Here is a 144,179-nt window from a genome sequence, read left to right on the forward strand (position 1 = left end):
AACTAAAATACGTCTACATACATCTCCTTTTATCCATTTTGATGACAAGTAGTACTTCTTACCCAAAGGAACTTTATATCCAACAGACACAAAATATTCGTTCGACTGTTGGAAATTACTGATCTGATGTCGAAGTAATTGCTGCATCGCCACCAAAAGCCACCATTTCTTAAGCTAAAGTACACCAAGGTAATCCCTGTATTAGCATATTACTAAGATAAACAGAAGGCACTATAGAAACATTTAGGACGTGAGCTTGTCAATCTGAATGTGGAGGGACACAAGCTTAGCCCCGGCCAGCAGTTTGGGCGGAACTGTCAAGAAGGTCAGCTCCTGCACGTCAACGTCGCCGGGATCCTTGCTGCTTGTCACCTCCATTTCCACCTTGACGGCGTCGGTCGTGCATTTGGGCTCCCCCGGCAGGCTATTTGCCCACAGCTTGGCCATGTAGTGCGGCAGTGGGGACGCCCCGCTCTGATGCAGGTGACCAACACGGCGATAGGCGCGCCGATGTCGAGCACGCCGCCGACCAAGAAAAACGCGCGGCGGTCCTCCTCCGCGAACAGCAAGAGCCATGGCTCCGACAGTGGCACTTGCAGCTAGAGCACCTTGACGTACTGGATACTGTGCACGGGCATGGGATGCGCGGTTCTGATGTGGTGGTAGAGCGCCGGCGACGGGCCTTCGTAGCCACAGACAAGCACAGTGCATTTGCAGGGCGCGAGCGGACTCACGCTCTGGTGATCGCGAGCTTGTGGTAAGTGACGTAGAGCCCACAGCCTTCATGCGGGCACTCCACCCTCGCCGATGAAAGGACGAATTCCACCGCCGTGTTCCGCATGTCGAAGCCACCGCTGTGCTCGCACTTCTGGCACTGCCACTGGTTCCCGGGGCGCTCGACGCGGCAGTCCGCGCAGGCCAGGTGCCCTCCCTTGCACTGCAGAAATCAATCAAACAACACATCAATCAAGAAACATGCACCTTGCTCAATCAGCCGAACGGACGAGGTGTATTCGAACCTCATACACTGGAGGCGTCAAGGGGCGGAGGCACAAGGGGCAGTGGAGCACGGTGAGGTCCATCGAGACCTTAGAGAGCTCCATCATCGGGTCCTGTTCGGTCTGCATGATCTCGCCCTCCTCGTGCAAAACCATCTCTCGACTTGGGTCGGGGTATTACAAAGCTTTACCGTCACATATTTTATACTCCCTTCGTTCCTAAATGTAAGTCTTTATAGAGATTTCACTAGGTGGACTACATATGGAGCAAAATGAATGAATGTACACTTAAAATGCATCTATATACATCCGTATGTAATTCATAATGGAATCCCTACAAAGACTTAGGAACGGAGGGAGTACTACTTCAAGGTGCATTAAATCAACACATGCAAGTATCAAAAGAAGAGTCACGACATGCATGCATGCGTTGTAATTAATGCATCGGTAAATGCAAATTATTAAAATACTTCGAGTGTAGTGCTTTGATGTGTCGCATCAACTCGTACATCAACGAGAAGTTTGATTATCCTCTCCCTCGCGGACTTAACTGCACCTGCCTTGGGCTATATGATAGGTTGGCCACACACCTGTCGGGCCCACCTGTCATACACGCAAAGGCAGCAGCGTCCCTCCCTCGCCCATGAGCGTGGTGTCTGGCAAGACTAGGAGAAGCTTTCGCTACACGCTCTCCCTCCCGCACACGATGGACATGTAGCAGTTCAATCGGTGTCATATGGCCATAATCATACTGTAGTACTCCTCCAGTGCAGTAGTACTCCATTATTGTTCGACTTCCCGAAGAGGCGAAGAGCCAAGCGCAACCCAGACGCTCGTGTGGCAGTTTCATGTGTAGAGTAGTCTAGGATAGCGTGTACCGTGCATGTAAGCTCAAAATCGTTCGGGTCAGCTCCATGCTATGTGGCCGTCTCAAAGTTTTTTAAAAAAATTAAAATTATCTTCTGGCCCTACCTGTCACCCTGGTGATTGTAGTTTGCACGCTCATCTGGTCAAGACAGGAATATATATTTTAATTTGTTTTTATTTCGAAAAGGGGGGACTCCCCGGCCTCTGCATCAAAACGATGCATACGGCCACATATATTTTAATTTGTGGTGGGTAAATGTTAGATGTTGCAGCAAATATATTGTACACTGCGGGTCTTTCAGCCAAGTTTAGAGGCAAGCATGTGGGGCCAGTGCTATGATGTGTCACGTCAACTCGTACAACAAGGAGAAGCTTGAGTTTACTACACGCCTTCTCCCTCGCCCATGCGCGCGGTTGCTCACAAACGAGGACATGCTTTTGCTTAGTAGTACTTCTACAACAAGCTATCCGTCCCACTCGCGGTGGACGGACATGCAACAGTGGATTCGACATTGTAGAAGCAGTAGTAGTAACATCATTGTTCGTCTTCTCAAAGAGGCGAAGAGCCAAGCGCAAACCGAACGTTGCAGTTGCGAACATTGGAGCACGCATATTGCCAGGCTCTTGCATGAGACAAAATTGCTATGTGAGCCCACTATTGTACTAGTACGTACAACTACTTGCTAGTATAGCCTTGTAAACCAGAAAGGAGTATTTGCCCTTCTAGAGATTTCAACAAGTGACTAGACTACACCGAGATGGAGTACATATGGAGCAAAATGAGTGAATCTGCACCGAAAATAAATACATACTAGTTCTATCGTTTTCCTCTCCGAGGTGCACAATATTGAGTATACTGACTAGTCTCTTTTTGACATGCATTTACGTTTTTTTGACACAGTACAGACGCAAGCACTCATATACACGCGCATACACTCACCCCTATGAATGCACACACGCACGGCACTATCATCTTGAAATTAACGAAGTCACCATAGGCACCTCGTCGTCGACGGGTCCATAGGTGCTTGAATGCCAAGGAGGAAGAGGGTAGCGGTTCCCGAGATGTTGAACGGTCAATGATGCATCCTCAATTACATGCAGAGGGAATTAATTGGAGAAGCAGAATAGAGCCATCACGATGTGAATGCAACAGAGTTTGGACTCTCATATAATAAAGGCTCTCCACCACTCCAATCCATCTACTCCCAAGTCTCTGCGAAACACTGCTCACTCCAATCCAAGACCAAGTGACCAGAATACACAAGCACCTATGGAGGCGATGGACGCCAGAGGCAGTCGGCTGTGCCAAATCATCCAAGGCGCCGGCCTGCGGCCCCTCACCGCACAGCGTTTCCAGACGGTGCTGGCGACCACAGGCATCGTAGCCCTCGCCGACGCCAGCTTCTCTTCTCGCATGGACGACATAATGGTCAACTCCATCCGCAAGTTCACCGCCGTCAAGAAGCACACGAACGACCTTGCCGTACTGCTCCAGCCTGCGTGCCCAGGCTCCTCATTGCCTGCCACCCTCATCGGCCTACATGGTGACGAACTCTTTCAAACCCTGGTGGCCCTGCAGGTGCCGGAGGTCGCGACGAAGAATGTGCACCTCGTGGCCGCGCTCACTGCGCAGCGCCTCACCATGCAAGAAATCGTCGACCTGCACATCCACGTCTACGAGGAATCGTCTACATAGGCCACTGCAAGGCAAGCGAGGATAGAAACTCGTTGGCCTTCTTCCAACGGCTGGAATCTTTGGACGTCATTGTTCAGAAGCACGTCGACCTGGCCACGAAAGCCGCTGCTACTTAGGCACCGTTCGGTGGGCCGGTGCCCTGAGTCGAGGAGGTGGACGTCGTCGATGGATGCATCTCTTCTTCTTGCCTCCTATAACCAGCACTGCATCGCCTCGTGGCCTTAATGTTTTATTAGTATAGTACTCCCTCCGTTCCCAAATATAAGTCTTTCTAAAGATTCCAGCAAGTGACTACTACATACGGACCAAAATGAGTGAATCTACACTCTAAACTATGTCTACATACATCTGTATGTTGTATTCCATTTGAACTAGTATCTAAAAAGGCTTATATTTATGAACGGAGGGAGTATATGGCATTTTTATTCTAGTCGTAACGTTTTCACTGTGAGGTGGGGCCGCAGTTGAGCAAACCCATCCCGCCCACCGGGCGTCGGCCGAGTTTAGAATTAGAAGAGAGAAACGAGGGAGGAGAGCTAGCTGTAGCACGGACGCTGTTGTCAGATGGGACTCGTGTTTATAGAATAGGAGTACTGAGCACTCGTGCCTCTTTTTTAAGGGAAAAATTAGTCGTATGTCTAGTACCACTAGTTGGGTGCGTGCGACCTATAGCTGTCATCACTTTAGGTCTCCTTTTCGAACCGTGGCTACGCTTCACAGTACATATTTTTTCACGCATTTATCCTCCTATATGTACTCCTAGGCTATTTCCACGTGCTCCTATTCGCCGACATGTGGGACATAGAGCATCTGGGTCGTAGTGCATGCACAAGTCGGAGCATATGCCGGGGTACTTTACATTTCAGACCTCACGAATTACATGCAAACCCCCGCAGAAGAATAAATAAATGAATGAATTACTACATGAAACCGGATTATTTTCGTGGAAACCAGAGCACGTTCATTAAATTTTGGACATAACACGTTTATAAAAAATGACCGGACCTAAACCAGTCTAAGGGCCTCTTTCATTTTTCCCGCAAAAAAAGGGCCTCTTTGATTCGCAGGATACTGAAAACACAGGAATGGGGAAAGTATGATGGCGATGAACTGAGACGAGGAGAACTCTAACTCAGTTAGAGGTTAGAGTTAGATTCTAACCCTGAACTAACTCTAAACCAAAGAGGTGTATGGATGGCAGGGTTAGATTGACAATAAATGCTCTATCTCAATCATTTGACTACTGTGGACCCTATTTTTAGTCAGACTAAAATAAGTCCCTTGGATCCAAGCACCCTCTTGGTGTGGCCGGCTCTTCTGTGGCCTCCTCTCGCTCACAATTGACATAAACTAACCATCTATACAAATCAAGCATGCAAAACATGATAATTTTTACTTTGTCCATACAAATGAGATATCCCACTTAAACATACAAGTCGTCAATCAAGCTTCACAAAATAAAAAAACACTTCATGAAACAAAGAATGAGCTAACTCATCACGGAAGTCATTCACGATAGGGAGGGAGCCCGGAGCCCCTCACGCACCGAGGGAGGAACTCGCCATCGTCGCTCTGGAGGAAGGCTCTGTAGAGCCCAAGCCCCGGGAACCCCTCCGACGTTGGCCCTTGCGAGTTGAGGTCGACACCGGCATGGGTAGCAGGGCCGCTTGCCGCCGACTGGGAACTTAATCTTTGGGCCTCTAGAAATAATGCAAGCATGTAACTAAAATACCTAGAAAGGTGAACTGAATCTTTGGGACTCTAGAAATAATGCAAGCCTGAAACTGAAATACCTAGAAAGGTGAACTGAATCTTTGGGCCTCTAGAAATAATGCAAGCCTGAAACTGAAATACCTAGAAAGGTGAACTGAATCTTTGTGCCTCTAGAAATAATGCAAGCCTAAAACTGAAATACCTAGAAAGGTGAACTGAATCTTTGGGCCTCTAGAAATAATGCAAGCCTGAAATTGAAATACCTAGAAAGATGAACTGAATCTTTGGGCCTCTACAAATAATACAAGCCTGAAATTGAAATACCTAGAAAGGTGACCTGAATCTTTGGGCCTCTAGAAAGATTTATTACCTCCTCAAGCAGCATCAAACAATTCCATGCGTGCACCACAAATCTATAGAAGTTTGATCAGGGTATACTTTTCCAAATCAGAATTAGCGCTAGAGCAAGCAAGATCAATGATATGGCCGTGAGACAGAGAAGGAACGAACAAACTCACCCCTCTCGCGACCTCCCTGGTAGATGCACCGCCGCCACGCACGACAGAGGGAGAAAACGACTGGTGAAGGGGGAGCGGGGCGACCTTCGAAGGCCGGAGGGAGAGGGCGGGCGGAGTAGGGCGGCGGAGGCCGGAAGGAGAGGGCGGCCGGAGGAGAGAGAGGGCGAGCGGCGCTTGGGCAGGCGGCCCTATGGGGAACAGAGAGGAGTCGTGCGAGAGGGGGAAGCGATCTGGTGCGGGCAGGTGAGATTTTTTTTAGTTCTCTTTTAGTGGGCCCGAGGATAACTAACCCAATTAGAACCTCTCCACCGGGCTAGTTTTTTTAGCTGGGTTAGAGCAAACTAGCTCAAACTAACCCCTCTTGTTTCGATAATTTGAGGCTATTTCAACACAAACTAGCTCTAACTCAGGGATCCAAACAAAGAGGAGTGTTACTGTACATGCTACAGTGTGGACCGTAGCACATTGTTTTTTATGGCCATATCACCACATTATTTTCTACTGCTGGTTCACTGGGCTGCCGTGGTTCGCACTGCTGTTCACTGGGCTGCCGTGGTTCGCACTCCTCTGACCTGAGTAGTACTAGTATAGTACTAGTATATACCGCATCATTCTTTGCTCCTTCTTACTACTACGACATGTGGGAGAGCCAGCATCCGGGTCGACGTGTCATGCACCAGATTAGAGCGCGGAACGGAAGAGGGGCATCACCCCGGTCGGAGCGCCAGTAATTCATGACTATAGTGAGTGGTCATATCATAAGTCTTTCCAGCAGTAACGCACCGTTAAATCGCACAGCCCCACTCACCCTCCTCGCCTCTCTGTCAAACTGCCTACCCGAAAACTGCCACGCGTACTGCCCAGGAAAAGCCCCGCCCTCAACTTTTAACTACGCGAAAATAGTTCAAGCTTGTTCGTTCTATATAAATACAGTACTTACTGTATGTTTATTCACCCGTGGGGTTGTTCAATGAATGGAGGGGCGGGGAGCACAAGTGAACAATACTACCTCTGTCCGGGTTTATTGGTCCCCATTGTATTTCGTGCCAAATTTTGACCATAGATTAAACTAAGAAAATGTTCACGTATGTCACCAAACATTATATTTTTGATAACTATGTTCAAATACGAATCCAATGAGATAATTTTTCTTGACATGCATTAACATTTTGTTAGTTAAATCTTTAGTCAAAATTTGGCACAAACTATAAAAGGGACCTATAAACCAGGACCGAGGTAGTACTGTAGTAGTAAGTAGGAGTCGTACAGTAGTCACCTTAAATAGGGAGTTTCTTTTCTTTAATGCCACGTACACAAATTGAAACTCTTTTTGTGGAGAGAAAAAAGATAATCACTCCACTATATATGGACGCAGGGGCCTGAGCGCTTGCTTTACTAGGGTTGCTCTCTTCATTCTTGCATCATCTCCAGATATAAACAAGACAGCGGTAGTGACATTTTCTCTCTGCTCACCGCTGGTCACAGATCCGGCCGGATCCCTTCGGCCGGTGTGTGTAGAGGACTAAAAGGTGCATCGTTCACGCGGTCATCACCGCCGAGGGAGGAAACCCACAGCTGCCGGAGGGGCCCGATCCTCTGCCCGTGCCGTTCTCTCCAACACAGCGCCGGCTCGGGAGGTCCTCCCACCCTTCTTCCTCCCTGCCGTATCGTCCAGAGATCCGACCTGCCGCTGCCAACATCCCGGCGACCCTCAGGTATAAGTTCTTCGAAAGCGGCCTTGCTATACTGCCCCATCTCCCCACGTGTCTGCATGTGCATCTTTTTCTACTCCCATCAGCTCTTCCAAAGCCACCTAAATTTTTAGTATTATTAGAGGTAAAGCTACTTCATGCATTCGAATCTAGGGCTTTGTTCAAACAACGAAGAAAGGGCGGAAAGTTGTAGCATGAATCTAGGACTTGATTCAAAGAGGAAATAATATGGTGAAAGTAGTAGAGACCGGATACCCAACCGGTCTCTTGGTTGAAAAGGGAAATAATGGGAAAACGCAATACAAACTGGATAAGGAACAGATCTATTATTGGTTGAAAAAAGGATAGAAAGTGGCGGCTAGTGGACAAGTCAATAGAGTATGTCCAGGATTAGATTTGTTGCCATCACATAGTAAAAGGTCTCCAGGATTAGATTTGCTGCCCTCACATAGTAAAAGGTCTCAGGATTAGATTTGTTGCCTTCACATAGTAAAAGGTCTCAGGATTAGATTTGCTGCCCTCACATAGTAAAAGGTCTCCAGGATTAGATTTGCTGGCCTCACATAGTAAAAGGTCTCCAGGATTAGATTTGCTGCCCTCACATAGTAAAAGGTCTCCAGGATTAGATTTGCTGCCCTCACATAGTAAAAGGTCTCCAGGATTAGATTTGCTGCCCTCACATAGTACAAGTTCTCCAGGATTAGGTTTGCTGCCCTCACATAGCATGAACAAGCTTGGCATCACCACTTTAGGCCTCCTTGTAGGTACATTGTGCTGATGCATCCACTATTACATGTCCTTATACCAACCTTTTGCTGTTGTAAATGTAAGGGCGCATGTAAAATAAAGCGATCACACTGTTACCTTAGGGACATGTCTAACCAGTGTTATTGTTAATCTAATGCCTCCAGTGATAAGATGCAATTAAACTGTGTTACAAATGGCACTCCTGCTGTTTTCCCCAGTATGATAAGTAAGTTGCTCCTTTACGCTGCTGAGTGTCCTGGTGTCCCCACGGTCTCATGCCCTTAAACCAACTCTTTAGCTACTGTTGATTTACTGTGTATGGTAAACAAGCAATGCCACCATTAAAGTAATTCCATATTTGAGGAATCTCATTGTTGATCGTAATGCTTCTGATAACATGAAGCATTGCTGACGTTTTAAAATTTCTACTGTCCTTGCATGATTGCCATGAACATAATTAAGATGCTTCTTTTCATTTTGTATATGTTTCGTATATTCTTATTGACCAGCAACTATTTGCTTTCTATCATTTTGTGCAGATAGGGATATCCATTTCACCTTGTTGCTATTGTGACCTTTTGGTGAACTGCACAAAACACTTTTTTTGGGAATGAGTGTCTTATGCAGTTCAACTAAAATGTCACGTGGGCAACATCTCTCAATTTTGGTGGAACTGCACAAAATGGTGATTGGAGTTTCCAAAATCTCCTTCAAGTTCTGCTGGTAATCTCGTGCAACATTTTATTAGCCTTTGCAAGATGGAGCCATCACTGTCACCACAATGGAACTTTATTTTAGTGGAACTGCACAAAAGGATATGAAAACTATAGTTGCACCTTACATGAGCCGGACAGCCAACCTTAATGTTCCTCAATTTTAGTGCAACTACTAAAGAAGAACCTGCCAGCTCACAAGAGCAAGTACTTCTTGCTAGCTGAATGATGCAATCTTTGCTTCATTTCAGGTGAACTGCAGAAAAAGGCGCATGAATTGAATCATGGAACTCCAGACAGATCTCATCCAAGTAGAGTCGGAGGTTGAGTTCAAGGAGGCTGCTATTAAAGCGAAATCATGCTCTCCTGTCTCCTTGTTTATGTTGTGCAAACATGTTGTGCAAACAGGAATGCTCAACTACAGATGTTGTGACGGTCAAGAGCATTCACAAAGTTCTTCGATTATATGACATGGCTAGCCAAGATGGATTTAATCCCGATATTCACTTTATCAAAAGGCTCTAATGGGTTGGTTCTAAATCTTGCAAGCTGGGAATCAGTGAGATGTGTAGGCATCTTTGTTGTACTTATTATTTGAATCTTATTTGTTGGTTCTGAATCTTGCAAGCTGGGAATCAATGAGAGGTGTAGGCATCTTTGTTGTACTTATTATTTGGATCTTATTTGTTGGTTCTGAATCTTGCAAGCTGGGAATCAATGAGATGTGTAGGCATCTTTGTTGTACTTATTATTTGGATCTTATTTGTTGGTTCTCAATCTTGCAAGCTGGGAAACACGGCATGATGATGCAGAGAACAACAACCATAACAAACAGTTCAAACTTGGTAGTATTATCTTTGTGAAAGTGCGACAAATATGTTGATCATGTGCGTCCTGAGAATAATAATTCTAATTGTTGTGCATGTTGATCATGTGGCACTGATAGAACGAGCGAATGCATTGCTTGTTTTAAGTATAAATTTCTATTAAAGGTAATTAAATTTAAGTAAAGTGACCACTAACTCCTGTTATTACAGTACCAATACAGACCCGCTTGTGAACCAACGTGTGGCCGGAGTAAGTTTCTTAATGGAGGCGTTTGAATGCGCCGAGGGTGCATCTTCTGTTGGGCGTGCAGCGGACGAGGGAGGGGTAGTAACTGATGTCTCCTGTACACACTCAACTTACTGTTGAATCTAGTTCCCCAAGAGATGAAAAACGAACTGATGTCGCCGCCTACACACTCGTTCACTCGAAGAGACTCCAATGGCGATCCGAGGGGTGAGCCTGCTAGATATGGACTTCAGCAAGGAGTTCCCCTTTGAGTTCGCCATTCAGTCCTATGGCTGCACCAAGTTGAATGTGATGTACACCAACGATACGGACTCGGTGAAGCTCTGCCTCGCCTCAGTCCTATGGCTGCACCAAGTTCTAGAGCATTCGCCCGTTTCATCGGCAGCGCCGACTGCACCTTCGCTACGGTGGAGAGAAGGAAGAACGCGACGATTCGGCCATCTGGTGCAACAAGCTTGTCGACATCCAGAAGAAATACAAGATCATCAGCAATGTGCATGAGAAGAACTCCGTGGTTGACCTTGCTGAGACCATCATCGACCCCTGATACGCTAACATGAAAGAAGATGACCTGAACACGTGGGAGGTACCTCTGAATCTAGCCTACATAACCTATGCGGCCAAGGACACATACGCATGCTATGACATGTACAGGCAGATCTTGGACATGAGGGCGTGTCTGCTTCCCGTAACCGACGAGTACACGGACAGCCGCAACGTCATGATCAAGCGTGCCAGGAAGGTCTAGATGTTTTACTTTATCTATTTATAAGCACCTTTATCATCTGGGTGTTTCATGCATTAGCCTATGTGTCGTAATTATCGGTTTTGTCCGAAATATTTCTTTTAAGAACCCATTAACCTGATTGCTTTTTTTAGTGGCTATTTGCTTATGTATGTAAACTAGTTCACTTGTCCGTAAAAAAAACTAGTTCACTCGGCTGCCGTGCTTTGAATCTCCTTCCTCCCAACATATTCCTCTCCTCAGGTGGACCCAGCAGGTCTCTGAATTTTCTCCCACTTTCTTTTTCGATGTAAACTAAGTTTTCTTCCAGTATTTTCCCCTAGAACCAACTCAACTGTCCCATGTCTAGCCTAAAAAATAATAATACCCCACGTACTATTAACTCATCAAATTAAAATGATATTTTATTTCGTAAGTTGAAAGTTCTTACAAAATAATAATAATAATTGTTTATATATAACTTGCCAAGTTAACTCCTAGTGATTGCGTACATAAGCTTGCAAAGATTTTACTGACGTGCAATCATGTGTTTATGTTTTTATAACATTTATCCGTCTAGCCCAACTTGATATTTTCACCCAACCCAGCAAGTCTGTGGATTTCGAGAAAAATGCAAATGGGATTTAAATAGGCTGCATAGATGCTACATCATTGTTTCACCCAACCCACCAAATGGAATAAAAAACAAATGGACTGGCTGACATGTGGGCCAGTAGGTCGAAGCCTAAGAAGGCGTTGGATTTACATCCAACGGCCGACATTCTTCTTCAATCTCTCGTCTTCTTCCCCCAGCGCTGCCGGAACCGTCTGCTCCAGCCTTCGGCGTCCAGCGGCGTTGTTTTGTGCTCCTCAGCAAAATGCTACCCCGCCGACGGCCAGGCCATCCCTCCACTCCACACCTCCTGTTATTCTCTGCCTAGTGTAGGCCCACCCCGCACCCGAACCAGTCAAGTTTCCCTCTCCTCTCCATCTGCGACTCCACTACCGCGTCTTCCCCATCTCCGGGTCATTTCAGTCTGGGGCCTCGCCGTCGTCCACCGCCTCGGTGCGCTCAGTGCGGCGTGGTCAACATACAAGAGTCATCGGAAGAGGACTGTACGTGGATAGCCTGACGGCTGGGACCCACGAGGTCCATGGTCGCACGCAAGGAAAGTTCCTCCTTATTATGCAATGTACGTGCACTGTAAGTGGGAAGGGCTTATGTATTTCGCGAAAAGAACGTTCCCCCCGCTGACAGGTCGGACCCACCAGCTATATCTTCGCACGTAAGGAAGTGCCTCCTTATTATGCACCAAAAAATGAATACCCCCTGCTAGCTGGGACCCACCATAGTGGGTGGCTGACTTGTGGGCCTACTAAGTTGACAAGGACGGAGGGCTTTGTCAACTTAGTCAATATGAACGATTCTAGCTCCAGTGACCGTATGATGTCCATCCAACGGCCATAGTGCTTCTTCAACCTCTGGTCTTCTTGCTCCAGCCGCCCAAAGCAGCACCGGTCGTGCCGCGTGCTCCTGCCTCTCGTGGCCGGCTGTGATGCCGCGGAGGCCTCACCGCCCCCTACTACTCCCACCGCTGGCCCACGGTATCCCTCTACTCACCCACACCCCCTGTTATTCTGCAGCGACGGCAGCCTCACGCCGCAACCGAACCAGTGAACCCCGTACTCCTCTCTGCGTGGGCATCCACTGCCACGTCTTCCCCAGCTCCACGTCGTCCTCTTCCTAGGCCTCCCCGTCGTCCACCGCCTTGGTGCTCTCGGCACGGCGTGGTCAATGTGGTCAACGACCGACTTCCATCAGAAGAGTACTATACGTGGAGAGGCTGACAGCTGGGTCCACGGCCACAGCCCAGTTTTTTTGTGATTTGCCAAGTAAGTCACTTTGGCAGGCCTGTTGGGCTGCAAATCTTTCAAGACGAGGAGAGCTTCATTCAGCTGGCCGAGAAAATGGCCTATCAGTAATGAAAAATGGGTTATACATTTTTAAAACACATCAAACCGACAATTAGTTTCAAATATCTTTTTTTCATTTCGAGATTTTAAATTACATTAATTTTTATGCGTGGAGAATTTGTTGGATTTTTTATTGATGTACATTTATTTTTAAAATCAGTTTGAATGTGAGTCGAAATTTTGGAATTAAAAACATTTCGGACCACACCGAAATATGCAAAATTTCGTATATTTTTTTAACTGTGGGCACAATATGGGTTGTAATGCTAACAAAAAGAATATGGGCTCCAAAAAAATCTTAAGAATTAGCAAATGGGTTGTAAATTATTAGAAATAATGGCAGATGGACTGTATGCTGTTTTCCACAGATTTGAGGCTTTCCTAAAAAACGGTTGACGCACAAGCAGTGATTGTTGGATGTCCATCCAACGGCCGTCGTGCTTCTTCAATCTCTGCTCTTCCTGCTCCAGCCGCTCAAACAAGCGCCGGCGGGACTGCCTGCTCCCTCCTCCCCGGGGCCGGTTGTGCTGCCGTGCATGCCTCATCGCCCCATCGTACTCCCATCGCTGGCCTAGCCATCCCTCTACTCACCCACACCTGTTGTTATTCTCCGGTGACGGCAGACGAACCAGTAAACCCTCGTACAGTCGTACTCCCCTCTGCGTGGGAAACAACTGCCGAGTCTTCCCTGCCTCTGTGTTGTTCCCTTCCTAGGCGTCGCAATCGTCCACCGCCCTGGTGCTCTCGGCGTGGCCTAGTCAACGTGGTCAACGACCGACATGCATCTGAAGTGGACTGTACGTGGAGAGGCCGACAGCTGGGTCCACGGCCGCACGCAAGGAAATGCCTCATTATTACGCGCAAAATAATGATTCCTCCACCTGACATCAGGGACCCATCGAAAGGGCCTCTGTATTTCACGAAAAAACGTTACGGCCGCTGACAGCTCGAACCCACCAGCTATATCTTTGCATGCAAGGAAGTGCCTCCTTATTACGCACAAAAAAACTGAGTACTCCCCCTGTTAGCTGGGACCCAGTATAGTGGCTGGCTAACTTGTGGGCCTACTAAGTTGATGGGGATGGAGGGCTTTGTCAACTTAGTCAATATGCACGATTCTAGCTCCAGTGACCGTACGATGTCCATCCAATGGTTGTAGTGCTTCTTCAACCTCTGGTCTTCTTGCTCCAGCTTCCCAAACCAGCGCCGGTCGTGCCTCATGCTCCTGCCTCCCGTGGCCGGCTGCGATGCGGCGGAGGCCTCACCGCCCCCTACTACTCCCACCGCTGGCCAGGCCATCCCTCTACTCACCCACACCCCCTGTTATTCTGCGGCGGCGACAACCTCACACCGCAGTGAACCAGTGAACCCTTGTACTCCTCTACGCGTGGGCATCCACTGTCGCGTCTTCCCCGGCTCTGCGTCGCCCCCTTCCTAGGCCTCGCCGTCGTCCACCGCCCTGGTGCTCTCGGCGCGGCGTGGTCAACGTGGTCAAGGAATGGCTTCCTTCGGACGTGGACTGTACGTGGAGAGGCTGACAGCTGGGTCCACGGCCGCAGCAAGGAAGTTCCTCCTTATTACGCGCAAAATAATTATTCCTCCACCTGACAGCGGGGACCCACCGGACGAGCCATAGCATTTCGCGAAAAAAACGTTTCCCCCTGACTGCTGGGACCCACCAGCTACATCTTCGCACGCAAGGAAGTGCGTTCGGGGAAAAAAAATTGATTTGCCCCCCTGACTACTGGGACCCATCAGCTACATCTTCGCAGGCAAGGAAGTGCCTGACAGTCGGGACCCACCTGGTCGAAGCGTATGTAGTGTTTTCATTCTGGTTGCGAACGTGTACGTACATACTGGTCGTTGTAGAGGCGTGCACGTGTCGTAGTAGAGGCGCGCACGTAGCATGTACACGTACGTACAGCAGTGAGGGTGCAAGAAAGAAAATAGGGCCATGTACGTACATACGGGCAGGGTCTCGAACGCCTACTCACGCATACGTACGGCCAGGGCTTGTGTACATGGCTGGTTCGGAACGGAGAAATAGCGTCGTCGTCGTGTTCATGGGGAGGCAACGGAATGCGTCGTGTTCATCGGGAGGCAACAGAATGCGTCGTGTTCATGGGGAGGCAACGGAATGTGTCATGTTCATCGGGAGGCAATGGAATGCGTCGTGTTCATCGAGAGGCAACGGAACGCGTGGGAGCCAACCGGTTTGGACAGAACAGGCGATGGAAACGAGGCCTGGCGTACCACACAACGGAGGAAACAAACCTCCTACGTTCGGAACAGGGTCCTGTTGATCGGGAGGGGTGTGGCGTACCGCAAAACGGAGGAAACGGACCTCCTACGGTCGAAACGGGGGATCCTGTTGATCGGGAGGGGTGTGGCGTACCGCAAAACGAACGAAACGGGGGTCATGTTGACAGGAGGGGTGTGGCGTACTGCAAAACGGACAAAACGGACCTCCTACGGTCGAAACGGGGGTCCTGTTCATCGGGAGGGGTGTGGCATACCGCAAAATGGGACTCCACGGGATACTGTTCATCTCCACCGTCGACCTCCTCCAGCCTCCACGGGCTACCGTCGACCTCCTACAGCCTCCACGGGCTCCTGTTCATCCAGCCTCCACCGCGCGCTACTCTGCTGGCTACTGTTCAACCACCCCTCCACCGTCTACTGTTCATCCAGCCCTCCACACCACGGGGTCCTGTTCAACCATCCCTCCGTGGGCACCCCTCCACCGTCTACTGTTCATCCAGCCCGCCACACCATGTGGTCCTGTTCATCCAGAGGCAACGCCACCGCTCACTGTTCATCCACCCCCCCCCCCGCAATGCTCACTGTTCATCCAATCGATCGGCTTCAGTTAGCAGCAGTAGCGAAGAAATCGCTCAATCGGGTTCAGTTAACAGCCATCGATTGATCGCTCGGATTCAGTAACGCGCCTGCAGTGCAATCGCTCGGGTTCAGTTAGAGCCAACGCCTCACTCAGGTTCAGTTAAAGCCAACGCCTCGCACACATGCGCGTACGTGTATGTGAGAAACGCGCATCGCTCGGCCCCCGACCTCCCACCGTAACCGGGAACTCCCCGAAATTTTCCTCCCCCTCGCTTCTACCACAATTTTTTCCGTCATGGATGGTCCAAAGAATGTCATGCAGCTGCGTATCTAGCCCGCCCAGGACAAAAAGCCCATTTTCTGTCATGATTTTTTGTCATAGAAGTAGGAGCCCACCACATCTATAATGATACCGGGTTTTGTCACAATTATCGTCATAGAAGTGTCATATGTATGACAGAAAAAAAATTCGTTCGGCCCAAAAAGTCACGGATGTGTCTTTTTTTGTAGTGTAACCAAATAAAGATCAAAATTTTGAAGTAAATTCTATGCCTAGAAACCAAATAAGAACTACACTGAATATATTTATTAATTACTACAACTATTCAGACCATTTTAGACTACTTTAGTATGAGACTGTAATCAAGAATAATGAATGTAGGTGATCTGATATCTTGTTCGAACAATAAAATAAATAAGGATAGACAGGCAATGGATTTGACCAACAAAACCAAATACTTCTAGATCTGTACAAACTTCTAAACAATTGATCAAATCTTAAAAGTTGGAAAGGCTAAGAAGATTGAGTAATGATATGTTACAGGAATAAGCAAGCATGTCCGCTGACCATACATAGTAGCTGATTAGCGATGATGCACTCAATGTGAACTGGTGTTTCCATGCCTATCAGGATAAAGGTATTCTTTTCTGCAAGGATAAACATGGAAGTGGAGTGATCAAGCACACCGAAAAGAGTTTTCATGAATTAAAAATAATAAACATAATATGGAAATAAGTGTTTTGAAACATAGAATTTTGGAGTTGCACAAAAGATGCAGTTGAAGAGGAGGACACCCCTAAATGAAAACATCGAGCTAAAAAATTAAGCTAGCAAACCAGCCTAACCTATTATATATCCCACATGGACAGTAGAACCTACATATTGAAGCAACAAAATTGACCAAACAAATCCCCATATATAAACATCACAATCTGTGGGCATTAACTAAACACAAATTAAACCTAAAAGAAGAAGTCAAATGATAAGTCTTCTACAACATTAACACATGGGTGATAACATCAGGAAAACAATGATTGTGTTCACACGAGAGAAATATCACCTTGTTCTTCTTCACCAAATTCTTCTGCTGGATTATTCCTCCTATTATTTCTCAGATCGGCCGACATCGAATCAGAGGATGGAGCGCCTAACAGAGCAAGGAAAATCTTTAGGTCTAGTAACACATTAGCAAAGCGAGTACACAAATTCTTGTCCATTACCTTGAGGAATATGAGATCCAAAAATAATACACTGTGGTAAGGTGACCATTATGACAATGTCCATGGACCTGCAAGCACCATTGAGCACAATCACAGAAAAAATAAAAAATACATAGAAGGAGCAGGGGGGACAGGAAACAGAGCAGGGGGAGAGGTGAAGCGAGGAGCAGGAAGAAGGAGCTCACATGGGAAATTGCAACAAGGGAAGAGGTCGTTCAACGACGCATCCTCCATCCAATACATACAGAACAACAGGACATCATCATAATAACCCTTTAATCTAAGAGAATAAATGAATAATACTAAAGAAACGAATGGAAGGAGAACAGAACTATAAAGCTTTTATTAATCGATGAGTAGCCTGGTTCACTTCCCAAATATAAATATGCAGAAATTGAGGGAGATGGACACCGATTAATTTGACATGATGCACTTTCTGCCAAACTAAGAGACACAACCAGCCAATGTATTTTTATTTCCACTACACGAATATGATTGTAAGCTGATTAAGCAGAAAGAATAGACAATAACCAACATCATCATCAGCACACAAGCGCACAGCCCATGGTATATGCAGAAACCTAAACCACAGACAAAAGTAGGCCTAGCGCCAGAAAACACACACACCAAAATTAAACCAAGCAAAAGAAAGCACATACCATCACTTGCAGAAGCAGCAGCATACGCAAAACACATAAGAAATGCAAATAAAGAAGCTAAGGAGCAGTGCATTACCATAAGAAAGAAGCACAGCCAGGACGCCTCCTTGTACTGGCGCATGGCCGTGAACGCCACGAGCGCGCGTAGGGCAGCTCGTCCAACGTGTGGGCGCTCATGTAGACCTCGGGGAGCTCGAGCACCTTGCGGAGCGGCACCTGCACCTCGCGGCGGAGCCGGTTGCGGACGCGGATGTGCTTGAGCATAACTTTGTCACATCACAGATTAATCTATTCAGTAGTAGAATGTTGGAATGAAGTATTAGACAGATAATTTGTTCATCCAAGTCTCTCCTTGCTCCCATTTCCTCCAAGTTCACATGCAATCAGGAACAAGCACCGGGAATATTTGGTTTACTGTTTCTTTTACTCTGGATTCCTACCACTGCCTAGCACTAGTGTTATTTAGAAGGAATCACGGCTCGAGGCAGGCGACAATAAGGTGAATCAAACTGCGCAGGACCAAAACGAATTGAAGCACGCGGAATTAGAAAGGCGAATAAAGAACAAAGCGGAAGAAGACGAGAAGAAGAGCACGACAAACCTCAGCCAGCGGCACCCATGGAGCAATGGAGACCCATGGATACGACGAGCGCACTTGGCGGCGAACACGATCTTGGCCGTGTCGCCCGCGCGCAGGTGCTCCAGGCCCGACTTGAGCAGCCAGACGAAGAGGTCGGCGACGCCATCGTAGAGATTGCGTAAGGCCTCGTCAGAGTCGTAGCGTGCGAGCACGGCCTGCGCGTGCTCCGCCTCCTTCTCGCGCCTGGCCTTGGCGGCCTCAGCCGCCGCTTGCCGCTTCCCGCTCTTGCCCCCGGGGCCGCCGCGGCGATGTCGTCCTGGTCCTTGCGCTCATCGCGGGGGTCGTGGAGGAAACGATAGAGGATCTCGGGGAGGTCCTTGAGGCAGCCGAACCTGGCGAAGCCGGCGAGGTTGGTGGCGAGCGTGCGCGGGTGGATGGCGTGCATCCAGAGAGCGGTGACGTAGAAGCCTTCCTCTCCCCTTTCCTCTCTCTCCCTCTCATCTTCTTGCTTATCTCTCCCTCTCATCCTCTCTCTCTCTCCCGCAGATCTAATCGAGCGCCGCCGCCGCCGTCACCCTTTGTCTGTAGGTCGCCGCGGCTGTCAGGGATGCTCGCCTCCATGCCCGCACCTCGGTCCCACGGGATCCGGAGGTAAAAGCACCCCAGGTACCCTAACTTGCACAACATGTGACATTTTAGTCCCAAACTTACAAAAATCAACCCCACCATACCCCAACTTGCACTGCATGTGATGTTTTAGTCCCAGTCCAATGACAGAACGACATGTGGCAGCCAGGTGTCTGGCCCGGTCTCGCACGCAGTTTTGCAAAATCCCCCCTGTCATTTTCTCTAATCAACCCACAGTATAGCACACCTGAATTAAATCTGTAACCAGACAGCTCCAACACCCATGTGATGCTTTTCTCGATGGCACTACCACATCATTAACCCACCTACAAAACTAATCAGTGTACTCCTTGATCAATAATCAGTGTCAAAGCCACGACATGATTCACTGCACCACACACACGTCCTTAAGTAGAAAATGGAGTGATTAAGCCGAGGGTTTAGCTGTTGCTGACAAGTGTAACCTCGATAACTGTCAGAGCACAAGACAAGCACTGACACATGGAAGATTAACAGCACTAAGAAGCGTAATTAACAGTTGATTGTACAACGGTGCACTGGCAGCTAATACTACTGCATGCATTGTCCCGTAGGCTAGCTAGGAGTAGTAGTAATTATCAAGGGGTTAACGTTGCGCCCGGCGCCACGAGATGGCTGGAGGAGAGTTTGTATCCAGCCGCCGGTGTTGACTCAGGGAGGCTACACGTCGGCCGGCCGGTCAGAAGAGGTCGAAGCGCTTCGTGTCAGCCTTGCGCGACGCCGGCATCTTGCACGACTGCGACCGGTGCAGCGGAGCGCTGGGGACGACGGGCGGACGCAATGACCGGAGGAGCGCGAAGTTGAGGTTCTTGAAGAAGGGGCGGGCGTTCACGTCGGCGGCGCCGTGGCGGGACCCGAGGCGAGCGGCGGGGTCCTTGGTGAGCAGGCGCGTGATGAGGTCCCGCGCCGCGGTGGTGTCGGCGTGGCAGCCGGTGACGGAGGAGGAGGGGAAGGTGAGCGGCACGGACGATGTTGCAGAGCTAGCGTGTCCTAGTGGCGCCGGCGAACGGGGTGCGGCCGTGGAGGAGCTCGTAGAGGAACACGCCGTAGGCCTACCAGTCCACGGCGGCGCCGTGCGCGCCGCCGCCTGCCACCTCCGGAGCCACGTACTCGTGCGTGCCGACGAATGAGCACGACCGCGCAGACACCGGCTCCGCCACAAACCGCAGGGGAGACGCCGGCACGCCGCGCACCGGCGACGATGCCTCCGCCGCTTGAAACGTATCGGGAAGCAGGACGCGCTGCGCGGCTCCTCCTGTTCCTCCTCCTCGGCGACGGCTGGCTTGAGGTCGCGGTAGCCGGTAGACGATGCCCATCATGTGCAGGTACTAGAGCGCCAGGAGCACCTCGGCCGCGTAGAACCGGGCGGAGGAGAGCGGGAAGTGGCGGGAGGGCATGCGGTGGCGGAGGGAGTGGAGGTCGCCGCCGGGGCAGAACTCCACGACAACGCAGGAGAAGCGCGGGGCGGCGTCGAAGTCGGCGAAGAGCGTGGGGAGGAACGGGTGGTCGAGCAGCCGCAGGATGCGCTTCTCGGCGGCCGCCCGCTCCAGCTTGTGCTTCTTGGCCACGGCGCGCCGGTCCACCACCTTCAAGCAGGGGATGCAGTGGCCCGCCCTTCTCCAGGCCCTAGCCCTCCGTCCCGGCGGCACCCCCTCGTTCCGCCTCACCGGCGTCGGCCCCCCGCAGCCGGACGAGACCGACGCCTTGCAGCAGATGGGCTGGAAGCTCGCCCAGTTCGCGTACACCATCCGCGTCGACTTCCAGTACCGCGGCCTCGGCGCCGCCACGCTGGCGGACCTGGAGCCGTTCATGCTGCAGCCGGAGGACTCGAACGAGGAGCCCGAGGTAATCTCCGTCAACTCAGTCTTCGAGATGCACCGGCTGCTCGCCCAGCCCGGCGCCATGGAGAAGGTCCTGGGCACCGTGCGCGCCGTGCGGCCGAGGATCGTCACCGTGGTGGAGCAGGAGGGGAACCACAACTCCGGCACATTCCTGGACCGCTTCACCGAGCACTACTACTACTCCACCATGTTCGATTCCTGGACTCGCTGCACTACTACTCCACCATGTTCGATTCCCTCGAGGGCGGCAGCTCCGGCGGCCCATCCGAAGTCTCATCGGGGGGCAGCTGTTGCTCCTGCCGCCGCCGGCACGGACCAGGTCATGTCTGAGGTGTACCTCGGCCGGCAGATCTGTAACGTGGTGGCCTGCGAGGGGGCGGAGCGCACAGAGCGCCACGAGACCCTGGGCCCGAGCGGGGTCGCAGGGGAGGAGGCCGAGAGCGCGCGGATGGCCGCCCGCTCCACGTCGCCGGACCGGTGCGGCCGGAGCGCCGCGGACGGGCGCGGCGAGCACACGGTGGCCGCCGCCGCCATGGCGGCCGACGGGGTGCAGTCGAAGGAGAGCCGTGACAGACTGGACAGGTGTGCTATACTGCGGGTTGATTAGAGAAAATGGCAGGGGGCGTTTTGCAAAACTGCGTGCGAGACCGGGCCAGACACCTGGCTGCCACATGTCGTTCTGTCATTGGACTGGGACTAAAACATCACATGCAGTGCAAGTTGGGGTATGGTGGGGTTGATTTTTGTAAGTTTGGGACTAAAATGTCACATGTTGTGCAAGTTAGGGTACCTGGGGTGCTTTTACCTCGGGATCCGAGATGAGGAGGTTTGGGCGCCATTGACGCGGGAGGATGCATGAGCATGGAGGCGGCTAGGGAGATGGAGACGCGGGAGGTGGGCTCGCGAGATATTTTGCCAGTCCATCTCCCATCTCCAACCGCAGACGGAGGTGAGGCACGCATGACGCGCACACGATGTGCATCGATCAGCCAAGGGTCCACGCGAACATGCCCCAGTCAACCCAGCGCAGTCCGCACAACCAACCACCATGACGCAGTCTGCGCAGCTGGCGAGCGAGACCACCAGCAGGACCGGCACACCTGTCATCGCGATAGGAGAGACACTGGTGCATAAGGCTGGTCACAATGGGGAGGAATTTAGGAGTAACATCACACACTCCAATACAACTTTGCTTATGTGGCACATATTTAATGAAGAGAAAGGTGCTTGTGGTAACTAGCTACCGGAACATCACACACTCCAAGAAACAATGAGTCTATAACCTAATAAATACATCGTTGCATGACACTACATAGATGTTCCTACCCACTATGAAGGTAGTAACATAGTCTAGGGAAGTGTGTAAGTTACTAGCTTATGTTCTTGCCCATTGTGACCAGCCTAAGCCAGGTACACATGCACCGGCTGAGCCCTGCGCAGCTGCTCCCATAACGCACGACGCGGGCGCAGCGGACGAGGCAAGCAGCGTGCGTGCGAGCGGCGCCCCCAGGCACGTTTGACCCGAGAGAAACACCATGGGACGTGCAACCAGTTCAACCGATGAGCGGGGCCAGCAGTAGCACAGGTCCACCCGTCAACGGTCCTGCGTAGGTGTGGGCGCAAAAACCAGGTATATATGCATTGTCCGAGCAGCCGTAACCCGCGCAGCACCCATGACGTGGCCTTCGCGCGCAAGTGGCGCGGCAGGAGAGGCTGCCCCGCGCACCAAAGAAACTGGCACCCAGCCAATCAAACCGAGCACGAGCCCCACAAGTCATCCCCCACCCAGGATCTACCGCCAGTCAAAATCTAGAGGTCAATTCCCAGCGAAGATCAAACGGACAGGAACGAGAAAAAGACTGCGTTGACCAGGATCGAACGACTATCGAAGGAAGAAATTGAGGGAGCGCCCTGGGAGCGAGTTGCCTAGCCTCCGTATTGTTTTAAATGACACATCATCAAAATTGCCTAGCTGGCACGCATGATACTAGCTATGATACTACCATTATGACAAGCCACCCTCCTCGCCTCTGTGTCAAACCGCCTACGCGAAAACTGTCGTGCGTACTGCCCGGGTACAGCCCCGCCCTCAACTTTTAACTACTCATAGTATAATTTTGTATCGATGAATTGCGCCATGGAGCAGAAAACCAAAAGAAAAATGTGGTACATGTAAACAAATAAAGTTCAAGCTCTATCTAGCGATTCAAAAGGTAAACCGTACATGTGTTTATACGTATAGGTTACTTCAAAGTACTGAGTACATTGATGCAATGTGGTCAAACTGTACCATCAATATCTCAAAGCCAAAATAGTTCGAGCTAGTTCGTTCTATATAAATACTAGTACTGTATGTTTATTCACCCATGGGGTTGTTCAACGAATGGAGGGCCGGGGAGCACAAGTGAACAATACTACTAGTAGTAAGTAGGAGTCGTACAGTTAGTCATGTTAAATAGAGAGTTTCTTTTCTTTAATGCCACGTACACAAATTGAAGCGCTTGTTGTGGAGAGAAAAAGATAATCACTCCACTATATATATAAGCAGCGGCTTGAGCACTTGCTTTACTAGGGTTGCTCTCTTCATTCTCTCATCCTCTCCAGATCTAAACAAGACATTGGTAACGACATTTTCTCTCTGCTCACCGCTGGCCACAGATCCGACCGAATCCCTTCGGACGGTGTGTGTAGAGGACTAGTGCATCGTTCACGCGGTCATCGGTGACGAGGGAGGAAACCCACAGCTGTCGGCGGGTCCCGACCCTCTGCCCGTGCCGTCCTCTTCGACACAGCACCGACTCAGGAGGTCCTCCGACCCTTCTTCCTCCTGCCGTATTCTGCGCAGATCTGACCTGCCGCTGCCGACATCCCGACGACCCTCAGTTATAAGATCTTCAAAAGCGGCCTTGCTCTACTACTCCAGCTCCCCCGTGTCTGCATGTGCATATTTTTCTACTTCCATCAACTCTTCCAAAGCCACCTAAATTTTTAGTATTATTGGAGGTAAAGCTACTTCATGTAGTCGAATCTAGGACTTGGTTCAAACAATTAAGAAAAGGGGGAAATTAGCATGGAATTAGGACTTGATTCAAAGAGGAAATAATAGGGGGAAAGTAGTAGAGACTAGATACCCAACCGGTCTCTTGGTTGAAAAGGGAAATAAAGGGAAAAGGCAGTACAAACTGGATAAGGAACAGATCTATTATTGGTAGAAAAAAGGATAGGAAGTGGCGGCTGGTGGAAAAGTCAACAGAGTATGTCCAGGATTAGATTTGCTGCCCTCACATAGTAAAAGGTCTCCAGGATTAGATTTGCTGCCATCACAGAGTATGAACAAACTCAGCATCACCACTTTATGCCTCCTTATAGGTACATTGTGCCGATGCATCCACTGTCGCATGTCCTCATACCAACTTTTTGTTGTTGTTAATGTAAGGGCACATGTAAAATGAAGCAATCACACGGTTACCTTAAGGACATGCCTAACCAGTGTTATGGTTAATCTCATGCCTCCAGTGATAAGATGCAATTAAGCTGTGTTACAAAATGATTGTCGATGTTTTAAAAATTCTACTGTCCTTGCGTGATTGCCATGAACATAATCGAGATGCTTCTTTTCATTTCATGTATGTTTCATCTTGTTATTGACCAAGAACTGTTTTCTTTCTATCTTTTTGTGCAGATAGGGATATCCATTTCATCTTGTTGCTATTCTGACCTTTTGGTGAACTGCACAAAACACTTTATTTGGGATGAGTGTCTTCTGCAGTTCAACTAAAATTTCACGTGGGCAACATCTCTCAATTTTGGTGAAACTGTACAAAATGGTGATTGCACTTTCCAAAATCTTCGTCAAATTTTGCTGGTAACCTTGTGCAACATTTTATTAGTCTTTGCAAGATGAGCCATCACTGTCAATACAGTGGCACTTTATTTTAGTGGAACTGCACAAAAGGACAAGCAAATTGTTGCTGCACCTTACATGAGCAGGACAACCAACCTTAATGTTGCTCAATTTTCGTGCAACTACTAAACAAGAACTTGCCGGCTCATGAGAGCAACTACTTCTTGCTAGCTGAATGAGGCAATCTTTGCTTCATTTTAGGTGAACTCCAGAAAAAGTCGCATGAATTGAATCATCAAGTGGAGCTGCAGGTTGACCACATTGAGTCGTGGCGGCGAAGGGGCCCCTCTCTCAGTTATGGTTCCCATGACCCGGTATGTTCCTTTTTGGTTGATTTTGACTCTACATCCAACTAGTGATCTTGTGCTATTGTTTTGGCACTGCTACTACCACTGATAAAATGAAGTAATAATACATTTAAAATAGAACTACTATCATAGCTATGATACGTCTCCAACGTATCTATAATTTATGAAGCATTCATGCTATTATATTATCTATTTTGGATGTTTATGGGCTTTATTATACACTTTTATATTATTTTTGGGACTAACCTATTAACCGGAGGCCCAGCCCATATTGCTGTTTTCTTGCCTATTTCAATGTTTCGAAGATAATGAATATCAAACGGAGTCCAAACGGAATGAAACCTTCGGGAAACTTATTTTTGGAATAGAAGCAATCCAGGGAACTTGGAGTGCAAGCCAGGGAAGCTTCGAGGAGGCCACGAGATAGGGGGCACACCCACCCCCTGGACGTGCCCTCCACTCTCGTGGGCCCCTTGTGGCTCCCCCGACCGACTTCTTTCGCCTATATAATCCCATATACCCTAAAAACATCGAAGCGAACAATAGATCAGGAGCTCCGCCGCCGCAAGCCTCTGTAGCCACCAAAAACCTCCTGGGAGCCTGTTCCGGCACCCTGCCGGAGGGGGCGATCCCTCACCGGTGGCTATCTTCATCATCCCGACGCTCTCCATGACGAGGAGGGGGTAGTTCACCCTCGGGGCTGAGGGTATGTACCAGTAGCTATGTGTTTGATCTCTCTCTCTCGTGTTCTCTCTATGGCACGATCTTGATGTACCACGAGCTTTGCTATTATAGTTGGATCTTATGATGTTTCTCCCCCTCTACCACTACTAGGGAAAAGCCTATACACAGAAAGTTACTAGTAGCGAGGGTTAAAAACCCACGCTATTGCTACTTACCAGTAGCGCAGGTTTTTAAACCTCGCTACTACTAAGTTGATAGCAGTAGAGCGGGTTTTTAACCCTCGCTACTACTAAGCAGTCTCTACCGTGCCCCCCAGGACATGCAATAGTAGTAGCGCAGGTTTTTAAAACCATGCTACTACTAAGTTTGATAGCAGTAGCGTTGGTTTTTAGCCCTCGCTACTACTAAGTGTTGCCATAGTAGTAGCGAGGGGGTAAAAAAACGCGCTACTACTAAAGGTCCCATTTTCAAACTCTACCCCCCCCCCCCGTGGATCGCCTTTTCAGTTTTAAAAAAAGAAAATGATGAAAATGTCAAAAAAAGAAAAGAAAATAAGTTTCCCATGTGATATGTGGTCTAGTTGTTGGGAAAATTTGCAAATATGAATTTCGACTTTATTTGCAAAATCTCTCGAGAATTTGTAAAAATGGGCATAACTTTTGCATACTAACTCGGATGAAAAAGTTTTTTATATGAAAAATCATCTACTTGAAAAGTTACATCCAAATTTAATCGGGGGAACCTTGTTAGACATTTTTAAAATCCTCAAAAACCTAACAGAAAAAAATTTATGGGGCTTTTAAGATCTAGAGTGGAAAAAATCGAAAAAATTTCAAACTGTGTGGTCAAACTATGGTCAAACAATGGTCAAACTAATTATTCTAGAATATTAGTGTTGCTAAATAATTATTTTAGTTTTTTGAATTTTGGTCAAAGCTGGTCAAACTATGGCCAAACTGTGGTCAAACTGTGGTCAAACTAATTATTCAAGAAATATTAGTGTTACTAATTTTTTAGAACAATAGTTTCAAACTCAAATAGTGAAATGTGTGACTTCATGCTCAAGCTAAATTCCTGAGGTTAATAGGATTGACATCTTACTATTGTCAGGAAAACAACAAGTGCAGACTTGGAAACGAGGGAGAATAGAACCCGGAAGTTAAGCGTGCTCAGGCTGGAGTAGTGAGAGGATGGGTGACCGTTCGGGAAGTTAGATGATTTGGAATGATGAGGGGTGATTAGAGATTAAATTGAGCAGCGATGAGGGGTGAATAGAGATTTGAGGTTAAAATAATTCAGAAATTTGAAAATTAGGGGAAAAAATTGAAATATTTTTTCGAAAAAATTCAAAAAAAACCGCGCTGGTAGTAGTAGCGCGGGTTTTTACCCACGCTACTACTAAAGGACGTAGTAGTAGCGCGGGTGGCACCCGCGCTACTGCTATACGTTAGTTGTAGCGCCTTATTAGTAGCGCCGGCCCCCGCGCTGCTAATAGGCCCAAAACCCTCGCTGCTGCTAGGCTTTTCCCTAGTAGTGTACTCTCTTGTGATGAATTGAGTTTTCCCTTTGAAGTTATCTTATCGGATTGAGTCTTTAAGGAGTTGAGAACACTTGATGTATGTCTTGCCGTGCTTATCTATGGTGACACTGGGATATCACGTGATCCACTTGATGTATGTTTTGGTGATCAACTTGCGGGTTCCGCCCATGAACCTATGCATAGGGGTTGGCACACGTTTTCGTCTTGACTCTCCGGTAGAAACTTTGGGGCACTCTTTGAAGTACTTTGTGTTAGTTGAATAGATGAATCTAAGATTGTGTGATGCATATCGTATAATCATGCCCATAGATACTTGAGGTGACAATGGAGTATCTAGGTGACATTAGGGTTTTGGTTGATTTGTGTCTTAAGGTGTTATTCTAGTATGAACTCTATGATAGATCGAACGAAAAGAATAGCTTCGTGTTATTTTACTACGGACTCTTGAATAGATTGAGCAGAAAGGATAACTTTGAGGTGTTTTCGTACCCTACCATAATCTCTTCGTTTGTTCTCCGCTATTAGTGGCTTTGGAGTGACTCTTTGTTGCATGTTGAGCGATAGTTATATGATCCAGTTATGTTATTATTGTTGAGAGAACTTGCACTAGTGAAAGTATGAACCCTATGCCTTGTTTCCTACCATTGCAATACCGTTTACGCTCACTTTTATCATTAGTTACCTTGCTGTTTTTATATTTTCAGATTACAAAAACCTATATCTACCATCCATATTGCACTTGTATCTCTTCGCCGAACTAGTGCACCTATACAATTTGCCATTGTATTGGGTGTGTTGGGGACACAAGAGACTCTTTGTTATTTGGTTGCAGGTTGCTTGAGAGGGACCATCTTCATCCTACGCCTCCCACGATTGATAAACCTTAGGTCATCCACTTGAGGGAAATTTGCTACTGTCCTACAAACCTCTGCACTTGGAGGCCCAACAACGTCTACAAGAAGAAGGTTGTGTAGTAGACATCAAGCTCTTTTCTGGCGTCATTGCCGGGGAGGTGAGTCCTTGAAGGTATATCTTTAGATCTTTTAATCGAATCTTTTTGTTTCTTCTCTTATCACTAGTTTAGTTTATAAAAGAAAACTACAAAAAATGGATTTGAGTGTGTCTCATACGCTTCATCTTTTTAATATCTTCCGTAAGTATGATGAAAAGGAATATTGTGCTCAAGTGCTAGAAGAAGAAGTCTACAAAATGCTTGATACTAAATCTTTGAATGATGAGCATGATTGCAACGTTGTTAGTATGTAGTACTAATGATGATTGCACTAGTTATGATAAAAATGTCTCCTATAAGCATGTCGATTATTGTGGAGAGAATTGGGTTTGCATGGACACACCAAATAGAGAAGATAGATATTGCAAGAGGCATAAGCGTTTAGAAACTAAATTGTTACAAGAAAGGCTAGATGTGTGTGCTAAAAGATTCAATATTTTTCGCGCTCCTTGTGAACTTTGCAATGAACGTGGTCATTTAAATCTCCAATGCAAACTGTTTCATGATCGAATTATGTCCCAAAAATATGATAATTTGATTACCCTTGAGCATCATAAAGATCTTAGTCTTCTTTTGGGTATGAAGAAATAAAACATATAACTGAGGGTATTCCAAAATTTAATCTTGATAGATTTCTTGATTTGATCTAGAGGATATTTATATGTTTTGTGCGGTGAATTACATTGAAAACCCTTATATTCCCAATTACATAAATAAAAGAGAGCAAATAGAAGATGAAGAGAATACTAATGAAAGGGAAGAGACTTCCCAATATCCTCCTATTATTTCTTATGATGAATCAGGTAACGAGGAGGAGCTTTCTATTCATCCAATCTCAACTATAAGGAGCTCAAAGAAGAAGGTTGAACCCACACATAATGCGAAGAAGAAAAAGAAAAGAAGGAGCAAAAAAGGTAAAAAGGTATCCCTTCCAAATGATGTTGCTCCTACTACTCATTGTGATGATAATTGCTATACTATTGGTGCTATCCTTACTATTAATGACGAGAGTGATTATGCTTATGATATGAAAGGGCCAAATCTTGGGGAAGCTATGTTTGATGAGGATGACATATTTGAGAATATATTTGCTGCAATTAATGTTTGTCCCAAGCTTGGGGATGCTCCATTTAATGAAGATGATATTTTTAGCCTCCCAAGTTTTGATATGCAAAGTTGTTATGATGATAGCATGCCTTCTACCCATGATGATTATATTGATGAAAGTGGGTTTGGAAGAGTGTCAACTTTAGGAAGTAATGACCCCACTATTTTGGAGGATGTTGAATCTTATAATATTTATGAAAGTGGATTTGTAAGAGTGTCAACTTTATTTAGTGATGATTCCACTATCTTGGAAGAGGTTTCAATCGATTATGTTGAGAACAAAGTTGCTACTTATGATGATTATTGTGATGAAACTTATGCTATAAAAAGTAGTGATGATTATATTTATAAAACTTGTCATGATTATTATTACCCTTTTTCTGAACATTACTCTTTTAATGTGGAAACAATATTTAGTGTTCGAGTCTCTTATGATACTCCCATTATTCCGAATGAGAAGAATTTTGCTTATGTGGAAAGTAGTAAATTTTCTATACTTGTAGAGCATGAAAAGAATGCTTTAGGTGCTGGTTATATTGTTGAATTCATTCATGATGCTACTGAAAATTATTATGAGGGAGGAACATATGCTTGTAGGAATTGCAATAATATCAAGTTTCCTCTCTATGTGTTTAAAGTTTTGAAGCTATGCTTGTTTTACCTTCCTATGCTAGTTGATTATTGTTCCCATAAGTTGTTTGCTCACAAAATCCCTACGCATAGGAAGTGGGTTATACTTAAAAGTGCTAGTCATATTCTTCATGATGCTCCCTTTATGTTTCAATTCTTATCTTTTATGTGAGCATCATTGTCATCATCATGCCTAGCTAGAAAGGCATTAAAGAAAAGCGCCTGTTGGGAGACAAGCCAATATTTATCCTTACTGTTTTTGCGTGTCCACATGATTATGCTACTGTATTAATCATGTTTTATAACTTTTGTTTCAATAAAGTGCCAAGTAAGACCTTTATGATAGCTTACGGTGATAGTTGTGTTGATCCAGCTGAAAATCAGACACTTTTACACCCAGTAAATTAGTTTTGATAATACACAGAAACATGATTATGATCTGATTCTCTTTTATATGGATTGGTACACAAATTTCTTAGGACTTCCTAATTTGGTAGGATTTTTGGAGTTCCATAAGTATACGTTTGATACAGATTACTACAGACTGTTCTGTTTTTGACAGATTCTATTTTCTATGTGTTGTTTGCTTATTTTGATGAATCTATGAGTAGTATCGGAGGGTATGAACCATATATAAGTTGGAATATAGTAGATATTACACCAATATGAATTTATAATGAGTTCATTATAGTACCTAACTGGTGTTTTTTTTCCTATACTAACGGAGCTTACAAGTTTTCTGTTGAGTTTTGTGTTGTGAAGTTTTCAAGTTTTGGGTAAAGATTCGATGGACTATGGAATAAGGAGTGCAAGAGCCTAAGCTTGGCGATGCCCAAGGCACCCCAAGGTAATATTCAAGGACAACCAATAGCCTAAGCTTGGGGATGCCCCGGAAGGCATCCCCTCTTTCGTCTTTGTTCATCGGTAACTTTACTTGGAGCTATATTTTTATCCACCACATGATATGTGGTTTGCTTGGAGCGTCATTTTCTTTTGTTAGTATTCTATTTCTGTTATTTAGAATAATGTTTTGCATATTTAGTTTCAATAAAAATGTCAAGGATAGCCTTTGACATGCTTATTTTGCAAGTATGCATGTTGCTGTTTCAAAACAGAAAGTTTACCGCTGTTGCAAAAATTCCCTAGAAAAGTCAGAGCATTATATAATGTTGAAACTTTTTGCATATTGATCTCTGATATATATTATACATCTTAGTATTTTTCGCATAATTTTTGGAGTTAGGTAAGTATGATGAATCTTGCATTCTTTACAGACTGTACTATTTTGACAGATTGCTGTTATATTTGTATTGTTTGCATATGTTTGCTTGTTTAATGATTCTATTTGAGGATAGGAGTATTAAATATGCAGAGGCATTTAGTATGCAATGTTGAATAATAATTTTAGTGATTTTTTACAGTAGAAAATGATAAGGTTTTTGCATTGGTTTATACTAACTTATCTCACGAGTTCTTGTTGAGTTTGGTGTGGATGAAGCTTTTGAGAAACAGAGAAACCATGATATGAGAGAATTAAGGAGACACAAAAGCTCAAGCTTGGGGATGACCAAGGCACCCCAAGATAATATTTCAAGAAGTCTCAATCATCTAAGCTTGGGGATGCCCCGGTAGGCATCCCACCTTTCTTGTTCAACAATTACCGGTTAGTATTGGTTGAACCCAAGTTTTTGCTTCTTCACATGAGTTGTGCTATCCTTGCAATGTCATTTTATTTTGTTTTGCTTGCTATTTGAATACAATACCAAGATCTGAAATTCTTTAATGAGAGAGAGTCTTCACATAGTTACATAATTATTTAGCTACTCATTGATCTTCACTTATATCTTGTTGGAGTAGTTTGTCATTTACTCGTGTGCTTCACTTATATCCTATGAGTAAATGGTTGAATGAGTTGAATGTCATAAATCTGAAATTATATATGTTTCATTTGCTAATCCCATGGGGAGTAATAACTTCACATCTAAGAAGTAGAGGTTGTAAATTTATTGAAGGTTAGCAAGCATTGTATTGTTCATTTGAACAATTCATGAAAGAACATTGAAGGAAGAGAGATTTCACATATAAATATACTATCCTAGACATCTTTTATAATTGTGAGCACTCATTAAGTATGACATGCTAAAGAGTTGATGTTGGACAAGGAAGACAACATAATGGGTTATGTTTTCTCACATCTCAGTTAAAGTATATTGTCATGGATCATTCAAACATGTTGAGCTTGCCTTTCCCCCTCATGCTAGCTAAAATTCCTTGCACCAAGTAGAGATACTATTTGTGCTTCCAAATATCCTTAAACCCAGTTTTTGCTATGAGAGTCAACCATACCTACCTATGGATTGAGTAAGATCCTTCAAGTAAGTTTTCATGTTGCAAACAATAAAAATTTCTCTCTAAATATGTATGACTTATTAGTGCGGAGAAAATAGCTTTATATGATCATGTGATATGGAAGTAATAAAAGCGACGGATTGCATAATAAAGGTTCATATCACAAGTGGCAATATAAAGTGACGTTCTTTTGCATTAAGATTTTGTGCATCCAACCCTAAAAGCACATGACAACCTCTGCTTCCCTCTGCAAAGGGCCTATCTTTTACCTTATGTCTTTTACTTTATGCAAGAGTCAAGGTGATCTTCACCTTTCCCTTTTTCATTTTATCCTTTGTCAAGCACCTCGTGTTGGAAAGATCCTGATATATATCTCCAATTGGATGTAAATTAGCATGAGCTATTATTGTTGACATCACCCAAAGGTGAATACGTTGGGAGGCGAAATTAAGCCCCTATCTTTCTAAGTGTCCGATTAAAACTCCATAACCATAAGTATTGCGTGAGTGTTAGAAATTATAGAAGACTATATGATAGTTGAGTATGTGGAGTTTGGTAAATCAAAGCCCTGACATAGACCCTTCTTGAAAATAAGATGAATTGCAATTGTTTGATGACTGAGAATGAAGTTTGCTAGTTTTCAAGAAAGTTTATGGTCTATGCTTTAACATGTGAATTGCTTGTTACTTGATCTTGAGAAGTTTTATGAGATGAACTACTGTTATGACATATAATCATGCTAGAAAAGGTGATTGAAATTATTATTGATCAAACTTGTGCACCTGCTAGCATTCACACTTCATAAATTCTTTCGTTTATCATTTACCTACTCGAGGACGAGCAGGAATTAAGCTTGGGGATGCTGATACGTCTCCAACGCATCTATAATTTATGAAGCATTCATGCTATTATATTATCTATTTTGGATGTTTATGGGCTTTATTATACACTTTTATATTATTTTTGGGACTAACCTATTAACCGGAGGCCAAGCCCATATTGTTGTTTTCTTGCCTATTTCAGTGTTTCGAAGAAAAGGAATATCAAACGGAGTCCAAACGGAATGAAACCTTCGAGAAACTTATTATTGGAACAGAAGCAATCTAGGCCAGGGAAGCTTCGAGGAGGCCACGAGATAGGGGGCGCGCCCACCCCCTAGGCGCGCCCTCCACTCTCGTGGGCCCCTCGTGACTTCCCCGACCGACTTCTTTCGCCTATATATTACCATATACCCTAAAAACATCAAAGCAAACAATAGTTCAGGAGTTTCGCCGCTGCAAGCCTCTGTAGCCACCAAAAACCTCCCGGGAGCCCGTTTCGGCACCCCGCCGGAGGGGGGGATCCCTCACCGGTGGCCATCTTCATCATCCCGGCGCTCTCCATGATGAGGAGGGAGTAGTTCACCCTCGGGGCTGAGGGTATGTACCTGTAGCTATGTGTTTGATCTCTCTCTCTCTCTCTCTCTCTCTCTCTCTCTCTCGTGTTCTCTCTATGGCACGATCTTGATGTATCGCGAGCTTTGCTATTATAGTTGGATCTTATGATGTTTGTCCCCCTCTACTCTCTTGTGATGAATTGAGTTTTCCCTTTGAAGTTATCTTATCGGATTGAGTCTTTAAGGATTTGAGAACACTTGATGTATGTCTTGCCGTGCTTATCTATGGTGACAGTGGGATATCACGTGATCCACTTGATATATGTTTTGGTGATCAACTTGCGGGTTCCGCCCATGAACCTATGCATAGGGGTTGGCACACGTTTTTGTCTTGACTCTCCGGTAGAAACTTTGACGCACTCTTTGAAGTACTTTGTGTTGGTTGAATAGATGAATCTGAGATTGTGTGATGCATATCATATAATCATGCCCACGGATACTTGAGGTGACAATGTAGTATCGAGGTGACATTAGGGTTTTGGTTGATTTGTGTCTTAAGGTGTTATTATAGTATGAACTCTATGATAGATCGAACGGAAAGAATAGCTTCGTGTTATTTTACTATGGACTATTGAATAGATTGAGCAGAAAGGATAACTTTCAGGTGGTTTCGTACCCTACCATAATCTCTTCTTTGTTCTCCGCTATTAGTGGCTTTGGAGTGACTCTTTGTTGCATGTTGAGGGATAGTTATATGATCCAGTTATGTTATTATTGTTGAGAGAACTTGCACTAGTGAAAGCATGAACCCTATGCGTTGTTTCCTACCATTGCAATACCATTTACGCTCACTTTTATCATTAGTTATCTTGCTGTTTTTATATTTTCAGATTACAAAAACCTATATCTACCATCCATATTGCACCTGTATCACCATCTCTTCGCCGAACTAGTGCACCTATACAATTTGCAATTGTATTGAGTGTGTTGGGGACACAAGAGACTCTTTGTTATTTGGTTGCAGGGTTGCTTGAGAGAGAACATCTTCATCCTATGCCTCCCACGGATTGATAAACCTTAGGTCATCCACTTGAGGGAAATTTGCTATTGTCCTGCACTTGGAGGCCCAACAACATCTACAAGAAGAAGGTTGTGTAGTAGACATCAAGCTACCATTTCATTTCCAATGTAGATAATTTGTAGAAAAAAGTGATTGAGATGAGTCGATGCTCCTCCTCTCTAACTGTCGGGCGCCGTAATTTTAGTTGAACTGCACAAAAAAAGTGATTGAAATTAGATCGACGCTCCTCCTTCTACTTCCACACTGAGATGTTAATGAATGTGAGTGAATCGCTTTCATAGCAAGATATGGGGACATGAAGAATAACATGATCTCCCAAATTCATCTCACATCGGTCAGTACTGTCCTTTATCAACATGATTGTGCTTTCTCATACTGTGCTAATGTTATGTTCTTTAAATAAAGCTATTATATCTCAATATTTTCTCATTTTGGAAATGAAGATTGCTTCAACTAGTGCCACTATTATAGTAATCATGTTCTTTCTTATCTGTTGAAAGCACAAGTGCTTCGTGGGTGATTTTGGTAATTCATGACAACATATCTCTTGTTGGACTAATACTTCTACCTAGTGCATTTCAGATAAGTTCAACATTGGAATGGCATGGACATGGACAAGAGGATGTGGAACCCCTTCAAGATGCTAAGGATAAATATTGGCAAAACCTCAAGACTCTACATTTTCTATTTTAGTGATCCAAGATCACATTGAGTCCATAGGAAAGCCAATACTATTAAAAGGGGATGAGGTGTTGCTTAATGGCTTGCTTGCTCAAAGTGCTTAGTGATATGCTCCAAAACCCTCAGCCACTTTCTCACATCCACATATGTCCTAAACCTAAATGTCAAATTCGGCCCCACTGATTTGATCTATCCGGCGCCACCGAGTTTCATTTGACATAGCCACTGCCAAACCCTAGTCACTTCGGTCTCACCGATGGGATCTCGGTCTCACTGAGATGGGCTTGAAAACTCTCTGTGATCTATTGCAACATTTTTGGCCTAACCGAGTTTGTTCAGTCGGTCCCGCCGAGTTTGCTTGACCAATCCTCTGTTTACATATTACCAAATCGGTCTCACCGAGTTTGAGTAATCGGTCAGACCGAGTTGAGGTTTTACCCTAACCCCTGCACATCGGTCTCACCGAGATGACTATATCGGTCCCACCGAAAACTCTAACGTTCATATTTTGACCTGAATCGGTCTGACCGAGTTTGTTGATTCGGTCCCACCGAGTTTGTTGACTCGGTATTTTGTGTGGAGGCTATATATACCCCTCCACCCACTCTTCATTTGTGGAGAGAGACCCATCAGAACGTACCTACACTTCCACTACTCATTTTCTGAGAGAGAACCACCTACTCATGTTTTGAGAACAAGATATTCCAATCCTACCATATGAATCTTGATCTCTAGCCTTCCCCAAGTTGCTTTCCACTCAAATCATCTTTCCACCATAGCCAAATCGGTGAGAGGGAGTTGAGTGTTGGGGAGACTATCATTTGAAGCACAAGAGCAAGGAGTTCATCAACAACACACCATCTATTACCTTTGGAGAGTGGTGTCTCCTAGATTGGTTAGGTGCCACTTGGGAGCCTCCGTCAAGATTGTGTAGTTGAACCAAGGAGTTTGTAAGGGCCAGGAGATCGCCTACTTCATGAAGATCTACCCTAATGAGGCAAGTCCTTCATGGGCGATGGCCATGATGGGATAGATAAGTTTGCTTCTTCATGGACCCTTCGTGGGTGGAGCCTTCCGTGGACTCGCGCAACCGTTACCCTCCATGGGTTGAAGTGTCCATCAACCTGGATGTACGATAGCACCACCTATCGGAACCACGCCAAAAATCTCAGTGTCTTCAATTGAGTTTGCACACTCCAATCCCATCCCTTTACTTTCTTGCAAGTTGCATGCTTTACTTTCTGCTGCTCATATACTCTTTGCATGCTTGCTTGAATTGTATTGTGTATGCTTGAAATTGTGTTAATCTACCACCTCAACTTGAAAAACTTAAAAACTACCAACTTTGTTTGTTGAGGGTCTAATCACCCCCCTCTAGACACCTCTTCTCGATCCTTTCAATTGGTATCAGAGCTTTGGTCTCCATTGCTTTGGTTTAATCACCATTGGAGGAAGATGTATGATTCTACGTTGGAGAGTCTTAGACGTAGACTGCCTATGCTTGATGGAGAGTTCTTAGTGAGTGTAAAAATGAGATGCTTGGAATTTTTCATGAATATCACTTGAACAAGTACAATACTACTCCTTGTGAACCCCTTGTTGATCCCTTGCATCCTACCCATGATGAGTCTCTTGACATGATTCACAATCTTAGAACTATCAATCTTATCACTAGGGGCTTGCCTAGAAATTTGATTGGTCACTTGCTTACTCTTGATTGTGCTTATACTATATGGAGATTTCTTGAGGAACGATTTCCTGACTATTCCTTGAAAAACTTAGATGAGATTCTTCACAAGTCCATTGCTTTGAATAGGATGAATCCCAATGACCCTAGGTTTGGAGATTGTTTATTTGAGGTTACCAATCTTATGCATGCCAAAGGAGTTGTTGGAATCATTAGCAATATTATTTCCGAAGCTATTAGAATTCATAGAGATGAACATTGTCAAAATCATATATCTAATGAATCACTCTCTCTAGGAAATGATCATTTGCAAGATGATGTTGAACATGGATACTATGATGAGGATGATGATAATGACTTTGATCTTGAAGATTCTATGAGACACTTTGGTCTTATGGCTAACCTATGCGGCTACATGGCTGGAGAAAAGAAATGGGTCCTTGACAGTGGGCGTACCGCTCACATCACCGGAGATAAAGATATGTTTCATGAGCTTGCTGAAAACAACGGCCCTCGAAAGTATGTCACTTTCAGTGATAACTCAAAGGGTAATGTGGTTGGCCTTGGTAAGGTGGCCATCTCACATGACAGCTCCATACAAAATGTTATGCTTGTTGAATCTCTTGGCTACAATCTACTTTCTGTATCTAGACTAGCTGACTTTGGTTTCAATGTCCTATTTACTAAAGTAGATTGCCAAGTGTTTCAAAGAGATAATCATAAAATGGTCTTTACCAGCATACGTAGAGGTGATCTATACATTGTTGATTTCACTAAAAAGGCTCAACCTAGAACTTGCTTAATTGCTAAATCTTCCAAAGGCTAGTTGTGGCATAGACGGTTAGGTCATGTGGGCATGCGAAACCTTGACAAGCTCCTTAAAGGTGACACTACTAGGAAAATGCTTATACATAGAACTTTACTAGTAGCGTTTGTTTATGTCCCCACGCTACTGTAATTACCAGTAGGGCTCAGTACAAAGCGCGCTACTGTTATGGCTTAGCAGCAGCATTGGTTTCTTCTGGACACGCTACTAGTATGAATAGACGGGGTGAGCTGATGTGCCTTACTTGGTAGCAGCGCCGCACCCGTGCCCCCGCGCTACAACTAATCATGCCCTACCACTTAGTTGCACCACACCACGACTAAGCGGTGAGTTCCGCCCTCTCACTCCCACGCCCCACCCAATCTTCACCGGAATTCCATCTTCACCTCGCCGCTGCTCCTCCCAATCCTGCCGCCGATGCCTCCTCTGCCCCCAAACGACGGCGACAGGGACGCCGGCGCCCTCACCCGCCTTCCACATCCCTCAACTCGTCTTCTCGATGGTCGCCTTGGAGGATCCTCCTTTAGCGCGCCACCGTGGTTGGGCTGCGGCGACCACCAGAGGTCCGCCACCGGCAGGAGTTCCCTCCTCCACCACAAGGCACCGGCAGAGGGGGACGACTCCTCCTTCCACCCCTAGCCACGGCGTCCAACCTCTAAGGGCATCTCCAGCCGCGCCCCCAGGAAGGCCTCCCCAGGAGATTTTTTCGCGCCGGCGCCGAAAAAACGGTCCAGTCGCGCCCCCAGGAGCCCGATTTTCGCCGGCTTGGGCCGAAAACAGCGCCGGCGGACCCAGCCCGAACCCGGCGCGCTGGGGGGCGCCCGGGGGCGTCGGGGCGAGCTGTTTTGGCGCGAAAAAGACGCAGGCCAGCCGCGTCAGCGACTCGGCGCCTCATCTTCCCCCAACGGCCTCGGTTCCCGCGGGGAATCAATGGCAAGGCTGCCGCCGGTCAGCCTTGCCATTGATTCCTCACGGGCGGCGCTTCACGGGACGGCGCACCGATGCCTCCCCTCCCTCGCACGCGTACACATGGGCGCGGCCCGGCTATAAAAGCCAGTGGCCTCCACTCGCCTGTGCCCACACCAGCCCCGGCCCTCGCCGCCGTCCAGCCCCTCCCTCTCCCTACCTCTCCCGAGCGTCGTCGCCCAGCCCCTCCCTCTACCTCTCCCGAGCCCGCCCAGCCCCGCCGTCACCATGGCAGAACGCTTCCCCGGAGACGAGGCAGCGGCCAACGGCTTCGGCCGCCATTCGCTCCGCGAACAGGAGTCCTGGCTCCTGTTCCAGGTGAACATCCCGACGCCGCCGGACATGCGCGCCGGGCCAACGGGGTGGAGACTCAGCGATGGGGGAGTGCCCATTCCCCCGTTGCCTGATGCCGTGGCGAAGCCGAAGTACTTCGCCGAGGAGGTCGAGATCGTGCGCGCGTCCCTCACCGACGCCCAACTCTCCCTCCCCCAGTACGCCGCCGACAACCATGCGGCCTGGGCGGCGTATTTCGAGCGCCGCCAGCAGCAGCGATTGGCGTCCACCAACGGCGCGCCGGTGGTCGGCGGCCGGCAGAACAGTGAGGGGCGCCACCTCTGGTGGGGCGTCCCCGGCCGCACACTCGAGGGCGTGCTCACGTACCTCGAGGGCGGCAACGACCCGCCATTGGCGTACCCCCCCGGCGCAGCACCGACGCGTCGGGCCATGGGCGCCAAGGAGGTTCGGGTCCTCCTCCTCCTCTTCCTCCTCCCGATCCTCATCGCATTCCTCTGGCACTCCGGCCCTGCTCGGCGTCAAGGCCGAGCCCGCGGCGGAGTCGCGCTCGGCCGGCGCACTCGCAGCGCCGCATCGTCATCAACGAGGGCGGCCGGCGCGCCTCCTCCTCGTCGGCTCCTCCGCGCTTCGTCAAGCCAAAGACGGAGCCGAGGCTGGCACCGGTGAAGACGGAGCTGGGGCTGGCGCCGGCGAAGGCGGAGTTCGACGACGACGACGCGGCCCTAGAATGGGCGCGCCAGGACTCCATTGCGATGGAGAAGGCGCGCCGGGAGAAGGTGAAGGAGCGCCAGCGCGCCGCCCTGCGCCGCTTCGAGGAGCGCCGGCGCGGCCGCGATGAAGACGGGGTCGTCGTCCTATGCGACAGCGACGACGACGACGATGACGCGCCGCCGCCAGTACGCCATGGCGACGCCGGGTCCAGCAGGGGCGCCCGCGTCAAGGAGAAGGCCGACGACGACGATGGCGGCGACGACTTCAACCCCTTTCTTTTTTAGATTAGGTTAATGTAATGAAAATGCGCGAATTTCGCCAAAATTTGCCATGTTTAGCCGAAATTTAACTACTTTTTATCATAACTTCGCCGAACGGCCCTTCTTTGTTTTTTCTAATACGCGCCTGGGGGCGGCCCTGGGGGCCGACGGCTGGGAACCGACTCGCCCCCAGGGTCATTTTTTGCGCCGGCTCACCCCCAGGCGACGCTTTTAGACGCCCCCTGGGGGGCCAATGGCTGGAGATGCCCTAACGCCGCCTGAAACCATAGCCCGAATCCGGCAGAGGTGCAGCAGCACGAGATCCCCTCCAAAAGTGGCATATTCTTCTTCCTCTGGTTCTTTGTCTTCTTCCCAGTATCTGATGCGTGTGTGTGTTCACGTGGTGTGTGCAGGCAGTTGAAGGAAGGGGGCGGGCCATGGATAAGCTGCACGGTGCGGGCACCGAGCCTGACGCATGTGAAAGATGATATGGGAAGCGTACTACCACCCGTAGGTGGCCGCGGTATATATTGACTCTGGCGAACAGCCTGCCGTGGCGTACAAGTTGAGACGATCGCTAGGATACGTCTAGATTACAGGAGATCGAGGGAAGTAGTTTGAACAGAGAGAAAAACAGATAGAAAGAGATATATGAGTTTAAACTACAACTCTATCTATCCTTTTGTCTAACACTCCCCCTCAATCGAACCTCTATGGGAACTTACCAAGGTTCAGATTGTACTTGAAGCCATCCAATTTTCTCATTGTGAGAGGCTTTGTAAACCCATCAGCCAGCTGATCACCAGTTGGAATAAACCTTATGTCAAGAAGTCCTTGAGATACTCTTTCTCGAACAAAATGAAAGTCAACTTCAATATGCTTTGTTCGTGCATGAAAAACAGGGTTAGCTGAGATATAGGTTGCACCAATATTGTCACACCATAACCTTGCAGCCCGTGGAGTTTTAATCCCGAGCTCATACAGCAAAGTTTGAATCCACATTACTTCAGCTGTAGCATTTTCTAGAGCTTTATACTCAGCCTCAGTACTAGACCTCGAGACAGTAGCTTGTTTTCTTGCACTCCATGACACAAGATTTGTTCCCAGAAATACAACAAAACCACCTGTGGACCTTCTATCATCAGCACACCCAGCCCAATCTGCATCTGAATAAGCAGTAACAAGTGTAGATGGAGACTTGGTAATTTGAAGCCCAAGTCCCTCTGAAAACTTAAGATATCTCACAATCCTTTTAACTGCTGTCCAATGAGTGGTACTAGGTGCATGTAAATACTGACATACCTTGTTCACAGAATAAGAAATATCAGGACGTGTAAGAGTCAGATACTGTAATGCACCCACAACACTTCTGTAATTTGTTGCATCCTCTGGTCCAAGTGCTACCCCACTATCAAGTGTGAGCTTTTCTGAAGTTGAGATGGGTGTACTTACAGGCTTACACTTTTCCAAACCTACTCTCCCGAGTATATCAGCAGTGTATTTTTCTTGAGTCAGAAGTATACCATCCTTCACATGTTTAACTTCTATACCAAGAAAATAGTGAAGATCTCCCAAGTCCTTGAGAGCAAATTCTACCTTCAGATCCTTAAGCAAGCAAGTGGTGGCATCTGAACTTGAGGTAGCAACAATAATATCATCAACATAAACAAGCACAAACATAGTGATGTTGCCTTTGTTATAAAAGAACAATGAAGTGTCAGCCTTTGAAGGTGTAAACCCAAGCTGTTGTAACTGAGTGCTCAACCTCGAGTACCAGGCTCTTGGGGCCTGTTTTAAACCATACAAGGCTTTCTCTAGCTTGCAAACATGATAAGGTGTGTTTTTGTTCTCATATCCTGGTGGTTGCTTCATAAAAACCTCTTCTTCCAGAACACCATGAAGAAACGCGTTCTGAACATCTAGCTGACGCAGACTCCAACCTCTGGAAATGGCAATAGACAGTACAAGACGAATAGTAGCTGATTTAACAACAGGACTAAACGTATCCTCATAATCAATACCAAACCGTTGCTTGAATCCCTTAGCAACTAATCTGGCTTTGTATCTATCAATACTACCATCAGACTTTTTCTTAATCTTATAAACCCATTTACAGTCAATCACATTTTGACCCTTTTTTGGAGGTACTAAACGCCATGTTTTATTTTTCATGAGTGCTTCATACTCAGTATCCATGGCTTTCTTCCACTCTTGACTAGCAAGTGCATCATGCAAATGAATTGGCTCACCCGTGCTAGTAAGAAAGGCACGTTTAACTTTGTCATACCTTATGGTTCCATCTGTGTATGTTTTCTCTCGAACTATACCAGACTGTGACCTTTTTTGGCGACGTAAAGGCTCCGGCACACCAGAGCCAGCAGAATGATCAGCCATAGGGGATCCCGCCTGATCAACTGTTCTGATCTGCTCCCAATCCGAGGAGCAAATCCCGCTCGTGACTCGTGCGGCATCTTCTGAGGCCACCTCCTCGGACGGGCTGCGCGCAGCGCCAGGGCTGGCCCCCATGCCTGCTGCCTGGTCGGCCATTGCGCCGGCCCGCTCGGGCGTGGCCCGTGGTGATTCGCCCGCCCGCGTACCACGTGAGCTGGCGGGGCTGGCGGGGCCCAGCCGGTCGGCCACCGGCCCGTCTGTCGCGCGCGAGGCGCTGCGCTCTGTCTCGGATCGAGCGCTGACAGGGGAATCTGCCTCGGATCGCACAGAGATGCTGCCAGGGAAATCCTCTTGGGATCCAGCGCCTGTTTTGTCTCCTTCTCCTTGCATAAAATCATGGCTATCTACACACTTAGCATCTGGATTAAATTTTTCTGTTAATTTTTCTGTTGAATAAATCACATCTGCAGCCTGGCATAATTCCCCCCCATGATCAGAATTAGGCATATAATCTGGAAGGAGGGCTATTTCTGCTCGAAGAAGAGCTCCGGCATTGGGATGGAGTTTAGAGAACGGAAAAATTGTTTCATCGAATACAACATCCCGTGAAATATATATGCGCCCAGATGATACTTCTAGACACTTATACCCTTTGTGAAGATTGCTATATCCAAGGAAAACACATTGCGTTGAGCGAAATTCAAGCTTATGTTGGTTATAAGGACGAAGATTTGGATAGCATGCGCACCCAAAAATTTTCAGAGAATTGTAGTTGGGTTTTTGATCATACAATCGTTCCAAAGGAGTAGAATTACCTACGACTTTGCTAGGCAAACGATTTATGAGATAAGTGGCAGTGATAAAGGCTTCATCCCAATACTTCAGTGGCATAGATGCATGGGCTAAGAGAGATAGTCCTACTTCAACGATATGCCGATGCTTGCGTTCGGCTGAACCGTTCTGTTGATGTGCATGAGGGCAAGAGACATGATGAGCAATACCTATATTGCGAAAGAATGAATTGAGTTTCTCATACTCTCCTCCCCAGTCACTTTGGACTGTTTTGATTTTTCTGTCAAATTGGCGTTCAACCAACTTCTGAAACTCTTGGAAGATAGAAAAAACTTCAGATTTGTATTTAAGCAAATATATCCAAGTGAATTTGCTATAATCATCAATGAAACTAACATAGAATTTTTTCTTCCAAAAGAATCTCTTGCATATCCCCATACATCACTGAAAATAAGTTCCAAAGGAGCATAAGACACACTATTTGACTTAGGATAAGGAAGTTGGTGACTTTTTGCACACTGACAAGCATCACAAACAGACTCATCTTTTTGACTAGAGGACAATGGAAGATTGTCTTTATTCACTACTTGCTTGACTATGACCGACGATGGATGACCTAATCTTTGATGCCATCTTGCCAAGGAGGGCTTGACGACGGAGTAGACTTGACGACGACGCCTTTTACTAAGTGCTCCGGATGTGATGGGGTAGAGCCCTCCAATGCATCTACCGTGATGAATGAGCTCCCTCGTTGCCCGATCCTTTATAAGAAAATAGGTAGGGTGAGTTTCAAAGAAAACATTGTTGTCGGTAGTTAAGCGAGACACAGAGGCAAGGTTTTTGTCGGCTTGAGGGACATGAAGGACATCTTTTAAGATTAGATCACGGTTAGATGTAGGAGAATTAATAGAGGCTTGGCCGATGTGATTTATTTTCATACCTCCACCGCTTGCGGTGTGAATCTGGTCATCACCATAGTACTTTTCCCTCATAGCGAGCTTCTCCAGCTCGCTAGTCACGTGATCAGTGGCGTCTGAGTCGGCATACCAGACAGTGCCATCTCCTCCTTGCTGCTCACGGATTGCTGCTGCAGCATGGCGTGCATCAGGAACGTAGTCCTCGTCGTAGCGGTGCCAGCAATCCATGACCTCATGGCCTGGTTTCTTGCAGAGCTGGCACCGGACCCGAGGTGAAGAAGAGGATCCAGGAGCGGTGTTGTTGGTGTTGTTGAAGCCGTTGTTGAAGCCGCTGCTCCCAGATCGGGCGTTGCTCCCGCGCCCTCGCCCGTTGCCACCGCCGCTGCCGTTGCGACTGCGGCCCTGGTGACCGCGCCCATGGCCTGCTCCACGGCCGCGGGACACCGCATTGGCAGACGACTGGCGGACGTTCATGCCGTGAAGAAGGTTGAGCCGCGCGTCGAAGCTGAGAAGCTGGTTGAACAGCTCCTGGACAGTCACGGGCTCTACCCGTGCTGCAAGGGCCGAGACCACCGGGTTGTAGTCGAGGTCAAGTCCGGCGAGGACATGAGAGACGATCTCAGCATTGCCGAGCGCCACCCCTGTGCATGCGATCTCATCAGAAAGCATCTTGATCTCGGCAAGATACTCCGTCATGCTCAGATTCCCCTTCTTCAGATTTGTGAGCTCTATGCGTGTGTTGATGGCTTGCGCCTGAGTTTGGGCAGCAAAGGTGGCGTGGATCGCTGCCCACACCTCCGCCGGTGTCTGAGGAGTGACAACCTGTGCAAGTATCTCGCGAGACAGAGAGCCCATTAGAAAACCTTGAAGTTGCTGCTGTTGTGCATACCAGAGAACGCGGGCGAAGTTGGCGATCTGCTCTTCCTTGCCCTCCTTGGTGATGGTGAGTGTCTCCGGTGGCGCCTGGCTCGCCGGATCAAGGTGGTGAGCCATCTGTGCGCCCTTGATTTGTGGCAACACGATGGCTTTCCACATGAGGAAGTTATTCCTCGTGAGCTTCTCCTGTGGTGATGGCCCGAGGGGTATGGCGTGGGAGGCGCTGGATGATGAGGGGGCAAAGGTGGAGGCGGAGGCAAGGGATGTGGTGAGCGCACTCATGGTGCAGGGTTGGGTGGAGGCGGTAGTCATGGCGAGGCTAGATGCGATCTCTTCTCTTTTCTCTCGATCTAGGAAGAAGATGCTCTGATTACCATGAAAGATGATATGGGAAGCGTACTACCACCCGTAGGTGGCCGCGGTATATATTGACTCTGGCGAACAGCCTGCCGTGGCGTACAAGTTGAGACGATCGCTAGGATACGTCTAGATTACAGGAGATCGAGGGAAGTAGTTTGAACAGAGAGAAAAACAGATAGAAAGAGATATATGAGTTTAAACTACAACTCTATCTATCCTTTTGTCTAACAGCATGGATGGAAGGTACCTCTCTTGCCCATCTCCTCTGTTTGTCTCTGTTCGATTCTGTCTAGATGGAGATGGTCGTAGGTTTCTATGGACTAAAATTCTGTCAATGTATACAACTCAATATCTTCTAACTGAACATTACTTCAGTTCTTGTAAATACATAGTGTTCCCATGGGAAAATATCTAGTGCTACCAATCTTTACGTGCTACCGTGATACAAGATTTTGGGTCGTCGGATTCTCAGATCAGACGGCTCTCAACAACTCTGCAACATTTGCAAAAAACCTACGAGGAGTCCAAAAATCACGCACAGGTCCAGCTGATCCCACATCTCCTGGATGCCGTCCGATTTAAGAATCCGACGGCCCAGATGCCCGTATCACGGTAGCATCTAAGTCTTGGTAGCACCAGATACTCTCCTGTGTTCCCATACCCCTACTTGTATGTTGCCCTTCTGTTTCGGAAAGCTAAATAATTTTTTTCTGGAAATAATGCTTCATATTATTTACTTAACAAAAATTAATTTCCATTTGTAGCATTATTCAGTTTTGCTGATAGAGTGTTAATTTTTGTTTTACTTGGTTTCTTTCCATTTAACTGGATGTATATAGTGGCACTGTATATTTATCCAAGTGATTATAGTAATATGTCACTATTGGTTTCATCCGTAGAGAAAAATGACATTTGGCAGATCTTTGATTCTTCATAAACATGAAGAAGTACGATATAAATTTGTTTAATCAGACCAACTTCTATTAATGCAAAATTGTTATGTGACCTACTGGGACAAGATATTTTGGTAATCATGTGAGCCTATGGTGATAATAAAACTGAAACATGTAGCTGCTAAAATAGTGCAGTAACCTTTGTTCTTTTCATTCTAGATATCTGGATATTGAATTTATAGTTTGCTGCAGAGCTACAACCTATGGCGATGAGGAAACTTAAACATGTAGTTGCTAAAATAATGCAGTCACCTTTGTTCTTCTTTCTAGATATATGGATATTGGATTTACAGTTTGCTGCAGAGCTACAAGCTAGCGCTTTGTCTCAGTTTTTATTAAGGTGCTTCTATTTGAGATTGCGACATAAGACAATATATAAACTCAATTTCTATGATAGCGCTTTGTCTTAGTTTTTATAAGGGTGCTTCGCTTGGATCCCGCTCGAGCGCATCGGCTAGATTCGCCTGATTCGTTTGCTTGTCACGGCATCACTTTGACGGATCGCCTGTGTCGCCGGTGGTGCCAATATTACTTCAGCTTTGGTGTGTGATTTTTCTGCAATGGGCAGATTTGGACGGCACTTTGTTGTAGTATGCCTTGAATACGTGCACTGGAAGGAAGCACTTTCTTCCACTGTAACACAGTAGTATGCTCGTAGCAATAGATAGTTTCTTTTCCATGCAAATAAGGCACATGCTCTATATTGGATAGAACTGTTGACCACTTCAGTTCACCTAAAAGTTTTGCTTCTCTGATGAGAACAGATTTTCAGAATGAATCATTTGCGAACACCACAGACTAGTGCTACTGTTCATATACTTCTGATCAAACTCCGTGATTACTCTGTTTCAGCGAAACATTTTTGTTTGTTTGTTCATGTTTGAGGAAGAAAACCAAACATTTTTTTGTGTTCAAAACTGGGCCTTCCCAACCAAATCCCAGTCCCAGGTATTATAGAGTGCACTGGGTTAAGATGCCTTAACTTAAGTCAAACAATTCTTAGAGCTGCCAATAATTTCTAAACTTTTGAGTTGGTCTAGGTAGTTCGTGATTCTGTTCCGAAAGAAAGGAATATATTGATCTAAAGATGGATCAGATTAATAGTCGCATTACCAAACCACCAGATAAGATGAAATCATACTATGATTTGGATTTTATGTTTTACTGGGCCTCCCCAAGCAAATCCCAAGTATTTAGCGTACTACTATTATAGAGTACACTGGGCTAAGATGCCAGAATTTAAATAAAAGTCTAAAACAGTTCTAAGAGCTAATGTGTGATCAGAACTATATTTGTATTAGTTCAAGGGATTTGATATGAATAACCGTTGCTGCATCACATATTATTATTAGTTGTCTCTTACTTGCTCAATGGTACATGTAAAGTATGGGATGCTGTTGAGGTATCGGGCAGGAACGTGATGCAAACATCATCAGTTGTCACAACTTCAGTTGTAACGCACAGGTAATGTACATACACTGAATTGGATCCATGCTTTCAAAACGTCAAATGTTTTTGGTTCAACAACAACTAGTCATAACCAAAATCTTTTGCGCAGTAATGATCGTGTGATGCCGCCGGTTGATTGGATCGTTGATATTGTCTTCTCCTTTTTGCAGGTACGGCGACCAATCAGGAGAGATAACACAAGACTACCTCCACGCCAACGGAAACGCTCTTCAAGATGGAGAGATAACGCAGGACTACCACATCCCGGTGGGTGCCGTGCTCTTCAACTCCTCAGAGGCGGACTTTCTCGTGAAGCTCGGAGACTGCGTCACACAGATGATCGTCCAGGTGATTGCTACGTCGGAGGCAGCAGAGGTGGAGGACCTCAATGCCAACGCCACCCTCTGGGGGGGTGGTAGGGTTCGGGTCCATCGGAGTTTGAACTCCGAGGCTTTAGTAGATACATCTAGACAAGTGGTCTGGTTGTTCGCGTCTGATGTTAAATGGGATGTCGTATCTCTTTGAGTTGAGATGTTCAATGTTACATCCATGAACGTTGCAATTGCTAAGATGGTTACGTGACCTTTACACTAGACGTGTCTTGATTTCCATCCATGAACATTGCATCTAATTTTTATTTTTATTTATTTTCTAATTAGTTAGCAGTAGCGATGGGGCAAAATGTGTGCTACTATTAATTAGATAGTAGTAGCGCAGGTGCATAATAGTAGTAGCGTGGGTTGCACGCGCTACTACTAACTTTTTAGCTGTAGCACGGGGTAAAAACGCGCTACTGTTACAAAATAGCTGTAGCGCCGTAGCAGTAGCGCGGTACCCTGCGCTATTGGTATGCAAAAAACCTACGTTACTAGTAGCGTTTTTCCTAGTAGTGTGATCATATCCTTGGTGTCAAAGATGTCATATTTTATAAGGATAGACTTTGCAGCACTTGCCAAGCAGGAAAACAGGTTGGAGGAAGTCACCCCGTGAAGAACATCATGACCACGAGAAGGCCGCTCGAGCTACTTCACATGGATCTTTTCGGTCCCAACGCCTACAAAAGTCTCGGTGGTAACTCGTTTGGACTAGTCATCCTTGATGATTTTTCAAGATTTACGTGGGTGTTCTTTCTCGATGATAAATGGCAGGTTCAAAAGATCTTCATAAACTTCGCTAGGAAGACCCAAAACTAATTTGAAGTGAAGGTCAAGAAGGTTCACGGCGACAATGGAACGGAGTTCAAGAACGCCAATGTGGACACCTTTCTTGGCGAAGAAGGGATCTTACATGAGTTCTCGGCTAAGTACACACCTCAACAAAATGTAGTTGTTGAGAGGAAGAACGGGGCGCTCATCGAAATGGCGAGAATGATGCTTGGTAAATACAAGACGCCAAAACACTTTTGGGCAGAAGCGGTTGAGACAACTTGTCATGCAACGAATCGTCTATACCTTCACAAGCTACTCGGCAAGATGGCATACAAGCTCCTTGCCGGTGTCAAAACCGGCGGATCTCGGGTAGGGGGTCCCGAACTGTGCGTCTAAGGCTAATGGTAAGAGGAGGCGGGGGACACAATGTTTACCCAGGTTCGGGCCCTCTCGATGGAGGTAATACCCTACTTCCTGCTTGATTGATATGGATGATATGAGTATTACAAGAGTTGATCTACCACGAGATCGTAAAGGCTAAACCCTAGAAGCTAGCCTATGTTTATGATTGTTCTTGTCCTACGGACTAAACCCTCCAGTTTATATAAACACCGGAGGGGGATAGGGTTACACAGAGTCGGTTACCGAGAAAGGAATCTTCATATCCTAATCGCCAAGCTTGCCTTCCATGCAAAGGAGAGTACCATACGGACACGGGACGAAGTCTTCTATTTTGTATCTTCATAGCCCAACAGTCCGGCATATGCATATAGTCCGGCTGTCCGAGGACCCCTTAATCCGGGACTCCCTCAGTAGCCCCTGAACCAGGCTTCAATGACGATGAGTCCAGCGCGCAGATTGTCTTCGGCATTGCAAGGCGGGTTCCTTCTCCGAATACTCCAAAGTAGATCTGGAACGTAAGAATCGTGTCCGGCTCTGCCAAACAAATTCCACATACCACTGTAGAGAGTATAATATCCCACGAGTCCAATCTGCTGACAACTCATAGCATGACATCACGCCACGGCCTGGTCTTTATTCGAACCGTTTTATCCCGCCCCTCCGTATTTTGAGGCGTGGTTTCATTGGCATGTCTTGTCGAAGCAGAGATCATGTCCCCTTATCACAGGATTCTCATCAATGCGGGCACGGGTAACCCAACCGTGCTATCAGCACGGCGCGTGGGAAATAAGCGAGCTTTAGGGCGAGTGAGGAGGCGCATGATTTTTACTGCCTTTATAAAGGGATAAGGATTCCCCTCTTTCACCCATGCCCTCTTCTTCCTCTTCTCATTTATTCTCGAGCTCCAGCACCCAAGCACCCATCTCTTCCGCCCAAAAAAGCACTCCAACCATGTCTGGATCCGGAGCTCAAGGCAAGTGGATGGCCTCCTTCGTCAAGGAGAAGGATATCAAGAAACTCCGGGAGGCCGGATACTTGGCCAAGAAGATCGCACACCATCTCCCGGCGGTGGGACAAATCGTCCCTACTCAGGAACCCTACGAGAGGGTTGTATTCCTCCCTCACTTCATCTGCGGGCTGGGGTTTCCCCTCCACCCATTTGTTCGCGGCATTATGTACTATTACGTGATAGATTTCCATGACCTATCCCCCAATTCCTTCCTCAACATCTCGACATTCATCGTTGTGTGTGAGGCCTTCCTCCGCATCCCGCTACACTTCGGACTGTGGCTAAAGATTTTCAACATGAAGCCAAAGGTGGCAGGCAGTGAACACGCCAAGTGCGGAGGAGCCACAGTGAGCAAGATGCCCAACGTCAAATGGCCATCAGGTAAATTCAACGAGTCCGTCAAAGGTTGGCAACAACAGTGGTTCTATGTTACCGAGCCACGCGGCACCAAATGGGCCGCCGCCCCCGAGTTCCGATCCGGAGCCCCACTGCGGCTCATGTCCTGGCCCCAAAACGGCCTAGACTGGTCTTCGTCAGACGAGCTGACGACGCTCCAAGTGTGTATCAAGAGCATGTAGGACAAGAATATCAAACTTGTCGATGTGGTCCAGGTGATGCTAGTTTGCAGGATCCTTCCCTGTCAACACCGGACTTGCAATCTATGGGAGTTTGATCCGGCCAAGCACCAAACCTTGCTGGAGTTCTTTGGCACGACGCATGAAGACATCTAGAAGGTGCTATTCAAGCCCGACAAGTCGTGGCCGGACACCGCAGAGGATCGATGGCACAAATTGCCCCCCCCCCCGCAAGTTCGGGAAGTCTTTATATGTTTTCAAGGTGTATTCTTTATTTGTATACTTTGGGGACAACACCTAACATTTCCCTAACGATTCTCCCAGGGCTGGACGAAGAAGGCAGAGCGGATCTACTGTCCGGCTCCGCTTCCTGAAGAACAAGCCGGCCCACTTCTGATGAAGATGCTGGTGAAAGCACAAGTGCTCCCTGGGTGATTTTGGTAATTCATGTCAACATATCTCTTGTTGGACTAACACTTTTACCTAGTATGTTTCAGATGAGTTCAACAATGAAGTGGCATGGACTAGAGGATGTGGAACCCCTTCAAGATGCTAAGGACAAAGGATTGGCTCAAGCTCCAAGAACAAGACTCTACATTTTCTATTTTAGTGATCCAAGATCACATTGAGTCTATAGGAAAAAGAGGGGATGAGGTGTTGCTTAATGGCTTGCTTGCTCAAAGTGCTTAGTGATATGCTCCAAATCCCTCAACTACTTTCTCACATCCACATATGACCTAAACCAAAAGTCAAACTCGGCCCCACCGATTCTTCCTATCCGGCGCCACCGAGTTCAGATGTCATAGCCACTGCCACAAACCCTAAGCAAATCGGTCTCACTGATAGGGATCTCAGTATCACCGAGATGGGATTGTAATCTCTCTGTATGTATCTATTACCAAAATTGTTCTTGCCGAGTTTGAGTAATCGGTACTACCAAGACTACAATGCAAACTCTCTGTTTCTTTTTCGTAACATTTCGGTCTCACCGAAATGAGCGAATCGGTCCCACCAAGTTTGCCTGGCCGACTCTCTGGTTAGCTTATTACCAAAATCTGTCTCACCGAGTTTGTGTAATCGGTCTCACTGAGATTACGTTATTCCCTAACCCTAATCATATCGGTCCTACCGAGTTGCATGTCGGTCTCACCGAAAACCCTTATAGTCACTAGATTTGCTGAATCGGTCCGACCGAGTTTCTGAATTCGGTCCCACCGAGATTGGCAAGTTGTGTGTAACGGTAAGATTTTGTGTGGAGGCTATATATACCCCTCCACCTCCTCTTCATTCGTGGAGAGAGCCATCAGAACGTGCCTACACTTCTAGCATACATTTTCTGAGTGAGAACCACCTACTCATGTGTTGAGACCAAGATATTCCATTCCTACCATATGAATCTTGATCTCTAGAGTTGCTTTCCACTCAAATCTTCTATCCACCAAATCCAAATCCTGTGAGAGAGAGTTGAGTGTTGGGGAGACTATCATTTGAAGCACAAGAGCAAGGAGTTCATCATCAACACACCATTTGTTACTTCTTGGAGAGTGGTGTCTCCTAGATTGGCTAGGTGTCACTTGGGAGCCTCTGACAAGATTGTGGAGTTGAACCAAGGAGTTTGTAAGGGCAAGGAGATCGCCTACTTTGTGAAGATCTACCACTAGCGAGGCAAGTCCTTCGTGGGCGACGACCATGGTGGGATAGACAAGGTTGCTTCTTCGTGGACCCTTCGTGGGTGGAGCCCTCCATGGACTCGCGCAGCCGTTACCCTTCGTGGGTTGGTCTCCATCAACGTGGATGTACGATAGCACCACCTATCGGAACCATGACAAAAACATCTGTGTCTCCAATTGCGTTTGCACACTCCAATCCCATCCCTTTACATTCTTGCAAGTTGCATGCTTTACTTTCTGCTGCCCATATACTCTTTGCATGCTTGCTTGTTATGTATTGTGATTGTTAAACTTGTGCCAAAACTCCACTTAAACTTAAAAGAAATTAAAAACTGCAACTTTTGGTACTTAGTTTCTAATCACCCCCTCTAGACACCTCTTCTCGATCCTTTCAATTGGTATCAGAGCTTTGGTCTCCATTGCTTTGGTTTAAACACCATTGGAGGAAGATGGATGAGACTACTTTGGGGAGTCTTAGACATAGAGTGCCTATACTTGATGGAGAGTATTTTCATGAGTGGAAAAATGAGATGCTTGTGATTTTCAATCAATATCATTTGAACAAGTACATTGCTAGCCCTTGTGCACCTCATGTTGATCCTATGCATCCTACCCTTGATGAGTCAATTGACATGATTCGCAATCTTAGAACTATTGAACTTATCACTAGAGGCTTGCCTAGAAACTTGATTGGATGTTTGCCTACTCTTAAGTGTGCGTACACCATATGCAAATTTCTTGAGGAACGTTTTCCAAATTATTCCTTGAAAAATCTAGATGAAATTCTCCATTAGTCTATTGCCTTGAGTAAGATGAATTCCAATGATCCTATGTTTGGTGATTGTCTATTTGAGCTTACAAACCTTATGCGTGCCAAAGGAGATGTTGGAATTATTAGTGATATTATTTCCGAAGCTATTAAAATTCATAAAGAAGATCATTGTCAAACTCACTCTAACGAATCACCCTCTCTAGGATTTGATCCACCACATGATGATGTTGAACATGGATACTATGATGAGGATGATGATAGTGACTTTGATCTTGATGATGCAATGAGACACTTTGGTCTTATGGCAAATCTTCGGGGATATATGGCAGGAGGAAAGGAATGGGTTCTTGATAGTGGATGTACCGATCACATGACCGGAGATAAAGATATGTTTCGTGAGCTTGCTGAAAATGATAGTCCTCGAAAGTATGTCACTTTCGGTGATAACTCAAAGGGTAAGGTGGTTGGCCTTGGTAAGGTGGACATATCACATGATAGCTCCATACAAAATGTCATGCTAGTTGAATCTCTTGGATACAATTTATTTTCAGTTTCTAGACTTGCTGATTTCGGTTTCAATGTCCTATTTACTGAAGTAGATTGCCAAGTGTTTCTTAGAGATAATCATAAAATGCTCTTTACCGGTGTACGTAGAGGTGATCTATACATTGTTGATTTCACTAAAAAGGCTCAACCTAGAACTTGCTTCATTGCTAAATCCTCTAAAGGTTGGTTATGGCATAGATGATTAGGTCATGTTGGCATGCGAAACCTTGACAAGCTTATTAAAGGAAATCATATCCTTGGCATTAACGATGTCATATTTGATAAGGATAGACTTTGCAGCGCTTGTCAGGCAGGTAAACAGGTTGGAGGGAGGCATCCCGTGAAGAACATCATGACCACAAGGAGGCCACTCGAGCTACTTCACATGGATCTTTTTGGTCCCAACGCTTACAAAAGTCTTGGTGGAAATTCTTTGGGTCTAGTTGTAGTTGATGATTTTTCAAGATTTACGTGGGTGTTGTTTCTCGATGATAAATCGCAAGTCCAAAAAGATCTTCAAAAACTTCTCTAGGAAGGCCCAAAATCAATTTGAAGTGAAGATCAAGAAGGTTCGAAGTGACAACGGAACGGAGTTCAAGAACACAAATGTGGATACCTTTCTTGATGAAGAAGGTATTTCACATGAGTTCTCGGCTACGTACACACCTCAACAAAATGGAGTTGTTGAGAGGAAGAATCGGACGCTCATCGAAATGGCGAGAACGATGCTTGATGAGTACAAGACGCCAAAGCACTTTTGGGCGGAAGCGGTTGAGACAGCTTGTCATGCAACAAATTGCTCGTATCTTCACAAGCTACTCGGCAAGACGGCGTACGAGCTCCTCACCGGTAACAAACCCGAAGTTGGATACTTTCTAGTATTCGGCTCAAAGTGCTACATTCTTGATAAGAATCGTCATTCTAAATTTGATCCTAAGTCTCATGAAGGTTTCCTACTTGGTTATGGCTCAAACTCTCACACATACCGTGTCTACAAAAATTTCACCCGAAAGGTTGAAGAAACGGTAGATGTGAAGTTTGATGAATCTAACGGCTTGCAAGTAGAGCAATTGCCAATTGATGTAGGAGACGAAGACCCCTCGGAAGCAATCCAAGACTTGTCTATTGGCAAGATTCGTCCAACGGAGGTGAATGAGAGTACCTCGTCCGTCCAAGTGGAAGCTTCTACCTCACGACAAGGTGAACCAAGAGTTTATACGGAAGCATTCACAAGTGGGACACAACAAGATGAAGAAAACGAGGAAGTACACCAAGATGAACGCCAACAACCTCCTTCTCCACCACGACAAGAGAACGACAACATCAACAATTAAGAAGGCCAAGAAGAAGAACAAGATGAAGAAGATTTTCAACCAAGATCCAAGCAAAAGCTTTCACGAGTTCGAGCAAGAATTGCTAAATACCATCCCGTCAAGAAAATCTACAATGATATCGAAACCGGGAGAATCACTCGCTCTAAAACTCGTTTAGCTAACTTCTGTGAACACTATTCATTCATCTCTAGCATTGAACCTATGAAGGTTGAAGAAGCTTTGGAAGATCCGGATTGGATAAATGCCATGCCTGAAGAGCTACACAACTTTGAGAGAAATCAAGTTTGGACATTGGATGAGAAGCCCGACAACAACCACAACATCATCGGTACCAAATGGGTGTTTCGCAACAAGTAAGATGAAGATGGACAAGTAGTTTGCAACAAAGCACGTCTCGTCTCCCAAGGCTACACTCAAGTCGAAGGTATGGACTATGGTGAGACATATGCCCCCGTTGCTAGACTTGAGTCCATTCGCATCTTACTTGCCTATGCTAATCACCATGATATCACCTTGTACCAAATGGACATTAAAAGTTCTTTTCTAAATGGTGAAATAGAGGAGGAAGTTTATGTTGAGCAACCTCCCGGCTTTGTTAATCCTAAGAAACCTGATCATGTTTACAAACTTCACAAAGCTCTTTATGGTCTTAAACAAGCTCCTAGAGCATGGTATAAATGCTTGACCAAGTTCCTTATTGAAAAAGGCTTTGAAATTGGAAAAATAGATTCTACTCTTTTTACTAAAAGGGTCAATGGAGAACTATTTGTATGCCAAATTTATGTCGATGATATTATATTTGGATCAACTAACCCTCATTTTAGTGAAAAGTTCGGAAAGCTAATGTCGGAGAAGTTTGAGATGTCTATGATGAGTGAACTCAAATTCTTTCTTGGTTTGCAAATCAAGCAAACTAAGGAAGGGACCTTTGTCTCTCAGACGAAGTACACTAAGGACTTATTCAAGAAGTTCAATATGCAAGAATGCAAAGGTATGACTACACCCATGCCTACTAGTGGACATCTTGATCTGACCAAAGATGGTGAACCGGTCGATCAAAAGGTTTATCGCTGTATGATTGGTTCATTGTTATATCTATGTGCTTCACGTCCCGATATTATGCTAAGTGTGTGCATGTGTGCACGATGTCAAGCTGCTCCTAAAGAATGTCATCTTAAGGCCGTGAAAAGGATAGTGAGATACTTAATCCATACACCAAACTTTGGCATTTGGTATCCAAAGAGGGCCTCTTTCGATCTTGTTGGCTACTCCGACTCGCACTATGCCGGTGACAAGGTTGATAGAAAGTCTACTTCAGGTACTTGGTCAATTTCTTGGTAGATCTCTTGTTTCTTGGTCTTCCAAGAAACAAAACTCGGTATCCTTATCCACCGCCGAAGCGGAATACATTGCTGCTGGTTCATGATGTGCTCAATTACTTTGGATGACCCAAACTCTTAAAGATTATGGGATATATGTGAAAAATGTTCCATTACTTTGTGACAATTAAAGTGCTATCAAGATTTCTCACAGTCCTGTGCAACATTCTCGAACTAAGCATATTGAAGTTCGTCATCATTTCATTTGAGATCATGTTGCCAAAGGGGACATTAATCTTAAGCATGTTCGCACCGAAAAGCAATTAGCAGATATATTCACTAAACCACTTGATGAGAAAGTGTTTTGCAGGTCAAGAGGTGAACTGAAAATCATTGATGCATCAAACTTGGAGTAGGAACTCCATTTTGGATACATGCAAGACATGAGTCGATGACTAATCCTTGATATTTCTCTTATGATGATAATCTTATGTCTTGGATACATTTGCACCTTGCATGTTATCTAACCCTTGTAGGTACTTGGATGAATCTAAATCTATGAGATTGCAACTCATTCACATCTTGAGAAATCTCTACATCACCAAGTCTCTACACAATGGTGGTTGAAGACAAGGAAGCACGGAACCATTCAAACATATCCTTTAACAAATTCTTTGTTGAGTTTCATCATTGTCATTTTGGATACACAAGTGCTCTTCCTTGCAAAACCTAACCCATGTAGGTAGATGAACTCAAATTCCAAGTGGTGCTCCCAACTCTTGATGAGCTACACCAACCTTGAGCAATCCACACAAATTCAACTACATGATCACGATCCACACCACCACCCAAGGTATGTTATTCCATCTTAGAGAAGCTTTACTCCAAGTCATGAGTCAAAGCAACTCGACAAGATGTGAATACATCAAGATTCTTAAACGAAAAATGGTAACCCCATTTTGAGCTTAAACGATGAGTATGACCTATGATCAAGTGATCTCACTTGACTCCTAAGTCAATATACTCTAACATAGGTTACTTTGTCGCCGACAAATTCTAGATAAAGTTTTCTTGTGTTCTTTTATGTGCTCTTGCATTTGTCTCATGCATATTTGTTTCCCCTTTCAATCAAAAAAAACTTCATCTAGATTTCTTTTCTTTTCTTTTCTTTTTGTTCTGCATTCCTTGCATCAAATTCATTGCAAATCTTTCAGTTAATTCCTTGCAAATCCTTGTGAGATCTTACTTGTCTAGTGAGCTGAGGTGACAAGTGTTTTCTCTGTGATGAACTCGGTCTCACCGGTCTGATGCCTTCGGTCCAACCGAATCCTTTCGGTACAACCGAAACAAACAACTCGGTGCCACCGATTTCACTACAGGAAAGACAACTTGCCACTTGTTTCTGCATTCCTTTTGAACCAGCTCCACTCAATGAATCTTATCCTCTACCAGCATCACATTTAACTTGCTGCTTTGTTCTGTGACTCAAGGACCAAACCCATCGTGACAAATATCCAGAAGAACCCTTCTTGGAAATTGATGTCAAAGGGGAAGAGAGAGATCACATCAGAGCTTAATCATAACTATAGGCGTAGAGAATACTCAAGCGGAGAAAGAGTAATCATCAAGGACCCTAGATGCTTGGTGTTCAAGAGGAGAGAAGTCACATGTCTTCAAGAGGGGAAAGACATGTTCATATTTGTTTGTTTGCACTAGCTCTGTTTATTTTCTTTGAGCTCTGATTTTCTGTCCCCTATCTTCTCCCAGTATCCCATACTAGGGGGAGCAAGACATGTAAGGGAAGGAAGTCCTTGAATTCATTGCACATCTTTACCTTTGGGGACATGTCTATATCCAATGTGGTACTTAGTACTCACTCTACATGTCATCCCAGTCTTGGTACTCTTGTGGTTTATTTTATTTTCTCTGTCTAGTAGGTGTATCTGTGTTATCTAACCTTGTTTACGCAGGTTCATTCCATCCTAAGCCAACTCAAGACCCAAGGTAAGTATATGCATCACAGTCATGTGTATGAGGTATTCTTGCTGATGTAAATACAGTTTGCAAGAAGAACTGATGAGCATGAAGGTACATTTCCCATATTCACATCTTTTGCTCTGATGCATATAGCCAAGATACATGTAACACATTGCTTACTCTGTCATGTTTATGCATTCACATGCTCCTATTCCATATTCACATGATTGCATACATGTAGGGGGAGCCTATGCATGTTACATGTCTTTCCAAAGCTTTACTGGTTATTCTCTATATCTTTATCTAAAGCTTTGATGTATGTTGTCATCAATTACCAAAAAGGGGGATATTGAAAGCACTAGTGCTCCCTGGGTGATTTTGGTAATTAATGTCAACATATCTCTTGTTGGACTAACACTTTTACCTAGTATGTTTCAGATGAGTTCAACAATGAAGTGGCACGGACTAGAGGATGTGGAACCCCTTCAAGATGCTAAGGACAAAGGATTGGCTCAAGCTCCAAGAACAAGACTCTACATTTTCTATTTTAGTGATCCAAGATCACACTGAGTCTATAGGAAAAGCCAATACTATCAAGAGGGGATGAGGTATTGCTTAATGGCTTGCTTGCTCAAAGTGCTTAGTGATATGCTTCAAAGCCCTCAACTACTTTCTCACATCCACATATGACCTAAACCAAAAGTCAAACTCGGCCCCACCGATTCTTCCTATCCGGCACCATAGAGTTCAGATGTCATAGCCACTGCCACAAACCCTAAGCAAATTGGTCTCATCGATAGGGATCTCAGTCTCACTGAGATGGGATTGTAATCTCTTTGTATGTATCTATTACAAAAATCGGTCTCACCGAGTTCGAGTAATCGGTACTACCAAGACTACAATGAAAACTCTCTGTTTCCCTTTCGTAACATTGCGGTCTCACCGAAATGAGCGAATTTGTCCCACCGAGTTTGCCTGACCAACTCTCTAGTTAGCTTATTATCAAAATCGGTCTCACTGAGTTTGTGGAATCGGTCTCACCGAGATTACGTTATGCCCTAGCCCAAACCATATCGGTCCTTCCGAGTTGCATGTCGGTCACACCGAAAATCCTAACGGTCACTAGATTTGCTGAATTGGTCCGACTGAGTTTCTGAATCCGGTCCCACCGAGATTGGCAAGTTGTGTGTAACGGTTAGATTTTGTGTGGAGGCTATATATACCCCTCCACCTCCTCTTCATTCGTGGAGAGAGCCATCAGAAGTGCCTACACTTCTAGCATACATTTTCTGAGAGAGAACCACATACTCATGTGTTGAGACAAGGATATTCCATTCCTACCATATGAATTTTGATCTCTAGCCTTCCCCAAGTTGCTTTCCACTCAAATCTTCTTTACACAAAATCCAAATCTTGTGAGAGAGAGTTGAGTGTTGGGGAGACTATCATTTGAAGCACAAGAGCAAGGAGTTCATCATCAACACACCATTTGTTACTTCTTGGAGAGTGCTGTCTCCTAGATTGGCTAGGTGTCACTTGGGAGCCTCCGACAAGATTGTGGAGTTGAACCAAGGAGTTTGTAAGGGCAAGGAGATCGCCTACTTCGTGAAGATCTACCGCTAGTGAGGCAAGTCCTTCGTGGGCGACGACCATGGTGGGATAGACAAGGTTGCTTCTTCGTGGACCCTTTGTGGGTGGAGCCCTCCGTGGACTCGCGTAGCCGTTACCCTTCGTGGGTTGAAGTCTCCATCAATGTGGATGTACGATAGCACCACCTATCGGAACCACGACAAAAACATCCATGTCTCCAATTGTGTTTGCACACTCCAATCCCATCCCTTTACATTCTTGTAAGTTTCATGCTTTACTTTCCACTGCTCATATACTCTTTGCATGCTTGCTTGTTATGTATTGTGATTGTTAAACTTGTGCCAAAACTCCACTTAAACTTAAAAGAAAATAAAAACTGTAACTTTTGGTACTTAGTGTCTAATCAACCCCCCCTCTAGACACCTCTTCTTGATCCTTTCAGCTGATCCCGGCGCCATATAGTGCACCAAAGAAGAAGGTCAAGAAGGAGGCCAAGGAGACCAGGGGCGGGCTACGTCGCAAGGGTACTTCCGACGTGATGTCCGAAGACACCGAGGCCCACTCCTCAGCCGAAAAAGACGAGGAAGAGGAGGAAGAAGAGGAAAGCCAGTCCCCCTGCGAGGTGGAGAAAGAAGAGGACGGCCTCCTGACGTTTGGAGGCCGAAACGTCTAAGAAGGGGAAAGCCTCACTTCCAGACCAATCCACCGCAGCCACCGACAGCAGCCCGGAGTGGGAACCCAGGGTCAAGCCCCTGGCCAAATCATGAGTACAAAGAAATCCAGACACATCCATATATCCGGTCTGACTTTTTGCATAGCAATAATGTATTGAGTCACATATTCTACAGTCCGGCCGGGTCCGACTGAGGGAGTCCTGGATTAGGGGGTATCCAGACAGCCGGACTATATACTTTGTCCGGACTGATGGAGCGTGAAGATACAAGACTCAATACTCTGTCCCGTGTCCGGATGGGACTCTCCTTTGCGTGAAAGACAAGCTTGGCGATCCGAATATTATATTTCCGTCCTTGTAACCGACTCCATGTAAACCCTAGCCCTCTCCCGTGTCTATATAAACCGGAGAGTTTGGTCCTTAGAGGGACGATCACAATCATAATCATCATAGGCTAGCTTCTAGGGTTTAGCCTCTACGATCTCGTGGTAGATCAACTCTTGTACTACTCATATCATCAATATCAATCAAGCAGGAAGTAGGGGTTTACCTCCATTGAGAGGGACCAAACCTGCGTAAACATTGTGTCCCTTGCATCCTGTTACCATTAGCCTAAGACGCACAGATCGGGACCCCCTACCCGAGATCTGCCAATTTTGACACCGACATTGGTGCTTTCATTGAGAGTTCCTCTGTGTCGTCGCTGCAAGGCTCGATGGCCCATCTCGTTGTCAAGGACAACATCACCTCTGGGGGAGCGCTGGCTGTAGTCCAAACTCTCCGACTTGGCGGCTTCATCATGGCTGCCCCATCGGCTGTCGTGTCGATGATGACCTCTCGAGTCATCGCGCATAGCCTCCGCGTCAGTTCGGAACTCGCCGAACAGATGTATCCGATAGAGCTCTCCTCCCTTAATGAGCTCTTGGACCGCATCGCCGCTTTGGGAGTCAGCACAGACTATGACCAGATCTGGCTTAAACCCGACCAAAGGGACATTAAATCCCCGCGGGCCACCCATGAGATAGCGGTAGTAGAGGAGCCACATACGGATCACCCCTCTATTTTGAGGACGAATTATGTCCGGATCACCGAGCTCCCTGAGCCGGACACTCGCTCAAGGGAAGACATGACCCAGACCCCGGACTTAGAATCGGATATTGTGCCGGAAAAATTGGGCAGCGCCCCGGATCCTGAGCTATCAAACTCGGAAGCTCCCCTGCCCCTGGGCGCTAGATCGGATTAGAATCCGGATTCAGCTACGCCCACCCACCCGGACTTAAACCATCTCTCCCATATCAGACAAGAGCCCCAGGAGACAGTACATCGCTACTGGGCCATAGTTCTAAATAAGGTCAAGGACTGTCGTGAGGAGGACACAATCTCACTTTTCTGCAAAAACTGCATGAACAAAGGAATCCTTAACGCTATAAGTCGCTGTGACATAGTACACTTTGCTGACTTGGCAACCATAGTATAGAAGTACTGTGTGATGGAAAGCGCCTGGACAACCCAAACAGAATTTTGGGATAGTCTGGCTCTCACCAAAACCTTTGTCCGAGCTAAAAGGGCGAACTCTCGTAAGTCAGCCGATCCAATCACCAAGAAACCAAAGCCCACCCCAGGGCGTGGAAACGTATTGTAAGAATGGCTCAATGGGCCATGTAAACTCCACAGTACGCCGGACACTACACCAACCCATAGCCTTAGGGCATGTTGGATACTCCAGCAGGTAGCAAAAAGTGGCGAGGATCTTCTTGTAAGCCATAAATCAGAACAACATCCCGCCAAAGAACACAATACGGTACTAACAGTCTTCGAGACTTTCGCCTCAAACAATAGGCGCAAGCGAGCTCGTCGAAGCTCCGCTGAAATCTGCCATGTGGCAAAAGTAAATCCATGGAACGACACTGCTATAACTTTCAATGCCAGTGATGAACCTCGATTCCAGACCGTCCGGGCACCAGCCGCTCTGGTCCTTATCCCAATTGTGGACGGTTTTCGACTCACTAAAGTACTCATGGACGGCGGAAGCAGATTAAACTTGATCTACAAAGAAACACTCAACAAGATGGAAATTGATAAAAGCCGCATTGAACAAAGCGGCACAACCTTCAGGGGAATTATCCCTAGTCGGGAAGCACGGCGTGCGGGAAAAATCACACTCGACGTGGTATTCGGCACCCCAGAGAATTATAGGTCCGAAGAAATCACATTCCAAGTGGCTCCTTTCAGCAGCGGATACCACGCCCTTTTAGGACGGGACGCGTTTACAAGCTTTCAAGCTATACCCCATTACGGGTACATGAAGCTTAAAATGCCCGGACCCAATGGAATCATCACTCTAGCCAGTGATCCAGATGTCGCACTTCACGCCAAAAACAAAACTACCGCACTAGCCCTGGAAGCATTATCCGAAGCCCTAGCAGCCGGAGAACTAACAATGCTGCACGCCACCATGGACAGGGATGACGTGATACTCGACAAGCGACCCAAGTCCACCTCATTTAAACCCGCAGACAAGATAGTTAAATTCCAGGTCCATCCAATGGACCCCATGAAGACAACTTCCATCGGGACACAGTTGAGCCCCGCAATGGACGCCGCACTGCAAGATTTCTTACGCGAGAATTGGGACATTTTCGCCTGGCACCCATCGGACATGCCGGGCATCCCACGCAGACTGGCCGAACATAGCCTCAATATACTAAAACGATACAAACCTGTCAAGCAGACTCTAAGGCGGTTTTCAGAGCCCAAACGGCAAGCCATGGGGGAAGAGCTAGCCAAACTACTCGAGGCTGGATTCATCAGAGATATCAAGCATACGGATTGGCTGGCAAACCTGGTAATGGTACCAAAGAAGGAAAAATCCTGGCGCCTATGCGTTGACTTCAAAGACCTCAATAAGGCTTGCCCCAAGGATCCCTTCCCCCTCCCTCGCATCGACCAAATCATCGATGCCACAACATGACATGACTCGCTGTGTTTCCTCGACACATACTCTGGATACCATCAAATAAAGATGGCAGAGTCCGACCAACCTGCAACAGCTTTCATAATGCCATATGGTCCTTTCTGCTTCAACACTATGCCCTTCAGGCTTAAAAATGCCGGCGCAACCTATCAACGCATGATTGAAACATGCATGGAAAAGCAAATCAGCAAAACAGCGGAGGCATACATGGACGATGTGGTCATAAAAACAAGACACGTCGAAACCCTAATAGACGACTTGAGGCTTACGTTCGATAACCTCCGAACATACGACATCAAGCTGAACCCGTAAAAATGTGTTTTCGGCGTCCCCTCTAGGAAACTACTTGGCTTCATTGTCTCCAATAGAGGAATCGAAGCGAATCCGGCAAAAATCCGAGCTCTGTCATAGTTGGCTATACCAACAGACCTCAAGCACATCCAGAAACTAGCCGGATGCGTGGCTGCCTTAAGCCGCTTCATCTCCAGGTTAGGAGAAAAGGCACTACCTCTTTACCGCCTTCTTCGGTGCACCGAACACTTTGTGTGGACGGATGCAGCCGCGGCCGGACTGGACGAAATAAAGACTTTATTTGCCAGTAATCCAGTCCTAACAGCGCCAAATATTGGCGAACCTATGCTACTGTACATAGCTGCAACACATCAAGTTGTAAGCGCACCGCTCGTCGTCGAACGAGAGGTTGACGGATACAAATTCCTGCTCCAGAAGCCGGTTTATTACGTATCCACGGTCCTGACCCCATGCAAATCCCGATACCCACACTATCAAAAAATAGCATACGCGGTCTTCATGGCATCCCGGAAGCTACGACACTACTTTCAAGAGTGTTCGATCATGGTGGCCTCCAAAGTACCACTCAACGATATAATAAATAACCGCGACGCTACGGGACGGATTGCTAAATGAGCCATTGAGCTCCTTCCGTTCGACATAACACACAAACCACGGCGGGCCATCAAGTCGCAAGTACTGGCTGACTTTGTCGCCGAATGGACAGAAGCCGAACTCCCTAAAGAGTACGGCGCGTACTCTAACTGGATCATGCACTTCGACGGCTCTAAAATGCTGGCCGGATTGGGAGCAGGTGTAGTCCTGACGTCTCCCACCGGAGACACGGTCAAGTACGTACTCCAAATATTATACACAGACTCTAATAATGCAGCCGAATACGAGGCTCTGTTGCACGGTCTTCGGATGGCAGTCTCTATGGGAATTCAACGCCTGGAGGTGCACGGGGATTCAAACCTTGCAATATCACAAATAAACGGAGACTTTGATGCCAAGGATCCGAAAATGGCGGCCTACCGTAATGCCGTCCTCAAAATGTCAGCTCGGTTCGAGGGGCTCGAATTCCACCATGTGGCTCGAGAAAACAATCAGGCGGCGGATATCCTCGCTCGCGTCGGTGCTAAATGAGACCCTGAACCACCTAACATATTCCTAGAAAGGCTGTTCAAGCCAACTGTGGTATGGGAAGGGGAGTCCGGCAGCACTAGCACGGATCCGAATACACCCCCAAATTCCGAACCATCAGACATAATCAGAGGCTCAACCACCGAAATAACTTCTTCGGCCCATGAAATCATGGTTGTAATCGCCTCGTGGACTAAACCTTTCTTGGCCTACCTAAATAGGCAGGAGCTCCCCGAAGACCAGAATGAAGCACATTGCATCGTGCGGCGTTCTAAAGCTTACACAGTCCATGAAGGGGAACTCTATAAGAAAAGTGCGACCGGAGTGCTCCAAAGGTGCATCTCCGAAGAGGAAGGGCGGTAGCTCTTGGCTGAAATCCATGCCGGACTGGGCGGGCACCATGCCACGGCTCGAGCACTAGTCAGCAAGGCCTTCCGTACATGCTTTTATTGGTCGACAGCCCGAGCAGACGCACAGGACCTTGTCCAACACTGTGTCGGTTGCCAGCTCTTTGCCAATCAGAGTCATATGCCCCCTACCGCTCTCCAAACAATCCCATCACTTGGCCCTTTGCGGTCTGGGGGCTGGATATGGTCGGACCCCTTAAAGGGGGAAGCCGTAAGAAAAAATACTTATTGGTCATGGTGGACAAGTTCACCAAATGGATATAAGCTAAACCAGTCAAAACAGCCGAATCCGTACCAGTGATAGACTTCATATCCGGGGTTGTACACCGATACGACGTCCCCCACAGCAACATCATTGATAATGGCTCAAACTTCACAGCCGATGAAGTGAAAACCTGGTGCAACAACATGGGCATTAAGCTCGATTACGCCTCCGTCTACCATCCCCAAACAAACGGCCAGGTCAAACGTGCAAACGGTCTCATTATGAGTGGCGTCAAACCCAGACTAGTGCGATCCTTAACAGAGTCAGACAGGCACTGGGTCAAAGAGCACGACTCCGTACTCTAGGGGCTGCGGACCATGCCGAATCGCACCACCGGATATACACCATTTTTATGGTGTACGGAGTGGAAGCAGTACTACCCTACGACATAATACATGATTCGCCTCGCGTACGCATGTACGAAGAGAAGGAAGCCGAGTTAGATCGGCAGGATAACTTAGATGCCCTGGAGGAGGAGCACGACGTTGCAAAAGCCCTTTCCGCATTCTATCAGCAGCAGGCTCGATGGTACCAAAGCAGAGAAGTGCGGGCCAAAACTTATAATTTTGGCGAACTCGTTCTACGCCTACCAGAGAAGAAGAATGACAAGGTCAAACCCAAGTGGGAGGGTCCCTTTGTCATTGATAAAGTTCTCACCGGAGGAGTGTACCGCTTATGTAATGCATCCGATAACAAACTCGAGCCGAACCCATGGAACGCGGCCAGACTCCGGAGATTCTACGCCTACCGCCGACCTCAGTGTTCGTCTCCTTACCCCCTCCTTTTAAATTACGTCCCCTCCCTTTTCCTTTCTCAACCTTTTTCCTCTTCACACTAAGTACTTGATACGGTGCGGATGCCCGGATCACCCCTGCCGCACTACGTGTGTAAGCAATACCTAGGGGCTTCCTATACGGAAGCTAAATATAGTTACTTTAAAGGCTTTTCGCCCATCACATATGCGTTCTTTTTCATATGTGCCTTTTATTCACCATTATATGCATCCATATGACTTAAGATGTGGCCATGCTGGGTTGCCTGGCTCTTGTGTTTATGCCCTACGTTCCCATTAATTCGGCTAGGGCATAAGGGGAGCACCTCTGCGATTGTTACTGCCGGTTCAGCCGGATGTGTACCTCAGACTGGGTGAAGCCGAAAGCTAGCGTCCTTAAGGGAATATTTGGTCGGTGAACAAAAGATATTTTCGTTTATTACAACGTAAATCCCCAGAAGTTCTGTATCCTGCATCCTTGTTTGCAGTCCGTACATGTGCATCGTCGCATGCGTACCCAGGGAAAGGAATCCCTAACGGAACTATTCTCCCTGGAAGATGTTTCTTACTATCCATGTAATATAACATAACTAGTTGGGTACTTATCTGTTCAAGCACTTATGACCCCTACGCCTGGTTTCCACGCATACCCCGGTTCTGTATAACTGAGCGGGTATTCGGATACACCCCGGACTGTAGGATCCGTGGGCTGAAGCGAAAAGGTCCGCCATGACAAATGATTTTAATCCGGCTAGGGACTACTTATGTCCATTGAATTACACAATCACTTGGACTGACTATATTCCTCCTCTATACCATCCAATAGGCTATCTAGCTTACAATCCTGTTGGGAATACTTTGCGGCTAACGCTACCTGGTCATACACCAGACTCATGGAAATTTCTTGCCCATCTGGCCCCGCCGGTCCGACTTCGGCCATATGGTTCGGGTCCAGCTTGGTGTAGCGCGTCTTCACCATAGCCCAGGCTTCTCTTGCACCTTGTTGGTAGGCTGACATCTTCCACAATCGGAAGCACCGTCGTGCTCCTTGCAGCATATCCACAAGCTCCCCCATGCCCTTCGACAGGAAGCTTGATGGCCACAAGGCCTGAGCAAGGCCCGACATCACCTACCGAGCTCGCTCGTGCAGCTGCGAGAGGTCTTGCAGCAAATCTCCTGCAGACGAGGGCATCTCCTCTTCAGGGCGGCCCATCAACATAACTACAAATAAAAATTCTTTCAATATGCTTCCTCGCCGAGCTGTACTACAGTTCGTCTAGGCACTTACCATAAATGCCACAACGAAGCATTTTGTTCTCCTTTACGGAGTCAGCTAGCTGGGTGCGAATGTCTTTTAATTCGACGTCCAGCCGGACATTGGCATCTTGCAGATTGTTCTTCTCCTGCCTAACTTGCGTAAGAATACGCTCGCCAGCTTTCAGCTGCCTTTGGAGATGCGACTCGTTATCTCCTACAAACTCCATATTCACCATGGGATTGTGTGCAGAATTTTCTGTTAGACTTATCATACGAGCCACTTACTACCTGGTACATCTTCGTACAATTGAGACAAACGTTACCAGATGAGGCCTTCTGGGATTCATCTAACTTGGCAACCGTGGCCCTCAGCTGGGCCTTGCACTCCTCCAGCTCCCGAGACAATTGCTCATTCTTATCTACAAGGACCTGTGCATAAATTGATCCTTAAAATAGTTATTCCAACCGTTTCAAGTCTCAGGGGCTACTGCTATGCATGCTTATCAAATTTTCTTACCCGTATATCTTTGGTATATTGGTCCGTCGCTCGGGCAAGCCCGCCTTGAGCAGCTCGGATGTATGCGTCTCCCGAATTGAAGGCATTAAATGCCTCTCCGGAAAAGATGTTGTTGCAAAGTACAGCCCGTCGGCGCCGGTGATTCATGGCACTCTCTACTTCGGAATTCGTGGCAGAGAGCATATCTGCGTCCTCTGTCGGAGGACAGTGCGGCATCGGCCCCACATCCGCCTCCTCTCTCGAAGCCGGTTCTAGAATCCGGCTGGTGGAGGCGTGATTGGCAGGATCCCCGGATATAGTCTGGCTACTCCTCTTCCTGCTAGGACACGAAGGGCGCTGTTACATTTCAAACAATAATCACAGAACAGGTTTTTACCTTACCTCTGTAGCGGCGTTTCGACCCTAACCGCCTTCCTCTTAAGCCTGCCCGATCCGGACGCCCATTGCCGACGGGCCCCTAGGGGCTTGGCCTCGCGCTCTGGCCGTTGTCTCTGCAAAAATACGACACTTCAAGGGTAAGGCATGACATCAGAAAGGAGTCCTCTTCGGAGGATAGGGTCTTCGTCTTGGCTTACACGCGATGTAGGTAGCAGTCCGGGATAGTCGGCAATAATACCCACAGAGGCGCCATTGCAGCTTGCCTGATAGAATATCCCATTAACGAGCTCCACAGTAATATCCGGATCTTCTTCGAGTCCTAGATCGAGGGCCCTTTTGGGGTCCTCTGGCTACGGGGAAGGGCTGGAGATCCCTTCTACAGCCCTCCTCAGTTCCTACTCGAAAATATCGAGGCAGATAATCTTAGCGAAAGAACGCCATAATAAGTGAAGCGGGGAAAAGAATGATGACTTACCCAGCTTGGGGGGTTGTACATGGAGAATCCATCCCGCGGTTTAATGTGAAGGAATTCTTCCTCTTCTCCTTTGTATAAATCAGACAATATCCTCGCCAGAGCCGTGGCAGAGTCGGGACCTTTACGGCCACAGCAGGTGGCATCAGCTTCCCCGTTGAAATGCCACATGGGTTTCCCCCGATATTGAAGCGGCTGCACTCTCCGCATTATGCAAATTGCCATGACCTCGACTATCGTCAGCCCGGATTTGGCCAGTAACTTTATCCTGCTCATCAGAAAGTGTATTTCTCTGGTATCCTCCTCTTGAGGGCTCCGAGGGCGCCAGCTTCGACGTGCCTTCGGCGGAGCGTTATTGAACTTAGGGAGACCTGTCCGGACTGGATCCGGAAGGGGAACATCATCAACATAAAACCACTCCGAAGGCCAGTTCTCCGGTGCCTTCTTGGGAGTACCGGATAGGTATCCGGTCTCGGCGATGCGCCATACTTTGGCTCCGCCCACTTGACATAGGGATTCTCCCTGGTTGCGGGGGACAAGGCAGAACAGCTTCTTCCACAGCCCAAAGTGAGCCTCGCAGCCTAGAAATAGCTCACAAAGGGCGACGTATCCTGCTATATGCAGCACGGAGGCAGGGGTGAAGTTGTGCAACTGGAGGCCGTAGAACTCCAGGAGCCCGCGAAGAAATGGGTGGATAGGAAACCCGACGCCCCTTAGCAGATGCGGGATGAGGCATATTCGCTCCTCTGGGGAAGGATTAGGAGATCCCTCCGCTTGCTCCCCGCCATTATAGGTGGCTATTCCGGCTCGGACGGGGACCATGAACGCTGGTGGGAGAATCCCTTGGGTCTGTAACTTTATCAAACGGCTATGAGGAACTGAACACTCTTCCCAGTCACCCGGCTTTGAGCGAAGAGAGCGGGAAGAAGAGCTGCGGCGACCGGCCATGTTGGAATGGTTTTTTTGGAGCACTCTGTTGGATGCTTGCTCGAGGGAAGAGGGTGAGGTTTGGATCTGAGAATCCCCATCTCTTCAAATAGATGGTTAACCTGCCGGACCGGGGGTGGCAAACGCAAAAATGCCTCGGCTCCTTGCATTCGCTCGACATGTGGAGATGGTCATTATTGAGGCACAGAAGCCGAGGAGCACAACATTGATGGGAAGCCGGACACTATTCATCATAACAGGTACTTTGGAGTATTCGGAGATGGAACCCGCCTTGCAATGCGAAGACAAAACTGCGCGCCGGACTCATCGACATTGAAGCCTTGTTCAGGGGCTACTGAGGGAGTCCTGGATTAGGGGGTATCCGAACAGCCGGACTATATACTTTGTCCGGATTGTTGGAGCATGAAGATGCAAGACTCCAGACTTTGTTCTGTGTCCCGGATGGGACTCTCCTTTGCTGGAAGACAAGCTTAGCGATTCGGATATTATATTTCCTTCCTTGTAACTGACTCCATGTAAATCCCAGCCCTCTCTAGTGTCTATATAAACCGGAGAGTTTGGTCCTTAGAGGGACGATCACAATCATAATCATCATAGGCTAGCTTCTAGGGTTTAGCCTCTACGATCTCGTGGTAGATCAACTCTTGTACTACTCATATCATCAATGTCAATCGAGCAGGAAGTAGGGTTTTACCTCCATCGAGAGGGCCCGAACCTGGGTAAACATTGTGTCCCTTGCCTCGTGTTACCATTAGCCTAAGACGCACAGATCGGGACCCCCTACCCAAGATCCGCCGGTTTTGACACCGACACCGACATCGAGGGATCTTCGTCAGAAGATTCATTGGACTTGGATGCGATGGACAGCGGGACCCTCCCGATGGCCTCCTCCCCCAGAGGCGTGGACAACACCGATGTGTCGTCCCAAAGGGGCCCAGGCCAGGGCGAAGCTCAGGAGACCGTCGAGGTGGCACCGGAGGGTCAAACCTCGGCAACCGGACACATGGGGAGCAGACCCCTATGGATGCTGAAGGCGGGGGCTGTCCTGAATTCGGCCCCCAGCCAGAGACAACTCCGGAGACCAATATGACTCCGAAATCAGGCCAGCAACCTTCTTCAACAAAAGGTGGTGCGCCTATTCCACCGGTGACCTCAGTCCACCCAGAGGTGCCGGATACTTTATTGGCGGCGCTCCAAAGTGCTTCCATCGTTGAAGAGCACCATACCCTTATGGGTGCGGTGATTGAGAAGGTCCAGTCCGCCAAAAGCGGGCTGACCGAAGCCTGCACCAGCCTTCTAACAGGCTTTGAGGTAAGTAATGAAGTTAAAATAATGTCATAATATAGATAGTAGCCCTTGATACACTGTTCGGTGTTCGAAAAGAAAGCCGGACAGAGGATCAAATATATTTTGCAGGAGACTAATTAGGAAATACCTATGTGAATGATCAGGCGTCGATATTGACTGGAACCTCTCATACTGCAGAGGTCTCCAGACTGAAGCGGAGTCTGGAGCGGGCCGAAAAGGATCTCGGCCAAGTAAAAAAGCAACTGGAAGATAACCAAGGTATGGGATAACTATGTTTGTATTAAAATACAAGTGAAAAGTTATTTTGATAGAAAAATGTCATGATATGTAGTAGGAGCGGCGACCGAAGTCGAGGCTCTTAAGAAGGCGGTAGCCGAGGCCAAGGAGAAGGCGGCCAAGGAGCAGGCCACTCGTGAAAACCACGAGGCCCGGGTCTTTGAAGTTCAAAAAGAGCTCCAAGAAGCCATAAAGAAGTGCGAGACCTTAGAGCAGAGTATAACGGATCAAGAATCCGAACTCACCAAGGCTCGTCAATCCGCACATGATGCCCGGGATGAAGCCCAAGGCGCCTACCAGGAAATCCAGGAGGCCCGAAAGATCGCAGCAGGTAAGGACTTTATTATGCAGAGCAAATACGCAAAGGAAAGATTTCGTTTACTGACCCGGATTCGGAGTTCTCCAAGGGTGTTTGCGGATCTGCCGTGCAGCATGTCTGATGCCACACAATTCTACCAAGTCGAAGAGGGGAGCTCTATGGAGAAGTTGTTCTGTTCGCAATATCTTGTGCCAGAATACCTAGTACCCTTTACCGATCAGCTGAAACAGCTGGTCGAGCTGCATAGGGCGGCCGAACTAGCCCTCAAGGATTTGATTATCCAGCTATGGCCTGCCGAAGCGATTCCTAGCAGCTACTTCAGACTCGTGAAGTGGCTGGTTAGTGCCTGCCCTCGGCTTGACGCCATCAAGCGGTCGGTCTGCATCGAAGGTGCGCGAATGGCCTTTGCCTGCGTCAAGGTGCATTGGGCGAAGATGGATGCTTTGAAGCTGATGACCGAAGGACCGCCCAAGGGAAAGAGCACCACAAGCCCGAGCTGTATTATGACATTGTCCTGGAGGGATCCCGCCTTGTGGCGGAGCAATGTGCCAAGGATATTATATTCCCATGAATGTATGCATGTTATCCTATGCTGTAATATGAAACAAGGCCGTTATGTAAAATAATGCTTGTTATTTGAATTATTACCTCCTGTGCGGCCATTTTTAAATTAATTCGGAGAGTTGGCCAGTCGTCGGCTTCTGCCCCCACGTAGGAAGTACGGGGGTGTTCGGGATAAATCTAAACAATCTTTACTCCAGATCTTTGGTCCTTAAAGGAGGTGTTTAGCGCGACGAACGGGGCAATCAGACTATAAGGCTTTATCACCCTCACTTAGCCATAGGAGTTTGACAAAAGAAAGGTAGGCGCAGCCCCTAGTGTTCGTAAGACCGAACTTGGGGTATTGTAAGAAACCTGATCGGATAGAAACCGATCCGTTGCACGATGCATTAGTTATCGCATAATGCGGAAGAAATCGCTAAAGATTTTGTGACCTCTCGAACAGCTGACCAGCTATCGCCGTGTCATGACAGTAAGTTTTCGGCTTTCTCTACTATGGTGCTCGTCCGGAAGAACCGGGACACAATCGCAGTAGTTCTCCCTTTACTACCCTAGCCGATATAGCGGAACGTAAGGTAGCAAGCACAAGAGCCGGGCAACCCAATTGGTGACCAAAGACATGATTCGGAGCCAATGCATATAATGCTATAAGTTCAGGGTGCCGAACTATACTGTAGAAGTGTTCGGACTTTCTTGCCTTGTTACGGGTACAAAGAAGCCCCTGGTGAATTAAGGCATACCAGAATGTATGGGTGCAATTGATAATAAATAAATAGATAAGGGAAAAAAATTAAGTAATAAGCTGACGCTGCAAATTATTTTTTGTTGTAATTTGATTAATACGTCAAGGCGTATGTGTACATGTAGTGCAATAAGCGAATAAGGCTATTTCACATGCCACGACCAAGAGCGAGCTGCGTGCGGGTATTTAAAACAGGTATAATGATCATTAGCAGAGACCACCTGGGTATTCCCTTGTACGTCCGAGCCCCTAGCTTTCTTGGTGTATCCGGCCTGCTATGGGTATGATGAGCAGGTTTATCAGAAAAGGCCTCGAGAAGAGGAAAAACCTGAAAGAAAGAGAAGAAAGTGAAGGTATACGGATCTAGGAGCGGTTGAGCCGCATTGTGGACCGAGGTCTAGTTGTGCCTCCGTCCATGCCCATGGTATTTTAAGTGCGTAGTTGTGTACACGCGGCATGAATTTTACCGCTTTATTGGGGTTGGGATGAAGGACGGATTGCTAGCTGAGCTCTGGACGAGCCGGACGGTCCTGTTGCAGAGTAGCTCAGACTCGATTGACGGTGTCCGGGGGCTTTATTGCCAAATTGAGGTTTTGCCTAAGAAGGCTATTCTGTACTTCTGCTGCAAGGGCCGCAGTGTGCTCCTCAGTACGAAGGGAGCGCTCCGTATTTCCATTGACTGTTACAACACCGCGAGGTCCGGGCATCTTGAGCTTAAGGTAGGCATAGTGCGGCACCACGTTGAAATGAGCAAATGCGGTTCATCCGAGCAGTGCGTGATAACCACTGCAAAAGGGGACGATGTCGAAGATTAATTCTTTGCTCTGGAAATTATCCGGGGATCCGAAGACCACTTCCAATGTGATTGAGCCCGTACAACAGGCCTCTACACCTTGTATGACACCTTTAAAGGTGGTTTTGGTGGGCTTGATTCTTAAGGGATCAATACCCATTTTGCTCACTGTATCCTGATAGAGCAGGTTCAGGCTGCTACCACCATCCATGAGGACGCGTGTGAGGTGGAATCCGTCAATGATAGGGTCAAGCACCAGTGCGGCTGAACCACCATGCCGGATGGCCCCTTTGATCGAAAGTGATCGGACAGGAGGACCACGGGTTGTATTTTGGGGCAACTGGCTCCATCATGTAGACATCCCTTAGTGCGCACTTCCGCTCCCTTTTGGGGATATGGGTAGCATATATCATATTCACTGTTTTAACTTGGGGAGGAAACTTCTTTTGTCCCCCTGTGTTCGGTGGCCGGGGTTCCTCGTCGTCGTCGCTTTGCAATCCCTTTTCCTTGTTTTCGGTGTTTAACTTGCTGACCTGTTTAAAGACCCAACATTCTCTGTTGGTATGATTGGCTGGTTTATCAGCGATGCCGTGGATTTGGCATGGACGATCGAGTATGCGGTCCAGACTGGACGGGCCCGGATTGTTTCTATTAAATGCCTTTTTCCGCTGATCGGACTTCGAGCCACTGAATCCGGCATTGACGGCCGTGTCTTCAGAGTTATCTCCATTATTTAGACACTTGTGTCTACTGTGTCGGGGCTTGCCATTACTGTCTCTGGCTTCAGAAGTGCCAGGTTTACTTGAGGTGCTGTTGCTACGAGCTAGCCAGCTATCCTCGCCCACGCAAAAGCGGGTCATGAGTGTCGTAAGGGTTGTCATGGACTTCGGCTTCTCTTGGCCGAGGTGTCGGGCGAGCCACTCATCACAGATGTTATGCTTAAAGGCCGCTAGGGCTTCGGCGTCCAGACAGTCGACGATTTGGTTCTTTTTAGTTAGGAACCGAGTCCAGAATTTCCTGACTAACTTTCCGGGCTGTTGGATTATGTGACTTAAGTCATCAGCATCCGGAGGTTGGACATAAGTGCCTTGGAAGTTGTCAAGGAATGCATCTTCCAGGTTCTCCCAACAGCCAATGGAGTTTTCGGGCAGACTATTCAACCAGTGTCGAGATGGTCCCTTGAGATTTAGTGGGAGATACTTGATGGCATGGAGATCATCACCGCGGGCCATATGTATATGGAGAAGGAAGTCCTTGATCCATACCACGGGATCTGTTGTTCAATCCTATGATTTAATGTTTAGGGGTTTGAACCCTTCTGGGAATTCATGTTCCATTACTTCATCGGTGAAGCATAGGGGGTGTGCGGCGCCTCTGTGTCGGGCTACGTCACGGCGTAGCTCGAATTTAGCCGGTCTGCGATATTTGGCCCGGACAGGTGTGTATTTGTTATATCCGACGTGGTGGCCGTCGTTGCGCATTAGGGCGGACCCCTGCGATCCATAGATCGATCTGGTCTGGCCTGCTCTGTTCTCCAAGTCGTACTGCAGGTCATGTGTGTATCCCCGAGCTGTTGTGTTTCTATTTGTTCGGCGACGTGGTGCCGGCTGGTGTTTGGGCTGAATTGCCGCTTTATATTGGCCACGCGATGGTCCGTCAGCCGCATTATGTGCTGGTAGTGCTAGCTCCAGTGCCTCGTCATCGAATTTAGGTAGCAATTTACGCTTCGGGTAACTTTTGGTTGGGCGTTCGAGTCTGTATTCCTCGGCTGCCAGGACCTCAGTCCATATATCAGTGAGCAGATCTTGATCAGCTTGAAGCTGCTGCTGCTTCTTCTTCAGGCTCTTTGTCGTGGCTATAAGCCGACGCTTAAAACGCTCCTACTTGATGGGATCCTATGGCATGATAAATTCTTCGTCACTGAGGCTCACCTCATCCTTGGAGAGAGGCATGTAATTGCTGTCCTCCGAGTCATCGTTCACGGCCTGTTCATCAGGGCTGGCTCGCCCGTCTTCCCGTTCAGCATGTTCGAAACTTGGCCTGGCGAGGTCTTCGTTGTCTTCGGCATCATCCGGAGTGCTATTTTCTCTTGTGCGGGTATCGCTATTTTCACCATGGCGTGATTTAGAGCGGCGCCGCTGACGTCGGCGCTTTGGCTGCTTCTCAGGAAGTTTGTCCTCAACTGGATCCTTTTTGTCCTCGCCGTTGTCTTCTCTGGGTGTATCCACCATGTATATGTCGTATGAAGAGGTGGCTGTCCAGCGCCCTATGGGCGGTGGTTCCTGTTCTTCTCCGGCATTGTCGTCCATACCGTCGATGTCTTTGGAGTCGAAATCAAGCATGTCGGTCAAATCGTCGATAGTGGCTATCAAGTGGGTGGTGGGTGGGTAACGAAGTTCTTCGTCGTCCGCTTCCCACTCAAGCCGGACATAGTTCGGCCAAGAATCTCCTGACAAGGAGAGAGACTTTAATGAGTTTAACACATTGCCTAGGGGTGAGTGTTGGAAGATGTCCGCGGAGGTGAACTCTAAGATCGGCACCCGGTCAGATTCGACGGGTGCGGATACACGCGGTTCGGAGCCTATGGCCGGAGACGAGTCCGAGGTTCCGATGACACATGCCTCGTTGGAGGTCAGATCTGTGTTCGGCTCTAGCGCCGCTGAGTTTGCAGCCTCCGTGGCGAGGTTGAGCCTCCCGTCCTTGGATGGTGCGCTTTGCTGTGGATCTAGGGCCAGAGCGATTACAGGCACTATCTCCTGCACACCGTTTGATGATAGATTTAGGTCATACTCATTGTGGCGGCAGGGCGCGGCTGTCATGGGCTCGAATCCGTCGAAGATCAAGTCTCCGCGGATGTCAGCAGTGTAGTTCAAGCTTCCAAACCTGACCTGATGGCCAGAGGCGTAGCTGTCGATCTGCTCCAGATGGCCAGGCGAGTTGGCCCGCAGTGCGAAGCAGCCGAATACAAAAATCTGTCCGGGGAGGAAGACTTCACCCTGGACTGGGTTGTTGTAGATGATTGAAGGAGCCATCAAGCGTTACGATGATGACACAGTGGAACTCTCAATGAAAGCACCAATGTCGGTGTCAAAACCGGTGGATCTCGGGTAGGGGGTCCCGAACTGTGCGTCTAAGGCTAATGGTAACAGGAGGCGGGGGACACAATGTTTACCCAGGTTCGGGCCCTCTCGATGGAGGTAATACCCTACTTCCTGCTTGATTGATCTTGATGATATGAGTATTACAAGAGTTGATCTACCATGAGATCATAAAGGCTAAACCCTAGAAGCTAACCTATGATTATGATTGTTCTTGTCCTACAGACTAAACCCTCCTGTTTATATAAACACCGGAGAGGGCTACGGTTACACAGATTCGGTTACAGAGAACGGAATCTTCATATCCTAACTGCCAAGCTTGCCTTGCACGGAAAGAGAGTCCCATCCGGACACGGGATGAAGTCTTCTATTTTGTATTTTCATAGCCCAACAGTCCGGCATATGCATATAGTCTGGTTGTCCGAGGACCCCTTAATGCGGGACTCCCTCACTCCTCACTGGTAACAAACTCCAAGTTGGATACTTTCGGGTATTCGGCTCAAAGTGTTACATTCTTGACAAGCATCGTTGTTCGAAATTTGCTCCTAAGTCTCGTGAAGGTTTCCTACTCGGTTATGGCTCAAACTCTCACACTTACCGTGTCTACAAAAATTTCACTTGAAAGGTTGAAGAGATGTTAGATGTGAAGTTTGATGAATCTAACGGCTCTCAAGTAGAGCAATTGCCAATTAATGTGGATGACAAAGATCCTTCAGAAGCAATCCAAGACTTGTCTATCGGCAAGATTCACCCAACGAAGGTGAAGAGTACCTTTTCTGTCCAAGTGTGGACAAGTATCAAACCTGGGTATGGACATTGAGATGAACCAAGTATGGACGTTGAGAGGAAGAACGGGGTGAAGCACAACTTTGAGAGGAACCAAGTATGGACGGTGGTTGAGAAGCCCGATGTGAAGCATAATGTCATTGGAACAAAATGGGTATTTCAGAACAAGCAAGATGAAGATGGACAAGTTGTATGCAACAAGGCTCGTTTCGTTGCTCAAGGCTACACTCAAGTCGAAGGTATGGACTATGGTGAGACTTATGCCCCCTTTGCTAGATTTGAGTCCATTCGCATCTTACTTTCTTATGCCAATCATCATGACATTACCTTATATCAAATGGACATCAAAAGTGCTTTTCTTAATGGTGAAATTAAGGAAGTTTATGTTAAACAACCTCTTGGCTTTGTTAATCCTAAGAAACCCGACCATGTTTACAAACTTCACAAAGCACTTTATGGTCTTAAGCAAGCTCCTAGAGCTTGGTATAAATGCTTGACTAAGTTTCTTATTGATAAAGGGCTTGAAATTGGTAAAATTGATTCTACACTCTTCACCAAAAGGGTTAATGGAGAATTATTTGTGTGCCAAATTTATGTTGACGATTTCATATTTGGATCAACTAACCCTCATTTTAGTGAGAAGTTTGGTAAGCTTATGTAGGAAAAGTTTGAGATGTCTATGATGAGTGAACTCCAGTTCTTTCTTGGTTTGCAAATCAAACAAACTAAGGAGGGAATCTTTATCTCTCAAACGAAGTATACTAAGGACTTATTCAAGAAGTTCAACATGCAAGAATGCAAAGGTATGAATACCCCCATGCTTACTAGTGGACATCTTGACTTGACAAAGGATGGCGAACCGGTTGATCAAAAGGTTTACCGCTCTATGATTGGTTCATTGTTATATCCATGTGCCACCCGTCCCGATATCATGCTAAGTGTGCACATGTGTGCACGATATCAAGCAGCCCCCAAAGTGTGTCATCTTAAAGCTGTGAAAAGGATAGTGAGATACTTAATACATACACCAAATTTTGGCATTTCGTATCCTAAGAGGTCTTCTTTTGATCTTGTTGGCTACTCCAACTCGGACTATGCCGGTGACAAGGTCAATATAAAGTCCATTTCGGGTACATGTCAATTTATTGGTATATCTCTTGTATCTTGGTCCTCCAAGAAACAAAACTCGGTATCCTTATCCACCGCCGAAGCGGAATACATTGCCGCTGGTTCATGTTGTGCTCAATTACTTTGGATGACCCAAACTCTTAAAGATTATGGGATATATGTGAAACATGTTCCACTGCTTTGCGACAATGAGAGTGCTACTAAGATTGCTCATAATCCCGTGCAACATTCTCAAACTAAGCATATTGAAGTTCGTCATCATTTCATTCAAGATCATGTTGCTAAGGGAGATATCAAACTTAAGCATGTTCGTACCGACAAGCAATTGGCGGATATATTCACTAAACCACTTGATGAGAAAGTGTTTTGCAGGTTGAGAGGTGAATTGAACATCATTGATGCCTCAAATTTGGAGTAGAAACTCCATGTGGATGCATGCAAGGCATGAGCCTTACTATGACTAATCCTTAACCATTCTCTTATGGTGATGATCATATTGTTGGGGAACGTAGTATTTCAAAAAAATTCCTACGCACATGCAGTATCATGGTGATGCATAGCAACGAGAGGGGAGAGTGTGTCCACGTACCCTCATAGACCGAAAGCGGAAGCGTTAGCACAACACGGTTGATGTAGTCGTACGTCTTCATGATCCGACCGATCCAAGTACCGAAAGTACGGCACCTCCGAGTTCAGCACACGTTCAGCTCGATTGCGTCCCTCGAACTCCGATCCAGCTGAGCTTCGAGGGAGAGTTCCGTCAGCACGACAGCGTGGTGACGATGATGATGCTCTACCGATGCAGGGCTTCGCCTAAGCACCGCTACGATAATACCAAGGTGGAATATGGTGGAGGGGGCACCGCACACGGCTAAGAGATCAAGAGATCAATTGTTGTGTCTATGGGGTGCCCCCTACCCCCGTCTATAAAGGAGCAAGGGGGGAGGCGGCCGGCCTAGGAGGAGGGCGCGCAAGGGGGGAGTCCTACTCCCACCGGGAGTAGGACTCCTCCTTCCCTTGTTGGAGTAGGAGAGAAGGAAAGAGGGGGAGAGGAAGAAGGAAAAGGGGGCTGCACCCCTTGCCCAATTCGGACGAGAGGGGGGCGCGTGTCTCCTTCCTTTTGTCCTCTCTCCTCTATTCCCGTATGGCCCAATAAGGCCCATATACTCCCCGGCAAATTCCCGTAACTCTTCGATACTCCGATAAATACCCGAATCACTCGGAACCTTTCTGATGTCCAAATATAGTCGTCCAATATATCGATCTTTACGTCTCGACCATTTCGAGACTCCTCGTCATGTCCCCGATCTCATCCGGGACTCCGAACTACCTTCGGTACATAAAACACAAAACTCATAATATAACCGTCATCAAACATTAAGCGTGCGGACCCTACGGGTTCGAGAACTATGTAGACATGACCGAGACACGTCTCAGGTCAATGACCAATAGCGGAACCTGGATTCTCATATTGGGTCTCACATATTCTACGAAGATCTTTATCGGTCAAACCGCATAACAACATACGTTGTTCCCTTTGTAATTGGTATGTTATTTGCCCGAGATTCAATCGTCGGTATCTCAATACCTAGTTTAATCTCATTACCGGCAAGTCTCTTTACTCGTTATGCAATGCATCATCCCGCAACTAACTCATTAGTCACATTGCTTGCAAGACTTATAGTGATGTGCATTGCCGAGAGGGCCCAGAGATACCTCTCCAACAATCGGAGTGACAAATCCTAATCTCAAAATACGCTAACCCAACAAGTACCTTCGGAGACACCTGTAGAGCACCTTTATAATCACCCAGTTACGTTGTGACGTTTGGTAGCACACAAAGTGTTTCTCCGGTAAACGGGAGTTGCATAATCTCATAGTCATAGGAACATGTATAAGTCATGAAGAAAGCAATAGCAACATATTAAACGATCAAGTGCTAAGCTAACGGAATGGGTCAAGTCAATCACATCATTCTCCTAATGATGTGATCCCATTAATCAAATGACAACTCTTTGTCTATGGCTAGGAAACATAACCATCTTTGATTAACGAGTTAGTCAAGTAGAGGCATACTAGTGACACCCTGTTTGTCTATGTATTCACACATGTATCATGTTTCCGATTAATACAATTCTAGCATGAATAATAAACATTTATCATGAAATAATGAAATAAACAATAACTTTATTATTGCCTCTAGGGCATATTTCCTTCATTCTCCCACTTGCACTAGAGTCAATAATGTAGTTCACATCACCATGTGATTTAACACTAATATTCACATCTGCATGTGATTAACACCCATAGTTCACATCGTCATGTGACCAACGCCCAAAGGGTTTAGTAGAGTCAATAATCTAGTTCACATCGCTATGTGATTAACACCCAAAGAGTACCAAGGTGTGATCATGTTTTGCTTGTGAGAAAAGTTTAGTCAACGGGTCTGTCACATTCAGAGCCATATGTATTTTGCAAATATTCTGTGTCCTCAATGCTCTACACGGAGCTACTTTAGCTAATTGCTCCCATTTTCAATATGTATCCAGATTGAGACTTAGAGTCATCTGGATTAGTGTCAAAACTTGCATCGACGTAACCCTTTACGACGAACCTCTTGTCACCTCCATAATCGAGAAACATATCCTTATTCAACTAAGGATAATTTTGACCAATGTCCAGTGATCTACTCCTAGATCACTATTGTACTCCCTTGCCAAACCAGGGCAGGGTATACAATAGGTCTGGTCCATAGCATGGCATACTTTTATAGAACCTATGACTGAGGCATAGGGAAATGACTTTCATTCTCTTTTTATTTTCTGCCGTGGTCGGGATTTGAGTCTTACTCAATTTCAAACCTTTGCAACACACGCAAGAACTCTTTCTTTGACTGTTCCATTTTGAACTACTTCAACATCTTTTCAAGGTATGTACTAATTGAAAATCTTATCAAGCGTCTTGATCTATCTCAATTGATCTTCATGCTCAATATGTAAGTAGCTTTACTGAGGTCTTTCTTTGAAAAATTCCTTTCAAATACTCCTTTATGCTTTCCAGAAAATTCTACATTAGTTCTGATCAACAATATGTCATTCACATAAATTTATCAGAAATGTTGTAGTGCTCCCACTCACTTTCTTGTAAATACAGGCTTCACCACAAGTCTGTATAAAACTATATGCTTTGATCAACTCATCAAAGCGTATATTCCAACTCCGAGATGCTTGCACCAGTCCATAGATGGATCGCTGGAGCTTGCACATTTCATTAGCACCTTTAGGATCGACAAAACCTTCTGGTTGCATCATATACAACTCTTCTTTAAGAAATACATTAAGGAATGTAGTTTTGACATCCATTTGCCAAATTTCATAAAATGCGGCAATTGCTAACATGATTCGGACAGACTTTTAAGCATCGATACGAGTGAGAAAATCTCATTGTATTCAACACCTTGAACTTGTCGAAAACCTTTTTTGACAACTCGAGCTTTGTAGATAGTAACACTACTATTAATGTCCATCTTCCTCTTGAAGATCCATTTATTTTCTATGGCTTGCCGGTCATTGGGCAAGTCAACCAAAGTCCACACTTTGTTCTCATACATGGATCCCATCTCAGATTTCATGGCCTCAAGCCATTTCGTGGAATCTGGTCTCATCATCGCTTCCTCATAGTTCGTAGGTTCATCATGGTCTAGTAACATGACTTCCAGAACAGGATTATCGTACCACTCTGGTGCGGTATGTGCTCTGGAAGACCTACGAGGTTCTGTAGTAACTTGATATGAAGTTTCATGATCATCATCATTAGCTTCCTCACTAATTGGTGCAGGAATCACTGGAACTGATTTCTTTGATGAACTACTTTCCAATTCGGGAGAAGGTACAATTACCTCATCAAGTTCTACTTTCCTCCCACTCACTTCTTTCAAGAGAAACTCCTTCTCTAGAAAGGATCCATCTTAGCAACGAATATCTTGCCTTCAGATCTATGATAGAAGGTGTATCCAACAGTTTCCTTTGGGTATTCTATGAAGACGCACTTCTCCGATTTGGGTTCGAGCTTATCAGGTTGAAAGTTTTTCACATAAGCATCGCAGCCCCAAACTTTAAGAAATGACAACTTTGGTTTCTTGCCAAACCACAGTTCATATGGTGTCGTCTCAACGGATTTAGATGGTGCTCTATTTAACGTGAATGCAGCTGTCTCTAACGCATAACCCCAAAACGATAGTGGTAAATCGGTAAGAGACATCATAGATTGCACTATATCCAATAAAGTACGGTTATGATGTTCGGACACACCGTTAAGCTGTGGTGTTCCAGGTGGCATGAGTTTGTGAAACTATTCCACATTGTTTTAATTGAAGACCAAACTCATAACTCAAATATTCTCCTCCACGATTAGATCGTAGAAACTTTATTGTCTTGTTACGATGGTTTCCACTTCACTCTGAAATTCTTTGAACTTTTCAGGTGTTTAAGACTTGTGTTTCATTAAGTAGATATACTCATATCTGCTTAAATCATTTGTGAAGGTCAGAAAATAACGATACCCGCCATGAGCCTTAACACTCATCGGATCGCATACATCAGTATGTATTATTTCCAATAAGTCAGTTGCTCGTTCCATTGTTCCGAAGAACGGAGTTTTAGTCATCTTGCCCAAAAAGCACGGTTCGCAAGCATCAAATGATTCATAACCAAGTGATTCAAAAAATCCATCTTTATGGAGTTTCTTCACGCGCTTTACACCGATATGACCCAAACGGCAGTGCCACAAATAAGTTGAAACATCGTTATAAACTTTGCATCTTTTGGCATCAATATTATTAAATATGTGTATCACTACGATCGAGATCCAATAAACTTTTTCATTGGGTGTATGACCATTGAAGGTTTTATTCATGTAAACAGAACAACAATTATTCTCTTACTTTAAATGAATTACCGTATTGCAATAAACATGATCAAATGATATTCATGCTCAACGCAAATGACAAATAACATTTATTTAGGTTTAACACCAATCCCGAAAGTATAGGGAGTGTGCGATGATGATCATATCAATCTTGGAACTACTTCCAACACACATCATCACATCACCCCCAACTAGTCTTTGTTTATTCTGTAACTCCTGTTTCGAGTTACTAATTTTTAGCAACCGAACAAGTATCAAATACTCAGGGGCTACTATAAACACTAGTATGGTACACATCAATAACCTGTATATCAAATATACCCTTTGTTCAGTTTGCCATCCTACTTATTCACCAAATATTCAGGGAATTTCCACTTCTAGTGTCCATTTCCTTTGCAGTAGAAGCACTCAGTTTCAGGCTTTGGTCCAGCTTTGGGCTTCTTCACGAGAGTGACAACTTGCTTGCCATTCTACTTGAAGTTCCCTTTCTTTCCCTTTGCCCTTTTCTTGAAACTAGTGGTCTTGTCAATCATCAACACTTGATGCTATTTCTTGATTTGTACATTCATCGATTTCAACATCACGAAGAGCTCGGGAACCGTTTTCGTCATCCCTTGTATACTATAGTTCATCACGAAGTTCTAGTAACTTGGTGATGGTGACTAGAGAACTCTGTCAATCACTATCTTATCTAGAAGATTAACTCCCACTTGATTCAAGCGATTGTAGTACCCGGACAATCTAAGCACATGCTCAATAGTTGAGCAATTCTCCTCCATCTTTTAGCTATAGAACTTGTTGGAGACTTCATATCTCTCAACTCGGGTATTTGCTTGAAATATTAACTTCAACTCCTGGAACATCTCATATGGTCCATGACATTCAAAACGTCTTTGAAGTCTCGATTCTAAGCCATTTAAGCCTGGTGCACTAAACTATCAAGTAGTCATCATATTGGACTAGCCAAACGTAAATAACGTCTGCATCTGCTCCTGCAATAGGTCTATCACCTAGCAGTGCATCAAGTACATAATTCTTCTGTGCAGCAACGAGGATAATCCTCAGATCACACAGGTCGTTGATCCTGGGAAGCGGATATTTGTTCTTTATCGTGACCAAATTAACGGGACGATAATCTACAACCATCCGTTCCGTACCATCCTTTTTCTTGACGAAGAGGACGGAGCAAGCCCAAGGAGAAGAACTAGGACGGATGAAACCCTTTTGCAAGGACTCATCAAGTTGTTTCTTAAGTTCGAATAGTTCCAAGGTTGCCATTTTATAAGGTCTCCTAGAGATTGGAGTGGTTCCTGGGATAAGATCTATGACGAACTCTACATCTCTGTTAGGTGGAACACCTGGCAGTTCCTCTGGAAAGACATCCGGGAAGTCACGGACTACCGGGATATCTTCAAGATCTGGAAGAGGGCTAGCATTAAGAGAATAGAGATGACACTTTGCAACTCTAGTGGAGACAGTGACTATCTTGGCAGATGGGTGTGTAAGCTGAACAGACCTGGTGTAACAATCAATCTTGGCATGGTGAGCTGTCATCCAGTCCATACCCAAGATGATGTTAATATCTGAGGACTTGAGGGCTACAAGTGATGCAAGGAATACAAGTCCATCAACAAGGATTTCATTTCCATAGCTTATTCTGGTGGTCTGCCATCTCGACCCTGGGGTTTGGATTTCAAGCAGAGTTGGCATATCACAAAATGACATGTCGTGCAAATGAGTATAGCCTTCAGAGATGAAAGAATGAGATGCTCGAGTATCAAACAGAACCGATGCTGGCTGATAGTTGACAAGGAGTGTACCAAGAACGACATCCGAATCATCATGAGCGTCTTTAGCTGAGACGTGATGCATAAGTCCATGTTTAGTGCGAGCTAGCTTGGCACTGATCGCCTTGCTTGATGGCTTAACACATCCAACAGTCTTCTCGGGTTGGGGTGGAGCATAACTAGTTTGAGAGCAGTCACGTGGTAGTGTCCTGGCTTCCTGCATGTGAAGCAAGTCCCTGAGGTTGGACGTGGACCCGCACTGACAAGCGGTCTACTAGGAGACCTGGGTGGAACATACGACTGAGCTGGGTGAGGCGCCATGTAAGATGGCCTTGGTGAATATCCGGAAGGAAGAGCGGAGTTCGGAACCCAAATCCGGCGCTTTTGAGAACAAGAACCGGAAGAAGATCCCAAATCACGGGTGTGCTTACGAGACTCCTTGTACATGAGCTGAGTTGTCTCTGCATTAATGGCCTTGTTCACAAGAGCTTGGAATGTATCACAATGATGCAGGTGGATATCGCGACGCAGCTTGGGGTTGAGACCCTTCCGGAACCTAGCCTGCTCCTTGGCGTCCATGGACACCTCTTCTGTGGCATAACGGGCGAGGTTCTCAAACTCTCTGCTGTAAGCATCAACAGCCATCTTACTCTGGGTGAAACTACAGAACTGTTCTCTCTTGCGATCAATGAGGGCCTGGGGAATATGATGCTCACGAAAAGCCTCGGTGAAATCCCTCCAGGTAGGAATCTGGCCAACTGGAAACATAGCCTCATAGTTCTGCCACCAAAGACTAGCAGGACCTTCCAGGTGGTATGCGGCATAGGTGACCTTGTCATCTTCAGCTATGTTCATGGAAGGCAGCTTGTGAGTGATGCTACGGAGCCAGTCATCCGCATCGAGTGGCTCAATAGAATGATGAAAGTTGGGTGGGTGCAAGCGAATGAAGTCATGAATGGTTGCAGACCCTTTGAACTGATGTGCGGTGTTCTCCTCGATACGTGCCAACAAGTGGTTAGACTCATGCTTGTTCCTCTCCATCTCTAACTGAACTCTGCCAACGAAGGCGGGTTGGGAGGATCCTCATCCCTACCTTCTCCGTGGTTCTGGCTACGAGCAACAGAACTTCACTTAACTGATGACATCCTGAGAAATGAAACCAAGGATGGAATCAGCATCAACTATAGGATGTAGAATGTAGGACAAGGAAATTAGTATCTTTCGTACTCCTAGGGCAATTCCAGCAGCATAACGACAGTAGAATGCTCAAATTCAGACATCCGGCTAAAAAGGAGTAGTACAACAACTCAACATCACCACTCAAGGCTCTAAGATCATACTAAACCGACTACACCGAAAGTACTCAAAAATTGGGATATGACTCCGATCAACCAATCCTATGGGACTACGGAGTAGTAACACGTGATCCTGATAGACGGAAGAGAAAGCCTAGTTCCTTAACCCCACAGGAAAGATAGGATGACTCAGATCAGAAGGCCATGAGGTATCAGGAGTAAAAAGAGCCTTACGTTCCTTCCCACAATCAATTCCCTTACATAACTAAAGAATTTCTAGAGTCAACTTCGACCATTTTGGCTTGGTAGTCCTACAGGCAGTCAGGCTCTGATACCAAAGCTGTCAGGACCCCGATTCTATGCCACACCGATCTAGCATGTAACACCTCATATCACTTTGCGGCCTCACGCACGGTATTCCCACGGGTGTCGCCTTACCATGCCCGGGACCATTTGTGCCTTTTGGCGCACATATATGATAGTGTCGCTAGCATCCATATGAGAAGAACCCGGGCTGACATGGCTAGTCGTGCACCCGAAGTGGCACTAACTTACAGCAACAGGCATACATGACCCAGCATCGAAAGTGTCGGTCATCAGCGAGTGAATCTGGGCTGTAGCAACTGGGCTAGCAGGACTCCGGAGAATCTGGGCTGTAGCAGGCTAACAGGACTCCGGTAGACACCGCGTGACATTTGCCCGAAGGGACAGACACAAGAAGAAGAAGGACACACGCGGCCAACCTAAGTGTTCCGGAGCAGTAGCAAGCTACCAGGGCTTAGTGGAAGCACTAGGAGACATTTCCCGGTAAGAGAGGCTACTAAGGACAAACAACTAGATAGTCAGATCCCACACATAGCAATACACATTACACGTACGCATAACATGCAAGTATGTGCTGTACAACATGGCATCACAACATAACTCAATAGCTCATATAGATAAAGGCTCAGAAGAGCCATCGTAGCATTTATTACAAGCAGGGGTCACATGACCCAACATTCAGAGCATAGAAGCAACAAGCGGAAGCAATACATGTCTGAGTACAGACATCTACAAATGAAAAAGGGTGAAGAGCCTGACTATCTACAACATCCGATCAAGACCGTAGCTGAGGTACAAGCTACTTGTCGAAGTCCATGTGACTAGTAAGACCGAAGTCTCCGCTGCAAAAACATAATTAAAGCAACGTGAGTACAAAGGTACTCAGCAAGACTTACATTAGATCCTATCATACATGCACTTGTATCAAGAAGGTAAGGTGGGGTTTAGTTGCAGCAAGCCAGCTTTGACTCAGTGGCTATCATGTTCTACGACTACGAGAACTTGTTTGAGGTGAGACAACGCACACGAGTCCACTAACCACCACACAATACACTACTATGGATTCATCCCTGTCTCCTACGAGAAGGCCATCCGTAGCAATCACACTTGTCTTGAGCATTTTAGAGTATCCACTTCAAGTTGTCTATGTACCATGTAAGCATCCAAGAAGTCCATAACCGCAGACCCCGCTATTCGAATAGATCATGTTAACCCTGCAGGGGTGTACTTCTTCACACACGCTCTCGCCACTTACCGCCATGTACACTTCATGTATCTCGGCAACCTTCAAGCAGAAGCCTAGCGAGGGTGTCGGCCATGACCTGACTAACCACACAAGACTCTAGTCCAGGTTTATCGCCTATTCGGGTTCCATCCGCGAGGGAGTCCGGACGAGGTTTCCATCACGGCCCCAAACGATGTGTGCAGGATTCCCGAGCCCACCATCCGGGTGCCACTCGGTACACCAGGCCATGTCTGCCTAGTATGTCCCAAGCCTACCCTGCCGGGTGCCACTTGGTAGAAAAATAACACTACCTACAAACACTAGAAACTAGTTGCGACTCCTGGACAGAGATCAAGTTGGTTAATAAGTCGAGAGGGCTTGGAGCGCCCAGAGCCCAATGTGTCGTAGTAGCTAGTCATTGGACAACATACATAGATCTCAGTGCTTAAGGATGGTTCCAGTGAGACAACCCACCATCTACTCCTACATAGCCTCTCACCGCTACCTTTACCAAATCGTATTCACACACTTAACTCTCAGCTAGAACTGCACTCCAATTCATTTCCAATGAATCAGACCTGACACACTCTAAGACATAACAGGCATGGCTTGGTAGGAACACAATAATGGCTTCAATCCACTCCTACACATGCCAATGGGTTTCAACTATTTACTGTGGTAATGACAGGTCATGTAGAGGAATGGGTTCAACTACCGCAACACAAAGTAGCAATTGAATCGTTGTTGTCATAATCCAATAACTGAGAGCAGGAGCGAGAGAATAGGATTGTATCGGAATGAACAAGGGGGTTTGCTTGCCTGGTAGATCAACAGGGAGGCACTGCTCCTCAGACAGGTACTCTGGAACGGTCTCTGAAGCAGGACCTATCGAGAAGGAACGGTGTCGGTAATCAATACACAAGCATATGCAAGAATATGATGCATGGACATGGCATGTAGATGTGATTTTGTTTGAGCTAATGCAACTAGCATTCATTTGGTTGAAGTCCATTTGAATCAAGAATTCAAATGCAACTCCAAGTTAAGTCTTTACAAATGTCATTTATGTGTTTTCACCTATACAGCAGGTATAAGTTGGTTTGTCATGCATGAAACTGGTGCAGATGGATAGATTGCATTTTTCTGATAATTTTTCATATATAAATTATTTCAATCTGAGCTACGGTTGAATTTCTATGAATTTTTGAAGTTTATAGCATTTTCTGGAATTTCCTGATTTAATTTAAATCCAGAAATAAATAACTACGTCAGCATTGCGTCATTCCTGCGTCAGCAGGTCAACGGTGCTGACCTGGTCAAACCTGACGTGTGGGGTCCACACGTCAGTGTCTCAGGGTTAAACAGGGGGGGGGTTAGTTTATCCTAATTAGAGGATTAGTGTCGCTGGGCCCACTGGTCGGTGTCAGGGGGGTTAGTTAATGATGATTAACCCTAAGCTAATCACCTGACCCATGGGGCCCACCTGACGGGCCGGCAAGGTCAAAGGGATCAAACCCACCGGCGTTTAGCCGCAGGCGAGGCCGAACGCGGCAGAGGGATTCGGGATCGTCGCTCTGGCGACCATTCGGGCGGCAGAGACCATCTGCGAGGAGCCTAGGCTCACGCGCATCCAGTGGGACACGCGTGAGACCATGGGTGTGCCGGAGCTCGCCGGAGCAGAGCTTGCGGTGCGGAGCACAACCAAGGGCGGGCGCAGTGCTGCGGTGCACGGGGGCGGCTGCTAAGAGCACCGGGGCGTAGCCCGTGCTCTCGCGCATCTAGTGGGGCAGGTGGGAGGAGCTGGGGAGGCCGGAGCTCGCCGGAGCGGAGCTCGCGGCGGCGGCCGGAGCTCGGGCTCGAGCGGTTGCGGGGCTACAAAGCACGGGGGCGCAGAAGAGGAGGGGGAACCGACGCGGGGGCTCACAGCGGACCGGAAGAGTAGCTCTGCGGGCTTGGGGACACGCTGACGGCGGTGGGCGGCGACGGAGATCCACGGCGGCCGGAGGTGAAGAAGGCGACTGCGACGGCTTCACGGGGCGTCCGACGACGCGTGGCTTGGCGGAGAGGACGAGGGAGACGTGGCGGAGCTGGGAAGCGTGTCGGGAGGTGCGACAGTGGCCGAGGCCATCGTGGCTATGGACGGTGGCGACGACGATCTCATCCGGGAGAGAGAGAGCGAGGGGGAAGAGGGAATGGGCACGGGTGTCGGTGTTAAAACTGGTGGATCTCGGGTAGGGGGTCCCGATCTGTGCGTTTAATGCTGATGGTAACATGAGGCAAGGGACACAATGTTTACCCAGGTTCGGGCCCTCTGGATGGAGGTAAAACCCTACTTCCTGCTTGATTGATATTGATGATATGAGTAGTACAAGAGTTGATCTACCACGAGATCGTAGAGGCTAAACCCTAGAAGCTAGCCTATGATGATTATGATTGTGATCGTCCCTCTAAGGACTAAACCCTCCGGTTTATATAGACACTGGAGGGGGCTAGGGTTTACATGGAGTCGGTTACAAAGAAGGAAATATAATATCCGGATCACCAAGCTTGTCTTCCATGCAAAGGAGAGTCCCATCCGGACATGGGACGGAGTCTTGAGTCTTGTATCTCGGCGCTCCAACAGTCCGGCCAAAGTATATAGTCCGGCTGTCTGGATACCCCCTAATCCTGGACTCCCTCAGTAGCCCCTGAACTAGGCTTAAATGACGATGAGTCCGGCACGCAGTTCTGTCTTCGGCATTGCAAGGCGGGTTCCATCTCCGAATAGTCCAAAGTAATTATCGAACACTTAAACCGTGTCCGGATCTGCAAGATGATCTTCACATCCACCGTAGAGAGCATAGCATAAATCTGATCTGCTGGCAATTTTTAGACAACATGACATGACACTACGGTCGGGTCATTATTCGAATCGTTTTCCCACAACCAGCCACAGCGCATATTGCGAGGCGGTTTCCTCTGCATGTCTTGCCGAAGCAGATACCGTGTCCCCTTATCACGGGATTCTCATCAATACGAGTGTGGGTAACCCAACCGTACCACTAATTGCGGCAAGTGGGAAACGAGCGGGTTCCACCAGGCAAGTGGGGAGGCGCAAAAGCTTTCATCACCTCTATAAAGAGATAAGGACTCTTCTTTTTACCCACGCCTTTTCCTTCCGCTAGTCCATATCCCTCTATTCGAGCCCTAGCGCCCAAGCACTCTTCTTCTCCACCGAAGAGTGGTTCTCCGAAGATGTTCGGAACCGGAGAAGGATGCAAATGGATGGCCTCTATCTTCCAGGAGAAGGATATCAAGAGGCTCCGAGAGGTCGGGTACCTGGCCAAAAAGACCGGCCACCATCTTCCGCCGGCGGGACAGATCGTTCCTACTCCGGAGCCCCACGAGAGGGTCGTGTTTCTTCCTCATTTTGTCCGCGGGCTCGGGTTTCCCCTTCACCCTTCCGTTCGCGGTATCATGTATTATTACGGGATTGACTTTCATGATTTGCCCCCAATTCTTTCCTTAATATCTCGACGTTCATCGTCGTGTGTGAGGCTTTTCTCCGAATTTCATCTCACTTCGGCCTATGGATGAAGATTTTCAATGTGAAGCCCAAGGTGGTGAGTGGCGAGCATGCCGAGTGCGGCGGCGCCATGGTGAGCAAGATGCCCAAGGTTGTATTGCTGACGGGTGCCTTCAATGACTCCGTCAAGGAGTGGCAGCAGCAGTGGTTCTATATCACCGAACCGCGTGGCAAAAAGTGGGCTGCGGCTCGTGAGTTCAGATTCGGAGCCCTACTACATCTCATGTCCTGGCCTGAGAAGGGCCTGAACTGGTCCTCGTCCGATGAGCTGTCACTGCTCCAGACGCGCGTCCAGAGTGTGGTCGACAAGGGTGTCAAACTTGTCGACGTAGTCCAGGTGATGTTAGTTCGCCTGGTTCTGCCTTGCCAATGTCGAGCCTGCAATTTGTGGGAATACGACCCAAGCGAGCACCAGACCCTACGGGGGCTCTATGGTTCCTCCCACAAGGATATCTGGAAGGTGCTCTTTAAGTCCGACAAATCATGGTCGGGCTCCGCCGAGGACCGTGGGTATCAACTATCCCATTCTGCAAGTCCGGTAATTCATTGTTGTGCTCTGTCCATCCATGCTTCAGTTGGCATGTCCTGAGGGAGACGCTTTTATCCTGCTTTACCATGACCTCAAGGATGGATAAAAAAGGTGGAGCGGATACACTGTCCTACCCCGTTGCCGGAGGAACCGGCTGGACCTCTTCTGACGAAGATGCTGGTCCCAACGCCTTATGAGGCGCTGAAGAAAGAAGCTTCCAAGAAGGTCAAGAAGACCCGGAGCGGCCTCCTACGTCGCGATTCTTCGGACGCAAAATCCGAAGACTCCAGCGACCATCCCTCCTCCGAAGACGAAGAGGAGGAGGAGGAAGACGAGTCCCCTGCAGGGGGTGGGAAGAAAAGGACGGCTTCCACATCCCTGGAGGCCGAATAGCCAAAGAGGGGGAAAGGTTCCCTCCCAGAGGCATCCACCACGGCCGCTGATAGCAGCCCGGAGTGGGATCCCAGGGTCCAGCCCCTGGAAAAGTCGTAAGTATATGAAATCCAAACACGCATACGTGCCCGGGGTTGTTAGGATGCAGTAGTTTTAACCGTCGCCATATTTTGTGAAACCCGGCGAGGTCCCACGCCGGATAGTCCTCACCGGAGGATTCACTAAGCTCTGATGCCCTAGCGAGCGAGACGCCTCCAAAGGCCCCTTTCCCGAAGCCTAGGCGCGACACCGAGGTGTCGTCTCAACAGGACCCGGTGCAAGGGGGCATATCCCTGGGGCCGGACACGCAGGAGCAGCGGCTCCCAGGTGCGTCGACGGCGGGAGCGATCTTAGGTTCGGACCGCAGCCACACGCGGCCCTGGAGTGCTTTAAAGCTCCAGGATCGGTCGAGCAGCCACCTTTGCCGGGGGGAGGCTTTCCTACTCCACCAGCAACCTTTGTCCAAGCAGAGCTGTCGGGTGGCCTATCGTAGATGAACATCGGACCCTCATGGGTGCGGTGATTGAAAAGATTCAGTCCACCGAGAGCGGGCTGAATGAGTCCTTCCTTGTCCTTATAAAGGGCTTTGAGGTACGTATTTAGAAACCATTTGGAAATTGTCACAGTGTGAGTAGTATCCCCTGATGCACTGTCCGGTGAAAGAGAGAGAAAGCCGGACAGGGGATCAAATCATCTGCGTTCCAGGAGACTCAGTTAATGACGTGTATCCCTTTGTTTGAAAACAGGCGTCTGCAGGGATGACCACCACCCATACTGCGGAGGTTTCCAAAACTAAAGCATAGTCTGGAATGGGCCAAAGAGGAACTTGGCCGCGTGAAGAAGCAATTGGAGGACAAGCAAGGTATGTCGAAACCTTGTCCTAAATTCGGCATGATCGAGTAGTTGTGCCTGATGAAAAATATTTGTATTGTATGCTCTAGGGGAGAGTGTCGAATATGAGGCACTGAAGAAGGCTATGGCCGAAGCCATCGAGAAGGTCGCCGCCGAGCAGGCTCTTCGTGAGAAACACAAGGCCAGGGTCATTGAAGCTGAGCGAGAGCTTCAGGAGGCTGTGAAGAAAAGTGAGGCCTTGGAGCAGAGTTTAGTAGGGAAAGAATCCGAACTCGCCCAAGTTCTCCAAGCCATGGAGGATGCTCGGGAAGAAGCCCGAGGTGCTCTAAAGGACATTCAGGAAGCACAGAAGGTTGCGGCTGGTAAGGCCCTTTGTACTCAAGGCCACTTTTTTCATAGTAATGGCGGCTCTAAGCGACAAGCTGAATTCTTGTTTCTCCAGGTGTGTTTGCGGACCTGCCACGCAGCATATCAGATGTTGCCCAATTCTACCATACTAAGGAGAAGAAGTCTGCGGAGAAGGATTTCTAGTTGCGGTATTTGGCGCCGAATTATCCGGTGCCCTTTATCGATCAGCTAAAGCAGCTGGTCGAACTGCACCAGGCGGCCGAACTAGCCATGAAGGACTTGGTTGTCCGGCTGTGGCCCGCGAAGCCAATTCCAAGCAGTTACTTCAGACTCGTGAAGCGGATTGTTGGCGCCTGCCCCCGGCTTGATGTCATTAAGCGATTAGTTTGCATAGAGGGTGCACACATGGCATTTACCCGTGCGAAGGTGCATTGGGGGAAGCTTGATGCTGAGAAGCTAATGACTGAGGGACCGCCGAAGGGTAAGGAGCATCGCAAGCCCGAGCTATACTATGAAGGTGTCCTGAAAGGAGCCCGCCTTGTGGCGGATCAGTGTCCCAAAGACACTATATTTCCCTGAAGGCAGTCGTGCCATTCTTTGTAATGTGGAATAATGGCACTTTTAATATTTATTGCCTGTTTGTGTGAACGTTTGTTCTTCCTGTGCGGCCATTTAGTGTATATAAAACCTGAGAGTTGGCCGGTCGTCGGCTTCTGCCCCCACGTGAAAAGTACGGGGGTGTTCGGGACATACCTGAACACTCTTTATCCCATTGTTGGGTCCTTTTAAGGAGGTGTTCCTCACCACGAACCAGGCAATCAGACTATAGGGCTTTATCACTCTCACTTAGCCATAGGAATTCTAGTATGGTGGGCGCAACCCCTGGTATTTGGAAGGCCGTACTAGGGGCTCTATCGGCGCCTGATCAGGAGACCGATCCGTCGCACTTTGCATTTATAATGGCATTGTGCGGAATAAATCTTTAGAGATTTATAACCTCTCAAACACCTAACCAGCTCTCGCCGTATCATGACAGTCGATTTTCGGCTTTCTCTACTGAGGTGCTCGTCCAGAAGAACCGGGACACAATCGCAGTAGTTCTCCCAGCGCTACCTTAGCCGATGGAGCGGAACGTAAGGTACCAAAACATGGGAGCGGGGCAAACCCAACTAATGACCCAAGACATGATTCGGAGCTGATGCATATAATGCTATAAGTTCGGGGTGCCGAGCGACCGAAAAGGTGGCTGGACTTTGTTGCCGTATTATGAGTATTATGAAGCCCCTGGCATAGTGGGCATAATACGATGTACGGGTGCCATTTATGGCAAAAGGTGGCGTTTAATGAAGAATGACAGCCAGTAAGTGTTATTTAAATCTACACACTGTAGTAGGATGACATATCTATGCATATGAGTACGGTTTATGATTATGAAAAGATGTGTTTTTGGCGGAACCTGTTTTGGCCGGACTGGAGGAGGCTGTGTATGGATTTGAAGTGAATCCGGACTGCCTCCTTTGGGAGGGGGGGGGGGTTACTTATGTGTTCTTGCCCTTGTGTGTCAGAGCTGATTCCATGTCGCCAGTCCTGTTTTGCGCCAAAGTTATTCTATAAAGACAAGTGCTTGAAGGCAGCTGCAAGTCCTCTTATGGTTGAACCGCGGGTGCCTGATCGGAGCCTGGCTGAACCAGGTTGTCATGCCGTAAAATAGTGCGGACTCCTTAGTTGGTGTCCGGGTAGTTGGCTGCCGAGTCAAAATTTGATAAACATGCATGCCTTGCTATTCCAGCAGCTTTATGATTTCCGCTCTAAGGGTGGGGTTCGGTGCTGCCCATAATTGTGACTATGTCATGCGGGACTGGCCTAATGTTGTACCTCGTTGAATCTAGCCAACGCGGCTTGTCCCGGTAGTATTTGGTAATTACTATATAAAGGGACAATGTCGAAGACTTATTCTTCGGCGTGGTATTTGTTTGGTGATCCGAAGACAACCGATAAAGTGGTGGGCCAATAAAACTTGGCCTTTGCACCTAGCATCTTTTAGAAGATGTTATTGATAATTTTATGCCCGCGGGGGCTCATGTCAGATGGAGCCCCCGGAGTGTTGGGTCAATAGTGAGTGCAATTAGATTGCCATGGTTGATGTTGTCCGGACGGTTGATGTGATCAGTGAAGATCAGACGTATTTTTGTACTGTGGAGGATCTTCTTTTGACTTCGCCATGTTTGATTGGTCTTTCGTTGTTGGAAACCTCCCTTCATTGTTTCCGGTGCGCGACCGGCCGTTTTGTTTTGAGGATCCGGCATTCTCTGTTGGTATGCTTGGCCGTCCTTCTAGGGGTACCATGAATTTCGCATGGTTGATCGAGTATGCTGCTTGGGCCGGATTGGCTTGAGCTGTTCTTTTTCCGCTGACCGGACTGGGGGTTGCAGAATTCGGTACCACCTTCCTTGACTTGACGCTTATGACGCCTATGTCGAGGTTTGTGGATGTTGCCTCGCGTTTCCTGCGTATTGTCCCGGACCGTGGTATATTGTCGCCGGGGTGTGGGCTTTAGGTTCTCCTTCTTAGGTTGAGGTAGCGAATTGTGCCTCGGGTACCTTTTGGTGGGGCGGTTGAGTCCATATTTCTTGGTGGCCAGGACCCTGATCCATCTGTCTCTGAGCAATTCTTGGTCGGCTTTGAGCTGCTGTTGTTTCTTTTGCAGGCTTTTTGCCGTGGCCATGAGTCGTCGCTTAAAGCGAACTTGCTCCGCAGGGTCTTCAGTCACGCCGAATTCGTAGTTGTCGAGGCTCACCTCGTCTTCGGAGGGGGGCATGCAATTGTCCCTTTCCAAGTATCCGCCCGCCGCCTGTCCGGCCTGCTCGAAGGCAGGCTGGTCGGGATTGTATTCATCATTGGCACCGTATGGATTGTTTTTGACTGCTGCACTGATATGGTTGTGGCGGAGCTTGAGGCGGCGCTAATGACGTTCATACTTTGACTTCTTCCTTGATAGGTTATCGTCGACTGCCTCGTTGCCATTGGTTTCTGTCGGAGTGTCCACCATATATATATCATATGAGGAGGTGGCTGTCCACCGCCCAATGAGCGGTGGTTCCTATTCTTCTCCTGCATCGTCGTCCATACCGTCGATGTCTTCGGAGTCGAACTCAAGCACGTCGGTTAAATCATCGACCGTGGCAATGAAGTGGGTGGTGGGTGGGCAACAAATTCCTTCGTCGCCTGCTTCCCACTCGAGCCGGACATAGTTCTACCAAGAGTCTCCTGACAAAGAGAGAGAGACTTTAACGAGTTCACCACGTCGCCAAAGGGCGAGTGCTGGAAGATATCTGTAGCGGTGAACTCCATTACCGGAGCCCAACCAGGTTCGGCAGGCTCGGGAGCACGCGGATTGGAACCTACAGCCGGATACGAGTCCGGGGGTCCGGTGTCACAGGCCTCTTTGGGGGTGAGGCTTGTGTTCGTTTCTACCACCGATGAGTGTGCGGCTTGCGGGGCGGGGTACATCCACCCGTCCTTGGGCAACGTAATCTGCTCCGGATTTAGGTCCGGGGCTCCTGCAAGGGCGATATCCCGAGCATTGTCTGAAAGCAGGTCTAAGCCCTGCTCATCGTGACTGTCCGGCGCTCTTGGTGCAGGCCCGAATCCGTTGAAGATCAAGTCTCCGCGGATATCGGTAGTGTAGTTCAAGTTTCCGAACCTGACCTGGTGGCCAGGGGCGTAGCTGTCGATCTGCTCCAGATGGCCAAGCGAATTGGCCCGCAGTGTGAAGTCGACGAACACGAAGATCTGTCCGGGGAGAAAAGTCTCACCCTGGACCATGTTGTTGTTGATGATTGAAGGAGCCATCAAGCCTTACAGCAACGACACAAAGGAACTCTCAATGAAAGCACCAATGTCGGTGTCAAAACTGGCGGATGTCGGGTAGGGGGTCCCGATCTGTGCGTCTAAGGCTGGTGGTAACAGGAGGCAAGGGACACAATGTTTACCCAGGTTCGGGCCCTCTCGATGGAGGTAAAACCCTACTTCCTGCTTGATTGATATTGATGATATGCGTAGTACAAGAGTTGATCTACCACGAGATCGTAGAGGTTAAACCCTAGAAGCTAGCCTATGATGATTATGATTGTGATCGTCCCTCTAAGGACTAAACCCTCCGGTTTATATAGACACCGGAGGGGGATAGGGTTTACATGGAGTCGGTTACAAAGAAGGAAATAAATATCCGGATCGCCAAGCTTGTCTTCCATGCAAACGAGAGTCCCATCCGGACACGGGACGAATCTTGGGTCTTGTATCTTCAAGCTGCAACAGTCCGGCCAAAGTATATGGTCCAACTATCCGGATACCCCCTAATCCAGGACTCCCTCAACGGGAGAGAGCGAGAGAGGCTTGGGGGGTGCGTGGCGACATCCAGGAGGACGACGGTTGGCGGTTGGGCCAGTGGGCCGCACCGCTGGGCCGGCTGAGGCGCCAGATGGCTGCAGGTAAGCACAGGTAGGTTTTTCCATTTCCATTTCTTTTCTATTTTTCTGACATTTGTTTTGACTTAATAATAATACTAAATCATTTTATTTCCTTATGCCAATTTTTGTAGGAACTAGTGGTATTATTCCAGAGCTCCTCAACAAATGGCATAATTTTTGGACATATATTATATGTATAACGTATATATATATCCAATGCAAATAATTATGCATTAGTTCCAAATGCCCAAAATAAATACTTATGACCTCCTAAAAATATTGGTTTGATTTTTATCTCTGTCCAATATTTTCATAGAGCAACATGAACACTTTCTTGGACCCTTTTGGAGCAATTTTTATTTGGGTCATTTCCAGAAATGATTTTGAGGGTTTCACAAATCCCCATTTCAAATTTAAATGGAATTTAAACATGATGCACACATGGCTAGCTAGCCTTGATCATAGCAGAACTAGGGATGTGACAACTCGCCCCCACTTGAAAGAATCTCGTCCCGAGATTCAGGGGTCGACGGAAAGAAAGTGGGGTACTCCAGTCGAAGATGATCTTCTTGCTCCCAAGTAGCTTCTCTCTCGGAATGATGAGACCACTGAATCTTGAGAAACTTGATGTTATGACGTTGAGTGACACGCTCTGGTTGATCAAGAATGCGAATAGGGTACTCTCGATATTTGAGGTTGTCTTGGAGATCAAGCATTTTGTGGTCCACTCCGCGGATAGAATCCGAGAAGCAATGCCTAAGTTGAGAGACGGGGAAGACATCATGAACTCGAGAAAGATGTGGGGGTAGTTCCAACTGGTAGGCAACCTCTCCTCATTTAGCGAGAATGCGAAAAGGACCAATGTAACGAGGAGCCAACTTGCCCTTGATACCGAAACGATGGGTACCCTTCAAAGGAGTAACCCAAAGGTATGCTTTGTCGCCAATTTCATAAGTCACATCCTTATGACAACGATCATACTAACTCTTTTGATGAGACTGGGCTGTTTCCAAATTCTCACGAATGATGCGAACTTGCTCTTCTGCCTCCTGGATCATGTCCAGTCCAAAGAATTGTCTTTCACTGGTTTCTGACCAGTTCAAAGGTGTTCGACATCTTCGTCCATAGAGAATCTCAAAAGGAGCTTTCTTGAGACTGGATTGATAGCTATTGTTATAAGCAAACTCGGCGAAAGGAAGACATTTCTCCCAATCTATATCGAATGAGATAACGCAAGCTCTAAGCATGTCTTCAAGAATTTGGTTGACCCTTTCCACCTGACCACTCGATTGAGGATGGAAAGCGGTACTGAAGGAAAGATGGGTTCCCATGGCAGTTTGGAAACTCTCCCAGAAATGAGAAGTGAAAAGACTGCCACGGTCTAAATTGATATCTTGTGGAACACCATGAAGTGACACTATTCGAGAAATATATAAGTCAACGAGCTCACTAGCAGTGATACTCTCTCGAACAGGTAGGAAGTGCGCCACTTTGGAGAGACGATCAATGACTACGAAGATAGCATTATTCCGTCTCTTAGTTCTGGGAAAACCGGTGATGAAATCCATACCAACTTTATCCCATTTCCACTCAGGAATAGCTAATGGCTGAAGGGTGCCAGCAGGTCTCTGATGCTCTGCCTTAACGCAAGACAAACGTCACAGTTAGCAATAAACTGAGAAATTTCTCTCTTCATCCTATTCCACTAGAACCTCTGGCGTAGGTCCTGATACATCTTAGTACTACCGGGATGAATCATGAGAGGAGATTCATGCTCCTCCTTAAGAATCAATTTTCGCAGATGTTGATTCTTGGGAACCACCAAGCGGTTTTCAAAGAAAATAACACATCGATCATCCATAGAGAAACATCCACCAACTCCCTTCTTAATGTTTCTCTTGATCTGGGAAATTCCCGTGTCCTACTATTGAGCAGCGATAATCCAATCCTCAAGGTCAGATTTCGCCACCAGTGTAGAAAGGAATCCGTGAGGAGCAATGTGAAGGTTAAGCTTACAGAATTCCTCATGGAGAAATGGTTGACCCTGCTGCAACATGAGATTGTTGCAATAGGATTTATGACTTAGCGCATCAGCCATGACATTGGCTTTGCCTGGAGTTTAAGTAATCCCTAGATCATAATCTGAGATCACTTCCAACCAACGTCTTTGCCTAAGGTTCAGATCTGGTTGTGTGAAGATATACTTGAGACTCTGGTGATCGGTGTAGATCTCGCAACGTTTACCAAGAAGGTAATGTCGCCAGGTCTTGAGTGCATAGACTACGGCTGCAAGCTCTAGATCATGTGTAGGATAATTCTCCTCATGTGGATGCAACTGTCGAGATGCATAGGCAATCACATGACGATCCTGCATAAGAATGCAACCTAGTCCCTGCCGTGAGGCATCACAATAGATAACAAAGTCCTTAGTGAAATCCGGTGGCACAAGTATGGGAGCAGAAGTCAGGCGTCTTTTCAGTTCCTGAAAACTGTACCCACACTGTGGGGACCACTCAAACTTTTTATCTTTCTTGAGAAGTTCCATGAGAAGTTTGGCCACTTTGGAAAGTTTTCAACAAAGCGGCGAAAATAACTGGCTAGACCAAGGAAACTCCTAACTTGTTTAACGGAGTCCAATCGAGAACGGCCTTAACTCTTTCGGGATTGACATCAATGCCCTTACCAGAGTTTACGTGGCCTAGGTAGGTCACTTCTGGCAACCAGAATTCACACTTGGAGAACTTGGCATAAAGACGGTGCTCTCTGAGTTTTTCTAACACAAGTCTAAGATGTTCGGCATGCTCTTCCTCATTCTTCGAGTAAATAAGAATATCATCATGGTAAACCACCACGAATTTATCTAAGTACTCCATGAAGATCGAGTTCATCAAGCGAGAGAATGTTGCTGGAGCGTTGGTTAGACCGAAGGACATGACTGTGTACGTGTACTGGCCATAACGAGTGACAAAGGGTGTCTTGGGGATGTCACCGTTTCTGATCTTGATTTGGTGGTAGCCTAACCTCAAATCCATCTTTGAGAAGACTGAGGACCCAGCGAGCTGATCATACAGGTCGTTGATCCTGGGAAGCGGATATTTGTTCTTTATCGTGACCAAATTAATGGGATGATAATCTATAACCATCCGGTCTGTACCATCCTTTTTCTTGACGAAGAGGATGGGGCAAGCCCAAGGAGAAGAACTAGTACGGATGAAACCCTTTTGCAAGGACTCATCAAGTTGTTTCTTAAGTTCGGCTAGTTCCAAGGGTGCCATTTTATAAGGTCTCCTAGAGATTGGAGCGGTTCCTGGGATAAGATCTATGACGAACTCTACATCTCTGTCAGGTGGAACACCTGCCAGTTCCTCTGGAAAGACATCCGGGAAGTCACGGGCTACCGGGATATCTTCAAGATCTGGAAGAGGGCTGGCATTAAGAGAATAGAGCTGACGCTTTGCAACTCTAGTGGAGACAGTGACTATCTTGCCAGATGGGTGTGTAAGCTGAACAGACCTGGTGTAACAATCAATCTTGGCATGATGAGCTGTCATCCAGTCCATACCCAAGATGATGTTAATATCTGAGGACTTGAGGGCTACAAGTGATGCAAGGAGTACAAGTCTATCAACAAGGATTTTATTTCCATAGCTTATTCTGGTGGTCTGTCATCTCGACCCTGGGGTTTGGATTTCAAGCGGAGTTGGCATATCACAAAATGACATGTCGTGCAAATGAGCATAGCCTTCAGAGATGAAAGAATGAGATGCTCTAGTATTGAACAGAACCGATGTTGGGTGATAGTTGACAAGGAGTTTACCAAGAACGACATCTGGATCATCATGAGCGTCTTTAGCTGAGACGTGATGCACACGTCCATGTTTAGTGCGAGCTTGCTCGGCACTGATTGTCTTGCTTGATGGCTTAACACATCCAACAGTCTTCTCGGGTTTGGGTGGAGCATAACTAGTCTGAGAGCAGTCACGTGCATAGTGTCTTGGCTTCCCGCATGTGAAGCAAGTCCCTGAGGTTGGACGTGGACCCGCACTGACAAGCAGTCTACTAGTAGACCTGGGTGAAACATACGACAGAGCTGGGTGAGGCGCCATGTAAGATGACCTTGGTGAATATCCGGAAGGAAGAGCGGAGTTCGGAACCCAAATCCGGCGCTTCTGAGAACCAGAATCGGAAGAAGATCCCAAATCACAGGTGTGTTTACGAGACTCCTCGTACGTGAGCTGAGCTGTCTCTGCATTAATGGCCTTGTTCACAAGAGCTTGGAATGTATCACAATGATGCAGGTGGAGATAGTGACGCAGCTTGGGGTTGAGACCCTTCCGGAACCTAGCCTGCTTCTTGGCATCCGTGGACACCTCTTCTGTGGCATAACGGGTGAGGTTCTCAAACTCTCTGCTGTAAGCATCAACAACCATCTTACTTTGGGTGAAACTATAGAACTCTGCTCTCTTGCGATCAATGAGGGCCTGGGGAATGTGATGCTCACGAAAAGCCTCGGTGAAATCCCTCCAGGTAGGAATCTGGCCAACTGGAAGCATAGCCTCATAGTTCTGCCACCAAAGACTAGCAGGACCTTCCAGGTGGTATGCGGCATAGGTGACCTTGTCATCTTCAGCTACGTTCGTGGAATGCAGCTTGTGAGTGATGCTACGAATCCATTCATTTGCATCGATTGGCTCAATAGAATGATGAAAGGTGGGTGGGTGCAAGCGAATGAAGTCATGAGTGGTTGCAGACCCTTTGAACTGATGTGCGGTGTTCTCCTCGATACGTGCCAACAAGCGGTTAGACTCACACTTGTTCCTCTCCATCTCTAACATGAACTCTACAAACGAAGGCGGGTTGGGAGGATCCTCATCCCTACCTTCTTCGTGGTTCTGGCTACGAGCAACAGAACTTCGCTTAACTGATGAGATCCTGAGAAACGAAACCAAGGACGGAACCAGCATCAACTATAGGTTGTAGAATGTAGGACAAGGAAATTAGTATCTTTCGTACTCCTAGGGCAATTCCAGTAGCATAATGACAGTAGAATGCTCAAATTCAGACATCATCCTAAAAAGGAGTAGTACAACAACTCAACATCACCACTCAAGGGTCTGAGATCATACTAAACCGACTACACCGAAAGTACTCGAAAATTGGGATATGACTCTGATCAACCAATCCTATGGGACTACGAAGTAGTAACACGTGATCCTGATAGACGGAAGAGAAAGCCTAGTTCCTTAACCCCGCAGGAAAGATAGGATGACTCAGATCAGAAGGCCATGAGGAATAAGGAGTAAAAAGAGCCTTACGTTACTTCCCACAATCAATTCCCTTACATAACTAAAGAATTTCTAGACTCAACTTTGACCAGTTTGGCTTGGTAATCCTACAGGCAGCCAGGCTCTGATACCAAAGCTGTCAGGACCTCGATTCTATGCCACAATGATCTAGCATGTAACACCTCATATCACTTTGCGGCCTCACGCACGGTATTCTCACGGGTGTCGCCTTACCAGGCCCGGGACCGTTTGCGCCTTTTGGTACACGTATATGATAGTATCGCTAGCATCCATATGATAAGAACCTGGGCTGACATGGCTAGTCGTGAATCCGAAGTGGCACTAACTTACAGGGACAGGCATACATGACCCAGCATCGAACGTGTCGGTCATCAGCGAGTGAATCCGGGATGTAGCAACTGGGCTAGCAGGACTCCCGAGAATCTGGGCTGTAGCAAGCTAACAGGACTCCGGTAGACACCGCGTGACATTTCCCTGAAGGGACATACACAGGAATGAAGAAGGACACATGTCAGCCAGCCTAAGTGTTCCGGAGCAGTAGAAAGCTACCAGGGCTCAGTGGAAGCACTAGGAGACATTTCCCGGTAAGAGAGGCTACTAAGGACAAACAACTAGATAGTCAGATCCCACACATAGCAATACACATTACACGTACGCATAACATGCAAGTATGTGCTGTACAACATGGCATCACAACATAACTCAACAAGTCATATAGATAAAGGCTCAGAAGAGCCATCATAGCATTTATTACAAGCAGGGGTCACATGACCCAACATTCATAGCATACAAGCAACAAGCGGAAGCAATACATGTCTGAGTATAGACATCTACAAATGAAAAAGGCTGACGAGCCTCACTATCTACAACATCCGATCAAGACCGTAGCTGAGGTACAAGCTACTTGTCAAAGTCCTTGTAACTAGTAAGACCGAAGTCTTCGCTGCAAAAACGTAAATAAAGCAACGTGAGTACAAAGGTACTCAGCAAGACTTACATCATATCCTATCATACATACACTTGTATCAAGAAGGTAAGGTGGGGTTTAGTTCCAGCAAGCCAGCTTTGACTCAGTGATTATCCTATTCTACGACTACGAGAATTTCTTTGAGGTGAGACAACGCACATGAGTCCACTAACCACCACACAATACACTACTATGGATTCATCCCCGTCTCCCTACGAGAAGGCCATCCATAACACTCACACTTGTCTTGAGCATTTTAGAGTATCCACTTCAAGTTGTATATGTACCATGTAACCATCCAAGAAGTCCATAACCGCGGACCCGGCTATTCGAATAGATCATGTTAACCCTGCAGGGGTGTACTTCTTCACACACACTCTCGCCACTTACCGCCATGTACACGTCATGTATATCGGCAACCTTCAAGCAGAAGCCTGGCGAGGGTGTCGGCCATGACCTGACTAACCACACAAGACTCTAGTCCAGGTTTATCGCCTATTCGGGTTCCATCCGCGAGGGAGTCCGGCCGAGGTTTCCATCATGGCCCCAAACGATGTGTGCAGGGTTCCCGAGCCCACCATCCGGGTGCCACTCGGTACACCAGGCCACGTGTGCCTAGTCTGTCCCAAGCCCACCCTGCCGGGTGCCACTTGGTAGAAAAATAACACTACCTACAAACACCAAAAACTAGTTGCGACTCCTGGACAGAGATCAAGTTGGTTAATAAGTCGAGAGGGCTTGGAGCGCCCGGAGCCCAATGTGTGGTAGTAGCTAGTCATTGGACAACATACACAGAACTCAGTGCTTAAGGACGGTTCTAGTGAGACAACCCACCATGTACTCCTACATGGCCTCTCACCGCTACCTTTACCAAATCGTATTCACACACTTAACTCTCAGCATCAGAACGTAGCACTACACTCCAATTCATTCCCAATGAATCAGACTTTACACACTCTAAGCAATAGTAGGCATGGCATGGTAGGAACACAACAATGGCTTTAATCAACTCCTACACATGCTAGTGGGTTTCAACTATTTACTGTGGCAATGACAGGTCATGCAGAGGAATGGGTTCAACTACCGCAGCACAAAGTAGCAATTGAATTGTTGTTGTCCTAATCCAATAACTGAGAGCATGAGCAAGAGAGTAGGATTGTATCGGAATGAACAAGGGGGTTTGCTTGCCTGGTAGATCAACAGGGAAGGCACTGCTCCTCAGACAGGTACTCTGGAACGGTCTCCGAAGCAGGACCTATCGAGAAGGAACGGTGTCAGCAATCAATACACAAGCATATGCAAGAATATGATGCACGAACATGGCATGTAGATGTGATGCTGTTTGAGCTAATGCAACTAGCATTCATTTGGTTGAAGTCCATTTGAATCAAGAATTCAAATGCAACTCCAAGTTAAGTCTTTATAAATGCCATTTATGTGTTTTCACCTATACAGCAGGTATAAGTTGGTTTTTCATGCATGAAACTGGTGCAGATGGATAGATTGCATTTTACTGATAATTTTTCATATATAAATTATTTCAATCTGAGCTACGTTGAATTTCTATGAATTTTTGAAGTTTATAGCATTTTCTGGAATTTCCTAATTTAATTTAAATCTACAAAATAAATAACTGCGTCATGCCTGCGTCAGCAGGTCAACGGCGCTGACCAGGTCAAACCTGACGTGTGGGGTCTACGCGTCAGTGTCTTAGGTTTAAACAAGGGGGTTAGTTTATCCTAATTAGAGGATTAGTGGCGCTGGGCCCACTGGTCAGTGTCAGGGGGGGGTTAGTTAACGGTGATTATCCCTAAGCTAATCACCTAACCCACGGGGCCCACCTGAAAGGCCGGCGAGGTCAAAGGGGTCAAACCCCACCGGCGTTTAGCCGCCGGCGAGGTCAAAGGGGTTTGGGATCGTCGCTCTGGCGACCATTCGGGCGACGGAGACCATCTGCGAGGAGCCCAGGCTCGCGCGCATCCAGTGGGACACTCAGGAGACCGTGGGGGTGCCGGAGCTCGCCGGAGCAGAGCTCACGGCGGCGGCCGGAGCACGGCCAAGGGGCATAGCCCGTTCTCTCCCGCATCTAGTGGGGCGGGTGGGAGGAGCTGGGGAGGCCAGAGCTCGCCGGAGCGAAGCTCGCGGCGGCGGCCGGAGCTCGGGCTTGAGAGACTGCATTGCTACAGAGCGCGGGGGCGCAGAAGAGGAGGGGGAACCGACGCGGGGCCTCACAGCGGACCGGAAGAGCAGCTCAGCAGGCTTGGGGACGCGCTGACGGCGGCGGGCGGCGGCGGAGATCCACGGCGGCTGAAGGTGAAGAAGGCGAAGACGATGGCTTCACGGGGTGTCCGACGACGTGCGGCTTGGACGAGAGGACGAGGGCAACGTGGCGGAGCTGGGGAGCGTGTCGGGGAGCTGCGGTAGTGGCCGAGTCCATGGTGGCTATGGACGGCGGCGACGGGGATCTCGGACGCGAGAGAGAGCGAGGGGGAAGAGGGAATGGGCACAGGAGAGAGCGAGAGAGGCTTTGGGGTGTGCATGGTGATGTCTAGGCGTTCCAGGCTACGGGGGAAGCACTACTAGAAAAACCCCTACTAATGGCGCACCTAATATGGCCATTAATGGCGCATCTGTGGTGCGCCATTAACAACACGCCATTAGTAATTTTTACTAATGGCGCACCACCTGGTGCGCCATTAGTATCTGGTATACTAATGGCGCACCGCGGGTGCGCCATTAGTATAGGCCAGCGTGCGCCATTAGTATGCCTCCCAGGGGCCATGTATACCCAGGTGCTTTGGCATACTAATGGCGCACCACCACTGGATGCGCCATTAGTAACCGCGGCATACTAATGGCGCACTACCAAGTGATGCGCCATTAGTATGCACTGTCATACTAATGGCGCACTGTCATGTGATGCGCCATTAGTATGAATATTAGGTTTTTTTATTTTTTTATTTTCTGTTTTTTGCACAGGTTACAAAATGTATAATTTGACAAAATATAGACAACACACATCAACAACAGATTCATCGAATACAATAGAAGATTAGTCTTTGAATACAATTCATCATATTAGTCTCCGAATACAATTCATCATATTAGTCTCTGAATTAAAAAGACCGAACAAAGATAGAACATTGTATTACAAGTCTCAAGACCGCGAGTAGCGAGTTTGTCTTCACATTACAAGTCGATATCGATCATCTAAACTACCATCACATAGAAGAGAGCTGCGGTCATCACGATGAGCATCATCACGATGAAACTCGTCTTCATCCGGTTCCTCCAACGCTCCCTCCCCTCTCCCGCTAGATAGCGGGCGTATCTAGATTCGGCCTCGGCCCTAGTGGTGTACCCTTTGTAACTGTTACCGCTGAATCGGTGAACCTGTCTCCGACACTCCTCCCAGTCATCGTAGACTCCGGGAACCTTACCCTTGTACACGACATACGTCGGCATCGCTATGCACTAGCCAAACGAAACGTTAGTACCAATTCACAGACAATACATAAGCAATATATAATTATGCAACAGAACGATCGGAAGAGAAAAGCAAGACATTAATAGCATCGATTACATCTAAGTTGAACGACTCTCGAAACCAAAGAGACATACTACAAGTTCATTAAAGTTTAATTACAACATGAGCCAATCGATGTTTCAGAACTAGACAACTCGACTCAAGGGACCGGAGCGTGGATGAAGCCGCCGTCTATCGTGGGAGTCATGAAAGAACGGGCGTTGTCATCCTGCATTTGTAGCATTGTGTCTAGAAAGTTGGTTGCTGCAAAGATACAAGGTTGTGAGTTTGGTCAAATTGCCTATGATGTTTGTGATATTGCCTTGGATCTTGAAGGCACTGTTGCATGATGCAGTGGTACAGCCAGCATGGGACCTCATCTTTATAGGCTAATTTTCTAGATTGTAACACTGGGATTTGTGCACAAGCTAATCTAGCTAAGACAGTAGCTTCCTTGCAACCCACAAAAGACAAAGGAAAAGAGGTGAAAAGGGGGAGATGGTTAGCTTTGATGAGCAGGCAATATCTTCCTAACCCCCTTCTTCTTGTCTCCTCTCACTATCTCTCTCACACACATGGCAAGCAAGGGTGTCTGAGTGTGTGAAAAAAATACTAAACTAATCCAACCACTAAAGCAAATTAATTTTTATTTCGGTTGAGAATCGGGCACCTTCTAGGTCAAGAAAATTGGGCATGACCTTTGCTAATTTTCTTGACCTTGGAGTGCCCCATTTCTCAACCGAAACGGAAATTAATCAACATTTCAGGAGAAAGGGGTCATTTTAGAAGATCACAAGTAGCAGCAGCATCACTTGACAAAATCACAACTAGCAGCAACTCGCAGATAGCAGCAGCAGCATCACTTGACAAGTAGTACAGCAGCAATGAACTAACACTCCTATGTTTAAGATATGCATAACATTCAATCTGGATCAATCTCACACTATGAACATAGGAAAAATTATCACTCCCTTTTGAGTGAATCGAACCACAACAACAAATCAAATCTGGGGCTCACATGAGGAGTAAGACGACGCTTGGGCTTGTTGGAGTCTTTCTTGGCCTTGCTCTTCTTCACCACAAGTCTGCATCACCACAGAAACAATAGCAGAAAAGCGAATCAGAACCCAACGCGAAACAACATCAGGAAAACTAAAGCAGAACAACCACCGGAAATGAGTCCATCACCTAAAACCAAGCAGGTGATAACATTGAGTAAGAAAGACTGATGAGATGTGCTGGTTTACCTAAAACCATTTCCTTGATAACACTCATTTCCGTCTAAGGTGAAATAAACATATGCATGCCAAGGTGAAATAGTACAAAGAAAGCACTCATCAGGTAGCAGTGCATACAAAATCCCTGTTTTACTAGTAGCAAATACTCTGTGTGTTAGCAGTAGTAAAAACTATACAAAATCCTTGTTTTACTAGTAGCAAATACTCTATGTTAGCAGTAGTAAAAACTCATGGAGTACCAAATTCAAATAAAAAAATGTTGTAGCTAACAGAAGTATGGAAATGTTGTTAACAACTCGAGTCAGAAAAGGTAGGAGTCTCTTAAGAGAGACACAATTGATACTGATCAAATATAATAACATAGCACAAAAATAGGTAGGTACATTGACTTCTTTAAAGACAATAAGCAGGACCAATAGATTCACATGTTACATCAGTATGAAGTTACAATGGCAGATGCCAGGTGTGAAAAGGATATGGCAAAAAAATTATGCTCAGAACAGAGGATATGCAGATTGGGGGAAGCAGAGTTAGCCATATTCAAAAATGAAAAAATAGTAAATGGTCTACCTACAGTATTATCCTTCCAGCATGAAGATGTGAGTACATACTAAGTAGCATCGGCACAAGATAAACAGAAATGAACAATCCAAAAGATGCAGTATGAGTATGTACATTACAAGGAACAGTTTTTTGCATTGACAACAGAAGCTATGCTCACAAATTTGTATTGTAGGTACAGGAAATGTGCCAGAAATCATATAGGCATACCCAATTACTGTAGTATTTCAAAACATGGATATTTCAAAACACTGTAGTATTTCAAAACAAATGTGCTAATTGCTTGCTTTAGTATCCCATGCTAGTTTTGTTAGTTCTAGTTTGGTCATGGTTAACGTTATCTATGCGATATCTGAGCACCATATGCATTTCTCCATCATGGACAAGTTTATCACTCTAGTTTCATTGATGATGACGGGATCACAAAAGCCTGTGGGTGTCCTTTGCTTCCACTCAAAACCCATATGAAGGGCCCAGCCCCAGCCTCAGATTCAGGTACTGTCACAACATCAGACACATTTCGATCATGCATGACCACGCTGAACTGCTTATTAAAATGTTGATGCTATTACAGATAAGGAGGGTATAATTGATGAAGCAATAACTTTCTTCCGTGCAAATGTTTTCTTCAAAAACTTCCATGTCAAAAGCCCAGCAGACAAATTGCTCATCTATCTGACATCTTACATCAATATTGCCTTGAAAAGACTAGAAACCTGCCGGACGCTGGCTGTCGGAACTAAGGCAATCATTAACCTGGGGTTGGAAAAAGTTCCTGCGCCTGGGGAACCAGGGTTTCCTTTCCCTGGACTTTTCACTCTCCCCCAATCTGGGGAGGAAGCAGGTATATATAGCTCCATCAACTTCAATTGCATATTTGCACGTGCATATGCTTTTAGTGAAAGTAACTAAGCTAACTCTTGTCTGCAGAAGTAATAAGTTGTTTGCTTGGTATTTCACGTAATTTACTTCTTCAGAGAGAATCAAACAGTAGCATTTTACTTAAGCCTTAGGCTAGTTCAGCTATAAATTGGTAGAAACCGATCAAATCTAACAGCAGAATATTCTAACTCCCCTTAACTTCTCTAATGCAGAACTGTTGAGGAACTATCTGAAGCAGATAAGGGAGGAAACGAGCGGGAGGCTGCTCAACTGCGCATACAGAGCTAATGGCACTCCCAACAAATGGTGGCTGGCTTTTGCGAAGAGGAAGTTCATGAACGTTGTCATCCTTTAGAGCGTAAGCACATCAGCAACAGCTTAAGGGGTCGGGGCGGTAGCTTACCTTGGAGGAGCGGGCCGGGGTGGAGGAGGCGGTCGGAGAGGATAAGGATGCTCCGGCGACGGGTGGTGGTGGTGGTGCTCCGGCGACGGTGGTGTGCACGGGGCGGCGTCCGGGCGGCGGGGTCGCGTCGAGGCAGCGGGGCAGCGTCGAGGTGGCGGGGCAGCGGCGTCTGGGCGGGGTCGAGGCGGTGTTGGGGCGGCGGGGCGGCGTCGAGGCGGCGTCGGGGCGGCGGGGCAGCGTCGAGGTGGCGGGGCAGCAGCGTCGGGAGAGGAGAGGGGAAGGGGATCTAGGGCGAGGGAGAGGGCGAGGGAGAGGGAAGGCGAGGAGAGGGCGAGGGCGAGGGAGAGGGCGAGGGCGAGCAGCGAGGGCGAGGGAGGGAGAGGGCGAGGGCGAGGGCGAGCAGCGAGGGTGAGGGCAGCGGCGGCGGCGGCGGTGGATCAAGAGGGAGAGGGAACTGGCGAGGGGGAGAGGGAAGGGGGGACCGGGCGAAGGGGGAGAGGGAAGGGGGGATCGGGCGAAGGCACAATACTAATGGCGCACCTCACCGTGGTGCGCCATTAGAATATCCATACTAATGGCGCACCTCACCATGGTGCACCATTAGTAGTTTTTTTTATTTCAACTCCAGCCAACAGGTTGTGTACCACCAGAACTGATCCACATCAAGTCCCCTCTACTAGCTCGACCGGTCAGCAGCCAGTTCTCACACCAGGAGGTCCTGGGTTCGACTCCCAGGCTCCACAAATTTTTTAGCATTTAAAAACCTGTTTGATACTTATTTGTGTTTAAATATGTTCAAACTTGTTCAAATAATAACAGTAATATTTTTTTATAAGACAGTAGCATTTAAAAAGCTGTTTGATACTTATTTTTTTATAAGACGGTGCGCGGGGTGCGGGGGGTCGGCGGCGGCGGTTGAGTAGGGGAATCGAGGGTGCGGGGGGTCGGCGGCGGCGGCCGGTGGACTGGGGGGGTGCTCGGCGGCGAGGGGGACCCGATCTGGCGAGGTGGGATAGCGATCGAGATGGAGGGGGCTGGGATCGAGATCGAGTGTCCATGAAATTTAAAAATATTCATGATAGTTCAAAAAGTACCCATGAAATACAATCGAGAAATGAAGGCTACGATTTAAATACAATCGATCTTAGCTAGCTATCTGTTCACAATCTTCTTGCCCTTCTTTTTCGCAAATGGAGTTCTTCTGTGGAACGGACGTCCTTTAGGTAGGGTGGTCCTGCTTCTTCTTGTGGTGTATGCTGCTACTTCATCATCGTCGTCATGTTCGATCCTCGGGCGCCGTACTTGTCGAAGTCTTGCTCATTGGCTACTCCATCCATTCCGATGATCTTCCTTTTGCCTCTCCTCACGACAACACGACTGGGCTTTGGCGGGTCGGTAATGAAGAAGCATTGGTCCACTTGGGAAGCCAGTACCCATGGTTCATTTTTCGCGGTGACGTTTGCTCCTGCGGTCTTGGATTTGGCTTCGGGTATAACCATGGTGGTGAAATACCGGTCTTCTTTTATGACGTTCTTGGCCCATCTAACACGGAACATCGGGACCTTCTCTCCAGCGTAGCTCAGCTCCCAGATCTCCTTGATCCTTCCGTAGTATCTGTCCTTGTCGTTACCGGTGTAGGATTCCATCGTTACTCTGGAGTTCTGATAACCATCGCTCTTCATGTCCTTGGCCTCGCTGTAGAATGTGTAGCCGTTGATATCGTACGCCTCATAGGTCATCAGGTTGTGCTCGGCGCCCTGTGACAAGGCGAATATGAGTTGTTCTTCCGCGGAAGAATCCTCATGTAAAGGGTACGACAGAAGCTTCTGCTTGAACCAACGTGTGAAACATGAGTTGTGCTCTTTGAGTATATCTCCGTCCGTCCTCTGTTGGCCTCGGTCATTGTACGTCTTCTTAATAAAGGTTTTGTGCTCTACCACCCAAGGATCGACCACGTCTATGTGTTGTAGCGCGACTAGGTTTGCTCTTTCAAAGTCGGCGAGTCGACCCTCGAAGTCGACATGCATTTCGCGGCGACCCTCACGGTGACCCCATCCAGCGAGCCTGCCGAGGTGCCTGTTGACGGGCAGACCAACGGGGTTCTCGATGCCTAGATAATTCGTGCAGTAGGAGATGCACTCTTCGGTTAGAAAGCCCCTGGCTATGCTTCCTTATGGATGTGACATGTTGCGAACGTATCCTTTGATGACACCATTCATCCTTTCGAACGGCATCATGCTGTGCAGGAACGTCGGCCCGAGTTGGATGATATCCTCCACTATATGGACCAGCAGATGCACCATAACGTCGAAGAATGCGGGCGGGAAGTACATCTCAAGCTCGCATAGTATCACCACGATCTCTTCCTGTAGCCTTCTGAGTTGCCTCACGCCAATCGACTTCCGAGAGATGACGTCGAAGAAGTTGCATAGGCCAAATAGCATTTCACGGACGTGCGCGTCCATGATCCCACGGATTGCAACTGGAAGTATCTGCGTCATCAGCACGTGACAGTCGTGAGACTTCATCCCGCTGAACTTCTGCTTCGCTGGGTCTAGGTATCTGCTTATCTTCCCCGCGTAACCATAAGGAAGTTTTACTCCTAGGAGGCAGGTGAAAAACTGCTCGATCTCCTCCTGACTTAGAGTGAAGCACGCGGGAGGGTAGTCATTTCCGGTCTTCTTGGCCTTTTTGCCTTTGCGACGACTTTCTGTGTCCTGCTTCGCTTCATCATCATCATCATCATCATCATCATCATCATCATCATCATCATCATATATAGCGTGAATCTCCTGCCTGATGCCCATTGATTTCAAGTCTGCCCTTGCTTTCGGCCCATCTTTGGTCCTCTCCGGCATGTTGAGCAGGGTACCAAGCAGACTCTCGCACACGTTCTTCGTGATATGCATGACATCAAGGCTGTGAGGCACACGGTGGATCTTCCAGTACGGCAAGTCCCAGAAAACAGACCTCATTTTCCATACCTTCAGCAGCGGCTCTGGCGCCTTCGCTTCTTTCCCGGCTCTGGCGCCTTTTGCTTCTTTCCCGGCAGTGGGCAGTCTTTCCAATTTTTCAACAGCTTGTCTATTTCCTCGCCGCTCCTCGTACACGGGCATTTTCGGGGTTCGGTTTCACCATCGAACAGATCCTTGCGTTTCCTCCACGGGTCATCGTCGCGAAGCCACCTTCGATGTCCCATGAACACGGTTTTCGAAGACCCGGGATCTCTATCTAGCTGGCGATACATTGTGTCATCCATGCACCTTACGCATCCAGAAAATCCGTGGACTACCTGCCCCGCAAGATATCCGTAACCGAGATAGTCGTGCACCGTCGTGAGCAGTGCGGCTCTCATAGGGAAATATTCTTTCTCTGCGGCGTCCCACGTATTGGCTGGCATTTTCCACAGCGTGTCAAGCTCCTCTTTCAGCAGCCCCAGATACAGATTGATGTCGTTCCCTGGTTGTTTTGGCCCTTCAATTAGCATACTCATGTGAATGTACTTCCTCTTCATGCACAACCAGGGGGGAAGGTTGTACATCCACACAAACACAGGCCAGGTGCTATGTGTGCTTCTCTGGCTGCCAAACGGATTGACTCCATCGGTGCTCGCGCCCAGCACGATGTTCCTTGGATCGTTCCCAAATTCTGGGTATTCGAAGTTCAACGCTTGCCACTGGCTCGCATCCTTAGGGTGACTTAGCATCTTGTCTTTTTTATCTATCTCCGAATCATTTGCGTCATCTTCTCGCTTCTTCTCCTCCCTATCCGCGTGCCAACGCAGGAGCTTTGCTACCTTAGGATCCGCGAAATACCACTGCAGACGAGGAGTGATCGGAAAGTACCACACCACTTTTCGAGGAGCTTTCTTCCTCTTCTTGTATCGAGTGACACCGCACACCGGACATATGGTAGACTCCGCGTGCTCGTCCCGATAAATGATGCAATTGTTCATGCACACATGGTATTTCATGTGCGGTAAATCCAGAGGACACACGATTTTCTTCGCCTCCTCCAAACTGGTCGGGCACTTGTTCCCCTTGGGAAGACGTTCGTGCCAGAATGACATGTTCTCGTCGAAGCATGCGTCGGTCATTTTGTGTTTTACCTTCATCTCCAGAGCCATGAGCGTTACTTTCAGGCGAGTATCCTCAGGCCTGCATCCTTCATACAATGGAGTAACCGCGTCTAACTCAAGTTGATCCATCTTGGCTTTCTCTCGGGCGGCAGCTCTTGTGTTATCCGTCTGCTTGAGAAGCAGCTCTTGAATATGAGGGTCCTGCACCCAGCCCATCGATGGTCCAGCGTTGTCTGCTCCGCCGGCATCATCATCATGTCCTGCATCTTCTACATGATGACTGTGTACAACATCACCGTCGTGATCATCTCCTGGGGATTGCCGCGGTGGTTGTCTTGCTGCCCTTCCTCATTTCTTGCCCGGCCCCCATGGACGACTTCGTAGTCATCTTCATCACCTTGCCACCGATAGCCATCCATGAAACCACGCAAGAGCAGGTGGTCCCGCACCTGCCCGGAATCCGGGTCCGCAATAAGGCTATTCAGCTTGCATCTTCGACACAGACATCTTATCTCCGTCTCGTTCTTTTGAAGCATCTCGGCCTTCGCGGACCTCAAAAACCTATTCACGATGCCTTCGGTCATCGTGCGGACCATGGTCGCCTGCGGGGTAGAGCAAAACGATATTTTAGAACCAAGAAAAAATTTGGCATGACTTTCCCTAAAAATAGGACCAAAAAGAATGCTTAATGCCAAAATTCTCGCCGAAACGGAAATGAATCAACATTCCGGCAAAATATTGGCAACTATCGCATTTCAAATACCGGTACACCTCCAAACACAAACACATATGCAACACCACAAACATATGCAACACCATGAACATACATAGATCTAGCTAGGCCATAAAAAGTGCATGTGCACATTGTTGTAGGGAGAACAACATAAATATAGCTTCCCCCCTTACTTACCTAGCAAAACAAGGTAACTTAACCACTTAATTTGAATGAATCTATGGTGGAAATGAGGTGAAAAAGAGGAGGCACCCGAGACAAGGAGGAGGCGGTGGAGAGAATGAAGTGGGGAGAAAGTGAGTGTGGGAGGAGAGGCTGTCCAAAATATCTTGTTGCTGCCCACTTACTAATGGCGCACCAGCAACAAATGCGCCATTAGTAATCCAGGTTACTAATGGCGCACCCCCTGGTGGTGCGCCATTAGAACTTTTGCAAAAAAAGGAATAAAAGCAATAATAAAAAAAATAACATTAGTGGCGCACCTTCTGGCTGGTGCGCCATTACTAGTTACAACTAGTAATGGCGCACCACCAGGGGATGCGCCATTAGTATGTTTGGACAGGTGCACTAGTTCAAAAAAAAATTGGTACTAATGGCGCACCGTGGCCAGGGTGCCATTAGTAGTTTCAACACTAATGGCACATCAGAAGGTGGTGCGCCATTAGTATATACTAATGGCGCACCACTTGTCTGGTGCGCCATTAGTGTCATTTCCATCTATAGCCCTTTTCCTAGTAGTGAAGAAGCAGGAGGTGGCGGGGAGACGTGGACACGACCGGACGCATGGCCGCGCGCGCTGGCGCGTGCCCCTGTCCTTCTGTCGTCGCCGGGAGGACGACGGTTGGCGGTTGGGCCAGTGGGCCGCACCGCTGGGCCGGCTGAGGCGCCAGATGGCTGCAGGTAAGCACATGTAGGTTTTTCCATTTCTTTTTCTTTGCTATTTTTATGACATTTTTTTTGATTTAATTATAATACTAAATCATTTTATTTCCTCATGCCAATTTTTGTAGGAACTAGTGGTATTATTCAATAGCTCCTCAACAAATGGCATAATTTTTGGACATATATTATATGTATAACATATATATATCCAATGCAAATAATTATGCATTAATTCCAAATGCCCAAAATAAATACTTATGAGCTCCTAAAAATATTGGTTTGATTTTTAACTCTATCCAATATTTTCATAGAGCAACATGAACATTTTCTTGGACCCTTTTGGAGCAATTTTTATTTGGGTCATTTCCAGAAATGATTCTGAGGGTTTCACAAATCCCCATTTCAAATTTAAATGGAATTTAAACATGATGCACACATGGCTAGCTAGCCTTGAGCATACCAGAACTAGGGATGTGACACACTTATACCTTGAAATTTAGTGAGAGATCATCTTATAATGCTACCGTCAATCAAAGCAAGATAAGATGCATAAAGGATAAACATCACATGCAATCAATATAAGTGATATGATATGGCCATAATAATCTTGTGCTTGTGATCACCATCTCCCAAACACCGTCATGATCACCATCGTCACGGGCGCCACACCTTGATCTTCATCGTAGCATCGTTGTCGTTTCTCCACCTATTGCTTCTACGACTATCGCTACCTCTTAGTGATAAAGTAAAGCAATTATAGAGAGATTGCATTGCATACAATAAAGCGACAACCATGTGGCTCCTGCCAGTTGCCGATAACTCGGTTACAAAACATGATCATCTCATACAATAAAATATAGCATCACATCTTGACCATATCACATGACAACATGCCCTACAAAAACAAGTTAGACGTCCTCTACTTTGTTGTTGCAAGTTTTACGTGGCTGCTACGGGCTGAGCAAGAACCGTTCTTACCTACGCATCAAAACCACAATGATAGTTCGTCAAGGTAGTGTTGTTTTAACCTTCTCAAGGATCGGGCATAGCCACACTCGGTTCACCTAAAATTGGAGAAACTGACACCCCAGCCACCTGTGTGCAAAGCACGTCGGTAGAACCAGTCTCGCGTAAGCGTACGCGTAATGTCGGTCTGGGCCGCTTCATCCAACAATACCGCCGAACCAAAGTATGACATGCTGGTAAGCAGTATGACTTGTATCGCCCACAACTCACTTGTGTTCTACTCGTGCATATAACATCTACGCATAAAACCAGACTCGGATGCCACTGTTGGGAACATAGTAATTTCAAAAAAATTCCTACGCACATGCAAGATCATGGTGATGCATAGAAACGAGAGGGGAGAGTGTGTCCACGTACCCTTGTAGACCGAAAGCGGAAGAGTTAGCACAACATGGTTGATGTAGTCGTACGTCTTCACGATCCGACTGATCCAAGTACCGAATGTACGGCACCTCCGAGTTCAGCACACGTTCAGCTCGATGACGTCCCTCAAACTCCTATCCAGCCGAGCTTCGAGGGAGAGTTCCGTCAGCACGACGGCGTGGTCACGATGATGATGCTCTACCGACACAGGGCTTCGCCTAAGCACCGCTACGATATTACCAAGGTGGAATATGGTGGAGGGGGGCACCGCACACGGCTAAGAGATCAAGAAATCAATTGTTGTGTCTATGGGGTGCCCCCCTGCCCCCGTATATAAAGGAGCAAGGGGGGAGGTGGCCGGCCTAGGAGGATGGCGCGCAAAGGGGGGAGTCCTACTCCCACCGGGAGTAGGACTCCTCCTTCCCTTGTTGGAGTAGGAGAGAAGGAAAGAGGGGGAGAGGAAGAAGGAAAAGGGGGCTGCACCCCTTGTCCAATTCGGACCAGAGGGGGGCACGCACCTCCTTCCTTTTGGCCTCTCTCCTCTATTCCCGTATGGCCCAATAAGGCCCATATACTCCGCGGCGAATTCCCGTAACTCTCCGGTACTCCGATAAATACCCGAATCACTCGGAACCTCTCCGATGTCTGAATATAGTTGTCCAATATATCGATCTTTACGTCTCGACCATTTCGAGACTCCTCGTCATGTCCCCGATCTCATCCGGGACTCCGAACTACCTTTGGTACATCAAAACACATAACTCATAATATAACTGTCGTTGAACATTAAGCGTGCGGACCGTACGGGTTCGAGAACTATGTAGACATGACCGAGACACATCTCAGGTCAATAACCAATAGCAGAACCTGGATGCTCATATTGGCTCCCACATATTCTACGAAGATCTTTATTGGTCAAACCGCATAACAACATACGTTGTTCCCTTTGTCATCGGTATGTTACTTGCCCGAGATTCAATCGTTGGTATCTCAATACCTAGTTTAATCTCGTTACCGGCAAGTCTCTTTACTCGTTATGCAATGCATCATCCCGCAACTAACTCATTAGTCACATTGCTTGCAAGGCTTATAGTGATGTGCATTACCGAGAGGGCCCAGAGATACCTCTCCGACAATCGGAGTGACAAATCCTAATCTCGAAATACGCCAACCCAACGAGTACCTTCGGAGACACCTGTAGAGCACCTATATAATCATGCAGTTACGTTGTGACGTTTGGTAGCACACAAAGTGTTCCTCCGGTAAATGGGAGTTGCATAATCTCATAGTCATAGGAACATGTATAAGTCATGAAGAAAGCAATAGCAACATACTAAACGATCAAGTGCTAAGCTAACGAAATGGGTCAAGTCAATCACATCATTCTCCTAATGATGTAATCCCGTTAATCAAATGACAACTCTTTGTCTATGGCTAGGAAACATAACCATCTTTGATTAACGAGCTAGTCAAGTAGAGGCATACTAGTGACACTCTGTTTGTCATGTATTCACACATGTATCATGTTTCCGGTTAATACAATTCTAGCATGAATAATAAACATTTATCATGAAATTAGGAAATAAATAATAACTTTATTATTGCCTCTAGGGCATATTTCCTTCACATATGTCTTGGATACTCTTGTACTCTTGCATGCTACCTAACCCTTGTAGGTACTTGGATAATCAAGTCTATGAGATTGCAGCTCAATCACAATTTAAGAAATCTCTACATCTCCAAGTCTCTACAAAATGGTGGATGAGGACAAGGAAGCACAAATCCATTCAATATATCATTTGACAAATTCCTATATCAAATTTCATGATTGTCATTTTGGATACACAAGTGCTCTTCCTTGCAAGACTAACCCATGTAAGAAGATGAACTTCAACTACAAGTGGTGCTCCCAACTCTTGATGATCTACATCAACTTGAGCAACCTACACAAGTTCAACTACATGACCAATTTCATCATCACCACCCAAGGTATGTAATTCCATCTTAGAGAAGCTTAACCCGAAGACATGGGTCAAAGCAACTCAACAAGATAAGAATACATCAAAATGCTTAAAGGAAAAATGGCAACTCCATTTTGAGCTTAAACGATGAGTATAACCTATGATCAAGTGTCTTCACTTGACTCCTAAGTCAATATACTCTAACATAGGTGACTTTGTCACCGACCAATTCTAGATGAAGTTCTCTATTGTTTCTTTGTGCCCTTGCATTTGTCTCATGCATGCTAGTTCCCCTTTCAAAAAAAACTTCATCTAGATTTCTCTTCTTTTCTTTTCTTTGTTATTTTCTGCATTTCCTTGCATCCAATTCATTGCAAATTGTTCCGTTGATTCCTTGCATATCCTTGTGAGATATTATTTGCCTAGTGAGTTGAGGTGACAAGAAGTTACTCTCTGGGTTGAACTCGGTCTCGCCAGATTGATTTCTTCGGTTGAACGGAATCAACTCGGTGCCACCGATTGCAACCAGTCGGTGTTACCGATTTCAGTCTTGAGACAAAATCTGTGTCACTTGCATTCTGCATATTTGTCCCAGCTCCACTCTTTTTAACTTGTTCTCTACCTTCATCAATATTACATGTGGCTTTGAAATGTGACTCCAGGACCAAACCTACTTGACTCATGCTCCAGAAGTCCCTTCTTGGAAATTGATGTCAAACGGGGAGAGAGAGAGCACATCAAGGCTTATCACATAAGAGAGAATGCACTCATAAAAGCTACTCCTGATGCTCTTATTCTTAAGAGGAAAGTTTCCTCATGTCTTCAAGAGGGGAAATACATGATAGTATATGTTATGACCTTATCTTTCTCTGGTTATTTTCTTGTTTGCTCTGATTTTCTGCTATGCTATCTACTCCCATTATCCCAAGTCAGATTTAGGGGGGGAAAGACATCTAAGGGAAGAAAATCCTTGGAATTCATTGCATATCTTTATTCTTGGGGACATGTCAATATCCAAATAGAGTACCTAGTATTCACACTCTACATGTCATCCCAGTCTTGGTATTCTTGTGTTCTTTAGTTCTTGCTCTGTGTAGTAGATGTTCTTGTGTTATCTAACCTTGTTTACCCAGGTACATCTTCTTCAAGCTAGCTCAAGACCACAAGGTAAGTATATGCATCACACTAATGTGCATGAAGATCTCTTGCTATGGTACATATTGTTTGCAAGAGAGACTCATGAACATGAAGGTATATTTCCAGTATCTATATCATTTGCTCTGATGCAAATAGCCAAGACACATGTAACTTATTGCTTGCTCTGACATGTTTATGCATTCTCATACTCTTATGATCTATTATTACATGATTGCATACATGTAGGGGAGCCATTCCATGTTGCATGTCTTTCCAAAGATTTACTTTCTATTTCTTATATCTTTATCTAAAGCTTTGATGTATGTTGTCATCAATTACCAAAAAGGGGGAGATTGAAAGCACAAGTGCTCCCTTGGTGATTTTGGTAATTCATGACAACATATCTCTTGTTGGACTAATACTTCTACCTAGTGCATTTCAGATAAGTTCAACATTGGAATGGCATGGACATGGACAAGAGGATGTGGAACGCCTTCAAGATGCTAAGGACAAATATTGGCAAAAGCTCAAGACTCTACATTTTTCTATTTTAGTGATCCGGGATCACATTGAGTCCATAGGAAAGCCAATACTATTAAAAGGGGATGAGGTGTTGCTTAATGGCTTGCTTGCTCGAAGTGCTTAGTGATATGCTCCAAAACCCTCAGCCACTTTCTCACATCCACATATTCCTAAACCTAAATGTCAAATTTGGGCCCACCAATTTGATCTATCCGGCACCATCGAGTTTCATTTCACATAGCCACTGCCAAACCCTAGTCACTTCGGTCTGACCAATGGGATCTCGGTCTCACCGAGATGGGATTGCAAACTCTTTGTGATCTATTGCAACATTTTTGGTCTAACTGAGTTTGTTTAGTCCTTCCCACCGAGTTTGCTTGACCAATCCTCTGTTTACTTATTACCAAACCGGTATCACCGAGTTTGAGTAATCGGTCAAACTGAGTTGAGGTTTTACCCGAACCCCTGCACATCGGTCTCACCGAGATAACTATATCGGTCGCACCAAAAACTCTAACGTTCATATTTTAACCTGAATCGGTCTGACCGAGTTTGCTGATTCGGTCCCACCAAGTTTGGGAATCTGTGTGTAACGGCTACATTTTGTGTGGAGGCTATATATACCCCTCCACCCACTCTTCATTCGTGGAGATAGACCCATCGGAACATACCTACACTTCCACTACTCATTTTCTGAGAGAGAACCACCTACTCATGTGTTGAAAACAAGATATTCCAATCCTACCATATGAATCTTGATCTCTAGCCTTCCCCAAGTTGCTTTCCACTCAAATCATCTTACACCATAGCCAAATATGTGAGAGAGAGTTGAGTGTTGGTGAGACTATCATTTGAAGCACAAGAGCAGGGAGTTCATCAACAACACACCATCGATTACCTTTTGGAGAGTGGTGTCTCCTAGATTGGTTAGGTGTCACTTGGGAGCCTCCGTCAAGATTGTGGAGTTGAACCAAGGAGTTTGTAAGGGCAAAGAGATCGCCTACTTCGTGAAGATCTACCCTAGTGAGGCAAGTCCTTCGTGGGCGATGGCCATGATGGGATAGACAAGGTTGCTTCTTCATGGACCCTGTTTGGGGTGGAGCCCTCTGTGGACTCGCACAACCGTTACCCTCCGTGGGTTGAAGTCTCCATCAATGTGGATGTACGATAGCACCACCTATCAAAACCACACCAAAAATCTCCGTGTCTTCAATTGCGTTTGCACACTCCAATCCTATCCCTTTACTTTCTTGCAAGTTGCATGCTTTACTTTTCCTTGCTCATATACTCTTTGCATGCTTGCCTGAATTGTATTGTGTATGCTTGAAATTGTGCTAATCTACGACCTCAACTTGAAAAACTTAAAAATTGCCAACTTTGTTTGTTAAGGGTCTAATCATCCCCCTAGACACCTCTTCTCGATCCTTTCATCTGTGCAAATAGGAAGACTCAACTAGAGATGGTGTTATGATCAAGAGAATTCACCAAGTTCTTGGTTTGTATGACATGGCTAGCCAAGATGGATTTAATCCCGACATTCACTTTATCAAAAGTCTCTAATGGGTTGGTTCTGAATATTCCAAGCTGGGAATCAATGAGATGTGCAGGTATCTTTGTTGTACTTATTATTTGAATCTTATTTGTTGGTTCTAAATCTTGCAAGATGTGAATCAATGAGATGTGTAGGCATCTTTGTTATACTTATTATTTGAATCTTATTTGTTGGTTCTGAATCTTACAAGTTGGGAAACACGGCATGATGATGCAGAGGGCATCAACTATAACAAATTGTTCAAACTTGGTAGTATTGTCTTTGTGAAAGTGCAACATATGTGCTGATCGTGTGCGTCCTGAGAATAATAATTCTAATTGTTGTGCATGCTGATCCTGTGGCACTGGTAGAACGAGCCAATGCATTGCTTGTTTTAAGAATAAATTTTAATTAAAGCTAATTAAATTTAATTAAAGTGACCACTAACACTTGTTATTACAGTACCAATACAGACATGCACGTGAACCGACGTGTGGCAGGAATAGATTACTTAATAAAGGCATTTGAATGCGCCGAGGGTGCATGTTCTGCCGGGCATGCAGTGAGTGAGGGAGGGGTAGTAACTGTTGTCGCATGTACACACTCAGTTTACTGTAGAATCCAGTTCCCCAAGAGCTGAAAAACGAACTGCTACCGCCGCCTACCCACTCGTTCACTTGAAGAGACACCAATGGCGATCCGAGGGGTGAGCCTGCTGGATACGGACTTAAGCAAGGAGTTCACCTTTGAGTTCGCCGTTCAGTCCCATGGCTGCACCAAGTTGAGTGTTATGTACACCAATGATCCGGACTCGATGAAGCACTGTCTCGCCAAGTTCAAGCGGTACCCACAGGACGAGAAATCATAAGGTCGCAGGACTAGACCTTGTGCCCATCCAAGAGTCTACTGACAGTGACCAGCGGATGGCCGTCTCCTAGGTACGCGTGCAGAACGAGGTTCTCGTCTACCACTGATGTAGGGCAATCAGAGGTTCTGGAGCATTCACCCGTTTCATCGGTAGTGCTGACTGCACCTTTGCTACGCTGGAGAGAAGGAATGACGCGACGATTCGGCCATCTGGTGCAACAAGCTTGTCGACATCCAGAAGAAATACAAGATCATCGACAACGGGCAGGAGAAGGACTCCGTGGTTGACCTCGGAGAGAACATCATCGACTCCTGCTACATCAACATGAAAGAAGACAACAATACCAAGGACCTTAACATGTGGGGGGTACCTCTGAATCTAGCCTACATAACCTACGGGACCAAGGACGCATACGCATGCTACGACATGTAAAGGCGGATCTTGGACATCAGGGCGTGTCTGCTTCCCATAACCGATGAGTAAACGGATAGCCGCAGCATCACGATCAAGCGTGCCAAGAAGGTCTAGATGATGTACTTTATCTGTTTAAGCACCTTTATCATCTGAGTGTTTCATGCATTAGCCTATGTGTCGTAATTATCTGTTTTGTCTGAAATATTTCGTCTACGAACCCATTAACCTGTTTGCTCTTTTTAGTGGCTATTTGCTTATGTATGTAACTAGTTCACTGGGCTGCCATGCTTTGAATCTCCTTCCTCCCAACATATTCCCCTTCTCAGGTGGACCCAGCAGGTCTCATACACAGACTTTTGGGACCAACCACCTATCCATTTGTATTTCTTTATTTTGTTCAATCTTTCATCCTCTTCCTATACATCGGATGGTGGCGCTGTCGCGCACACCTCGGTGACCCATCATAGCGTATGGCGTTGGACAGGCCATCCCTCTACTCCCACACATTGTCCGGCGGCGGCAGCTCCATCGGCCCACCCTGCACCCGAACAAGTCAACCCTCGTACTCCCCTCCGCCCGCGTCTTCCCCCGCTCCGGTTCGTTCGGTCTGAGGTCTCCACGTCGTCCTTCGCCTTTGTGCTCTCACTGCGGCGCCGCCATCTGTCATTCCCAACATGGTCAGCAAAACAAGAGGAATCGGGAGACGACTGTTAGTCAAGAGGCTGACAGTCCCGGGCCCACCAAGTCCATGGCCTAGGTTTTGTTGTTTAACATGCGCAGCCCACGACATGTTTCATCTTTTTTTGGATCCAGCAGGTATAAAGCGGCCTCTGGGCCTCCCAGCCCAGTTTGTCTATAACATCAGCAGCCCAAGTTATGTTTGTTTTTTCAAGACGACGAACAACCAAGTTCTATTTTTCTATAAGAATGCAAAACTGAACCTATGTTTTCCCTTCTATAATAGTATTTATTTTTATATTTATATCTTATTTTATTACATATATATAATAGAAACAACATAAGGTTCTGTTAAACTTGTCGTTCATCCAACCATTTTATAGACCTTCCCACTTCCTTTATTTTTCGTTTTCATTAATCCTATATCAGAATTTTCTCCCACTTTCTTTTTCGATGTAATCTGAGTTTTCTCCCAGTACTTTTCCCTATAACCAACTCAACTGTCCCAGGTCTAGCCTAAAAAATAATAATACCCCACATCCTATTAACTCATCAAATTAAAATGATATTTTATTTCGTAAATCGTAAGTTCTTACAAAATAATAATAATAATTGTTTATATATAACTTGGCAAGTTAACTCCTGGCGATTGCGTACATAAGCTTGCAAAGATTTTACTGGCCAATGCAGTAATAGACGTGCAATCATGTGTTTATGTTTTTATAACATTTCTCTGTCCAACACAACATGATATTTTCACCCAGCCTAGCAAGTCCACAGATTTTGAGAAAAATGCAAATTGGCTTTAAATTCTACCATAATATATAAACGGGCTGCATATATGCTACATCATTGTTTCACCCAGCCCACCAAATGGACTAAAAAACAAATGGACTGGCTGACATATGGGCCAGTAGGTCGAAGCTTAATCACTTTCGCAAAATTAAAAATACAAAGGTCGAAGCCTAAGCAAGGCGTTGGATTTACATCCAACGGCCGGCATTCTTCTTCAATTTCTCGTCTTCTTCCCCCATCGCTGCCGGGACCATGTTTTCCAGCCTCCAGCGTCTAGCAGCGCTGTTTTGCACGCCTCACAACGAAACGCTACCCCACCGACGGCCAGGCCATCCCTCCACTCCTCCGCACCTCCTGTTATTCTCTGTCGAGTGTAGGCCCACCCCGCATTCGACCCAGTGAAGTTTCCCACTCCTCTCCGCCTGTGACTCCACTACTGCGTCTTCCCCATCTCCAGGGTGTTCTAGTCTGGGGCCTCGTCGTCGTCCACTGGCTTGGTGCACTCTGCATGGTGTGGTCAACATGGTCAACAAACGAGAGTAATCGGAAGATGACTGTACATGGAGCGGCTGACAGTGGGGACGCACCACGCCTATGGACGTATGCATGCAACAACATCTTTTTTACCCTAAAAATAATGTTTTCTACCCTTGACAGCTAGGTCCCACCAGCTACATCTTTGCACGCAAGGAAGTGCGTCCTTATTATGGGCAAAAAAATGATTCTTCCCCCTGACAGATGGGACCCACCAGCTATATCTTCGCACAGAAGGAAGTGCGTCCTTATCCTCCCTGACAGTTGGGACCCTCCCGGTCGAAGCGTACGTAGCATTATCTATGTACATACCGGTCGATCAGTCTGTCTGCCACGATGAACCATGGCTGAGTAAGGAGCGGTAGCAGTTCAGGCAGTCCAGTCAAAACGTGTACACGTACATACAACGAGATGCCAAAAAATACAGCCACATACGTACATACGGGCGGGGTCTCGAATGCATACTCGTGCATACCTACGGTCATGGCTCATGTACATGGAGAGGCCACGGACGGCAGCAACGGCATTCTGTTCATCGGAAGCCAACCGGCTGGGTCAGAATGAAGAACCTGCGTCGTGTTCATGGGGAGGCAACGAAATGCATCGTGTTCATCGGGAGGCAATGAAATATGTCGTGTTCATTGGGAGCCAACTGACTTGGATGGAATAGCAGAAACGAGGTCTCGCATACCATAGAATGGAGGAAATGAGCCTTCTGTTCGACCGCGTATGTTCAAAACGGGGTCTTGTTCATCAGGAAGGGTCTGGCATGCCGCAAAACAGAGGAAATGGACTTGTGTTCGACCGTGTACAGTCAAAATGGGGTCTTGTTCATAAGGAACGGTCTAGTGTACCGCAAAACAGAGGAAACAGACTTGTGTTGGAGTACCTACGGTTGAAACGGGGTCCTGATGATCAGGAGGGGTGTGGCGCACCGCAAAATGGAGGAAACAACAAATGGGGTCCTATTCATCCACCGTCTACTGCCTCGCTCCAGCCTCCACCTTCTACTATTCATCCACCGTCGACTTCCTCCAGCCTCCACCATCTATTGTTCATCCACGGGGTCCTGTGCATCCAGCCTCCACCGGCTACTGTTCAACCAGCCCTCTATGGTGTCCTGTTCATCAACCCTCCACCGGCTACTATTCATGGAGCCTCCACGGGGTCTTGTTCATCCACCCTCCACCGGCCTCCTCGATCAGGTTCCTATTCATCCAGCGGCAACGGCCTACTACTACCACGGGGTCCTGTTCATCCAACCCCCACCGGGAACTGTTCATCCAACCCCAACCACGTATGTCTCGACTCGTTCAACCAAACCCACGTTCACGGTTCATCAAGAGGTAACAGATTCAATGGGCTTCAGTTAGCAGTAGTAGCAAAGGAATCTCCCGATCAGGTTCAGTTAACAGGAAGGGATCGGTCGGGGTTCAGTAACGTAGCTAGTGCAATCGCTCGGGTTTAGTTAGAGCCCAACACCTAGCTCGGGTTCAGTTAGAGCACAATGCCTCACACACACACGCGTACGTGTATGAGAGAAACGCACAAACCTCCATGCATTGCTCGGGCCCGACCACCGATCGTAACCGGGAACTCCCTGAAATTTTCCTCGCCCTCGCTTCTACCACAATTTTTTCCATCATGGACGACCCAAAGAATGTCATGCAGGTGCGTCTTCGGCCCGCCCAGGATGAAAAGCCAATTTCGTATCATGATATTTTTGTCATAGAAGTAGGAGCCCACCACATCTATGATGATACCAGCTTTTGTCACAATTATCGTCATAGAAGTGTCATAAGCATAACAGAAAATAAACTCGTTCGGCCCAAAATGTCACGGATGTGTCTTTTTTGTAGTGAGTGGAGTATGGTAGAGCAATCTACTTGTCTTCATCGAGCCAACTCATCAACTAAGGTGGTCCAACTTGAGGAAGTCAAGATCGTCATCATCTAGTTCAAGTGGACTATGTGCAAGGCAAAGTTTGCCCTTGATAAGTTTTTTGTTTTACTGGTCTCATGGTGGTAGTTAGGAGACCGGGTTATAGGATTGATTGTCGTACCATCAAGGGGGGCTCTCAAGTAAGTAGGTTGATCGTATCATTCATAGAGAGCTCAAAGCATTGCATCCTTGCACCCTCCTTCTTGGTTCTTGTTTGGTGTTTCTCCTCGTGAGTTTTAGACCTTATGGTCATCTTCTTGAAAAGCTTGAGTTCATCGCAAATGGAGTTCATGTGCATCTTCTATGATGTTTTCAATGTTGGAGGTTTTGCCGGTTCTTCATTCATAGACGTTTCACATCTCTATATCGTTGGAATTTTCTACTGCCTCTTCATTCATAGACCTTTCTTCTGGGGGTTCTTCATTCATAGACGTTTCACATCTCTATATCTCCATTGATTCTTGCTAGTTCTTGAGGGAAAGAGAGAGAGAGAGGAGATCTAGATCCACATTTCCACCAATCACTTTCTCCTCTATGTGAGGGGAACCCCTTGGATCTAGATCTTGGAGTTCTTGGTGTTCTCCTTCTTGTTCTCCCTCTCATATACCTCCATAGCTTTCGTTGCTTTGGTGGGATTTGAGAGTGAGGGACTTGGGCACTCCGTGTGCCCTTGCCATTGCATTAGTTGCATCGGCTTGACTTCTCCACGGTGTTACGTGGAAGTGAAAAGTTGAGCTTATTACTCGTGGGTGCTTGGTACCTTAGAGCTTGTTCCTCTTGGGTGCTTGGGATCCCTAGATGGTTGGTGGTGCTTTAGAGCTTAATCATTGTGGTGTAAAGCTCTGGGCTTGCGTCGGGGTCTCCAATTAGGTTGTGGAGATTGCCCCGAGCATTTTGTACGAGTTGCGGTAACCGCCCCCAAGGGTTGCCAAGGTGTACGGGTTCGGTGACCGCCCCCAAGGGTTGCATTTGTATGGGTTCAGTGACCGCCCTCAATGGTCCCTTAGTGGAATCATGTCATCTTGCATTGTGCGAGGGCGTGAGGAGATTACGGTGGCTCTAGCTTCTTGGGGAGCATTGTGCCTCCGCAAGGGTGTGAACATTGGGGTATATCATCGTCTTCGCATGCCACGGTTATCTCTTACCCGAGCCCTTTACTTATGCACTCTACTTTGTGATAGTCATAGTGTTTCATGTTATATATATCTTGCTATCACTTAGTTGTTTATCTTGCTTAGCATAAGTTGTTGGTGCACATAGGTGAGCCTAGTTGTTTTAGGTTTTGTGCTTGACAAATTAAACACTAGTTTTATTCTGCATTTGTTCAAGCCTAAACCCTAACTATTTTAAAGCGCCTATTCACCCCACCTCTAGGCGACATCCACGATCTTTCGATTGGTATCAGAGCCTTGTCTCTCTTTGTTAGGCTTAACCACCTAGAGAGTAACTACGTTGACTATGGGATTAGGATCCTCTGACACTCTTAGTTTCGATGGCACGGATTTGGATGTTTGGGTTATTCGCATGCTTAATCTCTTCAGGGTCATGGATCCAAATTTAGAGCGAATTGTAAATATGGGGTTTTGTCCTCCAAAGGATCATCAAAGATTATCTCTGGAGGATGAGAAAAACTCGTATGTCAATGCTCAAGCTTATAATGTGCCTTTCGATGCTTTGAGTAATATAGTTATATTTGAACTCATGCCATTTCAGAATGCTCATGAGTTGTGGACAAAGCTTAAAGATAAATATGGTGTGTCCAAGATTTGTGGGGATGATTGTTCTCCCTCCACCTCCGACCGTGTTGTATTCTCAACTTCTTCTACTTCACCTACATGTGTATTTCCACAAGGTAATGATATGGTGAGTAGTGTTATTCAATGCAATGATGATAGTGGTCTTATTGTTGATAATCCTTCATCACTATCTTATTGCAATGCTTCATCTTTGGACTTTACACTTTGAGCACTCCAAATGTTTCACATGCTTGTGTTGATAGTTCTTGCATATCATGTAGAAATTACTTGACTAAATCTCATGATGATATGCTTACTATGTCTGGTTGCCATGATAAAAATGCCTCTATTTCCTTGAGTTGTTGTGCTAACAATGTAGAGGAAACACAACACTCTATGGAACAAGATGTGGTCTTAAATGGTGCTTCAAGGGATCCAACATCATCATCTATTGTTTCTCACTTTTGCCTTGTGTCTAAGGCTTCAAAGGTGTCTCTCAATTTGAATCCAAATATATCTTGTGATGATGATGTTGATGTTGGTAAGATCGATGATGATGTTGATAATGATGAAGAGAATGATAATGTTGCCTCCTTGAACATTAAGGGGGAAATGATTTTTAAAGCTCTTCATAAAAATAAAATTTATCGTTCCAACTTTCTGGAAATCATGTCTATTGCCATTGAGGGCAAGAAATACATTAAGGGGTTGGAATCTCATCTCGAGGAGCATGAGGCCACCATTGAGAAAATGGAAGGTCATGAGCGTGATTATGCTAATGAGATTGCGGACCTATCTCAAGCTCTTGAACTTGAACAAACCACCAAGGAATCTCTTGAGGAGACTTTTGCTCTAGAATAATCTAGAGTGAGGGAATCTCATGATAGAGATCTTGAGGTGGCCAATTATTTCAAAACTAAAAATGATAAGCTTTAAGTTGCACATGTCAAACTCCTTGAGGACTTAAAGCACCTCGAAAATGGCTCAATGGTCATTAAAGGTGAGCTCTCAAACTCACCGAGTCTCATGCTCAACTTAAAGCTACTTCTTCAAATGAGCTTGTCAAGTTGCCTTCCCTTCATGTTGTTAATGATGATGAATGTGCTACTAAGGGATTCCTGGATTAAGGGGTCCTCGGGCCATCGGCCCGTTCCTTACGGGCCGAACTGATGGACTACTATGGAGCCGAGCTAGGGCGTCGACCCGAGACCGGATAGAAGATCTTCGGAGCCTTGGTGTGTCCTCCAAGTCAAGATTAGCATGATCTTTCCTTTATTGTAACTGACCCTGTGTAACCCTAACCCTACATGTATGTATATAAACCGGAGGGTTTAGTCCTTAGGGTTAGAGCAACATCCATTACCCTATCAACCTAGGGTTTAGCTCACCTGATCTCGAGGTAGATCGACTCTATAACCATATCGTACACATCAATATAATCAAGCAGGATGTAGGGTTTTACCTCTTAGAGAGGGCCCGAACCTGGGTAAACATCTTGTTCTTTCTCGCTTGTTCCCCATTGATCCTAGATCCACAGCTCGGGACCCCCTACCCGAGATCCGCCGGTTTTGACACCGACATTGGTGCTTTCGTTGAGAGTTCTGCTATTGGGTCACCGAAGGATTGATGGCTCGCCTGATCATCGAATACGGCGTCAACACCGGGGACCTCTTTGTCAGCTTTTCATGTTCGGAAGCATTGTGTTGCACGCCAACCCAAGCGGTCATCTAGACCAAATCAAATTTCACCCCCGAGCACCGGATTAGATTCGGTAACCTGGAGTACATCGCGGACGCTCGAGGCGATCTGGTCTTTGCAGGATCCGCAGCCTCACTCGTTACCCCCATGGGCCCCACAGTGTCTACTCTGGAGCTTTCTCCCGATAAGATCCCTTAGCCGGCCTCGAGCTTGGACATCTTCACCCTGTCTGGGGACCAAGATCACTTCAACCAAGCCAATGATGCCCGCCGAAGACCCAGCTCCAGGTCTCAGCGCGGGAGCGGTGTTCGGATGGCAAGAGTCACTCTCAGCCGAACCTTTTCCTCACGTCACGGATCTGGCTTGAACCCAAGTAACGGGATGATGTTCGGAAATCAGGAGTCATCTGAGGGAATCCTAGAATAAGGGCTCCTCAAGACGCTGGCTTATTGCTTATGGGATGGACTGATGGGCTCCTATGGAGCCAAATTAGGGCGTGGACCCCTAACCAAAAGAGATCTTCAAAGTTGTGGTGTGCCCTCCAAGTCAAGATTTAGCATGATATTTCCTTTGTTGTAACCGATCGCATGTAACCCTAACCCTACTGGTGCCTATATAAACCAGTGGGTTTTTAGTCTTTAGGGCTAGAGCAACATCCAATCCCTCCTAAACCTAGGGTTTAGCTCGCCTGATCTTGACGTCGATCGACTCTGTAACCATACTATACACATCAAATACAATCAAGCAGAACGTAGGGTTTTACCTCTTAGAGAGGGCCTGAACCTGGGTGAATACTGTTCATTGTCTGTTGTTCCCCATCGATCCAAGATCCATAGCTCAGGACCCCCTACCCAAGATCTCCGGTTTTGGCACCGACATTGGTGCTTTCATTGAGAGTTCCTTCTTTGGGTCACCGAAGTAGCGATGGCTCGCCTGATCATTGGAGATGGCATGAACTCCGAGGGACTCTTTGTCCCTAGCCAGCTCTTTGCATTTGGCAGCATTGTGTTGCACGCCAACCCACAATACAAAAAAAGACACATCCGTGACATTTTGGGTCGAGCGAAAAAATTTTCTGTCATACTTATGACACTTCTATGACAATAATAGTGGGAAAACCCGGTATCATCATAGATGTGGTGGACTCCTACTTCTATGACAAAAAATCATGACAGAAAATGGGCTTTTCGTCCTGGGCGGGCCGGAGACGCAGCTGCATGACATTCTTTGGGCCGTCCATGACGGAAAAAACCATGGTAGAAGCAAGGGCGAGGAAAATTTCGGGGAGTTCCCAGTTACGGTGGGTGGTCGGGGGCCGAGCGATGCGCGTCTCTCTCGTACACGTACGCGCATGTGTGCGGTGCGTTGGCTCAACTGAACCCGAGCGAGGTGTTGGGCTCTAACTGAACCCGAGCGAGGTGTTGGGCTCTAACTGAACCCGAGCAATTGCACTGCAGGCTACGCGTTACTGAACCCGAGCGATCAATCGATGGCTGTTAACTGAACCCGATCGAGCAATTCCTTCGCTACTGCTGCTAACTGAAGCCGATCGATGCTGCCTCTGGGATGAACAGTGAGCGTTGCACGGGGGGTTTGGATGAACAGTGAGCGGTGGGGGTGGATGCAGGACCCCGTGGCGTTGCCTCTGGATGAACAGGACGACCCCGTGGAGGGCTGAATGAACAGTAGACGGTGAAGGGGTGCCCGTGCAGGGGTGGTTGAACAGTAGTCGGTGGAGTAGCGCACGGTGGAGGCTGGATGAACAGGAGCCCGTGGAGGCTGGAGGAGGTCGACGGTAGCCCGTGGAGGCTGGAGGAGGTCAACGGTGGAGATGAACAATATCCCGTGGAGTCCCGTTTGCGGTACGCCACACCCCTCCTGATGAATAGGACCCCCGTTTCGACCGTAGTGCTCCAACACAAGTCTGTTTCGTCCGTTTTGCGGTACACCACACCCCTCCCGATCAACAGGACCCTTGTTTCGACCGTAGCGCTCCAACACAAGTCCGTTTCTTCCGTTTTGCGGTACGCCACACCCCTCCCGATCAACAGGGAGCCCGTTTCAACTGTAGGAGGCCCGTTTCCTCCGTTTTGCGGTACGCCAGACCCGTCTCGGTGAATAGGATCCCATTTCGAATGTGGCCGGTCGAACACAAGGCCATTTCCTCCGTTCTGCGGTACGCCAGGCCTCGTTTCCATCGCCTGTTCCGTCCAAGCCCTCCCGATGAACACGATGACACATTCCGTTCCGACCCAGCCGGTTGGCTCCCCATGAACATGATGACGACGCTGTTTCTCTGTTCTGACCCAGCCATGTAAACGAGCCCTGGCCGTACGCATGCGCGAGTAGGCGTTCGAGACCCCGCCCGTATGTACACATACATGGCCGTATTTTCTTTCTTGCACACTGGTCGCTGCACGTACGTGTACATGCTATGTGCGCACCTCTACTACGAGACGTAGGCGCCTCTACTATGACACGTGCGCGCCTCTACTACGACACGTGCATGCCTGTACATCCACCAGTATGTACGTACACGTTCGCGACCAGAATGACAATGCTATGTACGCTTCGACCAGGTGGGTCTCGACTGTTAGGCACTTCCTTGCGTGAGAAAATGGAGCTGGTGGGTCCCAGCAGTCAGGGGGCGAATCGTCTTTTTTGCCCGGACACACTTCCTTGTGTGCGAAGATGTAGCTAGTGGGTCCCAGCAGTCAGGGGGGCGAATCATTTTTTTTGCCCGGACGCACTTCCTTGTGTGCGAAGGTGTAGTTGTTGGGTCCCAGCAGTCAGGGGGAAACGTTTTTTTCGCGAAATACGGTGGCCCGTCCGGTGGGTCCCTGCTGTCAGGTGGAGGTATCGTTATTTTCCGCGTAATAAGGAGGCACTTCCTTGCTGCGGCCATGGACCCAGCTGTCAGCCTCTCCACGTATAGTCCACGTCCGATGGAAGTCGTTCCTTGACCATGTTGACCACGCCGCGCTGAGGGAACCAGGGCGGTGGACGACGGCGAGGCCTAGGAAGGGGACGGCGCGGAGCCGGGGAAGACACGGTAGTGGATGCCCACGCGGAGAGGAGTATGAGGGTCCACTGGTCCGGCTGTCGTCGCTGCAGAATAACAGGGGGTGGGTGGGTGACTAGAGGGATGGCCTAACCAGCGGTGGGAGTAGTAGGGGGTGGTGAGGCCTCCGCGGCATCACAGTCGGCCATGGGCGGCAGGAGCATGCGGCACGACCGGTGCTGCTTTGGGCGGCTGGAGCAAGAAGACCAGAGGTTGAAGAAGCACTACGACCGTTGGATGGACATCGTACGGTCACTGGAGCTAGAATCGTTCATATATTGACTAAAGTTGACAAAGGCCTCCGTCCCAGTCAACTTAGTAGGCCCACAATTCAGCCTCCCACCAAGGTGGATCCCAGCTAGCAGGGGGTATTCATTTTTTTGTGCGTAATAAGGAGGCACTTCCTGTAGGTCCGAGCTGACAGCGGGGGGAACGTTTTTTTCGTGAAATACGGTGGCCCGTCCGGTGGGTCCCAGCAGTCAGGGGGAAACATTTTTTTCACAAAATACTGGTGGCCCGTCCGTTGGGTCCCTGCTGTCAGGTGGAGGAATAATTATTTTCCGCGTAATAAGGAGGCACTTCCTTCCGGCTGCTGTGGACCCTGCTGTCAGCCTCTCCATGTACAGTACTCTCCCGATGGAAGTCGGTCATTGACCACATTGAAAACGCCGCGCCGAGAGCACCATGGCGGTGGACAACGGCGAGGCCAAGGAAGGGGACGACGCGGAGCCGGGGAAGACGCGGTAGTGGAAGCCCACGCGTAGAGGAGTATGAGGGTTCACTCGTTTGGCTGCGGTGTGAGGCTGCCATCACGGCAGAATAACAGGGGGTGTGGGGGAGTGGAGGGATGGCCTGGCCAGCGGTGGGAGTTGTAGGGTGCGGTGAGGCCTCCACGGCAGCACAGCCGGCCACGGGAGGCAAGAGCAGGTGGCATGACCGGTGCTGCTTTGATCGGCTGGAGCAAGAAGACCAAAGGTTGAAGAAGCACGACGGCCGTTGGATGGACATCGTACGGTCACTGCAGCTAGAATCGTTTATATTGACTAAGTTGACAAAGCCCTTGGTACGTCAACTTAGTAGGCCCATAGGTCAGCTTCCGAAATGGTGCACCCCAGATGTCAAGGGGAGGAATCATTTTTTGGGCAGGTGAAGCTAGAATATCCGAGATTGAACAAGAAGCACGGCATTCGTTGGATGGACATCCAACGACCACTGCTGCTAGAACTGTGTGTTGACTATAAGTTGACAAAGCCTTGCATACGCGTCAACTCTGTTTTTTTAGGGGACGCGTCAACTTAGTAAGGCCAGAAGTGTGTGGCAGAGAACTTATAGCACATTTGAGATTTGTAAGAATGTGCAGCCCATTTTTGAATTCTAATGGAATTTACTACAGCCCATTTACAGTTTGTTAAAAGTACAACCCATTTCAACCAACCGTTCAAAATAGAATTCAATAAAATTTCCCACATTTTGATGGGATCCAAAATATTTTTATCCTGAAATTTCTAGTCACATTAAATACAATTTCAATATAAATTTATATTACGTAAAAATCCAATGAAACACTGTGCTTGTAACAATTAATGAAATTAGAATTTTCAATATCCAAAAATAATATTTTATAAAGTAATTACGTGTTTGGTGCATTTTTTTATAGTTACTGCCTAGTTTTTATAATTACATCCCATTTATTATTTCATAAAGCCCATTTTCTTGTTAAGCCTAATGCATCCCTTCTACGAAAGATTTGCAGCCCAGCGGGGCGAAGAATAACAACTTTACCTTGCCTGGGTATTCCTACAAAAAGTATAGCTGGGCTAGCCATTTTCAGCTTGAAAAAAATTAATATCTGGGCTGGATATCTGGCCTGGGCTAGACGGGCCACAGCCCGCCCAGTTAATACCTGCAGTGATGTTTTCGTTGTTGTTCAGAGGAGAAAAATTAATATCTGGGCTAAACATCGAAAAACTCTGCAGTGCTCACACCTCAAAAACACAAATATTGCTTGAGCTGCTTGGTCCCAGCTGTCGGCCGCTTCTTGTGCAATTCTCTCGTTTATTGACTACTCCCTCCTTTCCGGTTTATAGTGCTCAATTCAAAAATCTCACCAATCAAGGTAGATGGTGAGTGGTGGAATACTTTTTGTAGTTTTGCAAAAGCACCTAATTAATGCTCTTGTTATCCTAAAAAAATTATGTTTATCAATGCATTAGTTGCAATGCATGCATGCATAAAGTACATGCATTGGTCAATTTCTCTTAATACTTGCATGCAATGATTTAATGCATCTTGGAATCTAAACATGTGATGGAAAACAACCAAATTATAGGTTGACAATGGTGTGGGACCTGATGTCAGGAAACCGGGAGGAAGCAAAATAAATTATAGTTATATATATATATATAATATATATATATATATATAATAAGGAGGCACTTGCGTACGTGAGGCTATGGCCCTGGTGGGTCATAATAATAACTCCAACATATATGTCGAGGCAATAGAGTACCTCAACTCAGCAATTAGTGTGACTAACCTGGCCTAAAAGAACATCGAAACCAGAGGGAAAGGATTTTGCAAATGCATCAGACTATCTAGAAACCTGGGATGACTCGGACAACATAACGGTTGTAAATGCTCAAAAAGATTTGAGACATGCTACAAAAATGGTGGCATAACCACTCAGAAGCACAATATCAAGGTTTCGGGATCAATAGTTAACATATGGAAGTAGTAGGAACTGAACCAAGGCTTAAGTCCAACAATTCTATAAGTCTACGGATAAGAAACACGTGATCCTAATAGAAAGAAGAGATAGCCTAGTTCCTTAACCCCGTAGGAAAGATATGATGACTCGGATCAGAAGGCATGAGGTATAAGGAGTAAAAAGAGCCTTACGTTCCATACCACAATCAATGCCCTTATATAACTAAAGAATTTCTAGACTCAACTTCGACCGGTTTGGCTTGGTAATCCTACAGGCAGTCAAGCTCTGATACCAAAGCTGTCAGGACCCCGATCCTAAGTCATACCGATCTAGCATGTAACACATCATATCACTTTGCGGCCTCACGCACGGTATTCCCACGGGTGCCACCTTACCTAGCCCGGGACCGTTTGCGCCTTTTGGCTCACGTATATGATAGTGTCGCTAGCATCCATATGACAGAGAACCCGGGCTAACATGGCTAGTCGTGAACCCAAAGTGGCACTAACTTACAGGGACAAGCATACATGACCCAACAACGAACGTGTCGGTCAGCAGCGAGTGAATCCGGGCTGTAGCAACTGGGCTAGCAGGACTCCGGTAAACCGGGCTGTAGCAGGCTAACGGGACTCCGGTAGACACCGCATGACATTTCCCCGGAGGGACAAACACATGAACGAAGAAGGACACATGCCGGCCAGCCTAAGTGTTCCGGAGCAGTAGCAAGCTACCAAGGCTCAGTGGAAGCACTAGGAGACATTTCCCGGTAAGAGAGGCTACCAAGGATAAACAACTAGATAGTCAGATCCCACACATATCAAGCATTTCAAATCATACACGCAATATGCTCGATATGTGCAAATACAACATGGCATCACAACATAACTCTACGACTCAAAGTATTTATTCAATAGGCTCCGAGGAGCGAGATAATACAAACATGAGTCTCATGACCCAACATTCAGAGAATACAAGTCAAAACACAAGCGGAAGCTTAACATGTCTGAGTACAGACATCTACAAATGAAAAAGGCTGCGAAGCCTGACTATCTACCAGATCCTGTCGAGGGCACAAGATCGTAGCTGAGGTAACAAGCTAAACATCGAAGTCCACGCGGAACTACTAATGAGACTGAAATCACTCTGCAAAAACATAAAATAGGCAAACGTGAGGACAAATGTACCCAGCAAGACTTACATCAGAGCTATCTACATATGCATCATTATCAACAAAGGGATGGTGGGGTTTAACTGCAGCAAGCCAGCTTTGACTCAGTGGCTATCCTAAACTACGACTGCAAGTAACTCTTTTGAGGTGGCGCACACGAGTCCACATATTCACCATATCAATACACCACTATGGATCTGCTCCCATCTCCCTACGAGAACACCATCCATAGCACTCACGCTTATCTTGCATATTTTAGAGTATCCACTTTCACTTGTCTATGAACTGTACAGGCAACCCAGAAGTCCTTTACCGCAGACACGGCTATTCGAATAGATCATATTAACCCTGCAGGGGTGTACTTCTTCACACACGCTCTCACCACTTACCGCCGTTTACACGACATGTACTTGGCAACCTTCAAGCGGAAGCCCAGCGAGGGTGTCGGCCACAACCTGACTAACCACACAAGTCTCTCGTCCAAGTTTATCGCCTATTCGGGTTCCATCCGCAAGGAGATCCGGCCCAGGTGTCGCTCACGGCCCCAAACGATGTGTGCAGGGTTCCCAAGTCCACCATCTGGGTGCCACTTGGTACACCGGGCCACTGTGCCTAGTCTGTCCCAAGCCCACCTGTACCGGGTGCCACTTGGTAGACTACTAACACTACCTACAAACACCAGAAACTAGTTGCAACTCCTGGACAGAGATCATGTTGATTAATAAGTCGAGAGAGCTTGGAGCGCCCGGAGCCCAATGTGTGGTAGTAACTGTTCATGGATCACAAACACAGAACTCAGTTCCTGAGGACGGCTTCAATGAGACAACCCACCATGTACTCCTACATGGCCTCTCACCGCTACCTTTACCAAATCGTGTTCACACACTTAGCTCACACACAGTAGGACATGTTCACACGCCTCTGATTCATCCCCGATGAATCAGACCTGACTCAACTCTAAGCAGTAGCAGGCATGACATACAAGCATGAATGAGTAGGCACAACAGGTCTCAAACAACTCCTACTCATGCTAGTGGGTTTCATCTATTTACTGTGGCAATGACAGGTCATGCAAAGGATAAAGGGGTTCAGCTACCGCAGCAAGTAACAGATGAATTGGTGTTGTCCTAATGCAGTAAAAGAGAGCAGGAGCGAGAGAGTAGGATTGTATCAGAATGAACAAGGGGGTTTTGCTTGCCTGGCACTTCTGAAGATAGCGTTGAGTCTTCATCAGTGTCAACGATCACAACGTCGGAACATCGTCTACCGAGAGGGGACAAGCACCGACAAACAAAGAAGAAACACAATCAATGCAATGCCCAATATGATGCATGATCATGACATGGCAACATGCCGTGGTTTGGGCTAATGCAACTAGCAGCAAGTTAAATGAAGTTGGTTTGAACCCTAAGTTCAAATCCAAACTCCATATGTGAAATTCAAATGTCATTTATACGATTTGTACTAAACAGAAGCCATAAGTTGTTCTAACATGCATGAAAATGGTACAGATGGATATATTGGATTTTTCTGATAATTTTTCATATATAATTTATCTCATTTGGAGTTACGGTTGAATTTATATGAATTTTAGAAGTTTTGGGCATTTTCTGGAATTTTCTGAATTAAAATTAATCCAGAAAATGAGTTATGGCGTCAGCACTACGTCACTGTGACGTCAGCAGGTCAACTGACCCGGTCCAGGTCAAAGCTCATGTGTGGGGTCCACACGTCAGTGACACAGTTAACCAACAGGGTTAATTAAAATTAAACTAAACCTAATCTAGTTTAGTTAAGGCCTGGGCCCACATGTTAGTGGCTAACCTAACTAACTAAGTTAATTAACGCTAATTAATCTATCGCTTAATTAAGCAGGGGCCTGGCCCACACGTCAGTGGGTCAGGGGAAAGTCAAACCCCGGTCAAACGGGGTCAAACCTGCCGGACCTGGTCCACGGCTCGTCGCCGGTGACGACATGGACGACGGGGCGGCTCGGGAATGCTCTACAGGGCACCGTTTTACTCGTGGTTTGCGGGTACGGCTAGCTGGCAATGCGGAGCATCTAATGGAGCGAACGGGAGGAGCTGGGGTGGCCTGAGCCGACGGTGGCGAGCTCCAAGGCGGCGGCGGAGTTCGGGCAACGACGGATTCAGCGCCACAGTGCATGGGAGGAGGAGCTGGTGGGCGCTACGGGCTCCTGGGAGTGCACTGAGTGCAATGACACGCTCGGTTGCAGCTATAGGTGACGGTGGCCACAGCGGCGACATGGCTGGGCGGCGGTGAGCTCTCGGGTCCGGCGGAAACAACAGCTAGAGCGGCCAAACAGCATGGGAAGAAGAGGGGAACGGGTCAGCGACTCACCGCGAGTCCAACGAGCGCGAGGGCGAGGCTGGGGACGCTCTATGGGTAGCGAATCGAGCAACGGCGGCCGTCGGTGCAGAGGACGAAGATGGCATCGAGGACGGTGTTGCAGGGCTTCCGGCAGGGCGTGTCTCGATGGGGAGGAAGAGGGGGTCGAGGCGGAGGCCATGGAGACGTCGGCAAGGCGAGGGAGGGCATGTGGCCGTGGTGGTTCTAGTCGGCGGCGACGGCTGCGCTCAGGTTCAGGCGAGAGAGAGGGAGCAGAGGGGCGGGGGGCCTCGGGGAAGAGTGAGAGGGGTCGGGGGTGCGTGTCGACGTCCAGGGCGTCCAGAGCGTCGAGGGGGAGCGGCAAGCAGGAGGTGGCCGAGGCGCGTGGCGCCGCGCACGGGGCACACGCCCGGCGTCCTTCTGTCACGAGGAAGACGACATGGAGGGGACAAGTGGGCTGGGCCTCACAGGTGGGCTGCCAGCTGGGCCGGACAGGTAAGTGGCCCAGGTAGGTGTTCTCTCTCTCTCTTTTATTTTCATTTTCTATTTTCTGTAATTGTGTTTGGCTTTATTAAAAATGCCAGGGCATTTCCAAAAATCATGAAACTGCTCAATGTCACTGTTTGGAATATTTCCAACAGCAAACATTTCAGTTTGTGATTATTTGAGAATTTAAGATATTATTTAGCAATTAAATGCCCAAATGCAAATACCGTAAGATTTAATTCAAAAATCCAGAATGGCCTAGAAAAATGTGCACCATTTTTGGGAGAGGTTCTAGACCAATCCAAAAATAATGAACTTTTCTGAAGAGCCTTTTGGATTCATTGAGAATATTTTTAAGTTGAACCTGGTATTTTCAGGGGGGGTACTGGGGTTTGTTGATCCCCATTTCAGGTTTAAGAGAAATTTAAACATGATGCCACAACCAACTAGTCCAAGTGCATAGCAAGGCTAGGGACGTGACAACTCACTCCCACTAAACAAGAATCTCGGCCCGAGATTCAAGACATGAGGTAAGAAGACAGAAGGGACACAAACTATCACAATCTTCTCGATCCAGGTTGCACTTCATAAGGGCATTGATTCGATCACCATCTCTGTCCTGTCGTCTTGTCCTGAGAACTCTAACTGACATGACAATGAGAGGAAAGGGAAAACTTTAGAAGGATCGATCTTCTCGAAGATCGGACAACTCATGATCAACTCACGGAGGGGGACATTGAAACATCTCTCGAGCTGAGACACAAAGCATTCGTCCAGAGGGATGGAGTGAAACACATGACAAAGGTTCACTAGGTAGGCGATAATTCCACACCTAAGAAGGTGGTGAATGGTTGTCAAGTAGCAAGGAGTTGAGTTGCCATGATACCACAACGAGACACCTTAGGGATGGTGACTCGTAGATATATCCCCTTAGGTGGCAAAAAGAATTACCTTTGATTCAGAGATCATTGAAACTCTTTATACGAGCCTAAGGCAATTCACCAACAATCGATTTGCGGGGTGCAAAGGAATGGCATACCCAGACTAGAATGGATGATGTGGATTACCTTGTTGAAAACAACACAAGGGATGCTTTTAGTAACTGGGGAGAAGCTCAACAGTAGAGAGTGAGTCCACTGTTTGAAAAGTTATAGCATAATCGAGGAAACTAAGAGCAATCCAGTTAGTGCCGATGATAACACCTAGCGCTTGTGCGTGCTCTCAAGAACTTGAGCATTTCCATATTCATCAAGGTTTTACCAATATCCGTGTCAAGGATCCTGGCAACACAACATACTACCATGATGAGTAGTGATGGACGATGCAGATGCAAAGGAAGATAACACTTTCTCAGATTTCACCTTAGCGAGGCCAAGGAAACAAAATCTGGATGATCGACCGAGATACATTTAGCACTCCGCTTCTAATGTTCTCCTTGATGTGCTAC

The 144,179-nt window shown here is 47.0% G+C and overlaps 2 protein-coding genes and 2 pseudogenes across 2 annotated transcripts; 2 read left to right on the forward strand and 2 right to left on the reverse strand.

Annotated features, from left to right (window-relative positions):
• Window positions 1-16,217: 16,217 nt before the first annotated feature.
• On the reverse strand, window positions 16,218-20,304 carry LOC123092292 (protein kinase PINOID-like; annotated as a pseudogene).
• A 62-nt stretch (window positions 20,305-20,366) lies between these two features.
• LOC123092291 (DELLA protein RHT-1-like) lies at window positions 20,367-21,586 on the forward strand. Its single transcript, XM_044514015.1, has one exon. It carries the CDS (start codon window positions 20,381-20,383, stop codon window positions 21,431-21,433), a length of 1,053 nt encoding a protein of 350 aa, XP_044369950.1. The 5' UTR covers window positions 20,367-20,380; the 3' UTR covers window positions 21,434-21,586.
• Window positions 21,587-44,838: 23,252 nt separating this feature from the next.
• Window positions 44,839-44,977, reverse strand: LOC123095338 (uncharacterized; annotated as a pseudogene).
• Window positions 44,978-45,362: 385 nt separating this feature from the next.
• LOC123090123 (actin-related protein 2/3 complex subunit 3-like) lies at window positions 45,363-112,038 on the forward strand. The gene is made up of 6 exons (XM_044511567.1): window positions 45,363-45,507; window positions 47,916-47,994; window positions 48,150-48,394; window positions 111,137-111,274; window positions 111,354-111,623; window positions 111,874-112,038. Exons 1-6 carry the CDS (start codon window positions 45,363-45,365, stop codon window positions 112,014-112,016), a joined length of 1,020 nt encoding a protein of 339 aa, XP_044367502.1. The 3' UTR covers window positions 112,017-112,038.
• The last annotated feature ends 32,141 nt before the right edge of the window (window positions 112,039-144,179 follow it).

This window comes from Triticum aestivum, chromosome 4B (genome assembly GCF_018294505.1).
Source record: "Triticum aestivum cultivar Chinese Spring chromosome 4B, IWGSC CS RefSeq v2.1, whole genome shotgun sequence".
Classification (NCBI taxonomy): Eukaryota; Viridiplantae; Streptophyta; class Magnoliopsida; order Poales; family Poaceae; genus Triticum; species Triticum aestivum.

What these genes read in the sequence shown, in the direction of transcription:
- LOC123092291 (XM_044514015.1), top strand. Translation starts at nt 20,381, where the DNA reads ATGCGGTGGCGGAGGGAGTGGAGGTCGCCGCCGGGGCAGAACTCCACG.
- LOC123090123 (XM_044511567.1), top strand. Translation starts at nt 45,363, where the DNA reads ATGGCTTTCCACATGAGGAAGTTATTCCTCGTGAGCTTCTCCTGTGGT. An exon ending in GAGCGCACTCATGGTGCAGG is followed by an intron (nt 45,508 to 47,915) that starts GTTGGGTGGAGG and finishes GTACATGTAAAG; the next exon opens with TATGGGATGCTGTTGAGGTA. An exon ending in ACTTCAGTTGTAACGCACAG is followed by an intron (nt 47,995 to 48,149) that starts GTAATGTACATA and finishes TCCTTTTTGCAG; the next exon opens with GTACGGCGACCAATCAGGAG.